At 44.1% G+C, this 144,179-nt stretch overlaps 1 protein-coding gene across 3 annotated transcripts; it reads right to left on the reverse strand.

Annotated features, from left to right (window-relative positions):
- Window positions 1-2,637: 2,637 nt before the first annotated feature.
- Window positions 2,638-116,715, reverse strand: LYN (LYN proto-oncogene, Src family tyrosine kinase). 3 transcript variants are annotated; one of them, XM_045560815.1, is made up of 13 exons: window positions 116,455-116,715; window positions 62,058-62,194; window positions 58,248-58,293; window positions 57,313-57,418; window positions 54,690-54,788; window positions 54,462-54,565; window positions 53,770-53,919; window positions 52,546-52,698; window positions 39,670-39,852; window positions 37,725-37,801; window positions 13,736-13,889; window positions 10,861-10,992; window positions 2,638-4,114 (listed from the first exon to the last, which is right to left on the reverse strand). In XM_045560815.1, the coding sequence occupies exons 2-13, from the start codon at window positions 62,187-62,189 to the stop codon at window positions 3,912-3,914; spliced, it is 1,539 nt and encodes a 512-aa protein (XP_045416771.1). In that variant the 5' UTR covers window positions 62,190-62,194; window positions 116,455-116,715; the 3' UTR covers window positions 2,638-3,911. The 3 variants fall into 3 exon arrangements, with proteins under 3 accessions (XP_045416771.1, XP_045416772.1, XP_045416770.1); XM_045560816.1 differs by lacking the exon at window positions 116,455-116,715 and adding an exon at window positions 70,525-70,539 and having other exon boundaries at window positions 62,121-62,194; XM_045560814.1 differs by lacking the exon at window positions 116,455-116,715 and adding an exon at window positions 70,525-70,539.
- Window positions 116,716-144,179: the final 27,464 nt, after the last annotated feature.

A 144,179-nucleotide genomic window follows, 5' to 3' on the forward strand; every position in this document is an offset into this window, starting at 1 on the left:
TATCACAGTTCTGAAATTCAAAAGACCCTGGAAGCCAAATGATTTTTTTAAGAACTCATTTGATGCCAAAACCTGACCTGAAGCTATTTATGGGCCATATTCGTCCCACTTGCTGTGAATATGTAGGCATTTTTCTGCAAAAATGTTTACTTGATTAAAGATTTCCTCCTCAGTATTCACTGAGGTTTTACCACCAAATATTCAGTATACTCAGTGTATTAATCTTTGAAAAAAACCCTGAAATCAAAAACACATCTGACCCTAAGGGTTACAGATAAGGAATGAAGGACCTATTGTGCAAGCCCAGTGTAAGGCTAATAATAAAAAAAAATTACAGATAATTTTCTTGCTTCATGACGTGGTATCTACTTTGTGGTATCTACTTGGGTGCTGTCGATGAGGCCACTTTTGATTCTAGAAGTTCAGTGTTAACATTGCACATTGGCTGATCTAGATTATTTCTAAAGTCTTTCCAAAGACCTAGAGATAGAGGCCACCAAGATTGTCCCTGTCATTTTCCCATTTAAGGGAAATACTAAAGGTCACACTGTGACCATCTTGGGAACTCTGTGACGTTTCCTTGGCACTCCTACCTGAAGTATTTAATATGTTCATCAGAACACAGGAAATTAAGTCAGAAGGTGTTCCTCTTACACATGTATCAGGTTAGAACTTTATGGGATAAAACTATCAGTTTTAACATACATTCATGTTATGAAATGAAACATGTTATCAAAACATTCCATTCAAAAGTGTAGTCTCTACAAAGTGCAAGTGGCGAGTTGAATTCTCCCATTACTTTTCCTCCACAACTAAGATTACTCACAGGACATTTCCCCTCCCTTCTGTGTGGGCTCCAGTGGAGCACTTTGTAAGTCATATCCCCGCCCACTCAGAACACCCAAGTGAGTCAGGGAGACTCTGCTACAAAGGTATTTCATTAGCTTTATTTCACAAGGAAACAATGTGAAGTGAAGCCAATTTATTCTTCCTGAGGCTTTGAATGCACCTGACCTCTCAGTTGTGAAATAGCGATAGCACTGTCCACATCTTCCAGGGTTGTGTGAGTTAGCGATAACTGTTTTTTATTTTTATTTTTTTGCCAGGAATACTGTGTTGAGAATAGCAATAATTGTTATAAAATGCCAAAGCACAAGAGAGCCCTGAGTAAATGATGGGTGTGTGGGTATCTTGGTGTGTTTATAATCACCGTTTCTATCAGGAAGAATAGCAAGGCTCATCTTCACTCATCTAAAAACTTCGCGGAGCCAAAATGTAGGAGACACCCGGCAGAAGCAGGAAACAGAGGGAGATGCTGAGGGGAAAGGCGGAGTGAGACGCTCTTGGCTGAGAATGCGGGAAACGGCCACCAGCTGGCTCGGCCTGGCAGTTGTAACCAGAAGAGCTGGGCAGCAACCGCAGCACCAGCGTTTCCCTGCATTCGGCTGAACACCCAGAGGCTGGGTTTTCAGTGTGGAGAGCCTTCTGGCAGCTCCCGTCCCGGAGGCAGTTTGTGAGAGCGAGGGAAGAACAGAGAAGCAGGCCCCACAGGCGGGCTGGGAAACGAGTTTATAATTATGACTGTTTCAGTGCCCTTGGTCTGTCCACTGTGTAGGCAGAGAGCCAAAGTCTCTCCTTTTATTAACTCTTTGTGCACTCTTGGCACAGGGCTGCTGGCTTCTGTGGCAGGGTATTGTCCCCAGAAGGGGCCTTGGGCAGCCTGCTTTTCCGGTGGCTCATTAGAAGGACTCTGCAATGGGATTCCACAGAACCCAGGAACGCGAGCGTGGAGGGGTGACAGAAGCCCCAGACAGAAGCCCCTTCTACTCAGATGATACAAACGCTGCTCGGCCCCTTGTTATGCCTGTCAGTCACGGGGAGCTGGGATCCCAGGGCCAAGGACAGAGCCTGTGCTCACAGGCCGTGGAGTGAACATGTGGCTTCAGCACGTGCTGACGAAGGAGCCCCATGCAGGGGAGGAGCACCTGCTCCTCCGAGCGGGGATGTCAAATGCAGAACAGCAAAAGGAAGCAGAAGGGGAAGAAGCAAGACAAGGTGAAGATACTTTTAGTACTTTTCTAGACACTTCCTTTTGCCTTAGGGATTCTTCACACGTCCACCCCAGGTGACATGTTGGGTAATATGCGTGGTTCTGAAATAAAACGTGAACATGGGGACGTGTGTAGAAAACTTACCATTGTGAATCAAGGGACCAGCTGTGCAGACATTATATTCCATCTTTGTGATTATGGCATTTGTGAATCAAGAATTTTGGAATATTTTAGAGAGAACATTTGAAAACATCACCTAGGAAAAGTAGTAAAAATACAGAGAAAATTGGAATATTTTATCTCTTCCTCTAATCACCTGAAGCCTAAACAAAACATACCAAATGAAATTTTCATAGTGCTGCTAAACCTTCTGGAAAACAAATCCTGCTTGGCCCCCACAAAGGGACATTCAGGAGTCCAGGCCATCAACGCCTCAGTTCTCCAATCTGAAATGCTCAAAGCATGGAGGCAGCACTTGCACAAGTTTAAACCCTGTAGCTCTGTGGAACCACCTCTCATTCCCCCCAGCAGTTGGTACTCATTTCTACATTGGAAACAGTTAAGAATATAAACACAGCTAAAAAGGTTGAGATGTTATTGGACCAGGTGTATTAAAATAAAATCAAAAAATAGAAATATTAGGTATATACACGACAGCATAAGTGAAACATGATGTGATATAGCAGTTTCCATTCAAAGCTTACAGTAGAAAAATTTAGTAAACAAAACCTCTTGAATTTCCTGCCATTGTGGCTCATTAGAGCCTCTGTAGTCATTTATTTTCCTCCATATCCTTGAGTATAAATAGTCTCACACACCTTACACAATTTAGAAAAGATTGCTGAATCACAAAAATAGCCCCAAATATGGCATTTTATCTTTCTAGAGTACAACTAAAATTAATATTTGATCCTGAAAATAATGTTCAAATCTTTTGAAGCAACAAAGGAAATCCTTATGTTTTAAAAGGCTCTATAAGGTTCTGCAGAGATTAGAATCTTACTGTTCTTCCAAACTACATTGTCAAAAAAGTCTGTCTATAGGAAATCGTGGAAATGAAACAGCTGGACTGTTAAAAATATTACTTCTTAAGGTAGCGCAGTTTCTGAGGCTCCCCTCCCGGGAGCTCTGGGCGAGCCCACGCAGTGAGCGGTCCACGTTGCACACAACGGCAGCTGGGCGTGCTCACGGCGACCGGCTGGAGAAGAGAGATGCAAGTGCGCTGCTGCACGTCGAGTGGATCTGAGCGGTGTTCGTGGAAGGAAAATGTTTAACAGTCTCAGATTTTGGTGGGGAGGGGTTGGGGTGGGGGAAAAAATAAACCACTGAACTCTGGGAAATACATTTTTAAGCTGCTGACTTCACCTGCAAAATCTGATAGGTTGGATTAGTAATTTTTTTTTAACGAGTAAGCCAAAGCATAGAGAAAATATAAAGAGATGTCATGCTATGGTTATTTTAGTTTTATAAATGGGTTTAGTTCTGCTTCTATTGGGGATTCATTGCAACGGTCTCTTAATCTTTGAGTCACACGTGCAGTTGTAAATGTAGGGCCAGTTGGGTGCATTTTTGGAGAGGATAGGTGTTTTCTTCTCAGGAGGCTGTATGCAGATGCTGGTCAAGCAAAGCGAGATTACAGCTGAGGACCAGTCCAAGCTGCAACTCGCCGGGGCATCAGTCTAAGAGAACAGAAGTCTTTCCCATTTACAGGTGTTCTTCCTGAGTAATTCAGCCTCTACTTTCAGGACAGGCACGGCAGATGATCCCTGCACAGGAGATAATCAGTGCAACCAGTGATCGTTACTTTTCCTCGCTGAGTGAGGCAGCCACCCGGGCCTAGGGCACAGGTCTCCCTGTGCTCTAAGGTTGCTGCTGGTACTGTCCTTCCGTGGCAGTGTAGAAGTCATCCAGGACGCTCTGTAAGTAATCAAATGTAGGCCTCTCTTCCGCCTTTTCTTTCCAGCACATTTTCATAATGTCATAGAGCTCATCTGGGCAGTTCTCCACACGGGGCATCCTGTAGCCCTGGGACAGGGCGGTCATCACGTCGGCATTAGTTCTCCCTGGGGCAAAACACAAAACAAACCCAAGCCATTTAGAGACCGGATAGAGGATAGAAAGCTCAGTGGTCTTTTTGCTACTCAGACCCTGCAACCATGATTGAAGCAGCTTTACTGTGGCTGTCATGAGCTGAACTGTGTCCTCCCAACATGCACAGGTTGAAGTCCTAACCCTCATCATCTCAGAAAGTGACTGTAATGCAAGATAAGGCCTTTAAAAGATAATTACATTCAAACAAGGTCATTAGGGTGGGCCCTACTCCACTATGACTCATGTCCTTATAAGAAAAGAAGATGAGGACACAGACAAGCACAGAGGGAAGAACACGTGAAGACACAGTGAGAAGGCACTATCTGCAAGCCATGGTAAAGGCCTTGGAAGAAACCAAACCTGCTGGCACCTTGACCTTGGACTTCCATCCTCCAGAGCAATGAGAAAATAAATTTCTGACGTTTAAACCACCCAGTCTGGGGTATTTGTTATGGCAGCCCCAGCAAACTAATACAGAGGCTAAGGAAATTTCTGTAAGCAACTCAATAAATAAGTTTTAGTATGGAGGAGATCAAGACAGCATTCAGTCTGCCAGAGCAAAAGCAGGCAAATGTGGTTAAGTAGAAGCCAAAGCAAGTTCTCTTTAATCACAAAAGGACATTGGACTGAGCTGACCTTTTAAATTAACCACTCAAATCCAATTCTAACACTCAATCTCAATGAATTTCGTAGGATAGAATTTTTACATCTTCTACTTGTAGTATATTTATTAAAAAATCATTTTCACACACGTTATCTCATACTGATACATTTTTTCAAATTGGCTTTTCATTGTATTAACATAATTACTTAAAGTCAGCATCCTTGAATCAGCCAGACCAATTGATTATATGCTTGCCAAATAGTTAAAAGCTCAGGGATTAATTTGGAAAATAATGATGGTTTAGCTAATCTGAAGGACCCCTGTCTGTGGTTTGTATCTTGTCAGAGTCTGTGTCTTCTAAGAGCAAGATGTTAATTCACAGGAAGTGGAGCTAGTTCACATATTCGTTAAATCAGTGGCTGGCCAGAGTCCAAGCTCACAGTGACTCTGGGATTTGCATATTCTCAACCTCCAGTGAGGGCACTAAGTGCTTTTTATTCCTATTGTATCTGCAAGAGGACTGGGACTAGAGAATGGCTTTGATGTGGTCAGATGTCTCAGGGTAGTTCAGAAGATGAACTGTCATTCTTTGATCCTGAAAATGGCTTTAAGGGGAAAAGATCATTTTAGTAATAACTTTTCCTCCGATATTAAAATGGGATAGAGAAATGTGCTCATGTCGCAGCACCTATCCACCACATCCATGTGTTTTGCATGTTTTGTGGATACCCTATCCTGTCGGAATGTGAGCTTCTCTAGAGAAGACTATTCTGTGCAGAGTATTTTCATACAGTCTCTGGCAAATGAGAGGCACTCCACTCATCACAACCAACCTCCTTTCCATAGTTATTTCCTGTCCCCAGCTATAGCCTTTACTATCAGCAGTCACTGGGAAGATTCTAATTGATAGGTAGTAGCTTTAGGGGAAATGGTTTCCACTAGATTTGAAACAGAATCTTCTTTTGTATGTTTTCTCTAATCTGTGTTTTTCAAATTTTGGGTCACCACTCACTTGGGATCAACAAATTTATTTTTTTAGGACACTATCAGTATTTTTAAAAATTAATTATATCAGAATAAAATAGAAAAGATAAAAAACATTGCACATAGTAAAGGTCAGTGTGGTTTTGTGAAACTTTTGTTTCATGTATGGAGTGGGTTCCTGTGTGCTTCTCACAAGGGCTTATGATCAGAGAACTTTGGGACCCTCTGCCTTTAACTAACCTTTCTTGTCTAAGGACACAGTGAGCCTTCCTGAATTTAAACCCCTGCAAGAAGGCATGATCATTTCTGTCTTGGAAGAGCCCTTGTTTTTGAAATAGATCCAAGCAAACTTCTTAATCTTTCAGATCTCTTGAGAGTTGTTTACATGGTGAATTAATTCTTCTCAAGTCTACTTCTGAAACACCATCTTCAAGTATTTATGTAATTGGAATTTTCTAACTGGGAGACTTCACTTGATTGTCATCGCTCAAAGCCAAAGGCAGATTTGTATTCTCTTCTTTATTTGGGGTTTTAGTCTCCATAAAATTATGTGGCTTCAGCATTGCTCTGGCTCTTGTAAATAGCCAAGCTCACTTGGATAAATTTCAGAAGAAATATCTGTGTTTACTTCTGCGTGGGCGTTGGGCAAAGTTCTGGGTTCTGGTAGGAGGACTAACATCCAGGATGATATAAATAGCAACTGGACCTGCAAACTTTGTTAGGAATATCTGTTTCACTTCCTCCTGGAGAACCCTCAGTTGCATAAAAAGTCAGAATGTGTCCACAGAAGATAAACCTTTCTAAGGTCACCCAAGCTCCACTGCAGCTTTTTTCTTCCTTGTTCTTGTATGTTCTCCGAACACTGAAGAACTCTCTCAACAATGCTGATAAAGACCAGGCATGCTCCATCCTGCCTGGGGAATTTGGCTTGCTGAGAGGAGGTGGAAGAAGGGAAGCTAAAGTCTATCTTTTTATGTACAAGTAAACCAACAAGCAAAATGAGCTAAATGACAAGTTTTATGGAAGAAAGAAAGAGAGGGCAGAGAGGCCTTGACCAGACCTTAAGATTACACTTGATAGTTGGTGGCTGGCTTGTTGCTAGGTTGAAGAAAGCAAACAGCCATTGGCTGGTGATCTCCTTATTAGGCAAGCGATTTCATATTCCATCCTGCCTCCTTGTAGCAAGCCCTTGAGTGCTCAGTACGAGTCGTGAACTAGCACTAAGCTCTGAGAGATGCAGTGATTAAGACAGAGCATTGTCCTCAAGGGGCACACAGCTCAGTGGGGACGACGTACTCACAGAGGGAGCGGGAGGGGGCAGGAAGTGGCATCTGGAGTGGGCAGGAATCAGCAAAGACTAAAAGTTGGTCAAGGAACACAGGAAGGAGAAAAACGTGGGAGAACAGAGATGAGGAACGGAACAGGGGTTTGGGGCAGGGAGGGGAGCGTAGCTGTTCCACAAGCCATGAGTGTGTCCAGTGACACAGGGGTGCTCTGTGTTGTGTGTGTGTGGGAGGGAGGAGGAACCAGCTACTCTGGGACCACCGCCTCCCGCCCAATCGTACTCCTTCCAAAAGGGCAGATTATTTTTATTGTTGGAGCATTGCTTGTGACCAAAATGAGCATTTGCAGTAGCACAGATGTCTTGATTCTGATTCACACCTGGCATAAAGATGCCAGATATATCTGGTAAGGAACAGCCAGAAAAGACATGATGCTTCAGAAAATTTTGTCATTTTTAAACCTCCTTTCTCTTTATAGGAGCAAAGCAAAACAAAACTCCCTTTTTTCCTTTAAAAAATTCACAGAGAAATATAATCACAGGTTTGGTTTTAAGATAATGAAGTAAAGATCTTTTACCTCCACTCCTTTTTAATTTTTGCTTTAACAAAAAAGAGAACAAGAAATAGAAACTTAAATCCCATCTCTGACGAAACTAAGAGACCCCTGGCAGCCAGAGGCAGAAGTGGTCTGAACCACTTCCGAGACAGAAGTGTAACCACGGTGCCTGCAGAGGGATGGCAGGCGGGGTGGCTCTCGGGGGGCCAGTGGCCCCAGACAGGGTGGCACCCAGGGCCTGCCCGGCAGTGCCAAGGCTAATGCTGGAGAAACTGAACCGGAGACGCTCCGTGCTCGGGGACACCAGGCCCAGCGGAGAAGGGGCACGTGTGGGATGGAAGACCAGGAGTGAGGAGAAAGACCAAAGACAAGGAAGTGAGACGCTGCTGATACAGGCCACACACACCACGGGCGGCCTTGGGGACGTTACGCTGAGTGAAATAAGCCAGACACAAAAGGACAAAACTAGAAACTGATCACAGTGGTCGCTGTGGGGCAGGAATTGTACGGCCAAGGACAGAGAGGGCCACCTTTCACCTTACACCTCTTTATATTGCTTAAATTTAAAACCATGTGACCATATTCTTACTTAAGAATAAGTAAAATGGAAAAAAAACTTTATTCAAGAGATAAAAGTATAATATTGAGAACTATGAGCAGCAAATACTAAAACAAATAACCAAAATTCCTGCAAGGAGATTTCTTTGAGGAGCCTCAGTGGGTGTGGGACCCAGGTGGCAATTCTTCATTAGAAGCTTTTTAGTACTACATGACTTTCTAATGTGCACATGTTACTTGGATAAGAATAAAATATTTAATAAAAATGTCATTGTAAAAAATTACAAACTCCAGAAATATATCAAGAATAAAATTAATATAACCTATTATAGAACCTAAAATTAATATAACCTATCATCTCTTTACTCAAGGATAATAACATTTGCATATTATACCTCTTAGCAGGTTTTCCCTCTAAAAATATGTTTTCACTTTATATAGAGCTTTCTTATTTCTTTTGGATTTTCCCTCCTTTATTTTATTTTCGTTTTATTTTGCAGAGGTAGGCATATGGCTTCTACAGTACTTTAAAAAAATAGGAAAACCTATGCAGCATTTTACTGGGTAAAGTATTCTCAGATAATTCAGTTATCGACGGCATCTCTTCCATGAGCAGGTGCATAATGTGGTGGAAAATGGCATCCCTTGGCAACATTCACCATTTCTACGCTCTCTGTGAATCAAGTCCTCTGATGTTCAGGTAAACAGGATTGCTTGATTCTGTTCATAATCCCTAATGCTAGAGGCTCTCGTAACATACAGCTCTTCTAACTAGAAAATCCATCAATCCAGAATGCCCAGAGGTCAATTCTAACAAGGGACAAGCCAATTGGGGGACAGACCAGTCAATGGTTTCTGGTTGATTCTACTATATATACACATACATGTGTGTATGTGTGTGTGTGTATACACACACACGTATGTGTATGTGTGAGTCTCGCCATTCTTCTACTGGTTCATTTATATATTTTTTTATGATTTTTCACCCCAAATACCAAGTATTTCCGAATTGTGGGTGCTGAGCACAGTGGGTGAGGGTGAGCTCCTGGGTGGCACATGGATCTGGGGCTCAGAGCGGCTTTGCCACCAGTGAGGGGCCCAGTCACCTTCTCTGAGCCTCAGGGGTGGCGGCTGCACATCACAAGGAGCATGCCACAGTATGACGCGCTCTTTATGAGGTTATAAGTTTATTTTATCAGGTGTCAGATTACATATATAATCTGAATATATCAGCTTTCTCTCTGACAGATCATAGAAACAGATGTAGGCACATACACAGAGATATAGACGTATAACGTGAGACGTCTGGGCTGATCGGAAATATCTTTCCTATTTTGCAGCAGTGTTAATTCAGTAACTTCGGCATCTAGAGCTGGGGTCAGCTGGAATATGAAACACGAGCACGAGAGGGATTTCCTGGGACAGCTCCACCATGCAGGCCCCCCGGGGAAGGTTGTCAGCTCCCCGCTGGTCCCTGCCCCGGCTTCTCAGCACCTCATCCCCGCACAGGAGGGGGAGTGACCAGAGCCTTCCCGGGATTCCATCCCAGCAGAGTAGGACAGATGCTCTCACATGGCCACCCAGGCTCTCCCCGAGCCGCTCTGCCCCAACTCGATGGCCTCCTGCTTTCCGGTCCATAGCGGGGCAACTACTAGAGATTAAACGGCTTAGGGGAGTCATTCATTCATTCATTCATTCCTCAAATTCTCATAGAGGCACAAACCATGCTGGCCTCCTGCTCCCGTTAGCCAGGCCCATGCACTGGCTGCTCCCCTGTAGGGACAGTTGTCCCCCAGGGGACCCCGAGGCTCCCTCCCTCCCATCTGAGTCCCTGCTGTTGCTGGGAACACTGGATAAAACCCGCAGTTCCCCCACCCTTCTGTGAGCACGCGCCAATCCCTAAACCACGCACGTGGGCCGGACGCCCATTGATAACCATCGGCCTCTCCCTGCTAGAATGCTCGCTCTGGAGGGCAGGACGGAGACCGCCGCATCCGTAGTGCCCCCACAGTGCCTGGCACACTCGGATATTTTTCTGAATAAAGGAATGATTTAAACATTAAAAATTTAATTTTAAATTTACTTTATCCATAAATTTTGTTAAAAGTCAAACGTTAACGAGAATGTGAAGAAGGCTTTGGAGGAAATCCCTCGTCTTAACCACGCCCGCACAGACCCTAGCAAAAGGGAGGGATGGGCAGAATCTGGCTTCTTGGGCTTCTGGTGTCAGCAATCTGGAAACACCGAACCACACCCTCACTGACACCAGCATGTTAGAGAGTGGAAGGAACTGTCGCTGGTCAATACAGGTGATCATTACCCGAAGAGGTAGAGACTCCAGAGCACTTTTTACAAAAGCTGTTTCAGAACTAAAAAGTATTGGAATCCTCGTCTCTGTGTCTGTTTCCTGCCCCTGAGGTGCACTGCCGTGGAGGAGCACCAGGGTCGGCTCCATCCCAGCCCAGCGCCCACGGTGCCAGGCACCTTCTAGGCAGTAAGTGAGTGGTGAAATTAACTAGTGGAGAAAAAGAATATGCACTCAGTAAAATAAGAGGGCAGGGAAGTGCCTAAGCATATTTTAGAACAATTTCCACTAAATACAGTGAGAATAAAATTCTGGCACAAAATGCTTATTCTTTGCTTCTGGTTAGAGGGTTTTTGGTAATGCCTTTGTCCAATTTGACGTTTTTCTCATATATCCCACTTGAACGTAAACAGGTAAGTAAACGATACCTGGGTAGGGAATTTTCCCATAGGTGACGATTTCATACAGGAGAATTCCAAAGGACCACACATCAGACTTGATAGTGAAACATCCAAAGTTGATGGCTTCTGGAGCTGTCCACTTAATAGGGAACTTAGCACCTACGGAAGAAGACACGGGTTCTCACTTGGGAATCTAAGCTTACACATAAAGTCAGGGACGCATGACCCTCGCCTTCCTCTTCTGATTTTTGGTTGAAAATATTTACTTTGAGTAGGTAACATATATACATAGTACAAAATGGACATGGTGCAAAATACCTTACTATAAATTTTACTTCTCTCCTGTTTCCCTTTTGCATATTCCTCTCTAGAAGGAAGTTTCTTGTGCACACTCCTGGGTATATTATAACTAGACAACTTTAACGTAAAAAAATGACACAGACTATAAAGGAATTTATTCTTAGTATGTGCATTTGTCCCTCAACACCAGCCTCTAAAGCATGTCTAAAATGTTCAAATTTTCTCTAATGAACCCATACTATGTTTATAGGAAATGTAAACATTTTTTAATCAGTATACTTTTGTGGATAAGTATCTTTAAGCCTGTCCCATTCTTTCATCTGATAGGACAAAACATATCCCACTTTCAGGATGAGGTGGAATGACACTTTGCCCAGAATGAGCTAGTGATGAACCTGCATTTCTCCTGAAGAGCTAGTGAGACCAAGTGCCCGGGAACATGCAGGGGCCCCTTGAGGAAAGCAGAGACTCAGGCCCCCAGGAAAGGCTAGAGGCTTCCACCAATCACATTTTTACACACATATTTGCCTTTATTGTGTCTTTGCTTGAGAATTTTTTGTGGTGCCCAACCAAGATTGCAAATGCAGATGAGAACAGTGAGGACTGTAGACAGCCTCTTGCGGTGGCCATTGTGTGCCTGGCAATGTGACCACACGTTCCTGTATCAACCCCCCACCCACCCGGAGCAGTGCACAGGGCAGTCAGGCAGCCGTGGTCGGGAGCCTGGCCACGCTGGCACCACACACCGGGTTTGAATCCTGGCTCTGCCGCTTCCTGCTTGGGGTGATCCTGGCACGTCTCTCACTGTCTTTGTGCTGTTTTGGTGCTTCCATGTGTAAAACGGGGAAACAATCGAACCTCCCCAGCTTGCTGTGAGGATTAAGCGGGTTGATCCGTGAGCTTGGCACAGTGTAAATACCAATGAAGCCTGGCAGTGAAGGTCCCAATGAATGGCACTTACTGATGAAGGTAAGTGTCATTACTGTCGTCCTGAGACAAGCCAGGACGTGGTGTGCTGTCTGAATTAAGCCATGCTCTCTGCATGCATTATTTTTGTGAGACTCCAGGCTGGTCAAATTTAACAAAACCAGGGGGATCAATTCTAACTCATGTACTTTGAGGCTAGATCTCCTGAGTTTGAATCTCAGCTCTACTGCTTATTGCAGGACAAAAAGCTACAGAACCTCTCAGTTTTTTTCATCTGTAAGGTGGGAATAATAATGATAACATTGATGCCTATCATGTAGGGTTATTATAAAGATAAATGAGATACTGTATGCAAACCCCATTTATATACACTGTAAATGCTCAATACATTTCAACTAAATTTTTTTTAGCTTCTTTTCCTCAAACTATTCTCCTTTGCCTGCCTTTTTGCTGAGGATAATTGTCAAAGTCAAGGATGAGGGAACACGGGCTTGAGGCAGGAGGAGAACCATCCTAGACATGACAGAAGCCAGAGACGCTCAGATCAAAACGACGCTTGCAATCTGCCTACCACCTCTGTACATCTTCCTGAAATAACAAACATATTGCTAAAAGAAAAATAATCCTTGTTAAACCATGCTTAGGAATGTCAAGAGAGTGCTTGGTTCTTTTGGAGGAGAGCGAGCATTGCAAAAATATTTGCTCAACTCTCATCGGAATCCTCAGGTCGTCAGCACCGCGGTGATCCTACCGCAGGAAAGGCCACCAGAGCCTTGACTGTGCTTGGCCTCCAGACAGTGTGCCGCGGACTCGGGGACCTATGCCTCTCTGTGCATTTTTGGTTCACATAAATAATATGGAATGTGGGAAAATAAAGGAGTGTATTTTTGTTATACTTAGTTCTGTATGTGTGATAATGCCCATTTTTTTTTTTGCTTTTTTTTTTTTTTTTTTTTTGAGACAGAGTCTTGCTCTGTTGCCCAGGCTAGAGTGAGTGCCGTGGCGTCAGCCTAGCTCACAGCAACCTCAAACTCCTGGGCTCAAGTGATCCTTCTGACTCAGCCTCCCGAGTAGCTGGGACTACAGGCATGTGCCACCATGCATAGCTAATTTTTTTTTCTATATATATTTTTAGCCGTCCAGATCATTTCTTTCTATTTTTAGTAGAGACCGGGTCTCGCTCTTGCTCAAGCTGGTCTCAAACTCTTGACCTGGAGTGATCCTTCCGCCTCGGCCTCCCAGAGTGCTAGGACTGCAGGCGTGAGCCACCACGCCCGGCCATGCCCATGTTTTAATTTGTAATTAAAAGGCCAGAATAAAGACCACAGAATTAATGTTACAAATATTTTCTGTGTAGTTAAGGGAAGTGTACTTTGCTCTCTGAGTGAAAACTTTAACAATATAAACAAAGAATCTTGATCTTGCAAAATCTATTTTTGTTTTGCTTTGCTTAATTGAAATACGAATGATAGCATTTGTAAACCTCATAGAAGTATCCTGTGGAGTTAATCAAGAGAGTACATTTTAGAAACAATTATGGGACATCTTGAATATTGTACCAAATAAGTTTTTTTAAAAAATGATGACTACTGTAATTGTTTTGTTAAAAACAGACAAAAAAACAAAATAAAATGAAACAATAAGAAGATACCTAACGACTGTTATTAGAACATACCTTCCCTTGCTGTGTACTCGTTATCTTCAATCACTCTGGCAAGGCCAAAGTCTGCAATTTTGCACATGAGTGACTCAGAGACCAGGACGTTAGCTGCTCGCAGGTCCCTGTGGATGTAGTTCTTCCGCTCAATGTATGCCATTCCCTCTGCAATCTGAAACAGAAACAGGCTCTCCATTCATATTTGGGGTACAGGATCGTACAGGGCTACCAAGGAAAACCAAAACACTTACGAGTCCCTGAGATCTTTTCATGTATGTTATTCTGATCATTCAGGTTTTAAAGACAGTGGGTAATAACAATCACCATTTGAGCCCTTTCTGAAATAACTAACCCCCAAATCTCCAATAGTCGTAATCCTTTTTTTTTAAAAAAAAATAGCAACATGTCTCAATATTTTCTAATGTGTGAAGAATCTATTTTAAGACCCCACTATATTCTCACATGTAGATAGACAGATGTCATTATTCCAGTTTTTCGAAAAAGAAAGCCGTGGACTGAGTGTCTGTGTCTTCCCAAAATTCAGATGTTGAGATCCCAGCCCCCAGGGTGATGTATTAGCAGGTGGGGTCTTTGGGGGGGTGTTACACCCCCAGGGTGCAGCCCTCATGAACGTGCCCCGTGCCCTTATAAAAGAGACCCCAGAGAGCTGCCTTCCACCACGTGAGGATGCAGTGGATGACAGTGGGCTAGGAACAAGGAAACAGGCCCTCACAAGACCCCAAATTTGCTGTCGCCTTGATCTTGGACTTCCTAGCCCCCAGAACCGTGAGAAATAAACGTCTGTTGTTTAAGCCGCTCAGTCTAGGGCATTTTGTTACAGGAGCCCAAACCAACTAAGACAACAGAGCTGCAGAAAGTGACATGCTACTACAAATAAATTATCGGGGTGTCAAGAACAGGTTGTGTCCATCCTCTGTGTCAGGTTAATCAACAGCCCACGGAACCGGTTCTCCAAGTTCTCTCACACAGTCCCTTCAGGATGATCTGAAAGACTCACTCTGACAACAAAGCATGACAGCAGGAAAGAATCAAAGATTTAAACAAAACAGTAACATAGGAGAGGTAAAACTACCATTCATTGCTTAATAGAAAATGTGGCATCAGTCCAAAATTAGGTTTGTCTTTGTTTTGTTTTTGTTTTTTTTTTTAAGAGACAGGGTCTTGCTCTGTCACCTAGGCTGGAATGCAGTAGTCCAAACACAACTCACCACAGCCTCCAACTCTTGGGCTCAGGCGATCCTCCCGCCTCAGTCTCTCAACTAGCTGGGTCTACAGGCAAGCGCTACCACGCCTGGCTAATTTTTTCTATTTTTAGTAGAGATGGGATCTGGGGGATCTTGTTCTTGCTCAGGCTGGTCTTGGACTCCTGACCTCAAGTAATCCTCCCACCTTGGCCTCCCTAGTAGCTGGGACTATAGGTGTGAGCCAGCATGCCTGGCTAATTTTTAAATTTTTTTGTAAAGACAGGGTCTTGCTATGTTGACCAGGCTGGAAAAATCAGGTTTTTAAGGAAGACATTACCAAATTATGAAGTTAAAGGGAAGAAAGGAAGAAAGGGAGGAAAGAAAAAGAAAGAGAGAGAGAGAAAGAAAAGAAAGAGAGAAAGACAGATGGAAGGAAGAAAGGAAATTTAAAAAAGGAAAGAACAAAGAAGGAAAGAGAAGGAAGGAAGGGAGGGACAGAGGGAAAAAAGGGGAGAGGGAAGAGAGGGATGGGGAGAGAAGGCAGGAAGAAAACAAGAAGGAGGGAAAGAAGGAAAGAAGGAAAATAAGAAAACCAAGTAGCTGTATCTGGTAAACAGAGAGAAAACTCTTACTAGGACTCTTTCACCCAGGAATAAATGTATTCTGCCAGCTTCCACCTTGGATTCCAGGTGGCTCAGCTTGGAGGAACTGACTTCCCCGGGCATCACAGCAGCATCCGCGATCACCACACAGCTGGACACGGTTCCCGTGGTAGCAAAGGCCTGGCTCCTCGGTGCTGGCCCTTCCGTCCCTCCCCTCTGCAGTCCCTAGCTCACCTTCCGCCCAGCCAGCCCTCCCTGAACACTGCTACTTCCGCAGTGGTTGGTCGCTTTTTACAAAATCCATTTGCAGCTGCTGATCACAGTTTTGTTCTTATTTTTATGCTGTTTAATGTACTCAGTGTTATCACGCCAACAAGAGAATAAACACCTTCAGGGCCGAAGCCACACCTCATACCTTTTCTAATCTCTCTTGTATCTGTTGGAACCTTGTCACCAAACCTCTTCTCAGAACCAAAGCAAGTTCTCTGGAAATCGTGCTGGGGTTTTAATATGATCGGAATATCATTAATATGTTGTTAGCACAGCAAATGAGATTTTAGTGGTTACAAAAATCTTGTGCAAAATAATCATCGTGTCCTACGTCCATCTCCAAGTCTAGTCAGCCCAGTTTTTGACTTCGGAGGGGAAACAAGGGACGCTGCCCTCGCCCCTCAATGCACTGTGGCCACAACCCCCTCTTCCCAACTCCTGGCTTCCAGCCTCCCGCCTCCGCTTGGGAGCCTCCCTGCCCCTTCCCCCACCTACTCAGCCTGCAGGTCTTAGTGAGATGCCTCTTCTCTGAGGAGCCATGCCTGGTGCCCCTCTCCTGCCCGAGTGCGTCCCAGGGCTCCCTGCTCCTCACCCAGTACCTGCCCATGATCACCGGCGAATGTGGACCCGAGGGCAGGTGCAGCAACGCACATTCCTGTGTCCCAGCACTGAGCATGGGGCAAACCAGACTGTGACAGAAGGAAAAGGTCAGGGCAGGACTGGACAGCAGTGACGCTGTGTCCCATGCCTTTCCCCGACTCCCACAAGCCCTCGGCACTCAGGAGATGCACAAACCTGACTTGCCTCTGGGAAATACTCGAAACAGCCCCTGTAGGAAGTCAACACAGGTGGGCAGTGGGCAGAACCCCAGGTGTGACTTTGCCTAGGAAGACTGCAGCCCCGAAACAGATACCTCATTCTAGAATGGGCACTACGGAAACGGATGACGATGCAGTGTGGCTGTTGGGGCGGAGGCTGGGCGCTGGGAGCCATGCTTCTGTTTCCCTTGGTCTGCTGGTAATTCAAGTGCCACAAAACTTACCAGAAAGAGCCAGTAAAACCGGGGAAAGCGGAGAATGAAGATCAGGCTGAGCATGTGTCAGTCCAATCGTAATAAAGTGGAGCTGACGGCTGGGCTTTCAGAGAGAGAGCAACAATGCCTGGTTGAAATGGACCAGAGTTGGTTGCAGGAGCCCAGATGAGACAGAAACAACTGAGCAGTCGCTTCTGACACTGTCCCTGCCCCCTCACCACACTTGACAGTAGAGTTCAGCCTTTTAAAATTCTTAGTTCTTGGATACTCAGCTAACATTCCAATAATCATATACAAACTGGGCCAGGAACCTGGAAAAGCAGAAGTTGGCTGCAAGCCCAACTTACGCCTGAAACTGCAGTTGACAGTAGCAACCAGCAACCTGTGCTAGATTCTCTGCCAAGGCTGCCGACCGGCCGCACAGATGGGTGCCGGACTGGGCCCCACATAGCAGCAAGGACACATTGGCTCTCATTCTTGGTAGTGGATTTTGATGACTGGCTCATTACGAAAGGCATCCTGGGAACTTGTTAGCAAGGCTTTTATCACACTTACCTAAGTTCTGCATGTACACAAATCTGAATGCATTTTTAAAAATGATTCTCTGAAATAATAACAGCCTTGCGACAAGCCTCACTTATTTTGGCTTTCTTTTCCATGCCAGAATGCTTTAAGGAACTCAGATTCCAAATAATAATAATTAGTATTTGCCAAGACAAGATGTGGAACAATAGCATTAGCCATGTTGAATAAATAATGGATATGGGAGGAAAATAAAAGCTCTCAGACGTGACTTGCTTTTGAGGTCATAAATATCACAATTCTCTTCTTATGAAATTAGTTCATTTTCTAGTCTTTCCCTGGTCTATATGACTGTTCTTTTTTTTTGAACTTTAATTTTTTTGGGGGGAGGGGTGCTATATTTACTTTGGCTAAAGCCAATCTGGCTTTATTTTGCAACAGCAGGGAGAAATCAGAGACTACTTTGGCCACTTGAATCCAGGGTCAGCTTTTCCTTCATGGAATACCTTCTTCCTCCCCCAGGGCACCCTGGCCTTCAGCACTGCAGACAGAGCTGTCACATAAACACATCAAACCCAGGCTCAGCTGTCCCTGGGGACTCTCACTTCCTATTGCTCCAGCAGCTTGGAAAGGCTGACTTCTGTGAGAGCTGTCAATACATAAAATTGTCAAGTCCGGTAAGAAAAGAATCTGATTCAGAAGATTCTTTTGTTGTTTTGAGCCCTCAGTTATTTTACTAAGATGATGATGAGAGGTAGGTGGGTAGGTAGAAGGTAGATATTAAGCACCACCATTTCCCCCACCACGCATTGAACACTAACTATAACGCCAGACACTGTTTTATATCCCTTATGCTCAATTCATGTTTCACCCTAACAGCAAATCTAACAGGTAGGTTTCACTTCCATGGTACAGATGCAAATGAAGCTTAGAAAACTAAAGAACCTGCTGAAAGGCACAGAGTGAGGAGAGTGCCTGGATTTCTACCAGGTACGTCTGACCTCAAAGCCCAGGTTCCCAACTCCATGATCCTAATGTCACATCTGCAAGAGAGCTCAGTGTGGAGAGATGATTAGTTGGATAACTAGATGCTTTTGGAATGCAAAATTTTCACCAAGAGAATACTTCTTTACTGAGAAGAGAGAAAAATAATCCTGAGGTTTCCTCCCAGAATTAATTGTTGTTAGGCCAAAATTACTCCTCACAAAGGGAATCGCAGACTCTCCCCGGGCCAAGTTCAGGACAGCCCCCTCAGGAAGTACACGCAAAGCTTTGTTTGGGTAGTCTCTATCCAGAACAGTGTTCCTCAACCTTTTTTAAAAGAATTATCACGGCCATTGTGTGGTGGCTCATGCCTGTAATCCTAGCACTCTGGGAGGCCAAAGCAACAGGATCATTTGAGGTCAGGAGTTCAAGACCAGCCTGAGCAAGAGCGAGATCCTGTCTCTACTAACAATAGAAAAAATTAGCAGGGCATGGTGGTGCGTGCCTGTAGTCCCAGCTACTCGGGAAGCTGAGGCAGGAGGATCGCTTAAGCCCAGGAGTTTGAGGTTGCAGTGAGCTAGGCTGATGCCATAGCACTCTAGCCGGGTGAGAGCGAGACTCTGTCTTAAAAAAAAAAAAAAATTTACTCCCCTAAGCAGACTAATTGAATTACATTTAAAATTTAAATTAAAGTTAATGTATCCTTAACCTCTGAAATTAAATATAAAGAAAAGAAGATTTGTTAGGTAGGTATGAACTTTTGATGGCCACAAACTATTGTAATAATATCTAAGATTTCCTCACCCCTCAAGGATCAATTTTCACTCCCTTGAGACAATCTTGCCCCCACTGGGAATGCAGAGTGCTCTGGTCTGAATGTGTCCCCTCAAATTCGTGTGGAAACTTACTCTCCAGTGCAAGTGTGTAGAGAGGTGGCGCCTTTTGGAGGTGAGGAGGCATTGAGGACTCCTCCCTCATGGATGGGATTAAGGCCCTTATAAAGAGGTTTCAGACAGTGTTCAGCCCTTTTTTTTTTGCCCTTTCACCTTCTTCCATGTGAGGACAAAGCAAGAAGGACCTCACCAGACCCTGAATCTACTGGTGCCTTGATCTTGACTTCCTAGACTCCAGAACTGTGAGAAATAAATTTCTTTTCTTTATAAATTACCCAGTCTGTTGTATTTTGTTATAGAAGCACAAAACAAACTAAGACACATGGTCTAGAAGGTGCTAAATGGAACAAAGATGGTTTAGAACCAACTTTGCCCTATGACTCAAAAGAGGGAAATAAGATGGATGTTGACATCGTCTTGGCCGGGATGTGGTTAACACTGATCAGAAGGAAAACAACCTGGCTAAAATTAAGCAGGGAAATATGCTTTCATCCAAATAGCCACATGTGTTGTTAAAAAGCAATAGCTTTCGTTCCCTTTGGAACTTTTCTGGGGCCAAAAGGAAATTACTTTCCCAGGATCATGCCACAGGTGAGTGCATTGGTTTGGAAGTGAATTTAACTTTCCTTCTGTGCATTTTGCAGTTAAATTTTAACCCTTAAGCCAATACTTCTTTTTTTTTCTTTCTTTTTTTTTTTTTTTGGAGACAGGGTCTTGCTATGTTGCCTGGACTAGAGTGCAATGTTGTCATCATGGCTCACTGCAGCCTTGAACTTCCTGGCTCATGCGATCCTCCCAACTTGGCCTTAAAAAGTGCTGGGATTCCACACATAGCCGCCTTGTGCCTGGCCTTAAGCCAGTGTTTCTTTACTCTGGCTGTGTGTTAAAATCACAGGGGGAACTTGTAAACAATATCACTATCTAGCCTACTCCCCCACCCACACCAATTAAAATTGACCCTGTAGGAGTGGGAACCCCCCCCCCCCCCGCCGTGATCCTGAGGTATAGCCCAGGCTGATACCACTCCAGCCCTTGGGACATTAAGTGTGGCCCTCAACCAGCACATTCAAGTTTGAGAAGCATGGCACTAGATCATACACTTGTAAACACGCTATTTTAGGATTTAAAGTTTTAGATAGATTGGAACAAAATCTTGGTCTGAACACATTGCCTATGAACAACCTCACACACGGACTGTTGTCTTCACAGTGCTTGGGGAGGAAGCCCCGAGGCAGCTGAGCTTAAGACAGCAGCAGTGAGAGATGCAGGCCTAGGAGGTGGAGCAGGCTTCACATGGAGCCCGGGACAGGGAAGGGGGCAGGTGATGAAGGTGCTTCAAACACCTTGGCAGAATCCCTAGTCCATCAACAACTCAGAACACATGCTTTGAGTTTCTGTTTTTCCTGCAACTGGCAGAACGGGACACTGTGGGTGGTGCGGCTCAGAGGCAAGGGACACACAGGGTCAGGACACCAGTGCCTCTCCCTCTGTATCATGGCTCTGCGGCTGGGCAATGACTTAGAGGGTTTGGGAAACCGACTCAGTCTTTTGGTTCTAAATCAAATGAGGAGATTCCCTTCATCTTGGGCCATGCCAGCATCACAACACTAGGTCCAGTGGTGTACCAATGTGAGAAAACCCCAGCTTTCTAAACCACCTGCCGACACTGCTAAAAACGTCCCTTTTCCTCCTGTGCTAATGTCTAACTCTGTCTTAGAGAGTCCGTGTGTGAAGCCACTGGAAATTTGAAATAAAAAACATCCTCATTACCTAAAATGAGAATAACCACATAAGGAGATAATGTTAGTGCACTTTTCATACTCCCGTTTTAAAGCCAACTGATTTAGGCTGAGATGGGTTTGCATTTCTTCTGCTCTTCAGCTCAAACAGCACGGTGGACGTGCATTTTGTAGTTCCTCTTTTTGTACCTTCACTGAAAATATATGATGATGAAATTTTCTTCTTTTGCTGTTTCTGTGTTTTACTTTTATTTTTAAAAGTGGTTTATTGAGTAAGGTGATGAGGGAGCCCACAGCACACTATGACTGAAGCTCCAAGTGTGGAGCAAGGTGACTACCTCTTGAGAATGCCTGTGGCTGGAGCCAGTGACAGAACGTGCCTGTGCTGAGTGCGTTGCTGCCCTGGGAGGAGGAACAGAACTACGGGGTTGGATCACTTGGGCCAGGAGTTCGAGGCTGCAGTGAGCTATGATGATGCCACTGCACTCCAGCCTGGCCAACAAACCGAAAAAACCAAAAAAAAAAAAAAAAAAAAAAAAAAAAACCCAAACAAAACAAACATGACCCTAGTAGGTCAAAGAGTGAACCCTAGGACCCAGTAACCCAGGCAGGTCCTGGTGAAACTTCAGGCATCTAGTACCCAGTGAATAGTCTAAGCACATAGAAGATACTAATACTGATTCTTCCTGAGTTTAAGGGTGGGTTTGCCTCGTTTGGTGCTACATAAATAGTCCTCCAGAGCTGCCTTTCTAAGGTATGGTGAGAAGAAAAGGAGTTAGTCACCAGGTGTCCCCCCATCAGCTGACGGGTTCCCCACCCCCACGTCAGGCGCCGAGGCAGCGAGAGGCACGGTGGGGCCGGAGAGGAGAGAACTGAGGTCACACCCAGCGCCCTGGGCACCAGCGCGCAGGGCCGCGCGGCCTCTCCCAGCGCCGGTGTCAAACAGAAGTGTTAGCCCCGCTGAGGTGCCCTGGCGGCCACAGCAGGAGAGAAAAAGGCCCCGGTTCCTCCAGGTGGAGGCGACCCAGCTGTTGTGGCAGGCGGCGAGCGGGATCAGGGACGGAGGTCACACTGCAGCAGCGCCTGGGAGGCCACCGTGGACAGCCGCTGCATCACCGTGGCCGTGCTGGCCGTGCGTTTCTGGTTTTTGGTACATTCTTACCTCTAGAAATGATTTCACACACCCCCCCTTACACATGCACGTGCTTATGGTGGGCAGGCTGGTAAGGAAACGCAAGATCCAAAGTCCTATGTACTTTGCAAGTAACTGTTTTCCCCAGGGCGCGAGGTCAAAAATATTAAATCAGACCAAAGTTTTAAGAAGCATTTGAGTTGAGCGCACTTATTTAAATTTCCTCTCCACTAACAAAATCTAAGGAGAAGGTCTGCGTTCCCATTGGCCGCGCGAGGAGCGCACGCGTGGGCACCGCAGCGCCGTCCACGCAGCCCGGCCTGGGCCGCCCTGAGGACGGCGCGCGGGTCCCTCTCTCCCGGGGAACTCTGCTCTGCAGCGTCCACGGGCTGCCTGTCACCACACTGCGGGCGGGAAATAGCTAACAGCCAAGGCCCTTGGGAATGTGGAAGATGGACTTCTTCTATGGGGAGTCTGGAGAGAAATCCCAATTATGCTTTACAAACTCAAGCGGAGCTCAGATAATGCCCCTGGCAAGTGGCCTGACTTATTAGTGACGGCCACCCAGGTCCTCCCCCGCTTTTCTCAAAGGCCCAAGGAGAAGTCTGTCAATCCCAGCACCCTCCACCATGCGACAGGCTTCCAGTAAGTTCCCCGCCACCAGACCCCTGGGCTCTGAGCCGTCATCACTAGCCTCGCCGGGCACGTGTTCTGCGGACCCTTAGCTCAGCATACGTCCCGGCTGCCATCACCAGAGAACTCGAGCCACGCTTTGCACAAATAATGAAGTGTTGTGTGGACGACCTCGCTCTGCAAGTCTGGCTTTAGTGCTCTTGTGTTCATTCCAATTACTATCGCTTTCTGAGAAATTGGCAAATGACAGGCTATCTGGCTTGGTGAGTTTTGTTTTGTTTTGTTTTGTTTTGTTTTTTCCCACTTTAATGAGAAGAACTCACATTTGAGTCAGATGACAGAGGGAAAAAAGGGATCAAAGGAACCTCACCAAGGGGCTGAATGTGATCTCTCAAGCAAAGCTAAAATCTACCCCAGGAAATTCCAGTCTAAATGAGAAACTGGAACTGAGAACGCAACCTGTCTTAGAATCTGCTGGTTGGAAACCATTTGTCATGTAGACAAGCGGTGAGAAAAATTAAACAAGAAACCTGCCAAAAAGCAGGAAAGAATGAAACCTGATTTTCATAGTGCTTTACCTGTTCTAGTAGGCATCACTTGCCTCACTCTCTAGAGATGTGTCTGCTCCCTACACATGAGAAAAAGAGGAATTCACATGATTATGTTCAAAAGCCCTAGGAAGCCTAGGAAATAATAAATGATAATATTCATAAGTTGGAACTGAAACATGAGTAGCAATTAGTAAAACGTACAGTTTTCCTAAAGGATTCTTTATAAAAGGGAGCCCCTGGAGTGAATCCCACACTGACCTAAAAAGACCATTTAATGACAACAACAGAAAAACAGAATGTGAAGAAAACAGAGTTTAAAAAAGGAAAGTTTAAGAACACATCTCCTCTGTACTTCAAATATGACAGCATTTGTTTTATAGCACTCAACATTTGTTACAGAAACAGTTTTTCATCTGCCAATATTCACTTATTCCCCTACACTGGAGCCCCGTACTCTTGAATCCATAATTTGGATGAAGGAAGGGATGGAACAGGGTGCTCATTCATTGCTGTGTTTGCACTCTACCTTTTTGGGGTCAAAATTTCTTGGAAATTTTATTTTAGCTTTATTTGGTTATTATAATATTCTTTTCCAAGCAAAACTGCTAAGAAACAGTGAAATCTAAACTTTGACAATGACCATGACAGTTACCGTGTATTAATTAGCTCCAGCTCACCCAGGCAGTGTGCTAGGCATTTATAATTACTAAAATAAGCACACGAAAGAGGCAATATTCATAGTAAAGATGAGGAAGCTGAGTCTTGGAAAGGTTGAGATTTTCCTAGGAAGGCCAGGATTTGAACCCAAGTCTGGCTGGTCCCCCACCTATGTTCTTAACCACTCATCCACACTGGCCCCTTCCTTTAAAAATAGAATGCGCATGAGGTTGGCAGCAGGATAAAAGGATGGATAATGAAATTTAGAAAAACCCCAATGTATATTTAAATCAGTAAGTTTACATGAAAGAGAATCACCTTCCTCAGCAAAAAAGAAAGAGGAATTTGTCGACTAATACCCATTTACTATCTCTTGCAAAAATTCACTGGACTACTTCACACCCAGTAGGAATGGTTTTTATCAAAAAACAGAAAATGCTTGAGCTCAGGATTTAAGACCGGCCTAAGCAAGAGTGAGACCCCCATCTCTACTAAAAATAGAAAACTTAGCAAGGCGTGGTGGTGGTGCACACCTGCGGTCCCAGCTACCTGGGAGGCTGAGGCAGGAGGATCGCTTGAGCCCAGGAGTTTCAGGTTGCAGTGAGCCCACTGCACTCTACCTGGGGCAACAGAGTGAAACTGTCTCAAACAAACAAACAAAAAACAAACCCAGAAAATAACTAAATAACTAGTGTTAGTGAGGATGTGGAGAAATTGGAAATCTTGTACACTCCTGGTGGGAATGTACAACAGTGTAGCCGCTACTTGTAGCTTTACTGGAATGCTTGCCCCAAGTACACCCTTCGTATATTAAAGCACTACAGGTCAAGGTACTTCTAAGGCAGAGTCTTCCATTGCTTACGAGGACTGACATCCATCCATCCATTTACACACAGCCCTGCCTGATGCCTCCACTAGCCCTCCAACCCCCATTCTAGGTGCGGAGTGGACTATATACAGTCCTTGCCTGGGGCATTTACTTTCTAATGGGGGAAGACAGAAAACAATAAATCAGCAAATAAATATACACCATGTCAGATAGCTAAGAAGTGAAGAAAATACCTAACAAGCACCCATGTTATATTTCAACTAAAAGATACTATAAGAACCTGAATTTGGTATTCTGAAGAGAATTCCTGTGCAAAGCCAGCACCCCGAGCTCTGAAAACAATCCCCGACTTATTTGTCCTGCGATAAACTTAAAGGAAGCCTGTAACAAGATCTAATAAATTCCAAATCTGCCTGAAACAGGTTTGCTATAATCTTTATGTTTGAAGTGAGTTTTCAAAATAACACATGCTCACACACGGCGCCTGTGCAGCTCTGCCCTCCGTGGGGCTCGTGTGCTTTCCTTTTCCTAAGGATGTGGCAGCAGGAGGGGTGGGTCTGAGGAAGACAAATTGTACTCGCCAGGTCACTTGGTCCATGCCTGGTGGTTTGGGCAAACAATTACTGGGCTTCGCTAACGTACAGCAGTTTGGAAGTACAGCTCCTCCTTAGCGGCTGCGGCTTTACCACGGGAGAAGAAGCATTCCTTTGAAGACAATGACCTCAGTTCAGCAAAGTCTCCATGGCAGCGTGCCCCAGACCCATCCGAGCCCGCGAAACATGTGTGGCTGTCCTGGGCCCTACTCCTCAATTACTGCTAACCAGGAGAGGGACCGAGAAATCTGTAGATCATAAATGACAGTGCAAGGTGAGTGGTATGATAAGGCAAGTATATCATAGGTTTCCAGACACATAAGAGAACAAAATATGTGTTAAAAGAGCTACCTTCTCTACATCATGGCTAACGCTGCAGGCGAGCAGGTGTTGTGAGGGCTCCCCGTGTTCTGAGTGAGGCCGGGAAGGACTGCGGGGGCGAGAGCGAGGCGCTGGCCTGGCGTGTGCCTCAGCACAGTGCTCTGGCCTCCGCAGTGTCACCAGCGGGTTCCGCAGGCAGCCGTTACTGGCTGGGCTGCCTGGCAGGTAACTCACGGAGAGAGTGTTCAACTTGCATCAGAATGACAGAACGAGGAGTTAGAAATGTGAGTCTGCTTTGACGGGAGAACCAACTGGACCTGCTGAAGAGCTGAATGTGCAACGTAAGAGACAGAGTCAGAATGACTTTGAGCTTCGCGGCCTGACAACTGCACAGATGGAGCGGCCATCAGCAGAAGGGGGGAGACTGTAGGTGCAGCAGGTTTTAAAGGGGAGGCACAGGTGCTCGGGTGGGGGGGGTTGCTGAGTAAGCAGGAGCTCAAGGGAGCAGTTCAAGCTGGAGGAACAAACTTCAGAATGGTCAGGGGACAGATAGTTGTACTGGATCAAATATTGTTCCCTCAAAATTTACCATCACCCAGAACCTCAAAATGTGACCTTATTTGCAAACAGAGTCTTTGCAGATATAATTAATTAGGGATCTCACAGTGAAATCGCATCCTGGATTTAGCCCCAAATCCAATGACTGGTGTCTTTACAAGAGAATGGCAGAGGGAGGTCTGACACAGAGATGCAGGGGAGAAGGCCGTGTGACAATGGAGGCAGGGTCGGGAGTGACGCTGCCACCAGCCAGGGAATGCCCAGAGCTGCCGGGAGCTGGGAGAGGCAAGGAAGGATTCTTCCTTAGGGCCTCTGGAGGGAGCACAGCCCTCCTGATACCTTAACTTCAGACTTCTGGCCTCCTGGACTGTGAGAGAATCAATTTCTGTTCTTTTAAGCCCCGTGGCAGCCCCAGGAAAATAACACAGCGCTTTCAATAAGTGTGAGTGATACAGCGGGGTCATGCCATGGATTGGCTGAGGGAAAGGAGAGTCCTGGAGGGGAGGAAGCCAGGAAACAGAGGGGGCTGCCTTTGACATGGATCACTAGAAGTATGACAGGGGTGTGTGGGGGAGGTCAGGCGAGCTAGAGTGGAGCATGGCAGGGAGAGTAAGTACCTGGATCCTAGGACACTGCAGCAAGGCGGGACAGACTGGCAACAGCCTGGTGGCAGGGACTTCAAAGCTGGGGCACCTGCGGGGAGGAGGTGCAGGGTCTGGACACAACAAAGAGGATCAAGTTCCTTGTAATGAGTCAAAGAGATCTTAGTGGAAACACACCATCAGTCCTAGTTCGCGATACTGCATGTTGAGCACACTAATCCGAAAATCCACAGTCTGAAATGCTCCAAAATTCACAACTTTTTGAGTGCCAACATGACACTCAAAGGAAATGCTCATTGGAACATCATGGGTTTCAGATTTTCAGATTAGGGATGCTTAATTGGTAAGTATAATGCAAATATTCTAAAATCCAAAAAAAGAATCAGAAATTGCAAACACTTCTGGTTCCAAACATTTCAAATAAGGGATACTGCAATATAAATATGATCCTAATCAATAAACCTGCAAGAGGTTGGTTCTATAATATACAGCACTGCCCAGATAACTATGTCACAGACACTGGAGGAGGTGGGTGGGGAATTAACAAGAGCTGGAAATTCTGACTTTGCAGAGAATCCACTAGCCCATCGCCATGGGAATCCAGCGTCTGCCTTTGGCAGCAGGCGCAGAAGGGGCTCTGCTCAGCGCCCAGGGAGAGGCACGAGAGGTGCTGGGTGACACTGGGGGAGGACAACCTGCTCCGTTGTGGGTATTTTCCCTCCAGATTAGACTCACTGCATCTGCCACTGGCTTCAGTGTCAATTACTTCATTTCTAATTCCTCATTCCTTCTGGTGTGCTGTATGCCTCAAGGAATGAAAACAAAGCAGCACTTTGTCTTCTCTAACAGCCTAAATATGTACATTCTACTTCCTTCTTTTTTTCTCACTTTTTTTTTTTAACCAGTAAGGTCAGTTTTGTGCAGTAAAGTAAACCCACCGTTAGAGGAAGGGGAAGAAGAAAATACTTTACGGTTAAATACACCTGAATAGTGACTCAGAAAACCTTTAAAAAAAAACATATGTTCTTGTAGTTACTCATTCAGGGCTGTACAAAACAGAGAATAAAGAACTTACTGTTTTAAACTATAGGCAGCCCCCACTTTAAGTGGTCAATGTAGTCATTCAGTAAATATTTATGGAGCACCTACTATATACAAGACACTATGCTGATGCTGGGAATACAAAAGTAAACAAGAACTTATAAAAATTTGAATTTTTTGAAAAAATTCAAATTGCAGTACATGCCATAAAAGAAACAGGGGCTCAAGACAGATGAGAATGGAGGGGGCAGGGGTTTGAGATGGAACTGCTTTGGGTGGAAGGTCAGGGAAGGCGTCCTTGGGCAGGAACAAAGGCTGGGAGTTTCCAGAAAGTGGCTCAGGAGAGGACGAGACAGGAAAGCGCTTGGTGGGCAGGCACTGGGGAGTCTGTCACACGCAGGGGCCCTGGGGCTTTTTGCAGGTGTGAGGCCCTGGGGCTTTTCTGCAGGGGCATCGAAGGGGAGGAGCAGAGACGCAAAATCACCCACCTGGTGAGGAACCTGGAGTGGTCAGATTCACGAGACAGAGAAGAGAAGGGTGGTGGCCAGAGGCTGGGGGAGGACAATGGGAGCTGGTGTTTAAATGGGTGAGTGCTGCAGGCTGGGGAGAGGGAAGAGTTCTGGAGACAGACGGTAGTGATGGTTTCACAACATGAATGTGCTTAATGCCACTAAGTGTATATTTAAACATGGTTAAATTGGTATATTTTATGTTATGCATATTTTACCACAATAAAAATATCTAAAAAAAACCCCATCCCATTGTCTCTGCTACTCGGTGGAGCTTGGAAAGAGGGTGGCCAAAGGGACAAGAGGGAGACCCATCAGAAGTAGGGCCGCCAGGGAAGACGCACAGGCATACTTCTACTAAAGAGTTATTTGTTATTTATCCGAAATTCAAATTTAACTGGGCACCTCGAATTTTTACGCTAAATTGGGCAACACTAGTGAAGAAGCAACTGCAAAAGTCCAGATGAGAACGATGGTGGCCTGGGAGGGAGACATATTTTGGAAGAAGAACTGAGAGGGTTTGTTTGCTTGTGAGCTGCCAGGGCACGGGGTGAACACAAGAGGGGTTCAGAACGACCCCCTGGGGAGCCCCTGGAGTGGGGGGCCGTGGCTGAGGACACTGCGGGCCCACCTCCAAGGCAGTGTGGGCTGCCCGGGCAGAAAGCCACCTGCACATGTGGGTTGTGACGGCAGTGGCCCCTGGGGCAGTGGCTCTGGAGGGGTCTTGGTGTGGGGAGGGCCGAGGCCAGGACGTGGCACCTAGGGCAGGAGTCTGCTGGGGTCTTCCTCACCAGGGTGAGCCACCCCCTGGCAGCCCTGTGGTCGCTGGGTCCCTGGGGGCCGTGGGCAGGGACTTAGGCTGCTGCTGAGATAGAGAGGAAGGTCCCAGGAATTCTCCGGGGAGCCCAGAAGCACCAACTCCTGTGGGCGACGCGGAATCAGGGCGAAGGCCCACAGAGCTGTGCTGGGTAGAGGTGAGAACCTGGCCTCAGGGAAAGCTGGGTGCACTCCAGGCGCAAGCTGACCTCAGAATAAACATTTCAGCCAAACCGGTCTGATACTCGGGGTGGGTGGGGAGGGCTGCTTTTGGTGACTCAATTTTAAAACAATTATCATATTGTGTTTTACAAACCGCATGAGCCACATATTAATAGCTACGTACACCTCTCACAGCACGTGTTTCGAGGGTGGGGGACGCAAACTGTTTTCTGCAGTGCAGGAGTCTGTAAAGTCATATTTTCTAAAAGACTTTAAAAGTCACTGTCTCAGTCGTTTTATTTAATTTTTTTCCTTCATATTAGAAAACCAATATGAACCTACTTTTAAAAATAAGGATAAGGAGTATACAGTTCCATTCAAGCATGACTAGAAGTCAAGGTCTATTCTAGAGTGTGGTGGGAAGGCTGGGGAGGGCCGGAGAGGGAAGCGAGGCAGAGGAGGAAGAAAGAGAGGAAGGTGAAGAAGAGTCAACCAGGGTCACGGGGAAGCTGTGGAGACAGAGCAGGAGCGAGGACTCAGCAGGAGCGGGAGACAGCAGGGACAGGAAAGGGGACAGGCCGAGTGCGCGGCGTCCACCCAAACCACTGCACTGAAAAGGGCCCAACCAAGTTCCCCAAAGACTTCCTCGTTCCGAAGTCCAGCGGAAGTTTCCTTGTTCTCCAAACGCTACCTGAACGTGCCCACCTTCTCCTTACAGGACACCCGCTTCAGGTGTCCCAGACCTGTCCTCTGACTTGTCCCACTCAGCCCTTTCTCCAGGGTCTGCCCAGGGCTGTCCTCTGCCCCTCCCCACATTCTCTCTGGGACCTCGTCGAACCCCCATTTAAGGACTGTCTGCAGCGCCAGCCTCCCGACCTCTCCTGCCCCAGACACCTACACTAAGACATCTGTCCACCGAGCACCCCTCTATCTGACGTCCCATGGCACCTCAAACCCCGCACAGCCAGCTGCTTCCATCAGCCACCCCCACCCAGCGCTCACACTGGCCGTCACTCAGCCGCTCCCGCCAGACACCTTCTCTACCCCTCTATTCCTCCTGCCATGTGGAGGCCCATCCCCGTCCCTTGTCACTGGACTCTGGCTTTCCTCTCTTCTAATCACGTTGTACACGGTGGCCGGGGCAGTCTTGGCAGCACAGGTCTCGTCCTACCAGGTCCTGCGGAAATGCTCAGTCCCCCGACAAATAGCAAACTCCCGCCCATCAACCTGCTGCGGTCTCACAGCTGGCTCGGGCCTCACAGCTGCTGCGGGGGACACCAGGGAGCCACTGGGTTGAGAGTTTTCGTTATCCCCAAACTTGGGGCGATCTCCTTCAGGTGATTCTTGGCTTGAGCGGGGCCAGGGAGAGGGCCTGAGAATCCAGCTCTGAGTTGAAAAAGTTCAGAATGTGTCGTGTCCATTTCAGGGTGTGCCCTGTAGGGGCCAGCTCTGGCCTGGAACTCTCCGCCCCTTTTCCATCCCACCCTTCCTGGTCTCAGGTTTAATAAACAAAACAAGAACAACAACAAAAACAGCAATAAAACAAAAATCTTAAGAGCATGAGAAACAGAGAGCCCTGTGGTTCCTCAATAGTCAAATCAGCCAATTTCCATAAAGAACATCTTGGTGTGTGGGGGGTGGGGTGAGGCATAAATACATATTACAGCAAATACAAACAACAGCTACTAATTACTAAAACCTGTGAGTCCCATTTAAACTCTTTGCTGAGTATAATCATTTTTATTTTTACATATACATTCTGTAAACCAGAGTTCTCTACAAAACAGTTGACTGCTCCTCCTCCATGACCCAGAGTGGACACAGCTCCAGTTTCCTTAATGTCCACGTTTCTCTCAGTGCTGCACCCCCGGCCGTTATCTCTACACGCCCCCACCCGCACCCCCTTTTCTGTGCCCTTAGTCACCAAGTTCCAGCAACTGAGGACCCCTTCCTGCATCTACACCCCTTCCTAAGCCAGCAGGGCTAACCCTGGCTCTCAGGGTCACCTCCTCCAGGAAGCCCACCCTCCCACCTGCCACCACCTGCTGGGCCCTGTCCTCCTGCACAGACTCTGACAGCAGCCTGCAGTGCCCGCCCTACAGCCCTCAGCAAACGCCTAGTGCTGTACCCTGTCCTCGCCTGGTACTCACCTGCCTCCCGCACGGAGCCACCTGCTCCTGGAGGCAAGGACGTGTCTTGCTCACCACACCCTGGCACAGGGCCTGGTGTGCTCAGTACAGGTTTGTGGGTGAAAGGGGGGGCAGCCGGGAGCTGAGGACAAAGGTCAGCTGGGAGTCACACTCCAGCTCCTTTCAGAGTGCTTTCAACAACACTTTCAAATTGTGAGCAGCTGGGAATAAACTCTGCCCACTCGTAAGCTAATACTTCAATTTAATTCTAGCCTTGCAGGCTTCTGTGACGAGTACCCAAGAGGAAATTATTTTGGAACTCGTGGCAGCACTGACCAGAAATTGCCACCCCTGGACAAAATGACACCAGATCTCGCACGCAGGCTGCAAGCACCACCACCTGCCCCTCGCCTTAACACAAAGCTGCTTTTTGGTGTTAGGAAGCTTTCCCATCAAAATCAAAACAAGAATGAATTTTTCTGTCCTATCTGCTATCTTAAACAGCCAGTCATGGTTCCTCTGCTTACATATGCAAAACACCCCACTCCTACCTACCAAAAAAAAAAAAAGTTCCTGTTTTATACTATTTTTAAATGTTTCCTATTCCTTCAACTTTTTCAGAAGGAAACTGTATATGATCCAGTTTTGCAATTCTGACACTAACTCTAGTTTCATTTGCCCATTTTGTAAGTTTTCATGGTCAAAGTTTAATTTGAAAACATAAAACTCATTATTTAAAAAAGATAAATACAGTGTTTATGTCCCCAACGTCTGGGTCCCACATTAATGGGACACATTTGTGTTCTTTTATTTGGAGCAATGTCATCTGAATACGCTCAGTCATTCAGTACGACTTCGGGGCGGTGACTCACAGCCTCAGCAGAAGACGGGAAGCCTGACCGGCCTGTCATCCTGCAGAGGGGGCGCTGCGGCTGCTACCCTGGGACAGGGGTCCCCACCCCCGCAGAGGCGCAGGAGCAGGTTTCCCGGCTCTGGGCTCTATGTTTTCTCCACCACTAACGTCATCTCTAGCTCCGTTTACAAGATAACGGCAAGACATCCCCAGTTCTGTGGGAAGAGCTAACCCGCAGCTGTGCTAAGCTGTCCTGGGACGCGATGGCTCCAGCCAGGCACACTGAGCGACCCGCCGTCCCGATCACCGTGCGCCCCTTTTACGGCATTAATTCCCTGTTCAGTCCTGGCCTTTTGCCTTCTGAGGAGGTGCTCGAGCTCGAAAGAGAATTGGGAGTGCGAGGCCTCAGTGTAGAATCAGGCATGAGAACCGCCATGTGGGGGCGACATTAAATACGGAGTGGGGGCGGGGCCTGGCCTCCTGTTAAAGCACAAACCACGCCAGTCTCCTGGGGGTCCCATTCACCACCAAGTCCCATTTGACACCTCAGTGCAACTCTGCCTCCAGCTTAAGTAGATTTAACTTAATGACACTTATGACACTATCATTCAAGGGCTAATATTAATAAAGATTTTGAAAATAAAGTAGTTGCTTCCTTAAGATAACAGCCCTGAGTTGGAAAATGAGAACTTAACGTATCTCTCAGGTTCCTGACAGAGAGAAGGAATGAGGAGATGGATGGTATTGTCAAATATCCTGGACACCTCCCAAGAATCCCCTCCAGACACTTCAGGCTTGGTGTGACAGCAGATCTGTGGGTCCCAGCCAGAGCTGCTGCAGGGCACCCCCGTGTACACATACTTTCTCACTCCGTAGATGCAGCAGCCAGGGAGCACTCAGAAAGCTCTGATGTTAAAAGGCCTCCCTACTCAAAAAGGTCAAGAATTGTATAGACTGAAGTTTTCTACCTTCCTTATTTTTATCAATCTCTAACTTAAAATGTGGTTTGAAATTTAACACTGGGGGAAAAATATATCCTGAGCATAATTACCATGTGATGGAAAGAGCTATGTTCTGGAAATAAAGATTTTTGGGGGAGGAAAAAAGATTGAGAAAAATCAATAATTCTGGTAGGCAAAATCCATAAAGGAGGAAAAATGCGAATCATGGTATCGTTGGGTACAAAATGCCCACAGGAGCAGCTCTGATGATGGGACGACAGCCAGGTGCCGAGGAAAGATCAGTTATGCGGAGTCAGAAGACGGTGCGTCAAGTCCGAGCAATTCAACCTATCAGCTCAGTGACCCCGGACAAGTCCAAGTTTACCTCCTCGTCTGTAAGAGGCATTAAACAGCACTATAAACGCTTTCAAGGCTGTTGGGCTCAAATTAGATAATGGAGGCAGAAGTACTTTATCAACTAGAAGGAAGTAAAATAAATGTTATTTGTTGCCATGATTATAACAACAACTTTGATTTTGCAGCTTATACTGACGTTTTACTCACAAATATTTTCCTTTCTGGTAGTTTTGACACTTCAGGGATGTTGCCACTGAAGAGTAATAAATGATTTGATTCACTTGGTCTAAATGACAAGATGATTTATTTTACCTCCACAGTGCAACTGTGAATTTTCCACTTCTTTTTCCTCTCAGTGTTACAAGTTTATAACTCCATCTCCGCTTCTGCGGAAGGAAATTCCCACTGATTTCAACCCCTTCTCCTTCCAAGTTCATTTTTCTTCTCTTACGTGGGGTAAAGTCTGGAAGGGAACAACGCAAAGTCTCTCTGCGCTGAAAGTATCAAACTTCCTTTGCAAAGAGGTATTTTCCTATTTCAGCATAAAAAGCACAAACATGCTTCACTTAATACAAGGAGAAAAACAACGGGTAGAGCTGCTCTGGTTGGGATTTCCTCATCTGCATGGGACGGAGAGGAAGGCAGGTGGGCTTCAGGAAGGCATAGGGTGCAGGTTACACTTGGGCTCGGACAAGCCTTTCAGAACCCATCCAGAGACAGGAAGTGACGAAATCAGCTCTCATATGAACTGTCATGTGCACCCAGCCGCTTCCTGTCTTGGTGAGGAGAGCAGGGCATGGGGAAGTGGGTCGCGGGGAGAGGGAAGAAGAGGCCTGAGACAGACAGTGGGAAAAGTCCCAACTCTGCCCCTTACGGGTTCCCTTATTCTTCTGAGACTGGGATTAAGTAAACTGGTTTATTTCCACTCCCAATGACCCCTGTCTTATTGTGAAAATCTGCTGAATTTAACTATACCCCCTTGTGAACACTGATGCTATTGACAATGCTTTGGGAAGAAAGCAAGTGTCAACATATCGCAGAGCCTATTAACTGCTTAGTTAGAGCTCAGATGCCAAATGGACTTATATAATTCTTCTTCTGCTCTATCCCTAAATGGTAAAGTTGGGAGAAGGGAGAGGAAAGGTTTGATGACCTAAGTATCTGGGCACCAGATATCCTCTGTCACCTTGGGCCGGCCTTATTAATATTTACCACTTTTGTGTTATTCACGATGGAAAGTGGTAAAGTTAATGAATGAGTGACACACGTTAGAGAGGAAATGGTGAAAACTATGGAGATGGCATTCTTGGCACAGGAGCACAGGAGATCACTTAGGAAAGGTGCCTGGAGAAGGAGGAGGAGCTCTGAGTCGTGCCGGTCAAGGGAACTGAGGGTATTCCCGTGGGACGGGGGCTCAGGCACAGTGAGGAGAAAGCAGACGTGTAGGGTGTGTGATTTCGGACTGAGGCTTCAGCATCCAGGCCCCACTCCTTGTTGCCCAGGGTAAGGCCCCTTCCTCACATTTTTGGTATTATAATAAGAAAAGCCACAAGCAAATGAAGCAAATAATAATTAATGGCGGGGCAACAGGTGGTCTCACCAGTGCCACCTTGAGGGAAGGACTGGGAAGGAGTCTGGGTGAGATTTGCACCTTGAACACAGGAGCTCAAAAGCAGCTAGTGCTTGGCTGTAAAGAAAATGAACTTTGTGCTGAACCCGCCTGCTTGGGGTCTTGTTGGCTGCTGCCGACCTGTGACTCTCCCACTGGCACTGAACAGTCCGAGCACTTGAACTAGAGTAGTTCAAGTACAGTCCCAGCTCTACCAGGGGCTGCTGCTAGGAAACAGACCCTGGGACAGGTAAACAGGAGGTCGTCCAGCAGGGGCTGGGTTTGGTAAACTGGCCTGGATGGAGACCAGCGGTGGTGGCTTTCACTGTCCCCAGCCCCTCCTGTCACCGAGGGGGCTCCACCCCGTCACAGTTGAGAGAGGAGTCAGTGAAGCCACCTGGGATCCACAGTTTGACAGTCACAGCCAGCGCCAGGCTCTGTAATAATCTTCTATGCGAGCTACGAAGGTTTAGAAGGCAACGTTTTCTCCCTACTCATTTTTAAATTAGAAAAAGTTACTCTCTGTTATAAGAGTAGTAATTTACAAAGTTAAATTAAAGAATAGACATAGAAGCCTTGACTTGGACCTTAAAAACTTTGACTATGTTAAGATAATGTTTTATGAGATAAGCTAGGCAAAATCAAACACAAAATACATGCATTCTCCAGGCAGAGCACACACCCCAATGTGTGTAATTTCTACCCTATTGAACTGTGGGCACGGATCGGACCCTCAGGCAGCTGGAATGGCTGTGGCCACTCAGGCCTCTGGGCCTCCAGCCCCACTCTCCCATCTCCCTGTCCAGGTGTGACAAATCTTTACTGCACTCAAGGCTTTCACCCAAAAGGGGACACCCAAATCACTACTCAAGTGAGGGCCTCACTTATCAGTGTCAAGTGTGACTTCTGCTTTCTTCATTTCCTAACCCACTAGCTACACAAGATCCAGAGCACCAACCACGTCACTGTTCCTCTTACTGCAGAGCACTGGTTTTCAAACTGTAGTCCTGGACCCCTCGGAGTCCCCTGGAGCCTCCCAGAGCCTGAGGACAGGGTTAAAAAGGCAGGGCTGTGGGTGCTTTCCCTGCCCCTCTGTCCCACCGCAGCAATTTTGCTTCTGTCCATACTAGATATCGGCATTCCAGGTCACATCTGAATTTCCTACTCAGATGAGGAACCTATTCAGCTCGCTGAGTTCCAGCAGATAAAATGAGAGCGTCACACACCTTTACCAGAATGATGAGGATCACCCTCCCTCGGGTCCCCCCAGCGACCACCGACGGGCTGTGAAGTGCTTGTGTCTGTGGCAGCTCATTTGACCCTCAACAACATCTCCTTAAAGTAGGAATTACCATTCTTGGTTGACAGGCAAATAAACTAAGCCAAAGAAGCAAATGTTTCCTGAAAGCAGTGTGGCTCCTGAGTGGCAGAGCCAGGACACAAACCCTAGTCCCTCAGATGCTGAGCTCCAGCTCTGCCCACAACACTCCATTGCAGAGTGTGTGCTCCAATCCTATCTCACTTGAAGTCCTTTACCTGCATACTCATCCATTCATTTGATCTCATCTTCCCAAGAGGGCGTTATTAATTTCCCAACTAAAACTGGGTCTGAGGGAAGAAAGGGGAGTGAAAAAGAAAGATCATGAAGACCAGACTTCCCCAGAATTTCTATAAATCTCCTGTGGGCTTCATGGTAAGTGGCCTTCCCAACATGAACCACCCATGGCCAATACTGAGAAACAAACAACCGAATCACTCAACACCACTAATGAACACAACGAAACTACTAAAGGTCAGTAGCTGGCATCATTCAAATGCGCAATTCCTTGATGTATCAGGCACATTGCTGGGTTTCTTGGTAATTTGCCTCAGCTCTTAAATACACTTAAATCAGGAAACATGTGATTCCAAAGTAAATGAATGTTCAACTCTTAGGCTAGTACTAGAAATATTACAAGTGACTATTTCATAGAATCCTAACGATTCATCCAACAGGAAGGAGTGAAAAGGGGAAGAACATAAAAGGAATATAGTTCCTCCATTTTCAAGAACACTGAGGACTTAGAAGCATCAGTATGTTATATTCATAACTTCACTACAACACATGCATCATTTAAAAGCTGCTCTGCTTACACAGTGTGGAACTGTCTCTCCGAAATGCCGAACAAAATGACTGATTCACCTGCTTTGTTTCTATGACTTGCGGGGAAATGAATACAAGCACAAAATGTTGACTTGTCTTATAAAAGGTGACATCCAAGTCAAAGCTAGACACCTGCAGACAATCCCTGGGAATCTCCCACTGTTCTCTCCAAAACAGCGTACTTTGGAAGGTCTTTTTCTCTTAAAAGCTAGTGGGAAACATTCCATGGAAATTCCTTCCCCCAGAACAATAACTTCTTCATGAATTTGAAGCAGGGAGGCCTTTGCAAATTTACATCCACGCTGGGCTTTTTAATACATTACCTGAGCAGAAAAGTCAATGAGCTTTGGCAGCAGCACTTTGCCACCTTCCTCACTCTTCAGAAAATCCAGCAAACTGCCTATTTATAAAGAAAGAACGAATTAGTACAGTTTAAACACACAAGAAAAAAATCCAAACAAAATTCAAATGTTCATTACTTTTGGGGGGAACCCCTCGCAAAATGAATAGCTTTGCAGTTCCTTACGGCTCTAAGCCCTTTTCCTGAGGTTGGTCAAACCCAGGCCCCTTTGACCTGATGTGAAGCATAGCACGTGCTTCAGGTGAGAAAGGATGAGGGTGGATGCTGCTTTTCTCTTGACAGGTTTCTGAGAGCAATGCGTTTCAGAGCACCTGCCACCATGATTCGCTGACTGCAGCCACCTCATCTTCAGCGAGCTCCTCTGGAACAGAGGTCCAGCAAGTCTTCGCAGAGGGCCTGCCCCTCAGCAGTCAGCCAGCGAGGTTCACTCCTACCCGTCTCTCGCAAGCAGCACAGAACTCAGCACGTGCCACAGGTGCCCAACAGGTATTTGATGAGTGATCTGTGCTTTGGGAAAATGTGAGGCCTACCTAAAAACGAATGTGCCGACAGATAAACTCTCCGGCTCCCTGTGGCTTCGTCTTTAAACCAAGACCTGCTTTTCCCCTAGAATTTTAAGTACCAACCTCACGGGCAGCCTTGGTCAAGTTATTTACCTCCTCTAAATCTGTAGGGTGAGCATGTACTCGTAGCTATATTAGAGCCTTCATGAGAACATAGTCATAGGAGGGGCTCAAAGCACACGGCATGGTGCCTGGCGGGTGATAAGTGCTCGATAAACTTCACGCTGCCTCCTCCACACAGAACAGCAGCACTTGGGAAGAGGAAGTGAGTGAGATTTCCCACCAAGAGCATCAAGAGGAGTCTGGTATATAGTAAGTGCTCAATAACTGTTAGGTATTGTTATGTGGAAAACTCACATTCACACTTATGATTAAAAATCCCATTAGTTAATTAATATTTTCTGAACTCCTACAAAGTGTCTGGCCCTGAGTCTGGTTTCTGGGGCTATAACAACTCAAGCCTTAGAGGCTAGCTTTTGTCTCCTTTTGTTTTTTTAAATAATGTCCTTTTTTGGAAGGACTCTGAGTGATTGATATTTTGAAATATCAACAGATATTACATAAGCAAATGTAATATTCATCTTTTGAACCTATTCAGCTATGACACTACACTATAATCTCCATTAAGCAGATGATTGTTAATTCTAGATTATTGCTTATGTTTCTTTCCTTCCTTCATTCACGACTTCTCAAGACTTAAAAAAATCATTTGGCAGTTTATTAGTCTCTTTCCCAAACTTGCGGTGGACAAAGGAAGCAGCCTGATGATTCAAAGCCCTGTGTGCAAAGGTAGTAAGAGTAGAATAAAAAATGATTGAAACCTCTTCTTCAGCAGTTCTACGATGACACAAGAATTTAACCTCCACAAGTTTTAAAAATATTAGCATTTTAAAGTGGCACCCTGAACACTGAGATAATGCTAAAGAGGAAAACGAAAGAGGAAAATGAAAATTAGATGATGCTAAAGAATGAAAAGAAAGAGGAATTAAGTTTAAACAATCTGTGCTAAAGCTGTAGTTTCAGAATTCTGAGAACTCACATTTTAAGTACATAACAAAAATAATCTTCTTTGAAATACACATGGTATGGGCCACTATTCTTGGGGCTAATAGGTATATGTAGGCAGACACAGAGAAAACAGGAGGATCGTCATCAGTTTTATAACATGGATTACTTCTGATGAGTAGGCTTACAGAAATGCTTTGTTTTCCTATATTTTCTGATTTTTCAGAAGCGAGCGTGCAGCTTTACAATGAAAACTCTTTGAGTGTTCTCTAACATTTACACGTTTTACTTTCTGAGTTGGAAGCCTTTGAAAGGCTCCGGGCACGGGGAGGCACTCACCCTTGGCCATGTACTCCGTGATGATGTAAATAGGCTCCTCCTTGGTGACCACGGCATAGAGTCTCACGAGCTTGTCATGCTGAAGGGTCTTCATGAGGTTGGCTTCTTCGAGGAAGGCTTGCACGGACATGGTGCCTGGTTTCAGGGTTTTTACAGCCACTTTGGTACTATTGTTATAGTAACCTGGGGAGAAAAAAGAAGTCAGGGCATAATTTACCAAACAGAAAATCTGAAACTTCACTTTGTAGATAGTGTTAGAAGAAAATTTAGTTATAGATAGAAAAAGCCTGAGATAAAACACTACATAGTATTAAAAGTAGGGGAGACTGGGTGAAGGGTATCTGGGAATTCTCTGTACTTTCTTTATCAAAACAATTTTTTTAATTATTTCAAAATCAAAAGGTTTTTTTATAAAAGGATAGCTTAAAAAAATTTTATTTGCACTCCACCACAAGCGCTAATACTTTCCTCTAGTTAATAAAATGTTCTTTATCCAAGACCAAAAAAAAACAAAGCTCCATATACTCTATAATCCCTTGCACACACACACACATGCACATGTGCACACACATTATAATCCCCATTTAAAAAATATAAGCATATTTTATAGATACACAGACACAAATACATATAAACAATGGTCTGGAAGGAAATACACCAACAATACACCAAATACTGCCTATCTCCAATGGTGCAGTTATGAACAGTTTTCACTTTGGTCACCATACCATTAACTATTTACCAAATTTTCTAAAATGAATATGTATTACATTTTTATAACCAGAAAAATAAAGTGTAGTACTTTATAAAAATTACATATACATACTAACTTTAAAGTAGAATATGCTAGAATCAAACGAGTATTTCCCAAAGTTTTCAGAGAACTGGACTTGGGTGACTCTGCATGCCAAAGGGCCCTAAGCGGAAATGACAGGGATCCCCTCTGGGGACCCCTCCCCGCCCAGGAGATGCAGCAGGTGCCTTTGGAGCCTTCAGGAAAGAAACCCAAATTTGTTCACCTCTGCATTTCCCACACTTTCCTGAGCTCAGGGCATTTGTCAAGTACCTTTTCACACCTCATGGAACACACCCTGGGAAATACTGACTCCTCAATATAGTTCCCTCAAGGCACCACTTTTCTGGGACTTGCCTTAGTGAAGTACTTAACTTTAATCCTGATTTTCTCCTGGGAAAGCCTTTTCTCAATGCTTTGCTAAAGCAGAAATACTAATAAGGTATGCCACAGCTTTATAGGATCTGCCCCAAGAAAAGGTGATACAAGGCCAGGTGCAGTGGCTCACGCCTATACTGTCAACACTTTGGGAGGCCAAGGTGGGAGGATCCCTTGGGGCCAGGAGTTTGAGATCAGCCTGGGCAACATAGCGAGACTCTGTTTCTTTAAAAAGTTAATAAATTAACTGGCTGTGGCAGTGTGCACCTGTAGTCCCACCTACTCAAAAGGCTGAGGCAGGAGTATTGCTTGAGCCAGAGAGTTGAAGACTGCAGTGAGCTATGATCTCACCACTGCACTCCAGCCTGAGCAACAGAGCAAGACCCTCTCTCAAACAAAACAAAACAAAAAAATGGAAAGAAAAGGAAAAAAGAAAAGGCAATGTGGAGTCCCCCTTTTGATGGCACATTATCTGCATGTGCATAGCACAGAAAGATGACTGAAAGCATGCTCAGTAAGACATCAACAATGATTATCTCTGGGAGGTAGAATTTGGGGCGACTTCTACTTTCTCTTGTTCTTTTCTATCTTGATTAAATTTGTCAATGAATATGTACCTTTTTTTTTTAACAAAAGGAATTATTTTTAAAAGAAAAGAAATTATGTTCCTATGTCCAAACCTTCAAATGGGCAAGCAAAAGTATTAGCTTACAGATGTGAGAACAACCCTAGCTAATGATTTTTCTTTGGGTCATTAAGACTGATTTCTGTATTAAAACATTTCCATTTATATTCCACTTTGGTTTATACTCAGTAGGAGCTTGCTGTGCCCTACAGGAAAATGAAGAATGCAGCATAAAATACGTGTTAGAACGTACGGAGAAGACAGCAATAGAAAGCTGACAAAGAACCATCCTAGGTCCTTTTAAGAAGCTACAACCTACCCAAAATAACCGAATCATGAATATGTTCAATTGATCTGGCATTTAAATGTATAATTTCAAGCAATAGGGCCTTTTCTATAGAACTTAAGTGTCATTTTAAAGTAAATTCCACCAACAAGAGTCCTTTAATATTACATTTAAATCAAGAAAATTCCATTATAAATAGGTCCCTCAGTTACATGAGTATGTCCATGGTAAAGCACAAGAAGAAAATATACTCTCTGGAACTAGCATTCAGAATATGTGAATAATTCCCACAAATCAATAAGAAAAATTGAAACAATAGGCAAAGGCTTGCATGGGCATTTCAAAAAAAAGAAATCCAAATGACTAATATACATGTGTACCCAATCATTTTAGTAATCAGGGAAATGCAAATAAAGCCATGATGAGAAAGCACCGCTGAGCTTGACAACAATTTTAAAAGTCCGACAATCTCAGGTGCCGGTGAGCACCTGCCCCTTGAGAGGGACACCAGGGCAACCCCCCTTTTCTGAGCATCACTGAAATTCAGCTGCAAAGCTTCCGTAACAACACTCCAAGGGGCCCATGAAGGGGGATGAGAAAGCATCTCCTTCCAAGCGACCACACACTGCCCATGCCGCCCTGGGGCCCAAACCCCTCTAGCTACACCCCTGTTGGTCAGGAAAGGGGGCATGGGAACTCTCGTCCATTGCTGGTGGGAATATGAACAGGGACCAGCACTTTGGAAAATAAGTTGGCAGTAAAGTTGAAGATTCATATACCTCACCATCCAAAATCCACTCCCATCCTGTTCACACTAGAGAAGCTCATGCACCCTTGCATCTGCACAAACATGGTCAGAGGACACTGTTTATGGGAGTCAAATCCTGGGAACACTCCAATTTCACCAGTAAATAGTAAAATGAACAGGTAAACTGTTGTACACCTTGAATACACAAACAACACAATGCTATACGGAATGAAGACGAAAAAACTGTAGCTACTACACCCAAATACACAGATGAATCTCACAAACACATTGAACAAAAGAGGCAAGACGTAAAAGAACGCATTTGGTGGTACTTATTTATATAAAGTTTAAAAATAGGCAAAACTGAACTATTTTGGGCGGATGCACACATCCCCATATATGAAGGTTGTACAACTATGAAGAAAAGTCAGGACAGGCCGGGCGCGGTGGCTCACGCCTGTAATCCTAGCTCTGGGAGGCCGAGGCGGGTGGATCGCCCGAGGTCAGGAGTTCGAGACCAGCCTGAGCAAGAGTGAGACCCCGTCTCTACCAAAAAATAGAAAGAAATTATCTGGCCAACTAAAAATATATATACAAAAAAAATTAGCCGGGCATGGTGGCTCATGCCTATAGTCCCAGTTACTCGGGAGGCTGAGGCAGTAGGATCGCTTAAGCCCAGGAGTCTGAGGTTGCTGTGAGCTAGGCTGATGCCACGGCACTCACTCTAGCCTGGGCAACAAAGTGAGACTCTGTCTCAAAAAAAAAAAGAAAAGTCAGGACATTATCACAAGGGTCAGAACAGCAGCGGTTTCTGGGGAACAGGTGGGGCTTAGGGTGCCAGGGGACCCGGAGAGGGCTGGGGCGCTTCTGGGTGCAGGCAGGTTTCCCCTGTGTGATCTCGGTGGTCAGTACACAGGTTTTCACTTGGTAATTACTCGTGAGACTGGATATTTGTGTTGTATGTATTTTTCTGTCTTGCTTGTTATATTACATAGCGATAAAAGTTAAAGAAACAAAACTGTTCCTTCCCTTCTGCTGTCAAAAAAAAAAAAAACTGTTCTCCTTTTGTCATGATGACAATGGAGCTCATCGAAACTCTTATGTAATAGAAAAGTATGGGTAAAGGTTAAAGAAAAAAACGCTTTCCAAGGGTAGGGGAAAAAGTTACCAGGAAATACTGCAGCTGCAGATATTCGAATGCTGATAAGGAGTTTGAGAGGAACACTGAATAAAACAGCCGTGTCAAACAGCACAGGAATGATGGCAGCTCTGCTAAGTGATCTCATTTTGTGGATCTGTTGACATTTGAACAGGGTGGTTTTGTTCCTTACACTAAATTGTACTTTGCCAAGATATTCCCCAGGAGTTTGAAGATTCAAATTAACCTAGTCACAGAGATTTGGGTTGTTAGTACAGATGTAAAACAATTTTTAAAAAATATTTTCAAGGTAGTAAAGAACTTCTTGTGGAGTGCCACTTTCCCATAGTTAAAGAAAGCTGATGTGACAACTTGAGAAAGCTCCAATTCCAGCTGTGACTGGCTTTGTAAAAAGTGCCCAAGTACCTCACAAAATGGAGGTGTTTTTTTTAAAAAAAAAACATGCAGTTGGTTTTGGAAGTTGGCTAGTGATTAATTTTAATTCAGTTGGCTCAAACGAGAATTTATCAAGTAAAAGTCAATTGAAAATGTTTCCTTTCTCTGTAAAGCCTCTTCATAGACTACGCGGTAAGAGGAAACATCGTCCTTACCCTCCCGTTCAGCCAGTTCCCTGGGAGTAGAACAATTCACAGAGGAAACATGTCACCCATGTCAGATGTCACGAGGATCACACAAACAAGAGGAAACAGCTTGAGGCAGAGACACCTCTCTCTTTCATCCCCACCCACCCCCTTGCCCCAAAGAACAGGTCACTTCCTAGTATTTGTTTGCTGTATTTCAGACCAAAAATACTCAGACCATAAAACAGACTGGTGAACAATTCCTTATGTTTAACAAAAAAATTAACTTACTTGGTTAACAGTAATATAATTTTATTGGTTGCATTTTTTCTATCAATGAGAAAAGCTAGTCTGCTTATCCTTCGAGAATTAAGAACTAAACTCTGGCAGCTCTAAACTGCACAGACCTAGTTATTACACCAGTCCTTGGACGATCAGAATGAGACGCACAAACACACAGTGGAGAGGGGGCATTCTTTGACCTCTGATTCATAACACAGCATCGCTAATCACCACTCTTGGTTTTATTTCCAGTATTCCTCTGCTAAACGTATTCAACATGCTGACATTATTTCAATAGCTAAGAAGGAGCTCCATGGCGGACAGCCAGACTCACAGATGCTATCAGCAAAAGATCCAAGGTCAAAATTTTCTATTTTTTTCTTCTTTTCTCTTCTCTCCTACTCTCTCTCCCTCCCTTCAGTACAAGACTAGAAGCAGAAAAGCACAGTTTAAAAACAAACAATTATCAATGCAAATATCCTGGTAGCGATACTGTACTTCAGTTTTGTGAGATGTTACCATTGGGGGAAACTGGGTAAATGGCACATGGGATTTCTCTGTATTATTTCTATTTTTTTTATATATATATATATATATATGTACACACACACACACATATATGCCAGCCTTAATAAAACACAGTTCAAATACCATGCCATATTCATTTTAAGTATATAGTTCACCAGTTTTTTGTATATTCAGAATTGTGTGACTATCACCACAGTCAACTTTAGAATACTGTCATCACCCCAGAAAGAAACCCTGTACTCACGATCAGTTACTCCCACTATCCTCCCAGCCCCCGGCCCCAGGCACCCAGCCATCTACTTTCTACCTCTATAGATTTGCCTGTTCTGGACATGTCATAGAAATGAAATTTTATAATATGTGTTTCTTTGTGGCCGACTTCTTTCACTTAGCATAGTGTTTTCAAGAGTTGTCCGTGTTGTAGCAGCTGTCAGTTCTTCATTCCTTTTATTGCTGAATATTCCATTGTATGGATAGGCCACATTTTATTTATCCACTCACCATCTGATGGACATTTTTGGCTATTGTGAATAATGCTGCTATGAACATTCATGTACAGGTTTTTGTGTGGACATACGTTTTCATTTGTGTATTATTTCTTACAACTACATGTGAATCCACAATTATATCAAAATAAAAAAAATTAATTAAAAAACTAAAGAAACAATTTTTGTTTATTGGGAAAAGCCTGGGTAAATTCTTTCCTCTCTTTATAGCCTTTGCACTAATGACACCATATTTTCTTTATAATAATATTAAGTATTTAATAATAACAGTGCTTTGAATGCTGTCAATTGGACTAAGTGCTTACCTGTATCGTTTCATTCAATCTTTACACCATCTCCCCACGTTAGGCTCTATTATAACCCCCATTTCAGATAAGGCTCTACTGCCTCTCTCTTTAAAACAGTATTAATAAATCAAATTGAAAAAACATGATTTAAAAAATGTGAAAAAGGCTTGAACATACATTTTTCCAAAGAAGATATAAAATGATCACTAAGCAAAAGATGCTCAACATCCCTAATCTTTAGGGAATTGCAAATCAAAACCACATTGAGATATCACCTTATGTCCATTAACATGGCTACTATTAAAAATACCAACCAGGCTGTGCATGGTGGCTCACGCCTGTTAGCACTTTGGGAGACCAAGGCAGGAGGATGGCTTGAGGCCAGGAGTTTGAGACCAGCCTGAGCAGGAGCGAGACCCTGTCTCTACAAAATGAAAAAAATGAGCTAGGTGTGGTGGTACATGCCTACACTTGCAGCTAGCTGGAAGGCTGAGATGAGAGGATCACTTGAGCCGAGGAGTTTGAGGTTGCAGTGAGCTGTTTTGATGCCACTGCACTCTACCTGGGGCAACAGAACAAGACTCTGTCTCAAAAAACCAAAAAATAATCAACCAACCAATGAACCAACCCCCCAAAACAGAAAATAACAAGTGAACAAGTATTGGTAAGGATATGGAGAAATTTGAAACCTTGTACACTGTCAGTGGGAATGTAAAGTGGTGCAGCTGCTATGGAAAACAGCATGGCAGTTCCTCAAAAAATTAAGAATAGAAGTATCACAGGATCCAGCAATGTCACTGAGTATATACCCAAAACAACCGAAAGCAGGGTCTCTAAGAGATAGCTGTACACCCCTGTGCACAGCAGCGCTATTCGAAACCGCCAAAAGGTAGAAGCAACCCAAGGGTCCATCATCGGCAGATGAACAGATAAGCAAAATGGGATATATGCATACAGGGGAACATTATTCAGGCTTGAAAAGGAAGGACATTCTGACACATGCTACAACATGGATGAACCTTGGAGAAATTATGCTCAGTGAAATAGGCCAGTCACAAAAAGACAAATACTATATGATTCCAATTATTTGAGGTGCCTAAAGTAGTCAGATTCATAAAGTAGAAAGGTTGTTGCCAGACTCTGGTGGGGAGTTGAGCATCTCAGTTCTATAAAATGGAAAGAGATTCTGGAGATCGGTTGCACAACAATGTGAATGTACTTAACACTACTGACCTGCTCACTCAAAGATGGTTAAGATGTAAGTTTTAGGTTATATGAATTTTACCACAATTTAAAAAAAAAAATTAGTTTGGTGCAAAAGTAGTTGCGGTTTTAGCATTTTTGAAATTTGTTTGATATTGGAATACATTCTTAAATAAATGTGGTTATGTTAAAAATCATTTTAATATGCATTGCTTGCCTTATGTTTTTTGCTAAGGACTTATTACTTGCTATTTATATTTATTTTAGACTATGGAAATGATGTTAGACAAAAAGCAAATTTGAGTGATTTTCTTTCTTTATTTTTTTTTTTTTTACGTCCCTGAGGATGATTTTCTTATTCGAGTTCCAAATGGGTCATAAAGCAGTGGAGCAAATGAACATATGTGCAGTGATGGTTCAGGAAGCTTTGCAAAGGAGACAAGAGCCTTGAAGATGAGGAGGCAGTGGCCAGCCGTAGGAAGTTGACAACGACCAATTGGGAGCAACCATCGAAGCTGATCCTCTTACAACTACACGAGAAGTTGCCAAAAAACTCAACATCGACCATTCTACCTTCGGCATTTGAAGCAAATTGGGAAGGTGAAAAAGCTCGATAAGTGAGTGCCTCGTGAGCTGACCAAAAATCAAAAAAATTGTTGAAGTGTCGTCTTCTCTTCTTGCACACAACAACGACAAACCATTTCTTAATTGGATTGTGACATGTAACTAAAAGTGGATTTTATACAACTGGTGACGACCAACTAGTGGTTGGACTGAGAAGAAGCTCCAAAGCACTTCCCAAAGCCAAGCTTGCAGCAAAAAAAGGTCATGGTCACTGTTCGGTGGTCTGCTGCCAGTCTGATCCCCTACAGCTTTCTGAATCCCAGCGAAACCATTACATCTGAGAAGTGTGCCCAGCAAATCGATGAGATGCACTGAAAACTGCAACGCCTGCAGCCTGCATCAGTCAACAGAAAGGCCCCAAGTCTTCTCCAAGACAATGCCCAACGGCATGTCGCACAACCAACATTTCATAAATTGAATGAATTGGGCTACGAAGTTCTGCCTCATCTGCCACATTCACCTGACCTCTCACCAGCCGACTACCACTTCTTCAAGCATCTCAACAACTTTTTGCAGGGAAAATGCTTCCATAACCAGCAGGATGCAGAAAATGCTTTCCAAGAATGCGTCAAATTCCAAAGCATGTATTTTTATGCTACAGGAATAAACAAACTTATTTCTTGTTAGCAAAAATGTGTTGATTGTAATGGTTCCTATTTTGATTAATAGAGATGTGTTTGAGCCTAGTTATAATGATTTAAAATTCACAGTCCAAAACTGCAATTACTTTTGCACCAATCTGACAGCACATCTATCCAAGTGATATATTTTCACAAGGTTTTCATTCTCTTTCAAACAATTTAAATAAAAAGTAACCCTCTGGATAGAAGAAGTACATATTTCCCAAGGTCCCATTCTCCTCTCTTCTAAACCTCAGCTTCTCCCAGGAGCCACCTGGGTACACATCAAATAAAACTTCCTTAAAATCAAAGTCTGAACATTTAGCGTATGGCCTAGAGGAAGCCCATGAGCAGGGAAGTGTGAGACTGGGCAGGGGGATTTAGTGTATCTGGATTGTAGCCAAAGAGGTTTCTCAATCTCAGAAAGGACCAATGTGCTCGAGTTCCAGGTACACAATTTCAGCCCAGGTTCGTGTCTTGGGACAGACCAGGGGCTGTAGGCAGGTCCACTCAGGTTTGTGTCCCACTGCTGCCTTGCTCCTCACTTCCTGCCCCCACCCTCACCAGCCACTCCCAGGAAGGTGCACTGAAAACACAGCTGGCAGCAGCATTGCTGATGCCATGCACCCAGCCTGGTAGCAACTGCGTTTTTAAAACAGCATTACTAAGATATGATTCACATGTGCACAATTCACCCAAGCAGTGGGATTTGAATGCACTTGGTTCACTGTTACTCATCTCTCAGGTATAAACAGCATGCAGTTCTACATCTTTATCCTGGCTTCTCAGCTGAATGCAGGGAGGGTAAAACCAAATTCCAAACTATCACTTTATACGCAGCACTACTGTTTTAGGGTGAACAACTACACCCCCGTTAAACCCTCTCTACTTCCTCTTCATGACAGATATGCAATTCCTCCACCAGCAAATATCCACAGGAAGGATTATTTACAGCTTTGATTCATGATTAAAATTGGAAAAAATTCATCAAAATATAGCTTTCAGTGACTAGAGTCAAATGCAGAAAAGTGGAAATAATAATAAAAAATAGAGCACATGGAGCCAGACTGTGTGGGAAACACTTCAGGTGCATGATCTCATTCTTCCTTTCAACAACTAATGAGGTAGCTTTTTGCCCATTTCACTGATGTGGAAACTGAGGCAAGGGAAGTCAAATTAACTTGTAAGTAGCTTAGCAAGCAATAGCATCCAGGGCTCTTAGACGCCAGGGCAACCTGGCTCTCTCACTGCCTTGAACAACGTTGGGCGAGTTGCTTATCTGATTCTCAGTGTCATCATTTATCAAATGAAGACAATGATGCCTACCTTACAGTGCTCCTGCAATGAGTACGTGAGAATATCCCTGAAAGTGCACCTAGAGCAGAGCCTGTGGATCGTACAGCCTGCACACTCTTTTCTCTCCTCTTCCGGTCATCTTCCTCCTCCCTTCTCCCCACTTCAAGTCACAGTAAGAGGAAAGAGTGCACAGATGGACTAAGGGCACAACTGCATGTGACAGTGGTAACGTTTTTCCTGCCAATACTCTCAGTGAAGAGAGAAGCCTTGAAAGGGAAGCCAGGGAGAGAAGGCAGAAGTCCCTGTCCCTGGCGTGAGGCGGGGGGTCAGAGCTATCCGGGGAGTGTGGGAGGAGCACAGGGAGGACTGCAGCTTCAGGAGGAAGAGAATGCGAAATGAGCAGATGATGATGAAACCATCTGGGGAAAGTTCTTTTTACACAGTCTCAAAGATCTTCCCACAGACGATTTATTCACAACAAAAGGGAATAAAAAGTCATCATGGAGAAAAAACAAAATAAAACAGAACATCAAAGAATGGGACCAATTCCTATGACGGCTCCTGACGGATGTCCTGAAAGCACAGCATCGCCCAGGTAGTTAGATGCAGTTCATAGGCCACAGCCTGAGCCGAATCCTGACAAACATCAGAAAAACCCAGATTGTGGCACATTCTACAAAACAACTGACCTGTGTTCTACAAAATGTCAGTGTCATGAAAGATGAAGATACGCCAAAGGACTGCTCCAGATTAAAGGAGACTAAAGACATGTCAACTAAGGGCAAATTTGTGATGCCAGGTTGGGGAAAAATAGCCATGAGGACATTATTGCAACAACTGGGGAAATTCAGATATGGACTGTATTAGATAACAGTATGTATCAATGTTAAATTTCCTGCATGTGACCATGGTACTGAGTAAGGTAATGGCTCTGCTCTGAGGAGACACACGCTTGAATATTTAGGGGTGAACAGTCATCACATCTGTAACGTACTCTCAAATGGTTTAACAACAACATGTATGTGTGTGTATATATGCAAAGCAAAATATTAATAACTGCTGCATCTCAGTGAAGGGTATACAATGTTCATTATACCATTCCTGCCCCTATTCTGTGGATTTGAAAAAAAAATTAAGAAATAAATGTGACTGTCTTGAGAGGAAAAAAAGAAGGCAAGTCATTTTTTAAAAATGAGCACGTAACAGCTTTGCAGTTCCTCAAAAAACTTCAACATGGACTTACTATATGACCCAGCAATTGCACTCCTAGGTATATACCCAAGAGAAAATATGTGTCCACACGATAATTTGTACATAAATACTCATAGCAGCATTATTCATAACAGCCAAAAGGTAGAAACAACCAAAACATCCATCAATAAATTAGGAGATAAACAAACTGTGTTATATTCATACAATGGAATATTACGCAGCCATTAAAAAGAATGAAATTCTGATATATTCTACAACATGAATGAAGCTTGGAAACATTATGCTAAGTGAAATAAGCCAGATACAAAAGGACAAATATTGTATGATTGCACTTACATGAGGTACCTAGATTAGTCAAATTCATAGAGGTTGCCAGGGGCTAAAGGGTGGGGCATGGGGAGTTATTGTTTAGTGGGTACATTGTTTCCTTTTGGGGTGATGAAAACATTTTGGAAGTAGACAGAGACGGTGGTTGCACAACATTGTGAATGTATTAAATACTACTGAATTTTTCACCTTAAAATGATTAATTTTCTGTCGTGTGAATTTCATATTAATTTAAAAAAAGAGCAGAGAGAGAAATGAGGAGGAGGATGTTGTGACTTAGTCAACAGAGTGTACAGGAAGAGACAGCATCCAAAGTGAGCACTCACAGCCCTGAGTCTGCTGGTCGGGATACAAACAGAGTGCCTGATGTGCGCTGCCAGCTGGTCCCCAAATGTGCCAGCCGGAATGGAGAATGTGAGGTTGTGTAATCACAGTTTACCTGAATTCTGTAACTATGCTCACAAAGACTCCCAGTGCAGTAAGAATTAATTACAGGTTAGGTCAGTACGAGCTATATTTAAAAGTCACTAAAGAGGTGCCAACAGGACAGAGTGGGCAAGGCTGCCACCCCAGGAGCCAAGGTTTGGGAAGGGAAACCTCTCCTGCACAGCTCCCTGGACGTGGAGGTGACGGGCTGCACGCGGCAGCGAGGTGTTCACCTTCTGCCCGGCTGGGGCTGGGCGCCTGTGAAAGCCATCTGGTCCTCTATTTAGAAATCACACTCACGCTCACTCAATGGAGCTGGCACGGAGAAAGTGACCCAGTTAGATACGAATGACCTGGCTAGTTACACTTTGCAGAAGCAACTGCATTTTCAATGAGAACCTAAAAGAGAATGTTACGCTTTTTAAAAAAAATTGTTTTTTGTTTTTAATTCTTACCACAAAAGAAATTCACATTTACTATAAAAACTTTTTAAAAGACAGATAGACAGAAAGGATGCCCTGAGGAAGGCACTGCCATCATTCGGGCGTGCCTCTTGCCAGCCTGAGTCACTGATGACGGGACTTTGAGCATCTTTAGAAACTTTCCTGGTGACCCTCAAATTGTAATAAATGTGATGCTTTCTGTGACACCAGTGGGTCCTATCCCCACGAGTTCCTCTCCTGAGATGGAAGCATATTTCCCGCACTTAACATGTGCATCCGGAGAATTGACGACAAGAGACGTGACGGAGTAGACAGAAGGATCGAGGGAAGTCCCCATTGCTCCCTTCCTTACGAACATTTAGAGAATTACTAAGTCACAAGGAAGAGCAAGAGCCGAAGCAAATGGATCTGGCAGGCCACTTCCCAGCCCAGGTGGATGGGGGAAGGCAACAGAAATGATGCTTCTGACGCAATTTAGCATCCGGCTCAGAAGCTGATAGAAACGGGCTTGAGCCCTCACTTCTCCAGGTGTCGTCTCCGGAGAGGACACTGGCCCCGGGGCCACACACTTACCCATCCAGACTTCCCCAAACTGTCCAGCGCCAAGTCTTTTCACCAGCTTGATGGACTCCCGGGGGATCTCCCAGGCGTCTTTATCCCACGGCTTCTGTGGCTTGGGACTAATACATGCCTTCTCCAGTCTTCTGCACAAGCCATCTGACTGCTCTAATTTGGGAGGGAAAACAAAGGTTAGGGAATTCAACACTTTATATTTTACCAGTATCTATGAAGAAAAGTTTGGTCTGTTAGTCTTATAATATCCAAACTGCCACAGTCTATAAATCTAAAATGTTTGTGGGGAGCATTCTTCATATTAACTGTGGCTTTTGAAATTCTTGTAAGAAAAGACAATTTGAAACATACTTGATTTTTCTCCTTAGCATTGCTGACATATAAAAGCAAAACAAACAAAGGCACCAAACAACAGATACCTAAAGGCTAACAGGTTGTGCACTTAATGAAACATGATCTCAAATTACTGAGCCCACATAAGCTCCATAGGGCACCACAGTAGGGACTTGGTCATGTTACCATTGAACTCCCAGCCCCAGAACAGGGCCGGAGCTCAGCCAGCCCTCAACACACGTGCCAGATGCACAAATGAATGGGGAGGGCAGAGAGAGGGTGGAGGCCACAATATCGGAGATGCCGTGCTCTCTCCATACTTTGGGACCTAAGCAAACCCATAATGGGCATTCCCTTCCAGCAGGTCCTGGAAAACAGCAGGAGCAACAACCACCGCACCTGACTTCAGTCACACAGGACAGGAATCCAAAGATTCCAGGCTCCACAGGGCTTGAACGTGGCACCAGAGATGGCAGGATTTTGACTTGCCACTTTAAAATATTTTGGTGGTCATGGGGGTGTTATTTCTATTTTCTTTCACCAAGAGTACATATTACTTTTACACATAGACTCACGAAGACACAGATCTGTGAATCTGCATTCCTATTCCAGATATTTGGATGCCTTGTAAAAGTAGGCATATACAAAAATAGTATTTATTTTTCTCTTGGTAATTTTGGAACACTGAATGTCAAACAGCATGGAGCAGCTAAGAAGGACTGGGATAATTATTCACAAAGATCAAATCTTCTTTTGCATGTTTAATCACAGATTAATTTAGAACCAGTTATAGAATGTGACTGGCCAACTTTATCCAAAAGAAATATGACGCACCTTATATGTATAATAATAAACGTATTCTGTCTAGTCTGACCTCTGGTTTTTACTTACTTTGGTAATGCTTAATCATGTCACTGATACAGGGAAAAGTGATTCGCGGAGAGATGTAATAACCCCCATTGTCCAGACTTCTAATTTTGTAGTGCTTAATAACATCACCATGCACCGGGTCATAATCTCTGACAGACAGAGAGAAGCTTCCTGTTGGGGGAAAAGCGTAAGTAAGGCATATGTTTATATTGACAAATAAGATCTGTATTAGACAATGATGCAGTACACATTTTACCATAAAAATATGCAAAATATAAATTATGCATATAATGCATAATTTTTACAGTCCTATAAAAATCCTACTTGACAAATGAAACTAGCATTTTGTTTGCTGTGTAGCTTACCAACATGCCATTTTCTTTCTTCATGATAGTTTTTAAAATTATTATTTTACTGAATGAAAAAGTTACCTTAATTTTCTTTGTCTTTAAATTTCAGGATTTACTCTAAATAATAACACAAGAGGCTTGGCAAACATAAAGAGTGGTAAGAACTGGCCATACTTACGTCTACTTTGTATGTTACTTTTAGAAGCAAAACTTATCATTTGAGTTTATTTGCTATCAAACTATAAAACTTTTACTACCAAAGTATACTATAGCCTTCTCTTTTTTGTTTGAGTAATTCTATAATAGTTTCTAAAAACGATTTCCTAAACGGTGTTTTATAAGAAGGCTTAAACCAATTCCCACCTTTCAATGTTTCACTTTCTCTGATAAGAAAAGCTCCAGCGCTGTTCCCTGGTGCCAGAAGCTGCCGTTCTGCATCCTTCCTGGTTATATCCTTGAAAAACCACCTGTGAAGATGTTTTAACATTTCATGACTGTCATGTTCCAGAGCAAGAGCAAGATGAAGAATGTCAACAAGAAATCCAACGAAGTAAACAAAACCATGGAAGATGACAACACATAAGGACTCACTCTTCTGTTTCTAAGGTGTTGACTTTGGCCACGTAGTTGCTGGGGATGAAGCCTTCTCTCTTTGTTGAAAGGGACTTAGCTTTCCACCATTCTCCATGCCTGGAATAGAAACGCACAGCAAAAAGAAGCTCAAGGAATTAGCATGGTGGTGCCCACCTGCTGTCCAAGCTACTGGGGAGGCTGAGGCGGGAGGATCTCTTGAGCCCAGGCATTGGAGGCTGCAGTGCGCTATGACTGTGCCACTGCACTCCAGCATTGGTGACAGAGCGACACCTTACCTCTAAAAATAAAAAAGAAGCTAAAATATCACATGTGCCCCATAAATATGTACAAATATTATATATCAACAAAAAATTAAAAGTAAATTTAAAATAACATAGTTAGCAATTCCACCTCTAGACATATGCCCAAGAGAAATGAAAAGATATGTCCACACAAAAACTTATACATGAATGTTCAAAGCAGCATTATCCATAAAAGCCAAAAAGTAGAAACAACCCAAATGTCTACCAACTAATGAATGAATAAGTCAAATCTGGCATATCTATTCAATGGAGCATCATTCAGCAGGAATGAAGTGTTGATACACTACAACAGGGATGACCTTAAAACACTATGCTCAGTGAAAGAAGCCAGTCACAAAGGACCACTGCTTGATTCCATTTAGATGACGTGTCCAGAATAGGCCAATTTTAAGAGATAAAGAGTGGTTTCCTAGGGTTAGAGAGAATGGTGGGGGTAGGGGTAATGGCTAAGGACTGTCGGGTTTCTTTTTGGGGTGTTAACAATGTTTTAAAATGGTCGTGGTGAAGTTGCACAATTCTGAAAATATACTAAAACTGAATTGCATGCTTTAATTGGTGAATTGTATGTATGGTACTGTGAATTCTCAATAAAGCTATTAATATTAAAAAGAGAGAAAGAGAAAAGGCTATTAAGAGAGCATTTTGAATGTTCGCAACACAAAGAAATGATAAATGTCCAAGGTGATGAACATGTTCATTACTATGATTTGATCATCATTACACATTGTATGAATGTATCAAAATATCACTGTGTCCCATAAATATATACAATTATTATGTGTCAACTAAAAATAAAAGAGGAAAAAAAGTGTTTATATCCAAGACTCAAGAGCTACAATAGCAATTCTTTTAAGGTTATTTGTTTGGGAGGAGGGTGAGGTAAGGTGGGGAACATCCCTAGAACCCCAGAATCCAGTGGGAAAATTCACCCCTTTCAATGGAATAAAAATATGTTTACAGACTGAAGCGAAGGATAAGAGCCTTACAGCTAAATTGGGGGTCACTGTGCTCAGTGCTGCCAAGCACGAGTTGGTAACAATGGCTCCCATTTTGCAGAAGCAAAATGTCTGTATCTTCCCCCAGGATAGCTAAGAAATGCTTTAGGATTCTTAGAGAAATGGGGGTCAAGGGAATAACAGGTTGTTGTGCATGTGTTATCAACTCCTTGGTTCAAACGCCTAGTTACCATAGAGATGGAAGCCATGAAACAAAGAGAAAGAAAACCATAAAAGAATTTCCAGCAGGTAAGTTATCACCAAGCTCATGCTCTCGGCCAGGAGGCAGCCATGGAGCCGGGACAGGGGACTGGTAAAGGGGGAAAAAATGGGTCCCTCAACCCTGTGAGCCTTAAATTGTGTTCCTCCTCGAATTCCACACGCAGATGGGATCCCTGTCTGCAAGACATGAAGGACGACTACAGCTAACACAAAGCGATGCCTGCTCTATGCCCATGCTATACTTACACACACACACACACACACACACACACACACACACACACACACAAATGTGCCATGCTCACATCAACCCCACAGTACAGGCACTGTCGTTCAGTTTATAAGTGAAGAAACCAAGGTATAGCGTTTAAGTGACTTGTTGAGGTCACACAACTATCAAGTGGCAGGGCCACACTCAACCTATAAGCAACACTGTGGTCTCTCAACCCCAGAACGCCTTACCCTTAATTAGGGGGGTCTCCCTACTCTAACCCTCCTTAGCAGATCATGATGACCCTTCCTGCAAGATTAGTAGGAAAAGCAAGCTAGAATTAAAATGTTTGGAGTCCCTTATTCTCAGCACTGTTCTTACTGTCCCGCAGACTCACACCGTCTGTGAGTTGGCATGGAGGGGGTCAAGGAAATGACAACACCCACTCGTCCACAGAAGCACGCAGCTGCTGAGTAGAGGTGTTTCCCACAGGGCTGCTCTAGGACAGTATCCACAGAAATCAAACTGGGCCATAAACCCAGTATAAATCTAAGTAATATAATAAAATAAAAATGGCATTGTAAATAACATGTAGATGCCACACAGACTCAAGCTTCTTAATGTGGCACAGCTGGAGAAAGAAAGAAACCAGGGTCTGTCTTCAAAGGGACCCCCCCTGAAGAATGCTCACAGGTGGCCTTAAAAGGAAACTTCCTTTGGCCGTACTCCTGCCCTGCCCAAGCCTAGTACAGCAAGCAGGCTAGGAGGCCTCCCGCCCACCACAAGCAGGGGGTCTGGCCGTGGTACCAGAAGCAAAACAAGGGGACAGCTGGTAGGACCCAGCGCCCAAGGAAAGGAGCGGCGGCCGCAGTGTGCTCGGGAGCACTTACTCCTCCAGGACTTTCATCTTCTCTCCCTTCCTGAAAGACAGGTCGTCCGGGTGGATGCCATCGTAGGGGTACAGGGCCACCACAATGTCTCCTTGCTCCTCTGGATCTAAACAGGAAGAACACAAGTGGTCTCCTGTGAGAACCCACCAGCAGAAATGTTTCAGCAAACGGGGCACAAAGGATGGGGCGGGACAAAGCGCTGAAGAGAGGGCAGCTGGGGTAAGGGACAGGGGCTTCCTCCCTGCGCGTTCAGGTCTACGGGGGCTACGGAAAGTAACCTGCCGTCTGCACCGTGTGCAGTGTTTATTATGGGAAATCATTTAAAACTACAACTGTAAGTTTAACTCTGCGTTTAACAAACCCACGTTCATAGCAGCATTACTCACAATAGCCAAAATGTGGAAATAATCCAAACGTCCATCAGTGGATGAACAGATAAACAAAATGTGGTATATACTTAAAGTGGAAATATTATTCAGCCTTAAAAAGGAACATGGTTCCGACACATGCTACAACATGGAGGAACCTTACAGAAATTATGTTAAGTAAAATAAGCCAGACGCAAATGGACAAATACTGAATGATTCTACTCATATCAGGTACCTAGAGTAGGCAAATTCACAGAGACAAAAAGAACAGTGGTGGCTGCCAGGGGCTCTGGGCAGAAGTAAAGGAGGAATTATTTCTTAATAGGTGCAGAGTTTCAGTTTGGGAAGATCAAAGGTTCTGGAGGTGGATGGTGTTGACGGTTGCACAGCAATGTGAATGTATTTAATGCCACTGAACTGTACACTAAAATATGGTCAAGATGGTAAATTTTACGTTATACATATTTTCCCACAATAAAAAAATAAATAAAAATGTCTAGGACAACTATTTTATAGACGCTCTAACAGTAAAGAAAAAAATTTAACTATGTTGCTACTAAAACATACCTTTAGTTTGAAACCTCTGTCCTGGTAAAAGCTGAGATTCTGGAACCTACAAGAGAATATTTGTTAGAAAGAAAAATTTCATGTTTAGTTTTTCTTATACTCATGTTGTATATCATTTTTCTAACCGTAGCAAATGACGTTTGGATTTGCTAACTTACTGAGCTGGAGAGAACGGGAGAGCAGACAGAAAAGTCTGTAGAGCTATGCCCCCACCTACGGGGCTGGTGGCACGCTCTTTTGTCATTTGCCTGTAGTGGCAGGAAGTGAGCAAGTCTCACCCCGTCTTAACTCCCCCTTATTTGGTAACAGAACCCTAATATTACGTGGGGTGGCAATTTGCCCAGCTCAGTGACTATGCTTCCAAACTTTCGAGCCCCCGAGGCAGATGGGGGAGGGGGCCTTTCTACCAGCAAAATGGTCCTGTGGGGCTTTGCCAAAGGCTGTCCTTGTCCCTCATCTCCTTTCTGCCTAGAAACAAGTGAAGGCTGGAGTCCCAGCAGTCATGGGAACCACTAAGGGCAGCAAGGCGACACAAGGAAGTGGCTGGGCCCTGGTGACTTGGCAGAATTGCCACCCAGCCCAGGACTGCCCAACTCCAGGTTTCCAAGGCTTGTTTAAAAACCTGTAGTCGGGGCTCTGTTACTGGCAGCAGAGCGCAAGTCCTAACCGACCCATGACTCTGTCACGGGGACAGATGGCATCCCCTGTCATTTTAGTTGGGAGGTAAATTATTGGGAAGGGTCTAGTGGCACAAAAGCCTGCCTCAGTTACCTTTTAAATCAAATTCCTTTTTCTCACAGTGCCACATGAGGCTGCCGGAGGCCTCCGGGCCTCTCGCAAGGCAGGTGCTGTCAGAGGCCTGTACCGCAATCCATGTGGCTTTTCTCTTTCTCTTTGATTAAAGTGATTTCATGGAATGGGACCAAAATGGTTTGTACTGAAATTTAAATTTCTGATGAAAGTCGGCCCATAAATTCTCTAATTCAGTGATGGGGTAGAGGAAAATGACTGTATTGTGGTATCAGAAAACCTACGGTGCATGCTGTCCTTCAATACTCATTTCAAGAAGTTTTATACTGATTTTTCAGTCATTCAGACTTGCATAATTAGGAGGTATGATCTATTTTATATGATTTGGAGGACATAATTAGAAGATGAGAAACTAATTAAATCATTCTGAAAGGAGCAAGCTGATTTTTCAAATATCAAAGAGCTCTTAGTTTACAACATTTTAATACACTTTTTAAAACACATATATGGGACTAATATTCTGTTGCTCTAGCTTGTTCCTTAAAATGGCTTTTTCTAGAGTGTTGTTGAATTTGTGTCGACCCCCGTTGTCATCGACCCATGGAATGCATTCGGCACCTCTGGCCGGGGCTGAGGGTGGTATTTATAGCCACGAATAAGCCCAAACTGACTGGCTCGTGGAGCAAGGGTTTCTGTGACCACAGGAGGCCCAAACTAAAGTGTTATTATTTATGGTTTCCATGAGGGAATTGAAAGATTTCAAACCTGTTTACTACTTCTGCTTTCTAACTTGATTTTTAATCTTCTTTACTCTGAACAAGAGGAAAAAATGGTGTGTAAGTTTGTACTGTTCTCTTTTGCTTTTCTGAATAAAGGACATCTTCATTCATCATTTAGAAACAGAAAGCAGGCCGGGTGCAGTGACTCATGCCTGTAATCCTAACATTCTGGGAGGCGAGACAGGAGGATCACTTGAGCTCAGGAGTTCCAGACCAGCCTGAACAAGAGTGAGACCCCGTCTCTACTAAAAATAGAAACAATTAGCTGGGCATAGTGGCACCAGCCTGTAGTCCCAGCTACCTGGGAGGCTGAGGCAGGAGGATCACTTGAGCCCAGGAGTTTGAGGTTGCTGTGAGCTAGGGTGACGCCACGGCACTCTAGCCTGGGCAACAGAGCGAGACTCTGTCTCAAACAAATAATAATAATAAAGAAAGAAAGAAACAGAAAACAAAACAAAAATAACGTGGGTTTTAAAGCATATAAAATCTATAGCACATGGTACGAAAAGAAAACAGATCCTTTTTATGAGAACTTTGAAGTTTATAAGAAAACTGTGATTCCAATTCCTCTTATATTACTTTGTATTTATTACATTTATGTAATATCTAGTTCTATATCTGTATATACTTATATAATAGGTTTTTAAATTTTATATTTATATGTATTTATTATCACCAAATTATTAAAGCTCTTAATAATCTTACACATTTTAAGTATATATTTTCTCTACATAAAATTACGGTGTTAATTTACCCAGAAACATCATGTACGATAACTTAAAAGCATAATTTATTCACTCTTCATCTCCACTTCTTAAGAAGAGCAACTCTGACTTATCGGTCTCAACGATGGCGTGTGACATTGGCATGTGGAGGATGTGTCCCACCTGCAGGACAATGGGATGGGCTGGGGGAAGGGCAGGCAGAAGGGCTTGGTATCGAAAACATCTTTTTAAAATGCCAAGGCACTTAAAAGTATGTCGGACTAGGGAAACCATGAAAGTTCTTAATAAAGGCATTTGGGATAACCTGGAATAAGCTGTTTCCAGCTTAAACGCTGAGGAATTTTATAAAAATCAGGTTATCTAAGGATATGCATATCTTAAAAAATCATGAGAAAATATATGTAAAGAATATAAGATCTGAAATAAAGTGGATTTAAGGTTATAATTGGCCAAAGCTTCCTTCTTTCCATGAAGTATACTATTAGTTCTTTGTCAAGCATTTCCCAAATGTATCAAATAGCATAACACTCCTATAAAATTTCTAGCACAGATATTTGCCTAAGGTTAGGGAGCAGAATTAGATGTGTTTTTCCTTAATCTTTTAATTCACTAAAATAAATCATGACAACTTGAGGAGCTGTACTATTTTGAATTAACTGAAGAAATGAGTTTGGGCGTGGTAGGTCGCACCTGTAACCCCAGTGCTTTGGGAGATAGGGACAGAAGGATAGGATTTCAAGACCAGCCTGAGCAAAAGCAAGACCCCATCTCTACAAAAAAGAAAAATTAGCTGGGCATGGTGGTGCCCGCCTGTAGTCCCAGCTACTCAGGAGGCTGAGGCAGGAGAATCACTGGAGTCCAGGCTACAGTGAGGCTACACTGAGCTGCGGCTACAGTGAGCTGTGATTGGGCCATTGCACTCTAGTCTAGACAACAGAGTGAGAAAGAAAAGAGAAAGAAGAAAGAGAGAAGGAAGGAAGGAAGGAAAGGAAGGAAGAAAAGGAAAGGAAAGGAAAGGAAAGGAAAGGAAAGGAAGGAAGGAAGGAAGGAAGGAAGGAAGGAAGGAAGGAAGGAAGGAAGGAAGGAAATCAAATGAACGAATAAGAAGGGATAAAGCACAATGTGTGATTTACGAAACACCAAAAGACATTAGCACTTATTTTAGCTGTTTGCTTTCAGACCACTGTGCTAATCTCACTACCTGTCTTAAGTCATACAAATCTATTTCTCTCTCACTCTCTCTCTCTCTCTATATATATATATTTATATATTTTTAAGTGGGGTCTTTGTACCAGGAATATGTAAGATGATTCTCTCCACATATACGAATGTGACCAAAGGCCCTTTTATTGCATAATAAGTGGGCTGGTGATCCCTAAAATGTTTACATGTTCTTTAAAGGATTAAGTTATTAATACAAAGCATATCAAAAATTATTTGAGGCCCAAATAATCAATGTGATTCTTTTGCATGCATATATTACAAATTGGTTTTTAAATTATGCAGCCATGCTTTGATCCTGCTGTGGGAATTCTCCCCTGAGACTATCTACTTACTGGCCTTTGCTGTTTATTGGACGTTGGATCTCTCACATAAATAGTTCGGTCAGTATTACGTACTGGTTGAGTCTTCAAATCTATTCCATCGTCATTCAGATTGTCTTTCCTTTTTGATTTTATACATCCCATATTTCCTGTTGGGATACAAAAGCAATGACATTGTTTTACCATTCCAGAACTTGCTTCAAGCCACCAAAATCTATCAAAGAAGAGTAAAAAGGATATACTTCTATTCTGTATCACTCATAGATTAATTAAGTCAAATGTAAATATTGTTCACAAATGGTCTTGCTTGTTCATTCATACATTCAAGAAATATTTATTTAGCAACAATTTTACAACAGCCAAACATAATTCCTGCTATAAATATGCTCATATTCTTGTGGTGAAGATGTGTGAAGTGAAATTAGGGTACAATGGGGTGAGTCAATAATAGAGGATGCACAGGACCTAGGAAAGGACATCTAACCCAGGTAAGAGGAAAAGGAGGTGGTCAGGGAAAGCTTCCTGGAGGAAATGCTCTATGAGTGGAAATAACAGAGTGTCAGCCAGGTTGCACAGTCAGTAAAGGAATTCCAGGAAAAAGGAACTTCACATGCAACAACAGCTAATATGCTAATCTGGCCCCTTCACAGGACCAGCTCTACAACACTAAAGACTGTAGCCAAGGAACAGGTAGGCAACACCAAACCTCAGGGCCAGAGAGGGAGGCACACACTGGATGCAATGCCAGGGAGTTAGTTTCTTCCCCCTGAAGACAAGTGACACACCCAACCTGCAGTGTGCAAGGTGAAGTGAGGGAGCTGAGGCTTCAAGGGCAGGTGTGACTCACAGCTAGGAAGTATAGAACCTGGTTCCAACCGGCTTGGGGCCTAGGAAGATGGTGGTGGCCTTCACCAAGACTGGAAATAACAGCAGACACAGGTATGGTGGAAATGATGCTTATGGGAACATTGAGGTTATCTAATCCAGTAGGCTTCCCAGTGAGATATCTGAGTCTGGAAGCAAGGAGAGGGGTGGCAAAATCATGGCCACCACAAGGCAGGATAGGCCTGTGGAGCAAGAGCTATCATGGCAAGAAGAGGACTTGTGCCTGAGCAGCACAGTGACACTCTGTGCATCAGTTCACACCGGAATGGGCACAGCACTACACACAGCACTCTGGGGACTCAGGTGATTTTGCACATTTGAATCAGGTGTGCCTTTGGCTTTACAGTGTAGCTAGCCTCAGTGCCAAATCTATACATTAAAAACAAAACAAAATCTGTTATGAGCTCTATGAGAAGGATAGATCCATGAGAAGAATAGATTCTATGGACACAGTCCAGAAAATTCTTTTGGGGTCCAGGGGGGCATGGTGCTCCAATGTGATCTGTGTCAATTCTCAAGCACTGCCAAATTTGGGGACCACTATTTAGTTAACTTTAGAGAAGGAGAGATGATTTCAAGTTTGGGGAAGGGGAGTTGGTGCAAACGAGGCAATGGGGTGAGGGAGGAATTGTTCTAAGAAGCTTCTGTAGCTCTTCCACGCAGCCATCCCTGCGCCTTGTCCCGCAGGCTTCCAGCTGCTCCGGGAACTCCAATTTGTTTATCATTTCATTAGTTGAGGTATGACGCCTCTAAAGGACAACCACACCTCTTTCTGAAACTAGCTGTAGTTCCCCAAATAAAGGGGAAGCAAGTACTTCTTTGATTCAAAACAGCACATCCTCCGCCCCGCTAGAGTTTCTGAGATGGAGATGGGTTTTAGAGTTGATCTGTAAAGAAGCATGATTTCTTTCTTCAGCCAGTCCTACTCCCTCCTCATTCCCCCCAAAAGCTGTGTTTAATCAGTCCTAAAAAACGGTGCTTTACAAATGAGCAAATATGGTAATAGGAAAGCCCTGGCAGACCGACCCCTGAGCACGCAGCAAGCTCCAGGGGGAGGGGCCCGGGGTGGCTCCGCCCAACCCGACGGGCGCCCTGGCCCTTCCGCGGGCTCCCACCTGGCCAGCCTCGGTGACGCGGACAGAGAGCCAACCAGTGCCGCCCCAGCACGCAGGAGACCCCAGCACGCCTGCACCCTGGCCGGCTCCCCGGCCCTCCCTGCCGGTCCCCGCGCCCCCCGGCTGCGGCGCGCGCTCGCTCCCCGTCTCCGAGTCTCCTCCAGATCCTACACAGGCGTTTCCCACCAGGCAGGGCAGCACCGAGCGCCCTAGAGACGAGAGCACCCCCTGCTCCCCCATCACGATTTACACGCCTTGGTACCCCCTCCGTCCCATCACAAACCGGTTTATTTACGGTCGGCTACCCCAGTGGAGTCTAAGCTGCTAGGGGCGGCCTCCCCGGCTCCGCGCACGCGGTGGGTGCTCCCGGCACCCAAAACAGCTCCGGGCGCACAGAGCAGTTACTTAGGGGACAGGCCGCCGGCTGGGGACTCTCACGCCAGCCGGAACTACAGGGGGGGCGAGGGGAGAGAAAGCGACAGAGACAGAAACCTCCAGAACCAATCCAGTTTATGGGAAACACAGGGGAGAAAGGCACAGGTGATCAGACAAGCCCATACTGTGCCACTTTCTAAAGACGACTAGCCCGGCTACTCAGCCAGAGGGGAGGGGGCTGAACTGTCCCGCACCAGAAGTGACTAAAGAGTGAACTTTGGCAGAGGCAGGGAGTAGAGGGGAACAGCTGGGATAACTGGGGACACTGGAATTGCTTCGAGCATGACATTAGAGACCTGTGTCAGGTTTTGCAAGTGTGATAACGGTGCTGTATGTCCCATCTTAGGAGCCCAAGAGGTGCGTAGCGAGGAGGGTCACGGTATCTGCAGCTTTGAACACTTCCGCCACAATGAGAAGAGGGGAGGGAAGGAAGGGACGAGGTGTCAAAATGTTTTACAAATTAAAGAATCTAGGGAGAGAACGTATTCTTTCATTATTTTCTGTAGATTTGGAAATTTTTAAATATTTAATGAAAAGTTGGAGGGTAGAAAATTATAAAGGTTATAACGGATATTATAAACTTTATGCAAAAGACATTTTTCAAAAGGCATGCCAAGTAGTGCGGGCTTTACTTCCCCGGAGCTGCGGGCGTTTCTAACCGGGAAGTGACACGCGGAGACCTGTTCCTCAGAGGGAACTCGTAGGAAGTCTGGAAGGGAAAGCGAGCTGCCGTGGGGGAGTGTGTCGCTCAGCCTCTGAACGGGTCCAGAGGAGAGGATGATGGCGACTGGCCGAGAACAGTATTGGGAAGGAGGAAGGATGAAAACAAAATGCAGGAGGAGACGGGCGCGGTGGCTCACACCTGTAATCCCAGCACTTTGGGAGGCCGAGGAGGGAGGATAGCTTTAGGCCAGGAGTTGGAGACCAGCCTCAGCAAGATAGCAAGATTCTGTCTCTACAAAAAATTAAAAAATAGCTAGGCCTGGTGGCACGCATCTGTAGTCCCAGCTACTTGGGAGGCTCTCTCAGGAAGATCGTTTTTTGCCTAGGAGTTCAAGGCTGCAGTGAGCTTTGACTGCACGGCTGCACTCCAGCCTGGGCAACAAAGCAAGACCCCGTCTCAAAATAAACAAACCACCCACCAACAACAAAAATGCAAATGGATGTGTGTGGGGTGGTATCATCCAAGAGCAGACGACTTATAGATTGCCATTTATTCATCCTTACTTTATGTTTTCCCTTCAGCCATCACCAGAGATAATTCAACATCAAATGTATGTATTGTAGATGAAAAAATATCTAAACACCACTCCACGCCGTGAGTTAGCATGGCCTCTGCTCACTGCCCACTTAGCACAGTGTGTTTGGGGGCCCCAGTTCAGACACACACCTGCAAGAAACCTCCTCTTGGTGACATGGGGATGAACAACCCACACTCAGATCGGTCTTGCAATTCCTTATGCTGTATGAAGGTACCAGAAAAGTAGAAAATACAACCTACTCCCAACAAAAACTGAGAAACTGGTTACATGTTTCCAAGTGATATAAGCTACACTTTACAATGATTTATACCTTAGTATTTTTTTATCACATTTTGTAATGTACTGAGCATCTCATTTAATCTTCAAAGAAATGCTATAACCAAATTATCATCCCCACTTTACAGAGGAGCAAACTGAGGCTCAGAGAGGTTACGTGGCTGGCCCACAGCCAGAGCAAGGGAATGTGGGGCTGGGACTCACTCTCACGCTACTCTAGTATGAAGTCTAAGTCCAGAGCTAGGTCTGCAGCCTGGGCTCTTAGCACTTTGCCAAACAATGGTGATTTTGAAACTCATATTTTACCTATTTATTAATAATGCCAAACAAAGAGATTATTTTTATAGCCCACCTCTTTTCTCAAAAGGATTTGAAATGCTTTACCACAAAACAGTCAATAATGAGGTTAATAAAATAAAAATGGAAAACCAGAGTCAAAAAAAAAAAAACAGAGGAGAATGCAAATGTGGTAACGCCATGGTAACACACCTGCTATAACAGACCTACACATGTGCCCTGGGTTTGCTGGCAGGAAGGGCCAGGGTACTGCGTGAGTCACAGTGGGAGAGAGGACAGTGTGTCCCCAACAGGAATTCCAAGTTTCCTTATGGACTTCACATAAAGTGCTGTAGATGATGTACTTGGCAATGCTTTCAATACTATTTTTTGAACAGTAAATGAAGGCACATTTTATAAGCAGAAAGTTTTGGTTAGAAAAGATAACAACTGAGGCTTTGACTTGCAAATACAACCCTGGGATGTTCTTTGCAAAAGTTCAACTACATGGTCTGAAGAGACACAAACAGCCAGGTAACCCTTGGATCACAAAGGAACATCCACCAACACGTCCAGAAAATGAGAGAGTGATGACTTTTCTTTCTAAAAAGTCTTTCATTGGAACAAATATTCATTCAAGGTGGCTCATGCTCATTTAATGGCCTTAGAATATTAAAAGAGTGATTTAAAAAAAACCAAAAAGTTATCCCAGACTCTGGGACAATAGACTCTAACTCTAGTTTATCCACCTACTGTCTCTGGTAGGTTCTAGCAGTGCTTTACTGTTCTGCATGTGCTCGACAAAGAAGCAACTGTGTACCTGGAATCCCGCTTCTGGGGACCTGTTCCTTAGATACATTGCACAAGGGCACAAGGATGGTCCCACTAGCATTACTTCTATAATTAACAGAGACAATCTAGATGTCTATCAATAAGGGAGAGTTGATTAAAAAGGATGCATTATGAGTGAGTTAAAAAGACAGATTTGCATATTTGGACATTCTTTTTTTTAATTTCAAAATATTAAGGGGGTACAAATGTTTTAGGCTACACAGATCACTTTTGTAATGCTTTAGTCCCTGCTAAAGGTATGCCCGACACCCAAATAGTGTTCCTAGTACCTGTGAGGTAGGTTTTTGTCCCCTTCCCCTCTCCCTCTTCCTGGTTGATTTCCACTGAGTTTTACTTCCTTCTGTGCACATGTGTGCTATTGGTTAGTTCCAGTTTAATAGTGAGTACATGCAGTGTTTGTTTTTCCATTTGTGAGACACTTCACTTAGGATAACGGTCTCCAGTTCCATCCAGATTATTGCAAAAGGTATTAATTCATCTTTCTTATGGCTGAGTAGTAATACATGGTATACATATACCACATATTATTAATACACTCATGAACTGATGGGCACTTTAGATTCCTGACTGAACAATCTAGAATTGCTGAATTTAGCTGTGTGCAGTGGCTCAAGCCTGTAATCCCAGCTATTTGGTTGGCTGAGGTGGGAGGATCACTTGAGCCCAGGAGTTCCAGCCTGGGCAAAAGAGCGAGACCCTGTCTCTACAAAAAAAAAAGGTGCTGATTGAAAAAATTATATACACATACTTAGAGGGAGATATATATATATATATACACACACACATATACATATATATAAATATTTAATGTACGCAGAAAACAGTCTGAGAGGATACCCACAACCTTGTTGGTTAAGTTCTAAAGTCCATTTGTAAGGTATAAGATCCAATATAGAAATTTTCTATTGAAAATTCCTAAGGAAGAAACTACAATGTGTCTTCCTGTATACAATGTTTAATCAAATCAGGGTAATTAGCATATCCTTCACCTTAAACAATTATCATTTCTTTGTGTTAGGAACATTCAACATTCACTGTTTCAGCTATTTGAAAATATATAATACATTGTCGTTAATCATAGGCACCCACAGTGTTGGAGAACACTGGACTTCTTCCTACCTAAAAGCTGCACTTCTTTACCCACCCAAAGGCCTTGCTGCCTCTCCGTGGAGGGAGCTCCATCTCCAAGAGTTTTCTGAATTAGAGAGCTTAGAATGACAAGAAAAAGAGAAAGGAAGCCCTGAGGAAATAGGAATGAGTGGTATACTGATCCCAAACAAAAGTGATCTTGAGCTTCAAATTAGGTTCAAGTTTGGTTCAATCAACACTTATAGGAGTTCATCCCTAAAATAATGTTCTCCAGCTCCCATGCTCGCATTGCAGGATCAGTTCTATAACTCGAGAGATTTATTTTGCCTGCCAATACAAGACACTTTTAGACATCCTTCAGTGGTTTTCCTTCTTACTTTACTTTCAGAAATGAGACTCAGATTAAAGAAACAAAGTGTTCACAAGAGTTGTAATGCTTTCTCCAAATCATCTATCAAAGTGACAGGGTGAGAAGAGCCTGGTCAGCAGCCTCAGGACAGCGGCAGAGGACAGAGAACCAGGACTGGGTTCCGCAACCAACTCCATTAATTCCTAACTTAAATAGTTCCTTCTTTCATCAATTTTCCTAACTCCCTTTTAAAAGAGATAGAACTGAAAAGGATGTAGCCAGACTCTTTACTTTTCTCTATTTGGCAAGCCTGCAACGGAAGGCCCTCCCCAGGGCTTAAATGCCACATGCAACAGGAACAGTGTTTGGGGGCAGTCAAGACAATGTTGTGTTGGTATCTGGTGGTCCCTCAGATCATAGAGCTGCCTCTATTGTATGAGCATCACCTCCAGTCTGTGACTAAGGTCAAGCCACCCGATGATTTAGAAGAATTACTTCTTTGTTTACGAGAAGTGAGAAGGAGGAGGCTGAAGGAGTATTAGAAAGAGTAAAGACTGGGATGGAACCTGCATCCTAGGTGCCTGCCAGCCCCCAACCATTTTGACTTATTAACGGTCAATTGGGAAAGAGAGGTGGGGTGGGAAGTGGCTTTAGGAGTATCTGGCTAGAAACAGGGTCTACATCCCTCGTCATAGGAGGGATTTCTCTGGGTCTGCAGGAGGCGCCCACTTCTCTCTTCCTTCCATGCCTCACTCGGGATGAAGCAGCGAGGAAAGCAGATGTCAGACCAAAGAGCTGGAGGCTGTCTCAGGGCTCCCCTCATTCAGCCAACCAAGGTTTTCAGGGGATCCAGAAGTTTTCTGTGTCCTTACACCATTGCAGTGTGTCCATATGACATTCCCCAAATCAGCAGTGCCCAGTCCAGTCTCAGCGTGCCAATGGCCCAGCAGGAACATGGGGAGAACCTCTGGCTTCTCCCCTCAAATAACACAACAGCACCTGGAACCCCCCCAGCACCACCCTGGAAAGGATCAGGGGGAGGAAGAGGAAATGTGAAGGACTAAGCTTTCATCTTGAAGAAACAGAGTCACGATGGAGGACAGACTAAACCCCGGCGCAAACTGAGGCTGTTTTCCCACCCGCTCTATTCACGGGGGCTGAGGAAAGAGTAGTCACAAAATCTGAAGGTTTTTGGTTTTTGGACAGCTGTATTGCAGTGTATATATTAATATTTGGCAAGACTGCTACACATAAAATGCAGTGGCTTCTGGAATTAGGGGTGATGGCACACAATGTTGAGAAAATACTAAAAACTCACCAAGTCGGATACTTTAAAAGGGTCAGTTTTATGGTCTATGAATTTTACCAATAAAAAATTAATCTTAGGCCGGGCGCGGTGGCTCACGCCTGTAATCCTAGCACTCTGGGAGGCCGAGGCGGGAGGATCGTCTGAGCTCAGGAGTTCGAGACCAGCCTGAGCAAGAGTGAGACCCCGTCTCTACTAAAAATAGAAAGAAATTATCTGGACAACTAAAAATTATAGAAAAAATTAGCCGGGCATGGTGGCGCATGCCTGTAGTCCCAGCTACTCAGGAGGCTGAGGCAGAAGGATTGCTTGAGCCCAGGAGTTTGAGGTTGCTGTGAGCTAGGCTGACGCCACGGCACTCACGTTAGCCCTGGCAACAGAGTGAGACTCTGTCTCAAAAAAAAAAAAAGAAAAAAAAAATTAATCTTAAAAATGTCCCCCCCCCCCTGCAAAAAATGAGATATATTGTAGTATGGCTAGTTTCCTCTTTATTTTTATTCATTTTTTAAATTTTAAAATATTTAACTGACAAAGATTGTACATATTCAGTGGTTTCCTGTTTATTAATTTCCTTTATGCCTTTGTGATCCAAATTTGACACATTTTAATTTACCTTGTTTGTGGATGTCTTTACCTGGTTTGAAGCCACTGCAACACATAAGCACAGCCACAGGAAGGCCCAGGAGTCACGTAGAATGTATGGCGGGGAACATAAAAAGCTCACCTGATAGTGAGATATTCTGAAATTATGACACATAAAAACAGCCCATTAACTGTGTTTACCAGAACCTTAATACAGCACTGGTTACAGTGTTAATCACCATATTAACTAGAGTGGGTCCAGAAAAGAATTGCAAGACAGTTAAAGAGGTATGTGAGAGTCAAAGACCTGGACGTTTGGCATCTAGAGCGGAGAGGCTGGAAGAGACATGTGGCTCTGCCCGGAAGGGAGCGCATGGAAGGTGACAAGACAGGTGCTGAAGTGGGACTCGGGCAGTCTGGCTGCAGAGCCATATAATTATATTTGATAAAAATTGGGCAGTCCTATCATTATAGGCAAAACCACTCTCTTCTCCACACTCTAATTTTCTCACCATAAAATGAAATAGTTGGGCTTGGCACGAGAGGGTAAGTGATACAATCTTTAACTTGACAATATATATGGAAGTCCTTTAGAATGCATGTTTTTTTTTTTTTTTTTGAGACAGAGTCTCACTCTGTTGCCCGGGCTAGAGTGAGTGCCGTGGCGTCAGCCTAGCTCACAGCAACCTCAAACTCCTGGGCTTAAGTAATCCTACTGCCTCAGCCTCCCAAGTAGCTGGGACTACAGGCATGCGCCACCATGCCTGGCTAATTTTTTCCATATATATTTTAGTTGGTCAGATAATTTCTTTCTATTTTTAGTAGAGACGGGGGTCTCGCTCTTGCTCAGGCTGGTCTCGAACTCCTGACCTAGAGCGATCCACCTGCCTCGGCCTCCCAGAGTGCTAGGATTACAGGCGTGAGCCACTGCACCCGGCCCAGAACGCATGTATTTCTTAACCCAACACCACCACTTCTAGGAATAAATTATTTCTAAGAAAATAACTGGGCATTATAAGAAGCTCTGTATAAAAGGACACATCATGGGACTGTTTGAAATACCACACAGAAATATGCTTGTTTGCCAAATAATAGGTCACTGGTTAAATAAATGAAGGTTAGCTCTCAAAATCCATCTCACCAAAGGCCAGTTCTGTGAGAGTTTTCAAGGTAGAAGATGACAAATTCACCAAAATTTGTATCTGTTAACTATTTGTGAAGTTCATGTAATTTCATATTACATGGGATAGTTTTAACAGTTTAAGTTTATAACAGTTTGTACTAGTTAGAATCATTTTATAGCTTAAGAGTATAATAATTCTTTTCAAATAAAATTGTTTTAAAAGATTTCCTTTTAAGGAATGTTCTGTTCTTAAAAGCTAAGGATTGTTGAGTCTTCTTAGGACTATATTAACCTTAGTTCATAGTAATTAGCAGCTTTAAGTGTTGTATGAGATACGGTTGTTTTTCTAGGTTCCTAATTCATTTCTTACTTTACCCATCCTTACATTTTTAGGATTTTCAACTAATGAATGTAATTTCATGTTTTTATTACATTTGAAGTTCAAGTCTTCTGCTTCTTTCTGGTATCCCTCTCTCTGTACATCCTCTCTTCCCTCCCACATCTCAGGATAGTTCTATCCTTTTGTGTGAAACAGTTTTGCAAACAGCTGCCAAATTAATACATCCTAATTTTTCCTTCTTAGAAATTAAACTTTAAGCATGTCATATGTGTTGGGAATGTTTCGGTCACTTCCAACTTCTTTCTGATGCTTCTACATTTATATTTAAACTTAAATTAAAATTTTACTTTTTAAATTGCATAAACACTAATATTGACATGCTATTTGAAGAACTGGCAGAAGAACATTAAAATATATACAGTTTTTTTAAAAGATAGAAATAATATCTAAGTAGTTGAAAGAAACAAGTCTTCTGGTAAATTGAAGGATTTGATAAATCACCAATTGGCCCATGGGTAACTGGCTTTTGGAAAATTGATTAGAATATGATACCTCAATGTAAAAGAATACTATGTAGCCATTAAAATATTGTGCATATTTATTTATTAATGTAAAATGATATCCACAATATATTTAAGTGAAAGGGTGAAAACATTGCATATAGCATGACACAATTTTTTGTAAGGGAAAAAGGTATAAATGAAAAGAAAAAAATCTAGGAAGAAATATGCTAAAATATCACAGTGTTCATCTATAGGTAATAGGATTACAGGTATTTTTGGTTTTGCTTTTCCAAATTTTTAAATTTTCATATATATACATAGGGGTGTGTGTGTGTGTGTGTGTGTGTGTGTGTGTGTATATGTATATATATATATATATATATATATATACACACATACCTATCTATCTATCTATCTATCTATATATATATATATAAATCAGCTTTTGAAGGCCCTTGGGTCTCATACTCAGTTCCCTTTATTCTACAATTTCAAAAAATTGTTGTCCATTTTGTATATTATATATATACAAGTATACAATGTATTCTTATTATACATATATAATATATATATAAGTTATATGACTGTATATGTAGTACAATACATACAATGGATATGTATAGCATATATAATATATAGAAATTATATATTATAATATATAACTATATACAAGTTATATATAATATATATACAAGTATACAATGTTTTTATTATATATAACATGTAATTCACACAAGTGTTATATATACCTATATAACATACAAAAATTAAAAGCATTTTTTAAAATAAAAGAATCTGAACCCATGGCCTAAGATCCTTCAAACTCTGATCATTTGTAGGAATAAAGAACTTGGAAAGGATCCAACTGAAGCCGTACTTTTTGCTAAGAATTTAAAGGAAAATGAAATGTCAATCATGAAGATTTTCAGTTAGACTTAAGAAAACTTCTTGACATCTAGGAGATGAACCCAAATGTGCTCTGTGGAGGTGGTGAGGGCTCACGTGGGGTCTCAGAAGGTGACCAGGGAGTGTGAGGAAGAAGAACCAGGCCATACTCAGGTCACAGGATCAGGATGAGCTGAAGGGCGGAGAAGGAGCTGTTGGGGCTGGAGCAAAGCCGGCAGGGGACAGAGGAAGACAGCAGGCCAGGGCCTGAGCTCACAGGGCAGGGCGCAGCTCCTACAAACATGTTGCAGCTCTGGGCCGTGGTGCTCTGGACCAACGTATACCAAGAAGCCTCCACCATGTGGCTCATCCTCATTTGCATAGCTCTTAGTTGAGCAATTTCACGCAGAGGAAGACAGCAGTGGACTGCTGAAACAAGTGGGTTTTTTGGTTTTGGTTCTCTTAATAATAAAAGGGAACACTATGAAAACAAGATGAGCTCATGGAAACTTATGTATGGTAGGGAAATAGGCCCTTTAAAGGACCAGAACAGGAAATTAAAAGCAGACTCTGCATTATGCACGTACAACCAACACAGAAGCGTCTTTCTTTCTTCTCTTTTCTTTTCTTTTTCTTTCTTCCATTCTTTCTTCTCTCTTTCTTTCTCTTTCTTTCTTTTACTTCTTTCCTTCCTTCTTTCTTCCTTCTTTCCTTTCCTTTCTTTTCCCCTTCCTTCCTTCCTTCCATTTTTTCTTTTTTTTTGAGACAGAGTCTCACTCTCTTGCCTGGGCTAGAGTGCCAAGGCGTCAGCCTAGCTCACAGCAACCTCAGACTCCTGGGCTCAAGAGATCCTCTTGACTCAGCCTCCAGGGTAGCTGGGACTACAGGCACACGCCACCATGCCTGGCTAATTTTTTCTATTTTTAGTTGTTTGGCTAATTTCTTTCTATTTTTAGTAGAGACGGGGTCTCACTCTTGCTCAGGCTGGTCTTGAACTCCTGAGCTCAAGCAGTACTCCTACCTCAGCCTCCCAGAGTGCTAGGATTACAGGCGTGAGCCACTGTGCTCTGCCCCTTCCATTTTTTTTTTTTTTGACAGAGTGTCACTCTGTCATCACCCTGGGGAGAGTGCAATGGTATCATTGTAGCTCACTGCAACTTCAAACTTCTGGGCTCAAGCCATCCTCCTGCCTCAGACTCCCAAGTAGCTGAGACTACATGTGTGAGCCACGACACCCAGCTAATTTTTCTATTTTTAGTAGAGACAGGGTCTCACTCTTGCTCAGGCTGGTCTTGAACTCCTGACCTCAAGCAATTCTCCCATCTAGGGCCTCCCAGAGTGCAAGGATTACAGGCGTGAGCCACCACGCCCGGCCCAGAAGCGTTATTAAACATCAACTTTGTTTCCAGACTCATTTTCATGATTTACAATCCAGCCACCTGTATTCAGAAATTTATATAATTCTGTATTTATGTCCCACTTTAAGAACTAAGTCAGCTTACATAAATGCCTGTAACATAATAGAAACTATTTTGAAATCAGGAAAAAGTGAAACTAAGTTCAAGACACCTAAAAGAAGCTGAATGTTATACCACACCATAAGTTTCTGCACAATTGTTAGATGTAGATGGCAAATCTACAAAAGTTGAGGTTATCTAGAGGCCAAACCAAAGAGGAAAACATGTACATGGATATAAATATATCTGCTTCTCTGCGACAGGGTTTCTCAATCTCAGCACAACTGACATCTCAAGCCAGGAAATTTTTTGCTGTAGGAGGCTGTCTGTACCTTGTAGGATATTTAGCAGCATCCTTGGCCTCTACCCACTAGATGCCAGTAACACCCCTCCACCCTTCCCTGCTACTAGTTGTGACAAACAAAATTGTCTCAAGATATTGCCAAATGTTCCCTGATGAAAGTTGCATGACAGGAAATCTGATGTTTTAATTGCTGGTAATAAATCAAGTATTGACATTTTCTGTTACAGATTGGGGCAGAACAATATGCTTTCTTAGTTATTAGTAAAAGGTAGATTTAACATCCCATTATAAAATTTAAGAGGCATAGCCAGAAACCTTGTCTAAACAGATGTCTCCACTCTGCCTGTACACACACAGACAGACACAAAGACCCATCCACAGTCCTGGTGTCTGTGGGAACATACCCAGAAACCTTCTCAGGGCGAGAAAAGCATCACCCTGACTGTAGACTTAAATATAAACTAGTCTCACGAGATAAAGATAGAAGAAACAGTAAGAATGATCTATTCTACCTACCCATCCCTCTCATGAGGAAAGTAAGGGCCGAGGAAAGGAAACCAAGATTAGTTACTAATAGATTTTATCTTCACTGAAAGTAAAAAAAAGACTCAACATATGTTAACAGAATAGAGAACCCAGAAATAGAACCACACAAATAGAGTCAACTGATCTTTGATAAAAGAGCAAAGGTAACTCGATGTACAAAGGATAGTCTTTTCAATAAATGATGCTGGAACAACTGAACATGCAAAAAATAAATAATAAGTCTAGACCCAGATCTTATGCCTTTTATAAAAATTAACTCAAAATGGATCACAGACCTAAATGTAATACACAAAACTATAAAACTCCTAGAAGACAACATAGGGAAAAAGTCAGATGACCTTGGGCTTGGTGATAACTTTTTAGATACAACACCAAAAGCATGATCCACAAGGAAAAAAAAAAAAACTTTCTCTTCATTAAAATTAAAAATTTCTGCTCTGTAAGACACTTAAGAAAGTAAAAAGACAAAGCGACAAGTGGGAAGAAAATCTTTACAAAATATATATCTAATAAAGGACTGGTGTCCAAAATACATAAAGAACACTAAAAAATCAATAGTAAGAGGCCAGGCACGGTGGCTCACGCCTGTAATCCTAGCCCTCTGGGAGGCCAAGGCCAGAGGATCACTTGAGGTTAGGAGTTTGAGACCAGCCTGAACAAGAGTGAGACCCCCATCTCTACTAAAAATAGAAAAAATTACCTGGGCATGATGGTGTGTGCTTGTAGTCCCAGCTACTCAGGAGGCTGAGGCAGGAGGATCGCTTCAGCCCAGGAGTTTGAGGTAGCTGTGAGCTAGGCTGACGCCACAGCACACTAGCCCCAGCAACAGAGTGAGACTCTGTCTCAAGAAAACAAAACAAAAAATCAATAGTAAGAAAATAACCCAATTTTTAAAATAGGCACAAGATCTGAACAGACACTTCACCAACGAAGGTACACAGATGGCAAATAAGCACATGAAAAGATGCTCCATAACATATGTCATCAGGGAATTGAAAATTAAAACAATAATGAGATATAACACTGCACACCTATTAGAATGGCAAAAATCCAAAGCACTCAAAACACCAAATGCTGGCAAGGATGTGGAGCAACAGGAATTCTAATTCATTGCTGAGGAAATGTAAAATTGTCTAGCAGCTTTGAAAGACAGTCCTGCAGTTTCTCATAAAACTAAACAATACTCTTACCATATGATCCAACAACAATGCTCCTTGGTTTTTACCACACGTCCACACAAACACCTGTACACACATGTTTATAGGCGCTTTATTCCTTATTGCCAAAACTTAGAAGCTACCCAAGATGTCTTTCAGTAGGTGAAGGGATAAATAAAATATGGTACATACAAAAATAGAGTATTATTCAGTGCTGAAAAGAAATGAGCAATCAAGCCATGAAAGGACATGGAGGAAATTTAAATGCCTATTACTACTAAGTGAAAGAAGCCAATCTGAAAAGGCTGCATACTCTTTGACTCCAACTATATGACATTCTGGAAAAGGCAAAACTATGGAGACAGTAAACAGATCAGTGGTTGCTGGGAGTTTAGGGGAGGGAGGATGAACAGGAGGAGCACAGGGGACTTGGGGGGCAGGGAAAGTCTTCTGTACAATACTGCAACGGTGGATACATATCATTATACATTTGTCAAAATCCATGAAATTACAACACAAAGAGTGAACTCTAATGAAAACTGTTGGTTTTAATTAATAACAATGTATCAACATTGGCTCATCGATTATAACAGTACCACACTAACACAGGATGTTAATAGTTGGAGAAACTGGTTGGTGGGAGGGTGGAAGGTCAGTGAGGGCTATATGAGAACTATCTGTTCAATTTATCTGTAAATCTTAGCTGCTCTAAAAAATAAAGTCTATTTTTATAGTCTATTATGACAGCATAGGCACCTGCCCATTGAATCAGTATTTCAGAAAATTGATCCTCAATTTTAAAAAGACTATTGCTTGAAAATATTTCTGCTGAGAAAATCTGCACATATTCACATAATGCACTGTTTCTTAACACCCAGTAGTCTTTACGGACATCAAGAGCAGACTGTTACCTCCTCTGCCTTAATAATTATGTTGTAAAATATAATAGAATTTCATTAAATCTTCTTGGCTTAATTCTCAAACTTCTACAACCTTAGCTTGGGAAAATAACTGGGAATAGCTGGGAGATCTATTAATGTTTAATAAGAAAGTCATTATGCTTAACAGTATGCCCATAGCTATTTATGACAAATGAAATGTACAATTGAATTAGGCTTATAAAAATAGCAAGGCAAAGTACATCTGATAAGGTAGCCCTGAGCTTACCCATAGGTATGTGCATAGGGAACAGGACTTTATCAGTAATTAGTAATCCTAGAGAACCACCACTTTCAATCAATAGTTCCATACCAGAAAATCGGGAGGAGCAGAAGGTACATAAACTTTATGGTACCAGCAAAGGCACTATTGTAGAGCCATTAGAATCGAGGGTAAGAAAGTGATTAGATCTGGTGAGTAAATGGTGGGGGCTTCAGAAAAGTGGGGCAGGAGTCTACTCTTTTATGTTAAAGCTTTTTAGTTGTTTTCATTTTTAAATTATGTACAAGTATCATCTTGAAAGTGACAAGAATTAATTTTTTGAATATAGATAAAAGAACTATGTAACTAAAGAAAAAATGTTTATAATGTAATTTTTATTAAAAAAGCAAGAATAAATGTTTTATATATATTACAATTACATAATTTTAAAGTTTGGAAAGAATATTAATATTAAATTAAATTAGAATTAATAGTTTTAACACTTAAGTTTCTACAGTGGGTCAGTTTTTATTTTTTTTTCTTCATTGCCAAAGTGTCCACAATGAGCTACAATAGTTTACTTTTATAAAAATATAGTTGTAGGCTGGGCATGGTGGCTCACACCTACAATCCCCACACTTTAGGAGGCCAAGATGGAAGGATCACTTGAGGCCAGGAGTTCAAGACCAGCCTGGGCAACATAGGCAGACGTTGTCTCTACAAAAAATAAGAAAAACTAGCTGGGTGTGGTGGTGCAGGCCTGTAGTCCAGCTACTTGGGAGGCTGAGGCAGGAGGATCGCTTGAGCCCAGGAGTTCAAGGTTGCAATGAGCTATGATTGCACCACTGTACTCTAGCCTGGGTGACAGAGTGAGACCCTTTCTCTAAAAAAAATTAAAAAATAGAAATATAGTTGTGAAAAGTAAAAATCAAACACAATGAACCACGTATTTATACCAGTCACCCATGCCCAGGGTAGCCTCTTGGACTTTCTCCCCTAACTGGGAGAGAAACAACAGCTAAATGTGGTGTTTCTGTTCCTTTCAATGCTTTGGCACTACCGCCAGCCTGTTTCCTCATGTAATCGGGTCAGTAATGGCGCTCATTCCCATGGGGTTGTGGCCGGGTTGAAAGGTATTCAAGGAAGCCAGGCAAGACCATGTGCACCTGTAGTCCTACCTACTCAAGAGGCCAAGGCTGGAGGATCACTTGAGCCTAGGAGTTTGAGTCCAGCCTAGGCAACATAGCGAGACTCCATCTCAAAAAACCCGAAAAAGATGATAAAGGCATAGAAAGCCCTTGTCCCTCAAGGCCTGGCACATCCATGAGCTTATAGTAAAGTATGATGGTTAAAAGCCAGGCAATGATTAGAACCTGGGCCAAGATTTTAAACACAAAAGAAATAAGGTGGAATGAGGACTGGAAACCATTCTTTGCACTAAACTTGAAGCCAAAGCAGACTTATCAAGTGACACAACTGTGCAGTGGTAGGACACTAGAAGTGGACTAGGAGGTCCCTTTAAACTCGCTCTAGGAATTTAAAAATGAAAAAGAAAAACCCAGAGGTCATGGCTGAATCCAAAGTTATTTTCTTAAAAATGAGGATGGCTAAGAAGCGCTGTAAGATTGAGAAGAAAAAGAGATGGTATCGAAAGACCTTACCATGGCTCTTAAACTGTGTGCCAAGGCACTCCAGGGGCCCACAGTGAAGTCCAGGGGTGCCCCAGGATCTTTCACATCTTCAAGGGAAACGTAATGACATCTGTCAAACACCATGAAAGCTACCAGCTCAAGGTGTTTGGTTTCAACATTAGATCACGCTGTATTCCTTTCAACAACACCATACCTTTGTGAAACCCAGTTTTCTGTTGGTCGCTATGATAAAAATAAGCAAGTATCTCCTGAAAATCAGCATGGAACAGAAAGTGAGGATGGTGCTGTCCAACGCAATTCCAAGGTCTGGGAAGTTGTGTGGCAAGGTGTATACATCCCGTTAGTGAGCAACTGTGGTCATTTAAGAATTCGCTAAAATATTATTTTTGCTTTCAGTGTACGTGCATTATTTTTTCAGGGGTACTAAGTCGTTATAACAAACACTTATTAAGTTGTTTGACCTCACCACTCACTCAGTGGAGCTCTTCTGTATTTTTTCTGCTCTTGGGTTGCCTTGACGAGTCAGAGACAGCCTGAGTGCTGTGAACCAAGAAGGTTCGGGAACCTGCGTGTGACTGGCTTTTTTAAAAGCGGGAGGCCGCAGGCAGCAGGCGGGGACAGAGCAGGTGGGCACTGCAGCTTGACCGCGCAGGTGCCAGGGAAGGAGAGGCACCTCATCTCCGGCACCCGGACCTCCGCCCTACCCGTCATGACACCCACGGTGTAAGGGGAGACCGCTGATCCTCGGGCAGGACTAATGTCTTAGAGGCCACTCGTCATTCATTTCAGAAATTTTTAAATTACTTAAACAGCATGACAATTTTGTTGAATTTCCATCTTTCTCATTGAAAATTTCTCATTTTTCTCACCATCTTAGTCACCCAAGGCTCAAAACCTCAGTCATCGCTGTCACTTCTGTATCATGTTATTAATTAGAATCAGCCCTCTCTCGAGTCTTGTCAGCTCTGCAATATAATCGTGTTTCTAGGCTTAGGAAAAGGCATGAACCAGGTAGACACACGGTGAATTTTATTTTTCCCCTACATTGGTCTTCTTTCTTTGCTCAACCCTACAAGATATCAATTGCTCAAAGATCCCTCTTGGGTATAACCGTTCCGGGTTGCCACGGTTGCCTCCTAGCTGATCCCTACAGCGTCAGTGTTTCCCCTATTCATCTTTATGAATTATATTTTCATCATGTTACTTCATATTCAAAATTCTTCAGGGATTGCCTTCTACCTATTACTTACCTGATTAGAGGGGTGGACACGCTGACGCACACAGAGCCAGGCTTTAGAATCGTGACGTCACTTACCCGGCACTCCCCACCTCCTCCTCTCTTACGTGTCTCTGTAGCATCGTAGACGAATTTACCTATTTTATCATCTGTCCATGTCTCCTAAGCTCCCTGAGAGCAGGGATTTCTGCCAGTTTTATACACTGTTGTATTGCCAGTTCGAGGAACAGTACTCAGCACGCGTAAATGGTCTATAAGTATTTGTTGAACAAAAGTACCCAGCAGAATAAATGCTCAATAAATGTTAGACATTATTGTTACTATAAGACCATCATCTCTAATACTGCTGCCAACACCACGACCGTTGCCAAGAGACTGAAATCAACCAGCCCCTCACAGCGTGGCCTCTACCTCCTTCATCAACCATGTTACTCAAATGTAAGACTGCCAGCGACAGACACTTCTGTAATTCATATGGTGATATCCTCTGCCTTCACCTTGTGGCTCATGTGTGTTCTCACCCATTTATGCAAATCCCACCTGAGCTCGAACCTAACTCAAAACCCATCTTGCCTGGTCTCCGGCAGCCCGCATCATTCTCTCTTCCGATTTCCTCCCTGTACAGTCCATGTGGGACTTAGCCACAAGCCCCAGGACACCTCTTACAGGACAATCTTTACGTCTGTTATGTAACGATTGAGCTATCCATCACCTGTTAATGTGTAAGAGACTGAACTCTTTGAGGGCAGATACTGTCTATCACACCTCTTTGTAGACCACCCACCTCCACCACCAACACAGCTACCCAGCTACCAACTCAGCAACAGAACACCATTTTTTGACTTAAAGTGAACTTAGAAATCCATGGACTATATTTTATGGTCAGTAGCAATTCTGTAAGTAGAATCTATTTTTTCTTAGCCACAATTTATTTGGTTTACAATAGGTGATTAATAAATGTTAGTTCCCAAAATTGGTTTCGTTTCAGACATATCTAGACCATGAAGACAAGCAAAATGCCCTGTATTAACTGAGAATCTATGACCAATCAAAGAATTTGAGCTGAAAATCACTTACAGTAAAACTTAATTTTCCTGGAATAAAGTAGTAAAGGGGAAATTGGGTCCAACCTGTTTCTCCCACTTATTAACAGCCATATAAAGATCAGCAAGTTACTTAATCGAACTTCATTTTCCTTATCTGTAAAATGTAGACAATACTCCTCCTTCACGGGTTACTGTGAGGATTAAATGAAAAAGCATATGTTAAATGCATCTCCCAAAGCAAGTAAACAATGTGCTACTTCCCATTTTCCTTCCCTGTCCTTCAAAACAAGGAAAGCTAGATGATAGTGACATTATCATACTTTAGTGAAGAAAGGGTCCTGTGACCTTCTGCATCAACAAAATTCTTAAACAAAAATTGCTAAGGAGGCTTTATGAGCGTGGACTTTGCTAACAACTAAGGCACTACGGTTTTCACAGCGCCCAGCTCATTTCTAACGCGCCCCCAGCTCCGCCTCAGTCCTCGCCCTTTGTTCACTTTACTGAAATTTAAGTGATCCAGATTTCACACCTTTCTCCAACTCACTGGCCTCCCCTCAATTAATCTGCTAGATTGTTTTACTGTATTGACAGCCCACGCTCACATACTTGGCAGGAAAATGAGTTCTGTACTTACGGATATTAATATTTCTCTTTCAATTGGCAGTGACTTTTTTTCTCTGATTTTTGTCACCAACTGAGTAGAAAATGAAGACTTTATTTTTCAGCCTCAAGGCATGTTAAGTTGAAGAAGAGACAGAGAGGCAGAGTGGGACACAGGGCAAAGCCACTCAGGCCTTTCACTGTCCCAGGTGGACGCAGAAACATAAAGCTGCCTCTGAGCAGCCCCTCTGCCTGAAGAGCCAGCCCCCAGGCCCGCTGCCCCTTGCATGCCTCCCGGGCCAGCCTCCCGCTGAGGAGGAAAGGGACTTGGCCTCTAGGGAGGATTAGGTTTTCAAGCAGCCCCAGGAGGAGGAAGTTACTTGTTCCCACGGGCTTGGGTTTTTCTTTTTGTGGGTGTGTTTTCTCTTTCTGAAACCAGGAAGCTAAATTTGCCTAATGGTTAAGCCCAAAAGGATTACAGATTCTTTCTTCAAGAACCCACAGGGGCCTGGAGTCTATCCCACCCTCCAAGTTAAAAATCAGTCCATTGCCAAATCACCCTGACACAAGGGAGGGGTTCCTGATGCCTCGGTGAAGCCCATCGTATTCCATTATTTTTATGAAAAGGACTACATTAACAGAGCATTCATGTTTATGTTCCTCATCATTCTCACCCAAACTCCAAAAGTGCAAATGCCAAATTATATACATCTCAGTTTCCTAAAGGGACAAAATCAAAATTTCATGTTCCCCCCTCCTCTTTCTTTTACCTCTTTTAAAGAAACTACTATTAGTTTCAGATTCTCACACACTTAACATTCTTCATATTTCCCTGAATTGGCCCTGAAGACACAGCAAGTTTTGCTTTTCTTGCAGTAACTGAGATCCTCTTTCTCTCCTATCATTTCTGCTAAGAATGCGTTCTCCCTTGGTAACACACCCCAACACTGAATGGTACTTCCTGTCGGGAATTTTTGACTGATGACATTTTTGCTGTTGAAGTCCACCTTCCCGGGTGTGACCTCCATACGGGTGGAGAAGCCTCACCTCAGCCCCACCTTCGTGGGCACCCATCGGAGGGGTCAGTTAGGATCCTGCAATTGTCTGGCACAATTGGCAATTGGCTTGCTCTGTCACCCGGTGGTTGTGTTTGCCAGAGCACTGTGGGCACAGGCTAAGCCTGAACCCCAAGCTACTGGTCGACCTTGGCAAGTTACTCAAGCCCTCAGCCTCACTTGACTCATTTGGAAAATGAGGATATTGCCACCTACCCCACAAGGCCATAGTTAGGGTCCACTGAGATAACACACCCAGAGCACCTAGCAGCCCCTCGGTCTGGGAGGGCTCAGGTCAATATCATGTACGTGTGGTGACCTACAAATGCCTTCTTACTCCTCAGCAGTCCTTTCTAGAGCTGTCATTCTTAATTCACTTAAACATACCTTTAGCTGCACCAGTTAGAGCAGCATATTCTGCATCTGTCCTGTCAATGCAGAAGGCAATGATTCAGTGATTCCTTTTTTTTTTCTTTTTTGAGACGGGGCCTTGCTCTGTCACCCAGGCTGGAGTATAGTCGTCCTATCATAACCCACTGCAGCTTCGAACTCCTGGACTCGAGGCAATGATTCTTAACCCCAGCTGCACATTAACGCAACAGGGGAGATTTCAAGAAAAATACACATGTCCCGCTCCACCCCGACCAGTTAAATCAGAATCTCTGGGGGATATGCCTGGGCGTTGGTATTTTTAAATCTCCGTAGGGAACAAGTACTTATAGACTTTTCCATGATCATAAGTACAATGAAGAAAATAAAAGCAGAGTAACAGGAGACGGAGGGGATGGCTGATCCAGGAGGCCTGTGTGAGCTTCCACTGAAGTCTCCATGGAAGGAAACCACCATGCAGAGTGTCACACTGGAACCAGAGAGGCAGAGAGCGGAGAGCAGTCTGAGTTGAGACAGCATCAATGGCGATCCATGCGCTGCCACCAGCCCAGACCACCCTGGTTCCTTCTCATCGCAGTCTTGCTTGGTCAGCTCTTCCTTCAATTTTGTGCAATACCTCAGCTTCCTTCAAATAAATTCCCCACTTTTGCTTAAGCCACTAAGAGGAGGTTTCCATAGAAACCCAAAGAACTTCCACGAATACAACATGTCATGAAGTTTAAATTGGTCTTATTTACGTAGTCATGTTTGCCAAACACGGAATTCAAATCAGGAGATTTGGAGGGAATCTATTACAGCCTCTGCCACGGAGTATCCCAAACATATTCCTTAACTTTTGCTGGGTCAAACAAAATATCCACCTCATCCAGCTCTAATTCTGTGAACTTTTGAATCTGGGATCATTTTCACTTCTTGAGCATAAGCTGGACTCCGGAGGAGTAAATGCACTGAGCGAGCTACGACCCAGGCTAAGGGAGGACAGCCAGCGGGGCTGTACTTAGCGAACTCTTCCTTTCCCTGGGGGCTCTCTCGGGCCAGCCTTCATTAGCACTGTCGTCCCCTCCCCCTGCACGCCACAAGTTGGACAAAATGTTATTAGTGTGTCCAGGATATAAAAACTTTCAAAGAACAGTTTCAAAATAAAAACTCTCCCTGACCTCAATCATCACCCAAACTGACAGAAAATCTGACGTTTGATTTTTCTGTCTGACAGGACACACACACACACCCCCAGCCCCCAGTGGCATTTACTTATTCTGCGTGGAGTAAGGAGCAACGTTACCATTCCTACTCACTGCTCTGGGACACAGATAGAGGTCAGCCGGGGCTCTATTCCCGGGGGAGCAGGGAGAGGCATTGTGGAGTTCAGTACATGATGAGAGATTTATATCTTCCTTCACATCTGGCACAGGAATCATCGTCAAAGACAGGACACCCATTTAGAACAATTGTCCCAGAGTAATGGCTACGTCACTGTCCACAGATGTAAGTACATGTCTTCCTTGCATCTGCCATCTACCTTGGCCAGAGCAGTGTCACGTTTGGAAATCAGGAATAATCTTTTGAAATCACCCACAGTAACCTGACAAAGTCCAGGAGAAGCAGGTTAGCCTTAGAAGCACTACTTTCGAGTCGGAAAGCAAGGCTACTTAACAGTATACAATGGGAAACAGTCTCATCAGTTCCAGTTTACAAACATTAAAAGCACATTAACACTGAACACATTTAATATTTCTCTTCAATATTCTCCCTTTCTCCCTTCAAAACACAAATAAGTATCTCTTTAAAATAAATAAAACACTACTTTTTTAGCCAATGATCAACTGAATAAAGTTTTTTTTCTGAGACTTAGTTAACAAATGGAACTATCAAGAGATAATTTACCATAAAGTAGAATTACCAAATTGACTTACTCAAAGTGCTATATTTACTGAACCTAAGATACCTCTAATCTTTATAACATTATATGCTATTTTTTTAAAAAGAAAAAGAACAGCTATTCTTTTAAAGATGCCATTAACTGTGAATTCAAAAATATAAAAATACTCATATTTTACAGTAAGTATATGCTTATTGATATTCATTCCTTTTTTTTTTTTTGAAGATCCTACTCTGTTCTGTTTTATCCTTAAATGCCTTTTTTTTCTTGCAGTGCTGCTTCATAGAAAGTAGGCAGAATTTACTTATTATTAAAGTAGTTGTAATGGACTTTAGTAAAAAGTTGGTCTTTTCCCCATTTAATATTGAAAGTAAATAATATTTGAAAAACCTAGCACATGATTTATTATTAACTAAATATATTATCATCATTTCTAATCCATGCTGAACCTGTTTTCCAATTCAAACATTGCCCTGACAGAAGTTGATAAAAGCTAACATTTATTTAACACTTACTATGTGCCTGGTAATTCACATGGATTATTTCATTCAATCCTAACAACAACCCGTCAGATACTATTATCCCCATTTAACAGATGAGAAAATTGAGGTTTAGAGAGGCAAAGCAAAATTTTGGAATTGGCCAAGACTTAAAAGGTCATCTAGACCAGCAACATCACCATCTCTTGGGAACATGTTAGAAATACAAATTCTCAGGCCCCACCCTAGACCTACAGAATCAGACTCTGGGGAAGTGGGGGTGGGGGTGGGGGTGGGAAAATCTGTGTTTGAGCAAACTCTCCTGGGGATTCTGATGTCTCCTAAGTTTGAGAATCACTGATGATCTAACCAGCCTCCTTATTTTACAGACAAGACAGTGATGTCCAAGGTCCAGCAACATGGACATGATGAAGTGAAAAAAACAGAATTCACAGCCTTCAAGATCTTAAAACTTAAAGATCTAGAACCCCAAATATTAATACTTCTATATTGTTTGGTTCTAATTTCATAGAAGTATCTATTTTCAAAAAACTCAAATTTAATAAATATATTTAAACAAACTATAGTTAATATAATTAAACCTGGATAGTGAGGCTTAATGACATCTGGAGCTGCAGTGTGCACGTTCACAAAACAGCAGGCAAATGACCCTAAGAGGTGCAAGGCGGAAGGCAGGCAGCCTCTAGTTCTAGAATGCCACAGGGATTGGACAGCTGCAACACAGCATGACGGAAACTGAAGTAAGAAGATAGATTTTCAAAAGGAAGAACAGATAATAGATAAGGCTTTGACACAGAGTGCAGCCACAGTCAAGCCATGGTTAATATGATAAGTATTATAAAATGGAACCTTTTCATCTAATTAACAAAACCATTTATACTCTCCTAGTCCAACTGGACACTATTAAATTATCCTAATTCAAAGCAGGTGAAGCCCCAGGCAGGCAAGCAGACGGCTCAGAGCCAATTTCCAGCTGAATCGACCCTGAATCCCATGTGAAATAGATCCACCAGCGTTGTTCACCTTTCTACATCTGTCTGAAACTTGGCTCCAGGGTTACAAACAAAATGAAGGGGGCTGGGTGTGAAGAGAAAAGCAACTTTCTAAGCCTTTTTATTTTACCTATTAAGTAATCTACTGGATATTGTTTGGAAATAGTGTTTTCAGAGAGAGAGAAAGAGAGAGAGACGCTGGTGGAAAACGGGTACAAGGAACATAACCACCATGGTGATTCTGTTACCTGGATTCCACCAAAATTGCTGGCAATGGGGGCTCAGAGGAAGGTCCCAGAGCTCGAGCTGGTCACCGACTGCCCACAGGCCACGTCACGGCCGCCTCCGTCACCGCCCAGTCCCTCTCTGAGCTTGGAAGGAACCGAACACTGCTCACATTAGCCAATAAGAACATTCTCTTCTTCTTCTTCCACTTTCACTTCAGGGGAGCATTGGCACCCTAAAGTGTGGGGGTCATCTCAGCACATTTCATGTCAAGTACATAAAATGCTTATGGGGGGCAGCAGGGCTGGCCTCTGCCGGACACGATCAGTCCCCCATTCCCCGAGAACTAGTGCCAGAGCCCCGATCCTCTCCTCCACCCCGCTGACCCACCTCCCGCACTGGCCCTCACAGCTGTCCTACAGCTCTCGGACCTGGCCTTCCTTTTCTCACTTTCTTTTCCCGTTACCATTCATAGTTTCTCTCTCTCTCACGCACATACCTGCCACCGCCACCAAACCCCACCCACCCCCGCTCTCCATACTGCATGCTGCCATTCAGCTATCTTTCCAAAAACAACTACAATTTTATCTCTCCCCGTTTCCTCAACGCAAGTCACTCCTCCACAACAGCCTATCTCCCTGGTTTTCTACGCTGCTCCTCTCATTGCAACCGCTCCTCTGTACCAGCCCCATGGAAAACCAACGCCCCAGGGCCTTACATGCCTCTTGCTGCCCTGGCACCTGCTTGCTTCCCTAGAACACCCCACCCCATGGGCAGTCACCTTCTTGTTTCAAGGTAGGAGGACTGCTTGAGCCCAGGAGTTCAAGTCCAGCCCGGGCAACATAGCAAGACCCCATCTCTAAAAGTAAAATAAAGGATAAATAAAAGAATATTTTTATTTGGAAAGAAAAAAAAAGAAATAAAAGAATTTATTTGCAATTATTTCTCCACCAGTCCCTCAAAAGTCTCCTCTACTTAAACCTTTAATATGGTTGAAATTCAACCATTATAACTTTAATTCTTTTGGTCAAGATTTGCTCAGCGTTTTCCAGATTTGCCAGCTCACAAGACTAGGGTGTTTGTTAAAAATAGAGAGTCCTGGGCCCTGCTCTAGACAGACCTCCAAATTAGCCCCATATGGGGGTTGTGAGCATTTGCATTTACAGTAAACAAGGCAGGTAATTCTTATACTAACTTGACTTAGGCGATACTTGTGTGCCCACTAAAATGTGAATAACTTTGAGAATAAAGCAACATAGCAAACTTTATTAACTATTTATACTTTAATGTGAATTATCTGGTAAAATCCTTTGCTAAAAGATTTTAATGGGATGCATTAAAAATCACAGCATCACAGAGAAGAAAACTAGAGTATAATGATGCTGCTTCCTATTAAAAAAATATTTTAATGGAGGATGTGGGGAAAAAGAAAACATCATGAAATGTGTCCAGTTTTGATTTTTACAAAATGTATCTTGGATATGAATCCATTTTACATCTAACCCCTTTGTAATCAAAATACTTACCTAATAAAGTAGCTTCCACAGACAGATCTCCCACTAACTTCATTATATAACTTGTAATTTTTGATAAGGAGCATAATCAATTTTTCTAGTGGTTAAATGCCAATAATACCAACTATTGATCTAATTATGGAATTTCATTACTATATAAAAAATAGAGTCAAGGTGAATAAACCCATTACACAAGGGCCATTGTAAAAGAAATCATAATTTTTATAGTCCATTTTTTAAAAAAGATATGTCTTTTAAATCAGGAAATGCAATATCACAACTGTGTTAAGGTACCCTTGTTTCTCAGAATATAAGAATTTCTTATTTGGGTTAAAATTTTAAAATATACTTAAGTGTAGGCATGGTATGGTCAATCTGTAGTGTCAGATTTTATAAAGGTTGTGACTAAGACACTTTGGAGCCTGATTTATTTTTTTTCCTTGACTGCCCACATAACCACTTCCTTGCAAAAGCTGTTTTGTTTCATTATGCCTGGCCATGCCTCCCTAAAGACACCTTGCAAAAGAGGCACAGGCACGCTGAAATCGTCTTCAGTCCAATTCCTTTGAAGTACGTGTAGTAATACTTGGACCACCTTTTCTCAGCAGCAGCCTGGCTGGGGGCTACGTGTTTATTTAGGTGGTAGCTTGCCCCAGACGCAATGCTCTCAGTTGCTTTTCTCTCCTTCCACTGGAACAGGGAAACACTCAGTGGAGGGAGAAAGGGGAGAGGGCTAGACAGATGTGGTGGCCGATGGAACAGAACACAATGATTTCGAGCTCACTCAGAATCAAACTTCCGCATCTCCACCTGGACGTCCACCCCACCCCACCTCACCAGTGAGACCTGTGTCCATCCCAGGGCACTCACAGCCCACTTCCCTCCCATCTTCTCCACCTCAGTCAGGGCACCACCAGCTGCGGAGGTTTAAAACTGAGAAGTCATCCTTGATTCCTGCTTTTCTCACTCTCCAAATACAGTTCCTCAGCAAGGTCTTTCAATGGCTGTACAAAGCCAATCTCCTCGGCTCCCCTGCCACAGCTGCCGGGGCCTGGGCAGGTGCCGGGCAGCTCACGGGGCTCTGCCCCTAGGGTTGCCAGATGAAATGCAGGATGCATTTCACATAAACAGCAAGTCATATAAATATGTTCCAAATATTGCATAAGACATACTTACGCTAAAAGGTATTCATGGCCTACCTGAAATTTAAGTTCAGCCTGGCATCAAGTATTTTTATTTGAAAGTCTGGCAAGCCTATCCACTCCCACACTCCCCACACAGGCAAATCTTTACTGATTAAAACCTCCCACAGCTTTCTTAAGAATGCAGCATAAGATTCAAGTTCTTTACCTAGGCCTCTAGGGCCTTTGCTTGGAGAAGTTGCCCTGCTGTCCTCTCCAACTCCTCTCACACTCTGACTTCAGCCACAGAAGCCTTCCTGCAGACACCCAAGCTCATCCCTACCTCAGGACCTTTGCCCTTGCTGTTCCCTCTGCCTGGATCCCTTTTTCATCCTTGTCTTCCAGATCACAGCTGAAGGAGACCCCATACCCACCTACCTAAAGCAGCATCCACCAACACCCACACGTCCCCTATCCCAGCACCTGTTTGATTTTCCTCACAGCTCTTAATCCAACCTGAAAGTATTTATTAATGTATTGTCTTTGCATCCCACTGATGATGCAAGTACCATTAGAGCAGAGCTGTGTCTCTTTTATTTCGTTTTGTCTTTCACTGCCTACAGAGCACATGAAACCTAACCTGGCACTTAATGGGCCCTCAATATTTATTACATTTAATACAAATGAATGAATGAGTCTCCCATCTGTAAAATGAGAGCTCTTTAAACTCTAGGCAATCTTTCCTTTTGTATCTTCAACTTTTTTTTCCAACTGGTTGACATCCCTAAACTTTTCCGACACCAGATTCAGATTTCTTTCCACCAAGTAGCGAATGCACTTTGCCACCTGCTGCCTGGTGCTGCTGGGCCCACGAGTTCAGGGTCGTCAAGATCATCTTCTCAGCCTATACACAAGTGACAGCTGATACACTTACTAGAGCATTTCATTGTATTTTAACCTAGTAGTTTCTAAAAGTTAGTAAAAAGCCAAAACCCAAGGCGTTGATATGAAGGCTATGAAAAGCAGAGGTTCCATAAACCTAATTCAACTGCAACAAGGTGAAAACCACAGGCAGTCTGAACGCAAGGACTCCCTAACTTTAAGCAAAACACTCTTTTTGAATTACACTAATAGCCTTAGTGCTGAGGTTTAAAACCTCAGCGCTTGTGAAGAAAATACATACAATTAAAGACCAAAGATGAAACACTGTACATCCATTGAAAATTATGTTTAAATGGGAATGTGTAACTATACATGGTATAAACTGCTTAGCTGTCTGGGAATTGATGCTCTTATTACATACAACTCTGGCCTTCCGGCTTAGGAGGGGGGAACAGGCTGCCTGTGGACCATTCATAGCACGGCTAAAAAGCAGTGTGACCAGGTCCCCGGGCAGCATATGATAATCCCTCCCATGATTTTATAATCCTCCTTATTCCTGTCAACAGTTAGGTTTCTGAAGAAGTGAAAATTGAAGTTTTAGTTTCAACTCTTCTTTGTTTTTGAGATAGAGTCTTGCTCTGTCATCTGGGCTAGAGTGCCATGGCATCAGCCTAGCTCACAGCAACCTCAAACTCCTGGGCTCAAGCGATTCTCCTGCCTCAGCCTCCCCCGTAGCCGGGACTACAGGCAAGAGCCACCACCACGCCTGGCTAATTTTTCTATTTTTAGTAGAGATGGGGTTTCACTCTTGCTCAGGCCAGTCTCAAACTCCCGATCTCAAGCAATTCTCCTGCCTCGGCCTCCCAGAGTGCTAGGATTACAGGTGTGAGCCACCTCAGCCGGCCTTAGTTTCAACTCTTATGAGCTGCTGGACAATAAAATGTTTGCAGTTGTCCAGCCCTTTCTGTTTAGATAGACAATTTTAAGACAGGGACAGAAGCCACAGGGCACAAGGGGAAGGGAAGTGCCTAAGTCCTAGTGACGGGTGTTGTAGTCCATAAATGAATTCCAGCAAGAAAGGAAAAAAATGACAAAACAAATATGTTAAACAGAAGCAAATTATTCCAGGAATGCCATATTATTAATAAATGCTCCCAATTTCAGAATTCTAAATGCTCACAGTTTCTTTAACCATTTCACAGATATAGTTGTGCAAAATACAGGCACATATTTTCTTTAAGAAGACCTTGAAAATACAGCAAGCCAAGTTCTGCCAGTGGGCTCATTTGGCATTCAGCATGTTTCCATGGACAACTTCCTAACACCAAGCGATGAGAATGAGCAAGACAGTCTCAGTTATAGGTTAACTGGACCCCCTTATCTGACATTGTTTTTAGTTTGCATTTTTAATTGAGGTTGAATTTATATACCCTGTCTGGAGATAGATGGTAGTGATACAGCAAAAAATGTGACTGTACTTAATGCCACAGAAATGTACACTTAAAAATGGTTAAAGTTGTATATTGTTATGTATATTTTTCTACAAAGTTTAAGAAAAATAAATTTTGATTTTCCATTAAAAAATGTACATACAGACCGGGTGCGGTGGCTCACGCCTGTAATCCTAGCACTCTGGGAGGCCGAGGGGGGTGGATTGCTCGAGGTCAGGAGTTCGAGACCAGCCTGAGCAAGAGCAAGACCCTCTCTCTACTAAAAATAGAAAGAAATTAGCTGGCCAACTAAAATATATATATAAAAAAAAAAATTAGCCGGGCATGGTGGCGCATGCCTGTAGTCCCAGCTACTCGGGAGGTTGAGGCAGTAGGATCGCTTAAGCCCAGGAGTTTGAGGTTGCTGTGAGCTAGGCTGATGCCACGGCACTCACTCTAGCCCAGGCAACAGAGTGAGACTCTGTCTCAAAAAAAAAAAAAAAAAAATGTACATACAATGAAAGGAATAGATGTTGACTACTCCATGAGGTCAGTTTTAATGCATGTATTAAATATACACCCATGTGACCATCTCCCATCACAAGACACAGGGCTTGCCTGTCACCTCTCAGTCCCCTGTGCCCCTTTCTTTCTAAGTCAGTCACCCTGTCCCATGACCACTGCTCTTGAACTTCACACAAATGAAGTACATATTCTTTTTTGTTTGACTTATTTCACTGAAAATAATGTTCTGAGATTCAAGCAGTGCTGATTGTACCAGTATCTTTTTGTTGGCTAAGTACCCCATATTATGAATATATCAATAGGTATGGAACCACTCTTTTGATAATGGACATTTGAGATGCTTCCAGGGTTTTTTTTTGTTTTTTGTTTTTTTGTTTGTTTTGTTTTTTTGAGACAGAGTCTTGCTTTGTTTCCCAGGCTACAGTGAGTGCCGTGGCATCAGCCTAGCTCACAGCAACCTCAAACTCTTTGGCTTAAGCAATCCTCCTGCCTCAGCCTCCCGAGTAGCTGGGATTACAGGCATGCGCCACCATGCCTGGCTAATTTTTTTTCTATATATATTTTTAGTTGGCCATATAATTTCTTTCTATTTTTAGTAGAGATGGGGTCTCGCTCTTGCTCAGGTTGGTCTCCAACTCCTGGCCTAAAGCGATCCACCGGCCTCGGCCTCCCGGAGTGCTAGGATTACAAGCGTGAGCCACCGCGCCCAGCCTCAGGGATTTTTAATATTACGAATAGAGCTACCGTGTTCAGTATGGGACATGTCTTTCTCTGGACATGTTTTCCTCTCCCTTACATAAAATACTTAGGAGTGGAATTCCATGGATGTGCAGCAGACATATGTAGAATTTTCTAAGAAACTGCCAGAGGGTTTCCTGCAAGTGGCCGTACCTATTTATACTCCAGTCTCCCAGCCCTCACCAGCATTTGGTGCGGTCAGTGTGTTTTGTGAGGGATGGCGATGGCTCGCCAGGCAAGCATTCATGGTACCGAAAGAGGAGAATCATCCTCGACAGGACAGGGTTATGGGCTTCCTGCAGGGCTGCTCCTATTTGCTGAGGCAGAAGGACTACACTCTGCTCAGCTGGAGTTTAAATGGGGTGCATTTCATTTCTTTTCTAACAAAGCACTTTCACATACTCTTTCACAACCAATCCTGATTAAATCTTTTTTTTTTTTTGTAAGGGACAGAGTCTCGCTCTGTCACCCAGGCTGAAGTACAATGGTGCGATTATAGCTCACTATAACTTCGAACTCCTGGCCTCAAGTGATCCTCCTGTCTCGGTCTCCCAAAGTGCTAGGATTACAGGCGTGAGCCACCATGCCCGGCCCTAATTAAATCTTGATAAGAAATTCCAACAGATGGCAAAGTAGCAGCTCAGAGATGGAGTAATTTGCCCAGAGTTCACAGGGCAACCTCACCACCCAGCCTCTCACTGAACAAACAGATGCCCATTTCTGCACATATCAAATAACCTGTTATATGTAAAAAGGAGGGGGAAAAAACCCAAACTACCGAATGATGTGAGTTATGAAGGAACTATGTTACACTCGTGGTTCCCTACTACATACCCCTTTCTCACTGATAGGCTGCTTTGCAGAAGTCGAGATGAATGGGCAACCCCTGGGACTGCTGGAGGTGTGTCCCAGGGGCAGGGGAGAGACTCCGGGCCTGCATGGGAAGTCCCCACAGCGCGAGGTCTGCGTGCTCCCACACTGCGTACGGCGCGGCCAAGGCAAGGCTGTTTTGGTGAGGGAAGCTCTCCCAGCAGGCAGTGTCCCTGCCCATCCCAGATGCTTCCTGTTCGGGGTGACTGGAAGAGTAAGGACCCCAACCCCAGGACACTGCCCACCCTCCTGACTGGGCCTTCTGTGGTCCTCTTTTCTCAAGGTGACTTTCAGGTGGCTTTTCTAGCTAGGCAGCTATTCTGGACACATCTCATCACCCCAGGACGTCTGACTTTCTGGTGGGAACTGACCAGATATTAACAAGGCCACCTTAATCCACTGATGGCACATTTTCCAACAGTAGCCCAAAGGTTCCTGTGGTGGCTGAATCTAGTGAAATGGTCTCAGCCTTGGGACACAGCAGGATCACAAGGGGAGCACTGAAGAGCACCAATGCCTGGGTCCTCCACCGTTCCCACATCATCGGTTGGGGTGCAGCTGGGGTGCAGGAGGTTTAAATGCTTCCTGTTAATAGCAATGAGCAGCCAGGGTTGAGAACCACTAGAAAAACCCTAGACTACAGCCTTACCTGCCTTTGGAAAAGAATAAAATGCATAGTTCAATAATGTAGGGAACCTTACCAAATTGTGACCTTCACCTTAGAATCTAAATGGTAGCAATAGAATCATGGATGGCTTCACTTTGGCTGCCTGCAGGGTAACTGCTGCAGAAATGATCCTCTACGGCATTACATCCACGCCCCATTCAAGATCCGGGATTGGAATTCATTCACTGCCAACCTAACCCCATACCTGAACTCAAAAAGCAAAAAAATGCTCAAGGGGAATAAAAATAGGGTTGATAAATAGAGCCCAGTATTGCAAGAGCATTTGCTGGTGTTCAGCAAAGTTGAATTTCATATCATATTTCATATCCTAAAAACTTTATTTTTGTTCTATAAATCTGACAGCCAAGAAAAAAAGAAAAAGGAATTTGGTGACACTATAGCCATAAAAAAAACGGTAATATTTACATTCACAAAGTATTAGCTTCCATTTTATAAAAACCATAGCTCACTATACTTACTTCAGATTTAACTGGTATGAAGGTTGTGCTACCTACTTTTCTTTATTTCAGGAGTCATGCTACCACATTGTTTATCATCAACTTTCAGAGAATAAATATTTCTACGATTGATAAAACAATTCTACTTTATGTTGAAAATCTCAAGATCTACATAATGGATAAAACACTTTAAATTCTACATAGACAAACAACAATCAGGTTAATCATAAATAGATGACAAATTACTTTCAAAGACAGGGTTCTCAATAAACTTCAATAATTGTTCCTTTCTGACTGCTTTAGAAGTTAAAAAACAAACAAAAAAAACCCCACTTCCATTATTCAGATTAGACGAGCAACACAGAAATAGAGGCTTCAGTGAGAATAGCTTCTCAGGAAATAATTTATCCCCCAGTGTTGAAGGGAAAACTCAGAACAGCAACAAACTTCCAACCTGTTTATTTCAGGGAAGATTGGGAATCAAACACGTTCAAAGTGACTTAGTTCATTAGTCTGCTGCTGTCAAAACTGATTTCATCTTTGTGTGCTTTCCCTCACGGGGCTTAAGGCAGAAGCCTTAACAATTTCCATTGTACCCCAAGAGATCTTTCTGTTCCTCAAAGAAGAGCTCAACTCTTTAGTTTGCTCACTGTGAAGACAATTTCCCATTCGTGTAAGCACAATGATACATTTTTTTTATTTTTCTTTACTTCTTTTCTCTTTATCTTCCACAACAGTTATCTTTTAAAAAGACTTTTTTTTTTTTTTTTTTTGAGATGGGGTCTCTCTATGTTGCCCAGGCTGGTCTTGAACTCCTGGACTCAAGCGATCCTCCTGCCTCAGTCCCGGGGAGTAGGTGGGACTACAGGCACGTGCCACCTTGCCTGGCAGCGTTACATATTTTAGATGATGATACACCAACACTGACCTCATTTGGCTTCTCTAACCCCAGATTCTTTCCTGTGTCTGTCCAGTCACGAATCCACTGCCACCCTGGGGTAGTACATTAACCCAAATCACAGTCCAAATGTCATTTTTGGCTTAAATTCTTCTCATTTGTTTATCTTTGCTTGAGCCAGGAAATGCAACTAGATATGACTCAGCAAAGCTATTCCTCTGGGAGCCCTCTCCTTGCTGCTTCCAACTCGGAAGTGGAATCCGAAGTGGTCCGTCTGGGACGGGGCAGTAGTTCTAGGTCCACCAGTGGTGTTTATTTAAGTGTATGCCCCATGTTTGTTCTGCATTGGCACTGAAAACACTGATACAAGATCCAGCTCATCCCCGACCCCAAGGACAGCAAGAGCCACACAGCACCTCTGCCTGACACCAAGGCTTAAGCTACCATGTTTGGGGACTGTTAAGTCCAGGGAGATCACCAGAAGTGGTTCCAGTTAGGCCACAGGTATACAAAAAAGGATCTTGTAACATGAGCCCAAGAACGAGTCCCAGGCCTGGCACTGAGATTAAACAGTTCTATGTAAAAGTCAATGTCAAAACTCTTCTGCTTATATCAATTTCATTAAGACAAGAAAACGTTGGGGTTTTACTTAAAGAATCATCTGACACCCTCAGTAATAAAATGAAATGGAGGAAGCCTAAGCAATTTTCCTTTTGTAAAGAAAAATTGAAGTCCTATCCATTTTTTAATTGCTGTTCTATTCAGAGAACTATCATTCAGAAATGGAAATATCCATTTATAAAGTACCGTGAACACCATACGGGAGACATCCGGCCATGGAGGGCTCACGTGCTGAGCGGAAGCACTGGCCGTGGAGTTTCTATCACTTCCCAGGGAATAAACTGGTTTTGCTCAAGCATCACAGATGCACTGCCACAAATGCCACCAGCAAACTCGAAGGGGAGAGTGATGAGATTCACTCAATCCACATTTTCTTTGTCTATTATCCTTCCTTTTCCTGTTAGTAATCTCTTAACTAAAACTTTACCAACTTTTCAGGATCTAAGGTTTTGTTTTGTAGCAGCATTTTTAGGTAAAGAGTTATGAGAATATAAGATTTCAAAGAGCTACTGTTTAACGGAATGAAAAATGCAAGCTAGATAAGTATTTAGCAAAAGAAAAATGTGAGAAAAGCACTGAAGAAAAGGCTTAATCCCATCATAATTAAGTCTCTCTCTCTCTTTTTTTTTTTTTTGATATGGAGTCTTGCTCTGTCACCTGGGCTAGAGTGCTGTGGCATCAGCCTAGCTCACAGCAACCTTAAACTCCTGGGCTCAAGCAATTCTCCTGCTTCAGCCTCCTGAGTAGCTGGGACTACAGGTCCACATGACCATGCCCGGCTAATTTTTCTATTTTTAGTAGAGATGGGGTCTCGCTCTTGCTCAGGCTGATCTCAAACTCCCGGCCTCAAGCGATCCTCCCTCCTCGGCCTCCCAGAGTGCTAGGATTACAGGCATGAGCCACCGCGCCTGGCCATTTAATTAAGTCTTAGCTGTAAAAGAAATTATTTGCTTTGCTTTGCCAGAAAAGGAAAACCATTTTTTCCCAAAAAAATTTTGACAAATATTAACATAATAGATAATATAAGCTGCATTGTCAGCAGAAGTTAACACAGATAAGCTCAACTGGCTTAACACTGACCATGCTTTAAACACTTGATTTAATGTTTAAATTTTCAGTACAATTTCAATGAAATTTTTCTTCTTCATCTTTCCAAGCTATTGTCATAGTAAAAACTGCACCAAATTGGCATAACTGGGGGCTCTCTTGCTTTGACTGTACTGGCTGGTTTTTAGTGGGTGGGATTTGGGGTTCACATAGCAGAGGAGCTACACTCAACAGCCAGACTTCCTGGGTTCAAGCTACGGCTCCACCTCATACAGCAACATGACACACGCAAGTTAATTAACCTTTAATTATCTGCAATATAAAGGATAATAACTGTACTTCTTTCATAAGGTCATTATGAAGATTAAGTGAATAAAAACTTGGCAAGTGTTTAGAGTAATAAATGGCATGTACTGTGTGCTCAACAAATGTTTGCTGCATCCTATTTGTAATCAGTCCTCAGAAGCAATTGTACTCTTGTTTACATTTAAGTTAATGTACAAAGTCAACTTGATAAAATCAATGAAGTTACCTTCCACTTAGTATAATCGCAATTTTTTTTTTAAAAAAAAACATTTCAAAGTCAAATAAAACACATCAGTTTGGGAGTCGGGCTGACTCGGGTTCCATTTACTTAATGCCTAAATGAGCAAATTATTGTCTCTGAGCCTCAGTTTCCTTATCAATAACAATCACATACCTTCTAAGGAATTGATCACCTAACAGAGGACACACATTTAATAAATGATTGCTGTTTCTACTATATTTTCTGTGAAAGGTAATTATTGCCTCGTACAAAAGTAAAACAAGTAATAACTCTTCCAACTAAGAAAACAACTTGCTTTCCCTTCTGTACCAAAACAAACCATTTCCCAGCTCCTTTTTCTCCTTGGTCCTCATATATCAGTCTTTCATCTAAAGAAAACCACCTCAGATTGGATCGTCTAGCTCACCATCAACTGGGATTCGGTAAGGAAGTAGGTGCAGCACAGGCACGGAGCAGCCTCAGACAGGTTCAGGTTCAGTCCTAGGAAGAGACTGGCTGGATTCGGGGGCCTAAGCGCCAGAAAGTTTTTAGCTTCCTACAGAAACTAAACAACGCATGGAAAACTTAAGTCATCCTGATGTGGTTTTCTCCTTTGTCCATCTTGGTGCATCCAAACATTCTTTTCCTTTTAGCAACACACTTTGCGTCTATGCTGTAGCAAACATTTCAAAATGTAGTGCTGGCACGAGTCCAACCACACGTCTAGGTTCAGATGACCACAGCCTTTGCAAAACACTTTATTTTGCAAATACTTCCTAGTAGCTTCCATATAGTTGCACAGAAAAAGCTCCCTAAAGATCCTATGGCCTAAAAATTATTACTTTAACAAAAAGGAAAGCAAATATTAAATATTTATTAAGGCTCTGTTATGTTTAGAGTACATCCACTTAAATAATCACAGCAAAACTTCAAAACGACCTTCTGTTATTAATCGCTGAGTAACAGATGGCCACAGAGAGACAACGAGAAGTTAAGTGACTTGCCCGAGATTACATGCCACCAGCAGAGAGAATTTGTGCCTCCAAATGCTGAGCCAGGTCACATGATTGGGTCCTGTGCCTGGTGCCTACATGACGTTGCCTCTCACCAAGAAGGGAAAGGCTAAGAAGCATGCCTCAAACAGTCGCCGCTGGGCTTGATCCTTGTGAGAGCCCATGAGGAGGTATAATCATGTCTGTTCTCTAGGTGGGGGGCTGGGGCCCACAGAGACCGCTCCCCAGTGACCGGGGAGTCACAGTACTGCCACCACCTGCAGGCAGCCAGGTGGGAGGACAGCAGAACACAGCAGGACAAAAAGCACACAAAATTTAAACCTCAGAATGCAAAACCCAGCTTTCCAGGACAACCTCCCAAATAACATTCACTCCAGGGTAACACCACCACCCTTCACTATCCTGGAGCATTCCAATGGAGAGGGCCTTGATTTTTTTAGGTGGAAGATGGAAAAACTGCTCTACCTGAGTATTCTTCCTGATAAAAGACACAACAAGGTTTTTTCTTCCAACAATATTAGGCATTACAGAAATTGTGTTATAAATTACACCTCAAAATTCTGAAAAGTTAAATTAATAAAATTGGAAACAGTTCAGTCTGGGAAACTTCAAAAGCCATGTACAAAACATCATTAAAAATCATTGCCTGGAATTTATTATAGAGACAGAAAGTAGATTAGCGGCAAGGGGAAGTGGGGCAGGGGAAAGGGGGGTAGTGACGCTAATGGGCACAGGACTTCTTTTTGGCATGATGAAAACGTGGTAATGGTTGCACAACTAAAATTGATGGTCGTACTGGTTGCACAACTCCGTGAACATACTTAAAACCACTGAATTGTATACTTTAGATGGATGAATTATAGGATATGTGAATTATTTCTCAATAAAACCATTACCGAGAAAAAGGTCACATACAGTATGATTCTATTTGTATATTGTGGAAAAGGCAAAACTATAGCAACAGGAACAGATCAGCAGTTGCCAGGGCTTGGAGTGGGGCAACACAAAGGAGTTTTGGGGGCCGGGGACTGAGAAACTGTTCGGTACCCTTAATCATGGTGGTTAAATGAATCTGTACATGCACTAAAATTCATAGAATTGAAGAGCAAAATTTTAAAAGTTGATTACAAAACAAAAACAGGAAAAAATAGTTGTTTCTTAAAATCAAGTCTACTTTCATTTGAATTTTTGTTACTGTTTTCAAAAGAAAAAATTGTTTACTACCCTTTAAAAGTTATTCTGATGGCTTAGAGTGCTATATCCCTTTACTAAAGATTCTGAAATATTTTGGAAACATGCAAAGAAGTAGCCCTTCCATTAAAATTGGGGGAAAACAGAGGTACAAAAGGCAAATTTGAAGAGTGAAGCAGAACTGTTGCTAGACTTTGGGGGTCTGGTGCCCTTCGGGAACCACCTCCACCTGCGAAGCTGGAGCTCTGCTCAGTACTGGAATGCAGCTCCTGATCTCAAGTCTTAAAACTTCAAGAAGCATGTAATTTATTATTGGGGGCGGAGGTGGGGGAGTACTTAAGGTACAATAGAGAAAACTTTACTGTCCTTAATCTACAATCTGAATTTTCATTTGTATGGCATGACAGGAGTGTCACATGGATCAAAGTTCAAATGCACTGATGTTTTCATCTCCTTATCAGGAGAAATTAGGCCAAGATTGGTACACGATCAATCAGAAGATAGATGTGGACCTTTAACCTGCATAAAGCCTGTTCTCTGGTCAGTAGCAGCGTGGCTCTCCATCCAGCTAATTCAAATGCGGCTATTCCCTTGCCCTCTAAATGAAGGTGACGAGCTTGGAGGGTGCAATTCTACCAAATTAAGCGAAGTTTTTATTCCTTGTTTCTTTTCTTTTTTTTTTTTTTTCCTCTGAGATACAGTCTCTCACTGTCTCCCTGGCTAGAGTGTAGTGGAATCATCATAGCTCACTGCAACCTCAAACTGCTGGGCTCAAGCCATCCTCCTGCCTCAGCCTCCCAAGTAGCTGGGACTACAGGTGCGAGCCACCATACTAGCTAAGTTTTCTGTTTTTAGTACAGGTGGGATCTCATTCTTGCTCAGGCTGGTCTCGAACTCCTGAGCTCAAGCAATCCTCCCGGTTCCGCCTCCCAGAGTGCTAGGATTATAGGCATGAGCCATCACACCTGGCCTATTCCCTGTTTCTTTATCTATAAAATTGGCTTAAAAAAAAAACCAAAAACTGCTTTACCCTTCACAGGATGCTTAAAGATGACCTAATAATGAAATACACTGTTTTCCCTTTGCCTTTTGCCATAGCATTTTAAGAAGAATGAATTTGCAGCTGCTGTGTACACCCTACCTCAATTTCACCGCAGGACTGGTGATGGCGTGTAAGTGAATCAACCAACACAGGCCAGGGGGGCCATGCACGGGGCGAGGGCAGCGGTTCTCCAAAATCAAGGAGAGTTTAATCCAAAACAATAGGCAAAGTGTGGAATGAGCTAGAGCCCTCGAAGAACTCTCAGGTACACTACCTCATTTAATCCTCGCCCATCTGGATGAGATAGCAGATAAGCATCTGCCATTACTGTTTTATGAATTAGGAGAAGAGGCCCAGACAAGCACTCCACAGAGCGTGGACTAGAGCCCCATTCCCGACTCTGAGTTTGTAATGGTGATGGGCACCCTGTTCCTCAGACAGCCAGCAGGTCACAGCCTAGAGCAGTTCTCATGAGCTAGGGTGTCGTCACTCCTCCAAACCCTGCATTCTTCACCAAGATAAGTATGGAATCCAGCCAAGTTATCTCCCCATCTCTTCTTTTCTTTCCACTGCAGAACTCGCTTCTTTGCTTGAAAACTATGCTGCTCTGGTTAGTCTCCTTGGTTCAACATTCCCTCCCCACCCCCGATTCCCAGGACTCACTTTCTGTTCAAATCCTCTGTGGCGTCCAGCGACTGCCAACAGAGCCAAGCAGTTACAACACAGAGGTGCCGAGGGGAGAAGGAAATGGCTGAGGGCTGAGGTCTTAGGACCATGGACAGTCCAGCCACAGGCTCAGCGTCAGCTTCTGGGGTGTGGTTATCCCTGTGTGACCCAGACCACAATTGTGACTTTTGCACAGAAAGATGGGTCCCTCAGTACTCTGCTGCCTGTGCATGTCCTTCATATTTTATGTGACGGAGAAATTTAAACTCACAGCTGCAGTCCCAGCTACTCGGGAGGCTGACAGGGGAGGATTGCCTGAGTCCAGGAGTTCCAGGCTGTGGTGTGCAAATATCGCTCCTAAGAATAGCTGCACACTCCAGCCTGGGCAACAGAGCAAGTCCCCAACTCTTAAAAAAGAAAAACATGGAAAATTTTTTAAAAAATTTATACTCCTTACTCTACTTTTAAAAGTGTATTAACTTTCTGAGTATGAATGGAATAATTCTGCTGTTGAGAACTCATGGATAAGACTGCAGTCCTATACATGCATATTCATGAATAATAAGTATCCAAGAAATGTTACCTGAATGATGAATAAAGGAAGCATTATTTCATGGATTCACAAATGCCACAGGTCAAAGTATGCCTCTCTTTCTCACCCCCCCAAAAATAAATATCAAAACTCCATGAAGCAGAAGCTAAAAAAACAGTCGGTAAAAAAGGTGCTGTGTTCCTTAACATCAGAGAAATGAGTCCTATTTTACTGAAGAACAGCATCAAGGAATCCACAGAACTAGGCAGTGCTTTCAAATGCCTATGCACACACTGGCACCGTGTCACGTAACAGGATGTCTGATTACATCCTGGTCAGTGGACACCACCATTATCACACCCACACATTTGCATTTACAAATTTACTTAGCTGTGCAGAAAAACAGCCATATATAGATAGTGCCAACTGATTTTACTAATTAATGGATGAGTAAAAAGATACTTAAATAAGGCACAGATCAAACTCAGGTGTGAGAATTTAGCAACCCAATAGCAAGGGTATATAGCGAGAATAGGGCTTGTTCTCCAAGTGGACGGCAGTAAATTCCACAGAGGGAGATGCCAGTAGCAGCCAAACACACAGCTTGAAAATCTGTTTATTTGCCAAACCAAATGGCTTTGTACTGCTTTTCAATTCCTTACACTTTACTGTTATTATAAAAAGCCGACATCGGAAACTACACGAAAACTAGAAGCAGGACGGGAGATGCCTTTGAGGAGAGGGAGTACTTTTGTGAGGGGGACAACGTCAATCTGCTCTTTCGTCTGGGCGTGGTTACAGGAGGATTTGCATTGAGCCAGACTTTTCTGTAATTTTCTATGCATGTTTTATACTTAAATTAAGAAAAAAAAACCAACACTCCCACATTGGGAAAACTTAAAAAAAATTCCCCTCAAAGCCTGTTAGGAAGAACTCCATCAGAAATATTCTTTCTTATTAAGTAATTTGTAATCAATGATTACATGCCTAGAAATAATGGTATTATCAAATTAGAAAGCACCTTTTAGAGCCATCTAATCCAACCCTTTCTAAAAGGTCCCTTAAGAGAACCGTGTGGTCTGTACTGACAGACGTCCAGTGGTGGAGGACAGTCCCCGCACCCTCCCCTGCAGGCAGCTGTGGTTGCTAGAATGTTTCTCCTCACTCTCGAACCCACGATCTCTGCCTCTGTACATTTCTCCATCATTATCGTACTCCCTCTCTCACATCACAGCCATTTCAATATTTTGTCATCCAGCAATCCACATGGCCTTATATTAAATGATATAAAGACCCTGTCCCCTCCCTGCTAAAAAAGTGAACCCCAGTCTGCTTGGTACACAAATCCCCAGCCAGAAGAAGGGCAACTTAGCAAACTTAATGAAATATTCTCAAAACCATCTCTGCCTATTTGTACACATTTCTGCTCATCAAGTAACTTTTGTAAATCATTTTTTAAAACTGTAGTAAAATATATAGAACATAAAATTTACATTTTAACCCTTTTTAAGTGTATAATTTGGTGGCATTAAATACATTCATATTCTTATAACCATCACCACTATCCGTGTCCAGAACTCTTTTCATCTTGCAAAACTGAAACTGTGTACCCATTAAACAATAACTCCCATTCACCTCTCCTGCAGTCCCTGGAAGCCACCGTTCTACTTTCTGTCTCTGAATTTGACTATTCTAGTATCTCATATAAGTGGAATCATACAGTATTTGTCCTTTTGTGACTGCCTTATTTCATTCAGCCTAATGTCCTCAAGATCCATCCAGGTTGTAGCATGTGTCAGCATTTCCTTCCTTCCTAAGGCTGAGTAACATTCCACTGTATGTGTATACCACATTTTGTTTTATCCACTGATGGATATGAGTTCTTCCAGGTCTTGGCTATTGTGAATAATGCTGCTATGAGCATGGTGTACAAATATGTCTTGGGGAACCTGCAGCAATCCCAGTAGTGGAACTGCTGCATCATATGGCAATTCTACGTTTAAATTTTTGAGGAACCATCATAGTGTTTTCCATAGTAGCTGCACCACTTTACACTCCCACCAACAATGCACAGAGTACCACTTATTATTCTGATTGTTTTCTGTTTTGGTTTGTTTCTTTTTTAACTCGGCATGATTTGATTTTTTTATAGTAGCTATCCTAAGAATCTTTCTTTTTTTTTTTTTTTATTTTTTTGAGACAGAGTCTTACTCTTGCCAGGGCTAGAGTGCCCTGGCGTCAGCCTAGCTCACAGCAACCTCAAACTCCTGGGCTCAAGAGATCCTCCTGCCTCAGCCTCCCGAGTAGCTAGGGTAACAGGTGCACACGACCATGCTTATTTTTCTATTTTTAGTAAAGATGGAGTCTCACTCTTGCTCAGGCTGGTCTTGAACTCCCTGATCCTCCCGCTTTGAACTCCCAGAGTGCTAAATTACAGGTGTGAGCCACCACACCCAGGCCCTAAGCAACTTTCTTTTGATAACAATGACTACCCTTAGCTAGGTGCTGGAACCCTCAAAACCAACCTCTGAGGTTTAAACATGAGGACCCTGAGGCTAGCAAGGCCAACACCCCACCAGTAGCCCACAGCTGGAAGGGAGCAGACCTGAGAATTGAGCCCAAATGTGAATCACTCCACATCCTGTGCTCTAACCACCTCACTGCCCTGCCTCCCTTCCCACCATGGATTTCTGGGCACTGACCTGGGTGCCCAGGGATCTCCTGAGCAAGATGGTAACTGTCCCACCCACAGCCACAGCAAATTTATTTGTCAGCATTTTGGTTGGTGAACAACGCAGAGAGAATAGAGCACAATAAACTCCTCTAGGGCAGGAACCTCACATTTATTCATGTTTATGTTTTCCCCAAAGCACCCACTGTAATGCCTGACATACGATGCTCAATAAATACACATTTTAAATATAAATTGTGGTTACAGAAGCCAAGTTATTAGCATTAATCCCACACAAGCCTGTGTGACTAGAGCAAACACAGTGGACAGTCACTGTGTACATTACAAATTAGTGATCAAAATAAATTGCAGTATTTTCCTTCCAATTTCTTGCCTCTTGCATTTGCTTTTCTGTTTCCTTGTCCTTCATCTACTCTCACTTTCATTCTCTCCCCCCTCTCCCGCTCCTTTTCTTCTTATATCTTCGGACCATCTATGCAACATGACTTTATGTCACTAATTACTGTCAAATCCAAAGTACATCCATTCATGACGCAATCACCAGCAAGAACAGGCGCTTCTGAGCAGTCAGGGCTGCGCTACGGAGGGGGACGTAGAAACACCTGCTAAAACAGGACTGATCGTGACCAAATCTGAGTTCTGGTGGGAAGAGAGGAGGAGCCACCTCGATGGGTGGCCACGCAGTCAGTAATAACCCTACACATCCTGTACCTACAACCAGAGCGAACGGTTAGTCAGCCAGTCTAAGTGTGTGGCTTTAAATGTGTAGAACTGTGCCAGAGGGCAGAACTAGAACCAAGAGGCCAAAATTATGGGAATAAAAGATTGTGGCTTGAGAGAAAAAGCTTTCTTGCCTACACCTTCAGCTGTGCAAAAATGAAATGGGCCATGTTGGGCAACCCTGGTAATATCCCTATCACAGTGTTCTCACAATGTCACTCCCACCAAGGTGACCTGGTGCAGACAATGACATTTGAGACCCAGTGTCCAAGGGAAAAGTGGCTCCCTATTAAGGATTGTGTGTGCGACACACCACCAAAATCTCTTCCCTCTGTAAGATTCTATGACTCTAATGTTGGATCCCAACGAAGATAGGTGATGCCAAGAGCCCAGCGGTTGATAACCTGACACCAGAAGGGGACCAGTCACAGCACTTGTTAAGACTCGTGATAACCATAGCAACAATGTAACAATGTTTGAGAATCATTTGCCAAAGCATTTGGACATTTTTTTTCTACTAGGCTCCTGAAACAATATCCACTTGTAATGAAATTTAAATAAAATCTCAATTAAACCTTCATTTGTTGGTTATTTTGATTTACTTAAAACTTCAAAAATAACTGAAACCATAAAGTAAAAGACACGTACGCAGGCAGTTATAAAATTTACCTTGTTAAAATTTCTTTTTTATATACATTAGGCATCTACCAAATTTGAAACAATTTGAAAAGTCAATATGGTCCAGAAAGACAAAAATCAACCACTTTTGATTCTATTAATGACCATAAACTCCATATCAAAAATTCGCTTGAAGCCAGGGATTGTGTTCATTCCCATATCTGCCACTCTCCGGGTCACAAAGTCCCTCATTATGTAAAGATGCCACCCAGCGGGGCATGGTGGCTCACACCCATAATCCCAGCTACTGGAGAGGCTGAGGCAGGAGGATGGCCCAAGCCCAGGAGCTGGAGGCTGCAGTGAGCTATGATGGCGCCACTGTACTCCAACCTGGCAAACAGAGGCCAGGGGACTCGTCACCTTTTTTGGGCTATCCAGGCCCTTTTACACCTTTGCATTTCCCCTTAAGGCCTTCAACTGAAAAATTCCTTCTCTCTCAAAACCCGGCTGGAACATTTATGTTCTCACTCTCATTAAGAGCTCTTCCTGTTTGCAGGGTGCTTTGCACACACATCTAGGACAGCACTGGTCACACTTTTATGTCCTCATGCCCTCACTACTTAAGGTGTCTTTGCAGAGACCACATGGCTGGCCCCTGTGATCTCTGGGCTCACCGCAGTTCCCGGTACCTCACAGGCTGATGAGAAGTTCAAGTCACCAAACACCTGCACCTCCAGCACATGGCAGAGCCTGTGCTAGGCAGGATGGTTTGAGACTGACTCTCTCAGGAGACTCTGAACCTTCCTGGGGCTGAGACAGTACATAAGCTTCTGACTCAATATATGTTTGTTAATGAAAGGAAGGAACAGGGTTCCTTCCCTCTAAGAGAGAAGTGCACACTATAGTAGTAAAAACAGCTCCCTTTTATTATGCACCTACTGTGTACAATAAATAATGTTAGGAGATTACATATTAGCTATGTTCATCATCACCACCAACCTGAGGTGAGTATTATCATTTCATAAATGAAGAAATGACGAGAACAACTTGCCCAAAGTTGCAAATGGTAAAGCCTAGATAGGACTCAGACCTCTCTAACTTATAAGTCCGTTTTCATTCTATACCATATCATCTCCCCTCACATTTAAAATGAGTAGTCCCTCATAGACATTGAACACAGGAGATATTCAATACACTATATCTGATTATGCAGGTAGTTGCTTGGTTTTGACCAAATGTTGCCATTCCTAGTTATGGTGCTGCTTTCAATAAACTAATTTAAGTTTATTGTAAGAACAATGCCAAAACCAAGCTGCTGCTTAACATATTCACCTTTTAAACCAAATGGAAAAGATTGGGAAAACCCCACAGAAACTGAGACCTCAACTCCAAATTGCTTATTTCTTCAATCGTGGTGCCACTGCCAAGAAGCTTTAGATAAATGTTTAAGCAAGATTGACATCGTTTAGTGCAGGTATCAAGTCCCTACTTGCAGATGATGATTACAAGGTTAAGCCTTCACTGTTATAAAAAACAGCAATAAATGTCACTTTCAAGCTCCACATTAATCCCTGGGAAAGGGCCTTTGTGTCCCTCGGTTAATCGTCCACTTGTTCCAAGCAGTAAATGAGTACTCGATGTCTCCTCATTCTTTTGCTACATCATGCATGCTTTATTATGAAATTGTCTAGGCAGGAAGTTGCCTCTGATGGGAAAAAAATCAGCTTCTCACTAAAAGGCTCCAATAATTTCCCTTCATTGATGCCATAAAATCCAAGGACCAAGTATTTGGTATCAGGGCCAAAGACCCCTGAAGCCTGCCGGTCAAGCCTTACCACTGCCTTTCTAGAAAAAGTTCTGCTGAGGCAGGATGATCCCTGCAAGACCCAGTCCTGTCCTTCCTCAGTGGTGCCCCTTCTTGCAATGTGTGTGGTCCTTTCTCTTCAGGATTTCACCACCATAAGCAGATTTGTACCCCAACTCCTAACACTGTGCCTGACTCCCAGTAGGCACTAGCGAAGGGTTTGCTAAACTGAATACTAAATGTAACAGTGGCAGCTTCTTTAAGAAAATGTTCTCCCTATTTACAACATTCACAGTGCGTCAGCTCTCCTGGGGCAGGTCTGCTTACACTATGTCCATACACGCATCCTGCTGGCCACTCTGGCTCCAGCGTTCCCTGACTGCTCCCACCTGCCCTCAGAGGCCATGCTGGCTTCATCCCATTGTTCCTTATACAGCCTCTTTAAAATCATGTAAGTGATGCTTGTTCTTTTAAAAATAAAGATGTACAAAAGAAAAAAATCAGCATTCACCTATCACCCAGAAATAATCACTACTAAGATCTCAGTATAAAAATTTTTTATATGCAGGGCTTACAGATGATGTGTCCTACATATGAATATTTTATTTGAGAATAAAATATCAATTTGGGTTCAGCTTTTTTTTAATTATTTAATTTTTTTTTTTAGAGATAGGGTCTCACTATGTTGCCCAGGCTGGACTGGAACTCCTGGGCTCAAGGGATCCTCCTGCCTCAGCCTCCCAAGTAGCTGAGACTACAGGCATGCCACCACACCTGGCTCAATTTTTTAACACATTTTTTCATATTAGTAACTAACTGAATGCTATCTTTTAGGATATCTAACAGGTATTCCATTATATGGATGTATCTTAATTTGTATTTGTTTCATAAACCTCCTGTGAGACTGGAGTTTGTTGGATTGCTGGGCCCACCTGTGTGGATTTTAAACCCTGCTCAAGCTGGCCAAGCCAGCCTCCAGGGCTCCAGGCCTCACCCCCCAACAAGCTGCGGGGAGGGGCTCTGCTACCAGATCTCGTTTCTGTTTTTTGTTTGCTTTTGTTTCACATACAGATAGATGTGTATTTGGGCATAAGGTAACATATGTTTCTTGATATAAGTTGTGATCAAAGAAGTTTGACAGTCACTGTTCTACCCCAAGAATTTAACAAGAGGTTGTAGCTTAAGTAGCTTTAAAAATAGCCCTGAACTATTGTAGTTAGGATTAAGAAGTTATTATATTGCCAGAACATTAAAAGATTTCAAAATAGCTACTTAAAATTTCGTAACAGTTTCCATGATGGGGAATTTCAAAATGTACATCTTTCCTCTGCTGAAAAATCAAACATGGCGGTGGCGGACAGACAGCAGCAGAGAAGGCGGTGACTGTGGGCTCATCCTCTCGCCCTCTCCCTCCTTCGGGGGCAGCCGGCACAAGGACAGAGCAGAAGGTGGTAGAAAGAACCCTGAAGAAAAGGCAGTGCTGGGTGGGAAGGAGGGCGGGGCTGCAGGCAAAGACCTGGGCCAGGCCTCACCCCGGCAGGGGGAAGTATCACTTCCTCGCCGGCCTCCTCTAGGGCCTTCTCCCCGCGGCCTCCACTGCAGTTCTGCTCTCCGTGACACAGCTTCCCCGTGGAAAGCAGAAGTGATCCTCCCTCTCCAGAGGGCCCCTGTGAGACCAGCTTCTCCATTCCCCTCAACCCCATGGGGGTTAACGTTTCCAGGAAGAGCGGCGGCACCGCTAGGCCCAAACACTGAGATGATGACATAGCCTCGGTTGGAGGCAGAATGACGACAGCCCCCATCTCTCCTGTCTCGTTGCTCGCTCCGACCAGCACCTCACGGTGGCCCAGCGGAGTGGCCAGAGCTCCCCACCCACCAGATGCCATACCCTTACAGGGAGCGGGGAGAACACCAGACAGGAGTGTCGGGAGGGAGCTTCCAATCAGTATGGTTTGGTGTCACCAACGAGGAGTGAGAGAGATTTATGTGCTCACAGAAAGGTGGGAGTGCGGGCAGGCAGGCAACATTTGACTTTGTCGGAAGCATGAACTGTAGAAAGGAAATGAGACAGACTAAAAAACCCTCTGAGCTATGCCAGTAAAGACTTCTGCCCTATGTTCTACAACTCGACAAAAGCAGAGCCGTAACCCTTGAGAAACAGCCACTCAAATGGATCCTGTAAATTTATCCCCACATGTAATTTTACAGGACATCATTTAGGCATCTTAGCACTACAGGAACAATGAGCACAGTTACAGTAATGAGACTAACTGATCATCTCTTCCCATAAATGATCAGCTCATCTCATGTCAGTTCCTGGTTTGAAGAAGGTTCTGTAAGATGTTAGAGGAAGAACTGACAAGGGGAGAGGGAGAAGTGGTGTTGGACGTTTTTTGAGGATTAATAAAGCACCGTGAAACAAACAACACTTTAGTCCCAGTGCGGTGGCTCATACCTGTAATCCTAGCACTCTGGGAGGCCGAGGTGGAAGGATCGTTTGAGGCCAGGAGTTCAAGACCAGCCTCAGCAAGAGCGAGACCCTGTCTCTACTGAAAACAGAAAAAATTAGCCAGGCGTGGTGGTACATGCCTGTAGTCCCAGCTACTCTGGAGACTGAGGCAGGAGCATCGCTTGAGCCCAGGAGTTTGAGAGTTTGAGGCTTCAGTGAGCTATGATGACTGCACTGCACTCTAGCCTGGGCGACAGAGCGAGACCTTGTCTCTAAAAATGAAACAAAACAAACAAACAAAAAGACGCTTTGGAAGAGTTCTATAACAATGAAAACTATATCCTGATTGTAAATACAGCTTTCAAGAAATAGCTTTGTGGCAAATGAGGGTAGCCGACACCTTACTCAGTCATGAGGGAAAATGAAGTAGAGAACAGAATGAAGAAAAAGCCCAAGAATAAACAAAAAAAAAGGCTATTCCTGGCCCCTGCACTTGTCAGCATGGGGGAGCCTTTTTAATACATCATCCCAAGTGATTATTTAAACTTGCTATTCTAAATTACAAGAGCCCTTCCAGCTAACTTAAGCCAAAGATATTGGACTGCTACAAAATTTCTAATTCCTCAATTGGCAGATTTCCATACCATTTTCTATACTTGGGTGTCTTCCCCAAATGGGAACTTACTCAAAATAAATTTTAGAAATGATGATAGAGTGAACTCAAAATTTCACAATTTAAGTATCAGGAAACTAGGCAGCTGTAAGAAATCTTTCAGTATTCTGACTGAAAAAAGTAGAAAACCAAACCAACTTCCTCTTTCATGTTCTCTTCATTATCAGCCTTAAAAGATGGGAGGCAGTGTGTATCTATTATAGAAATAGCGGCTCAGAATGGCCCCTGGCACACTGCAAATGCTCAGAAAATGGGATATGTATTTTAACAGGCATTCTATCAGCCCTGTCTCCATACTTCATATTTTCACCTTGACTGATGCTCTCACTCTTACAGCAACCACACAAGGAGGCAGTACCTCTAGTGGAGGCTGGGGGAGTGCTTTTGAAAAGTATTATTAGGGCACTTCCATATTAACCAACAAACACTGGATAGCCCCCAAGGCAGTCACGAGAGCTGCTTGGACGGCAGCCAGTATAGATGTCATCTTAGCAGTTATCGGAGACCCTCCACTTCCACCCCCAAGCAGGAAGCAGTGCTGACAGGCACAGAAATTCATTTCCAGAAGACAAGTTAAATGTCCAGCTTGATGGTGCATCTGCTCCTGTATCCCAAGCAGTTAGCCACTTAGTTCAGACAATTACCGAGTGATTAAAAAAAATTACCAGGAGACTGGGCGCAGTGGCTCACACCTGTAATCCTAGCACTCTGGGAAGCTGAGGTGAGACCAGCCTGAGCAAGAGCAAGACCCCCATATCTACCAAAAATAGAAAAATTAGCCGGGTGCGGTATTACACGCCTGTAGTCCCAGTTACTCCAAGGCTGAGGCAGGAGGATGGCTTGAGCCCAGGAGTGTGAGGTTGCAGTGAGCTGTGATGACGCCACTGCACTCTAGCCGAGGCGACAGAGCAAGACTCTGTCTCAAAAATAAATAAAAAAAAAGAAAAAAATTACCTCCTGGTCCTGTTTTTACAATGTTTATTAAATGATAAATTAGTTTCTTTACTTTTAAGTGCAAATGGCCCCCAACTTACAATGGTTTGACTTAGGATTTTTCAATTGCAAAAGCAATTACAAAATTGCAAAAGCAAAATACATTTAGTAGAGAACATACTTCAAGTACCCATATAACCATTCTGTTTTTCCCTTTTAGTAAAATATTTAATAAATTACATAAAATATTCAATACTTCATTATAAAATACACCTTGTGTTAGATGATTTTGCCCAACTGTAGGCTAACGTAAGTGTTCTGAGCACATTTAAGTTAGGTTAGGCTAAGTTATAATGTCTTATAGGTTAAGCGTATTAAATCTATTTTCAACTTATGATAGCTTCAACTTATGATTTGGTTTATTGGGACACGATCACATTGTAAGTAAAGCAGCATCTGTAATAGAGCACCTGCTACAGGTCCAAAGGTGGACAAGTGGGAAAAGCCAGGAAACATACCTACTACTCCCAATGGTGCGACTTAACCAGGCCCGTGACCTTGGACAAGTCCCCGAACCTCTTTTTCTGTATCTGTCCTTGCCTATCCTTTAGAGGCCACAAGAGGTTCAAATCAAATCAGAGTTCATGAAAGCTTCAGAGTCCTGAACCAATGAAAGGTGTTAGCATCACCATTGCTAGGAAGAGCCCGGGAAAGGTCTACAGCTGTCTCGACTATCAGTGTGGCATTGATCAATGTTCTAATGATTGTGGTGACCCTTCAGTGTTAACACTAATCCATGTATCACAGAGATCATCAGTATGAGTGAGATATAACAAAGTTCTAGGCTGGGCACATGTACACATTGTATTCTTATTTAGAAAATTAGCATAGGCTCGTATATGGATAATATGGTTTCATTTTGTTAATTAATATGGTTAATAATATGGTTAATTTTGTAACTCCATATATTCATGCAAACCAACCAGAATCTCGGATGCTTTGGTGATTTATTTCTGAATACAAATACTACAGACGGAACTAAAAGGCTTTGAAAGTCATTGATTCAAAAAACTGTGCTGGACCACTTTTCTGCTAAAAGGAAGCCATTGGAGGCGGGTGGTATTGCCAAGTTTCCACTCACCTTTGCAACATCAGTGACTCTAGGATGACGAGGGTCTTCTGGAAGGGGCCAACTACCTTTGCAGGAAACATCTTACCACTAACACATCAGGACCTCTCTTCCGGTGAGACAGTGCGGAGTGGGAATTCCCATTTAGAACACTAGTGCTGGGTAGCTGCACAGTCAACAAAGCCCCTCAAATCTCCCTTTTGGAAACCAGGACAGAAAGGGCCAGTAGGTTCCACATGGCTTAGAGACCATCCTGTCTCTTCATCTCGGTTACGTCCTCAGCTTTGCACAGGGCCAGGTCAGAGCAGGCCTTCCTTCTCCTTCCAGGTAGTCTCGACTGAGCACCTACTCTGTGGTAGATGCACAGATAGCACAGGGGCTATTGTTTTGGACAGACCTATGAAGCTGTTCTCATGGAGCTTCTACTCTAGTGGTGAATACAGACTATAAACATGCAGACAGATTCTGATGCAACTCTGGTTGCTGCTGAAGGAAATGTGGGCTGCATAAATGGCCCAGGTGGCTTATTCCAAATCACAGCTCTGGTAAATGGTAGAAGAGGCCAAACCTCAAATTTCCTATCTCCTATTTTCTCTCCTCTTACATCCACTGCCCTCTACCCTTCACTTGGGAAGAGAGTCACTCCCTTGACATCCAGAGAGACCCAGTCACCAAAGGCTCCTGTGATCTAATTAAATTTCTTCAAGCCTCAAAACATTCCTGCCTTACCTCCAAATGAGAATGGAGGGGATAGCTGGACCCGCTCTCTGCAGGAAAGCTCACTCCTCCCTAGGAAGGGCTCAGTAAGTGCCTGCACACTTTCAGTGCTCGCTCCCCAGGGCACCGCTGGAGGTGTTGGCTGTCCAGAAAAAACATCCCTACAGCGGGTGGGGGCCGACAACAAACCAGAAGTCAAATATCTTTACTGGCTACTTCTTCAGCAGTCAGACTGCCTGGCCTTGCTTTGGCACAGCAAATCCCTCATGTATTTATTAAACGGATTCACTAGTAAAGCCAGATGGCTAAATCAGATACGGTAGTCTCAGGTTCGAAATCACCAAGCTGCAAAGAACCAAGGAGCCTCGTTTATACAGATAGAATTAGTTGCAATAAATAACAATAACCACACCGTTTATGAAATGCCTGCCTAGTATGTACCAGGGGCTTTATGTGTAATAACCAGCGCATGAGAGATACGCTCTCTCCAAGATGAAGGAACCCAAAGGGAGAATTTCAGTAATGAGCCCCCTTCATGCACAGCTAGAAAATTGCAAGGCCTGGATTCTGAGATGGCAAAGTTGAGTGGATTTGTGATAATTAACACACACACACACACACACACACACACACACACACACACGGATTACAGAGAAATGAAGGCAGAACTACAGGTCCACACGACAGGCGGGCTATTAGTGGGAACATTACAAATGCACAGCATGGAGAAGATGCCACAGCCGGCCAAGATAACGTAGAAAGTGGGAACTGACGCCTACGCCCTTCCCCCAAGGCGAAGGAAAGGCAACCCCTGAATTCTTAAAATAACTCCGGCTTCCTCTGGGCGGCCAAAGCACCGGACTGCTGCTCTGCAGGCCTGGGGGCGCCGGGCTCGGAAGGAGGGTGAGCGCCAGCCTCCGCTGCGGCCCCTGGACGTCACGCTCCTGCCCGGGGCCGCCGAGCAGGGCGCTGTCCTCGGGTCGAACCCCGCCGCCCACCTCTGGGGATTCAGGGCCCACTGGGGAGATCAGATCGTGCAACCCGAGGAGTCCTCTCCAGGGTCCCCGCCGTGCGCCCGCCCCGCGTACGCAGGGGCTTCCCCGCTGTGCGCCGGGAGTGGCCGGAGCAGGGACAGCTGCTGGCGCTCGGGCGGGAGCCGGGAAGCACCGCCGTGCGCCCGTCCCCGCGCTCGCACCTCCCACCACTCCCCTGCGCGGCTCGGCGGCGGACACCTGCGGAGCCGCCCGCCCCCGCGCCCTCGCACGCCCAGGCCGGGTCACCCGCCGGCTGAAGGCGTCTGGGGCGCCCTGGCCGCCGGGGCTGGGCGCTGCTGCGACCCCTGCCGCGCCATGCCCCGCCCCCCCGTTCCCTAGCCCAGCCTGCGCCCGGGACTCCAGCTGGTGGCACGGCCGCAGACCCCGCACCGTCCGCCCCGGCGCCCGCGCCCACCCCCCGGGCTCGCGCCGGGGACTCACCCGCTCACAGTGAAAGTTTCGGGGCCGCGGCGGCGGAGCTCCACGGTGACCTGAGTTCAGAGGAGGGGCGCGACGGGGCAGCCCGGGGGACCCGCGTGGGGAGGGGCTGCGGGCTCGGGGCCCGGGGAGCGCGGCCGCCCCGCCTGCCGCGGGCTGGAGGCTGCAGCGCGTCGGGCCCGGCGGCACCACGGCCCGGGAGCGAGCGGCGGCGCGGCCCGGCGCGGCGGGAGAGGAACTGGCTGTCTCTGGGCTCGGCCGAGAGGTCCCAGCTACTTCCTGGTGCTCGGATTTGCATACTGCACCCGGAGGGCGGGGAAGTGACCGTTTGGTCCCTGCCCAAGGTTTGGGTGTTTGGTAGGGCCGTCCCGCAGGGCTTTGAAGGCAGAGAAACCTGGTGACTCAGAGCGCAGCTTGGAAGAGTGGGTCAGCCTCGGGCCCAGCATTATCCTGTAGGGATGGACGGAAGGGTCTCCAGACGAGCCTCTTCCTCGTAGGCACATCGACCCTCGACGACACCTCTCGCGTCTCCTTTGCTTTCCTTCCGACCTACTCCAAGGTGTTAGGGAGTGAGGTGCCCCTGGGAGCAGAAAGGGTGCGCTCTGATCCCTTCCAACTCTTGGAGCTCTCCAGGAAGAGGGTGAGATGTGCTGAGTTGATGCTCAGGGTCTCGCTGAGAGTAGGTTCCGTAAGGGTGTACAAGGGACTGTTCGGGGCATTGGTGCGAAAGGCGGAAGGTGTGGCTGTGGCGGTCAATGGCCTGGCAAGTGCTCAGTTTCTCAAAGCCTCAATTTCCTCCCAGGAAATTGGAGATAAGGATGCCTACCTCGCCTAATGCCTTTCTGTAGAGGGCTCACACTGCCTAGCATGCAGGAATGGCGACTGTTACTACTTCATTCCTACTACAGCTGCGTCCCTGCCTGTAGCCCGGTGCTTGGCCCATAGCAGGTGCCTAACCAGTGTTTGCTGAAAGAATGACTGACTGCATGTTCAAGCTCATGTTCCAACCCAATAAATCACACTTACAAATCCAAGATGTGAGGTTAGTCACAGTCACCCTGGATGCCCACTTGTTCTAAACCAGATTATGTTCCCTGGGATTCCCAGCATTGCACTGCCTTGTAGAATTTACAAAGAAACAAATGGGGCACTGTAGGAGACTTGGCAAACATTTACATAGGCCTGAGGGGCACCAGGCACTGCCCTAAGCACTTGCTTTCTTTCATTTCTGAAGAGTCTGGCCCCAGCTACAGTGCAACAGGTCAAAGCTGCCACCTTGTAACGCAATCTGATACAACCGTCATTTGTTACCAGTAAAGGAGTTCTAAAGTTTACGAACTAATTCCTTAAAAGAAAACAAGTAGGGTGGTTTATACCTGTGACATTCACTGGTATGCAATTTGCTGCTGAAGAGGAGGGGGTGGGTTAGCCTTGGAAAGCTGTCTGTGATTGAAATCTACTAAGAATCCTATGGAGTAATTCACTACCTGAGGGCCCATTTCCAGGACTCTTCTTCAGAATGACCTCTTGAATATATTGCCCTAAATTATCTACTATTACCAAGGAGTCCTTGATTAAGATCCTGGCTAAAGGCATGTGGCAAATAATAGTATGCAAAATGTTTGGTGGTGGTTAATTCACCTGGAATGTCCCGTCAGTGTTTTTGATAAGATGTTTCTTGGAGTAAGGAACAAAGCATCCTCAGGCCGACCTGAGCTTGCATCCAGCTCCGCCACTTCTGACTCCTCATACACAAGCATCCTGGCTAAGTCCATCTCTTTATTCTTATTTAGAAAAAACAAAAACCAAATAATAATAATAATAATATGCTTATTCCCATTCCTCGGGCTGTATTCATGTATCCTGAATACTTCCTCCACCCGTTCTCCATCTCCTGTCTTCCTTAAAGTCCTGTGAAATTTCTATTATATTTCTCGGGAAAGTTTCATTCAAAGCCCCCATGGGTAGCCTCTTCTGGAAATCTACAACACTTAAAGTGTGCTACAATCATTTAAACTAGACCTAGGTACTGTTTGGCAGAATTTGCCTTTGTTTCACATGTTAGATTTCTCTTCTCAATTACTGGTGAATAGTAAACTCCTTTTTGGAAGGCATTGCTTTTTATATTTATTTATTTCTCACTATACCCTCCAAAAGTTCTGTTAGGTGCTTTAAAATACTTCATTAGTATTGGTTGATTAGGTAATTGATTGATTGGCTGATTTATCTCAAACAGGGTTCTGCAAAGTGAGCACAGAATACTGTGTTCAGAGGCAGGTTGCAAATCAACAAAGCCTCCCTTGATAGGGTAGGCAGACCTTTGAAGAAAAAAAGGAATGTGACCAGCAGGACAGAAGAAGGAAGTAGTGGAAATTCATTAACTATGTACAATGTATCTTCAGTCTCACAGATACTATATTTGTGAATTCACCTACTTGCTAAAATTTATTTGTGACCTCAAGATCAATTCTCGAGGTGCTTTCCCAGTCTTTTGCAGGCACATGCATCACAGAGCAGTGAAAATTTTGCACCACCCAAAGCACTTCTTCCCGGCTGAGGTGGAACAAGCTCTAGACAGGCAACTGTCTTCTTGCTTCAGCTCTCACTTATACTGTAAAGGAGAGTCCTTTTTGCAGTCTGTTTGTATTTCTGCATTTTTGTGCTTTTTCTTGGTGATTTCACTGTTTATAATGGCCCCCAAGCATAGTGCCAACGTGCTGTCTGGTGCTCCTAAGCACAGGAGATTGTGATGTGCCTTATGGAGAAAATATGTGTGTTAGATAAGCTTCTTTCAGGCATGACTTACAGTGCTGTTGGCTGTGAGCTCAGTGTTAAGGAATCAGCAGTATATTAAATAAGTTGCTGTTAAACAGAAACATACATAAAACAAGGTTATGTATAAATCAGTTGATGAAAATGTTGTAGCCAGAGAGACTCACAGGAACCTAACCCTGTATTTTCCCCTAAGAGCAATGGTTCAGTATTAGCTACTTTGGTATTCACAGTAACTTTGTAGAACATAACTACCTCGAATAATGAGAATTGACCATAATTAAGAACATCCCATTGTCCACTGGTAGGAAAATGAAATGTCTGACCTCAAGGAAATTCTCCTTTAACACAGATCATCATCATCGCCGGCTGGGACTGGTCATTCTCGGCTCAGCCTTCCATGTCAGTCCACCAAATCCTCTGGTCTGCAGCCTATCCCACTGCCACTGTGTGGACTGTCCCTGGTGCCCTTTCTGCTTTTCTAGAAGCCAACCTCCCGGGGTTCAGACCCTTTAGCCCAACTCAGGGACTCTTACAGGTTGTTTGCACAAGCCCCCTGGTGGGCGTTCCCAGGAGAAGCTGAGTAGCCACTAAGATTCTCCGTCTGACTCTTACAAATGTGGCCACAGATGTAAGGCCCAGGTGGCAAATAACACAGAGCAGAGATGCTCAACCCGACTGGCACATCAGATTCACCTGAGCTGCTAAACTAGCCCTATGCCCAGGCCCTACCTAGACCAGTTCAAGTCTCTAGGGGGCAGGGAACCCAATCATCAGAGACGTTAGAACTTGCCAGGTGTTTCCAATGAGCTGCCTAGATTGGGAACCACTGGTAGAGAGCCTCAACCAAACATCCTGGGAGAATGTGGGGCATATTTACCAAACAAATGGGTTTCGCCACTGTTCCTAATAAAGTAGAATACAATAGAAGCCCTCTCATGTAAAGTACCTGGAATTGATTGATGAATCAAAACAGTTGTCGGAAGTGGGGAAATCCTAAAAATGATATAAATGTGCCTTAAACATTTTACTTGACCTTTAACATCAGGTGCTTTCATTTGGTGCCTATCGCTCATGTAAAGCCAAGGCATTCCCTCTGGGCATAGATCTGCTTAGCATTCTGTTGTCATTTTTCTCTGCTAAGCTACACCCAGGAGACCTCATCTCCGATTTCCGTTACAGCTTTGCTGAAGCAGAGGAAGGGCCTGCAAAGCCATTTTCCTGTGTAATCTTATCTTTTACTGCTGCTTCGTCCACACCTAATTCAGTAGAATTATTTGCTTTTACCATTTTACTTGTGACTCTTTCCAAATATTCAACTTAGTTTTACATAGGAACAACTTCCTCACTCATAGTCTTTAAGTTTGTATTTCATTAAATTCCCTATTTGCAATCCAGGCACAATTGACATAAAAACAACTAGCTTTTGGAAAACTATGTAAGTGTTCCAGAGAGTGGAGGAGCCACCTTGCTGGAGGGAAGAAACAGCAGTTTACAAAGGGAAACAAATAGGATGTTGCCTCAGCCAGGGAAGAAGTTGGAATTTCTGAGGCTCTTCTCACAACCACCTCCAGCCAGCAACTGGGCAGCTGGTTTTATGTTAAATTCTCCTCATCAGTCCTCACAAGCATTTTATTTCTTACACTTTATAGATAAGAAAACAGCCTCGAAGCGGGGAAATGACTTGCCAAGCCCACCTCACTGAAGTGGACGTGCTGGATTTTTACTTCCTATCTGACTGACATCAAAGCTTGTGCCCTTGGATTACAAAGCCTTCCACACGGCTTGGCTTTCTTGGTCTGAAATCCCACAGAAACACCACAGTGTTCCCAAGTGAACAGGTCTGAATCCTAGTGGCCGAGTCCTCAATTCTTCTACGTTATAAAGAAAGGAACAAGCTGCCTGAACAATAAGTTATTAACACGGAGTCACATGGTAATAGTAATAACACCAATAACATAACCAGAGCTTGAATCTTATAAAACTTACAACAAAGTTAATCTATCATTCAACATACACAGAATGGTGCTACATGATAATTAGACCAAAATAGTAAACTAGGCATTCACGATCGCCCGGTACAGTCAGATTAGGGGTTTCCAGGCTCTATCCAGGAATGTCCAGAGGTAAGAAGGAGAAGCACTGTGACTTCATCTCTGCCTCTGAGGGGGGCCCCCAGTGTCACCTCTCCCTCCTTCCCTGCCTTGTGCCTTCAGCCGGGATGCCCAGCCCTCTAATCAAGCTGGCCTCAAGACCCTAGTATCTGCCCGGTCCCCAGTTTTAATTCTGGAAGTGCCAAACCTGTTTTCGAGATGCCCTTATGGTATCTAGGAACTCATCTTTTTAGTTTTTCATGTTGACATAATTTTACACTGACAGGAAAGTTCCAAAAATAGCACAAAGAATCACCATACATCCTTCAGCCAGATTCCACGCCTGTTAACACTGAACCACATTTGTGCTCACAAGTGCTCACTCTCTCTCCCCAGTAATCTGTGAATTTTTTACACTGCTGTTTGACAGTCTTACAGACATGATGGTCCTTTACTCTCGATCACCCATACTGCTCAGTATGTATCGCCTAAAATGGAGACACTTTCTTATCAGGAAACTAATACTGATACAACCCTATTAATGAATCTATAGAGCATATTCAAGTACTGGCAATTGTCCTAATATTATAAATAATAATATACTTTACAGAAAAAAAAAAGCCAGATCATGCTTTGCATGTAATTTTGTTTCTTCAGTCCTCCTTTAACTTAGAACAGTTCTGCAGTATTTGTGTTTCATGATATTGATTTTTTTTTAAAGAATACAGGTCAGTTATTTTATAGAATTCTTTCAGTTTGGTCTTAGGTGGTATTTCCTTATAATGAGATTCAGATTTTGACGTTTTGGCAGGAGTGCTGCTGACATGAAGTGCTGTTGTGTTCTCAGTGCAGCATATCCGGGGGTCCATTTCCCCCCTTACTAGTGAGGTTAATTTTCATCACTTGGTTAAGGGGGTTTCTGCCTGGTTTCTCCACCCTAAAGGCATTATTTTTCCTCTTATAAATAATCAATATCTTGTAGGGAGGTATTTTGATACTGTAAGTTTCCTGTTTTTCATCAGACTTTTAACCACCAGTATTAGCATCCCTTGATGATTTTTTTTTTCTGGGAATTTCCTGAGATGAGTGATGATTCTTCCCTGAATCAATATTACTATGATGGTTGTTGCCACGTGGTACATCCTATGACTCTCAAATAAAAAGAACTTTCAGGAATTGGATTGTGTCAGTCAAGAGAGGTAGAAGGAATTTGGAAAAATAGGTGGCAAGAATCAAGGAGAAAAGCATAAAAACCACTTAGTTTGTAGAGCAGTATCATGACATAGTTTAACCAGAACTTTGTTAAGGTCTGTTAGCATTGGGAGAACAGCAGTTTGGATGAAGGCAGGGGCTGAGGAGTCGTGGCACCCAGGACACCATGAAGGAAGGTGGATGTTGAGGGAAGTAAATCGGTGTATTCCAGAGGCAGGGGCTGGAGACACAGGGAGCACTGGGTAGGAAAGGGCTGCAGAAAGAGACCTCCCCCAGGGACAAACTCCACAGTGCATCATGTAGACATCGATCTCGAAAGCTGGCTGTATAACTTAATTCCCTCTGTGAGATACCGCCCTGCTAATCACTTAGAATGTTCACGGCAACAAACAAGTCTGTTAACAAGGGGAAAGGGATGCAGCAGGCCAGTCTCCACGGGAACACACAGGCCATCGACGCCACCCTAAAACTAGGCAAGGCACCTGCCAAGCGGGCGGGGTGTGGACGCCCACGGGGTGTGAACCAGCAGGTGCTCAGCTGCAGTGCTTCCAGGCCCTTCCATTACATTTTCTATTCCCTCTTCTCTTAAGCTCTCCTCCTCACCATCCAGAAAGCAAAGGCCACCTGAGTTGGTTATGTATCTCGGTGACATGAGTGTGAGTGTCTGGGCTCACCCAGCGGGTTAGATTCTGCTCCTCCAGCTGTTGGGAGAAGCCTCAGGACCGGGCTCGCAGGCTTCTTCCAGCTCAGGGCCTGCCTGACCTCAGCAGAGGCCTCCCAGCTGCTGGTCCCTCTCTCCTATCCATTCTCCCTCAGTCTCTTCTCTACTGCACATGGCAGAGGTTCACTTCTACTCTCCGAGATTGCTCTACCATGCCCCCAGCCTGGAGACAGCCTGTCTGAATGATGTCCACTTCCTCCCCACCCTGCCCCACCCGCCCAGGACCTCTGTCTCTAAGAGAGTAGCATATATTAATATCTGTGCTTATGTGCAAGTAGAGTGGTAAGGATTGAGAAAATTAAACTTGTGTTACCAGGGAAAACAGGTGACTTGAGCACAAATAATTATAGATACCAAGGAATCAATAAAGAGAAGAGGAAAATCTTCTTTTGGAATTCTTTTAGGCTTCAGAAAAATCTTTATTACTTTCACAACATATGATTTATGTGTAAGTTGTCACAAGGCAGAGTTTCTTAAAATCCAATATTAATAGGTATTACATGGAAAAATATTTATGGTCAAATATATTTGGCAACTTTTTGAGTTGAACCCAGTCTCACAAGGCTCCAAATAGCACAGTGATGTCTCTGTGGGTCTCCGTGAAGGGGCTAAGTGTGTGTTTGTCCTAACTCATGTACCCAAGTGATGGGGACACTGACAGATACATCTGAGGCAGCTGTCAAACAGAAAACCCAGCCATTCATGTTAATAGAGACCTCTAAGAGCCACTGAGCAGACGTTGTTTCATCATCACCCTAAACTGAATTCAGAAATGCCTGGTGTTCATAAATTATCTTGTAGCTGCATCATCCCAGTGGTGGGCAGGAATGTCACACTCCACTGCTGCATGGTGCTAGCAGGGCATCATGTCTGAGGCCCCTGGAACTGTGCTGCTGCCTTGGCCACTGTCATAGACATGACAGCAAAGTAGTTTAAATCATGAGCATGAAAGTAGTGCGCATGGATGTCTGCACCCCTTTCGCAGGCTGAGAACAAACCCAGCCTCTGCCCCTGAGCTTCACATCACTCCATGTGGAAGGGACCTTTCCATAGTAACCTTACATGATGAGCTATCATGGGCCCTTTGGGTCAGCCAAGGCCATCACTTCCCATTTATCCACTGACGCTCCAAGTCAGCCCTTGTTTCCATTCACTCAGCACCTCCCGTGTGCCAGGAGCAAGAGGGGGTGCCACACTCAATCCTACAAAAGCGGTTTGGTAGCAGCTGTTGGGTGAAGATGCAGCCAGATGAGGATGCTCATGTAATGTTGATAATGGATGTTATCTTCTGGTAACATTCTGTGTCTGCCCGGCCACTGTTGTACTGTTTTAGTGTTGGGCGTGTTTGGTTTGGTGACCATCAAAGACGTCCAGTGTCTCAGTCTACATTGCCTTTGAGTGACTGTAGCCTCAAATGCTGTTTCTGTTCGGGGACCTGATAGGCGGCATCAACCAAATCTCCCCCAGTTCTCTGCAGAGCCAGCCTGGTAAGGTGATTTGGTTCTTACCCCGTCTTGTACACGGCCACTGTTGCTGTAAGCTGGGAAGTATTTGGATTCTAATTAGCGTGCAGACGTGTTGCTGTGCTCCAGTGTGACCCTCATCGGCTTGTCTTCCCAGCGTGTGTCAGACCAACAAGCTAGTGACAGCGCGTGCTCAACCCCAGTGCTAGGCAGACCTCTACAGCTTCATCATCCTCACTTTCCATTCCTTCCTTCCACCTCCAGAAAAGCCCAGAAAATGCAGAGCATTCCTCCAGGTCACTCAGTAAAATCTCGACCGCCCTCTAAAAAGAAGAGTTCATCTGAGGGTGGTTTATGGTTTTCTTTGCTTCTGGGTGTGTCTTTTTGTTTATCTAAATAGTTTATTGGTGGCTGTTCCTGGGAAGTCCTGTTTACCTTGATTCATTGTCGTTAAGCTCTGAGAATACCACTCTCCTAAATGCACGACTGTCCTGTGACATAGGGTTTAGCTCTTACTTAGGGATTCTTCAGATCTGATGTAGGCAGGATTCAGAGTTGCAAGCGGAAAAAGTTGAATTCATAAAGTGAGAATTTAAGACTATGTTCATTTTCCTTACCACCCAACAGGAGAGTCTTGACTGAACTATAGGATTTTGAACCCGAGTTGCTCATTTACTTGGCCTGAGGATGACGAAGAGGTGCTTTCCATACCCGTGATTGCTGGATGAGCTATACTGAATTCGACTGTTTGCTCACCTATCCAATGAGTCACATCGGGCTCACACAAGGGCTGTGAAGACAGCCAAGGGACCCAGGGTTCCGGTTCCAGGGATAAGGTGGGGATGGCAGGAGGTGGAGGAGCTGGTGTAGAACGCTGGCCAATACAGTGAGTACACACAGTGTTGAGGGTATTTGGGGTGGCTCAGGCCATGCTGACAGATGCCTTTATGTCTTTTTTTTTTTTTTTTTTTGAGATAGGTCTTGCTCTGTCACTCCAGCTAGAGTGCAGTGGCATCATCCTAGCTCACTACAGCCTCAAACTCCTGGGTTCAAGTGATGCTCCTGCCTCACCCTCCCAAGTAGCTGGGACAACAGGCACCATCATGCCCAGCTAACTTTTCTATTTTTTGTAGAGACAGGTTCTTGCTCTTGCTCAGGGTGGTCTCGAACTCTTAGGTTCAAACTATCCTCCTGCCTTGGCCTCCCAAAGTGCTATGATTACTGGTGTGAGCTGCCACATTCAGCCCTTCATGTCTTCTGTTTTCACTCACATGCCTCCCCTGAACTCTGTCTCCACAGGGCCAAGTCTTCAAGACCAGGCAAATGCCAGCCGTAAAGATGCCTCCTCCAGATACAGCACATCTCTTCCTCCCTTGAAATCCTGTGGAAAGACCCTGAGCTCTCGTTGGCACTTGTCACTTTATACCTTTATTCTAATGTTGCTATTTATCTCTCTGAAGCTCTTATACCGGACAGTGAACTCCTGAAAGAGGATCTAGGCCTGTTTCTTCTGTTGCTTTGTTTTGTTTGTCGTTCTCATCACCCTAGGCGCTAAGTGCGGTGCACATGAGCGAAAGCTCCTCAGAGTGAGTTTGCTACATGAAGAGTGGTGTGGTTTAAAGGCATCCTGCTGCTGTGTCGGCACCTGGACAGGCGACATTTTGCTTTGGTTTGTGGGAGAAAACCTGCTAATGGTGACTGAGTCTCCAATCTGCTTCGGGGGCTGGGCCAGCCACTTCCGTGCGTTATATATATGTGTACACACACACACACACACACACACACACACACACACATTCTTACAGCACTCTTTGAGGCACATGCTGTTAACCCTGTCTGACTGTCCATGAAACCGAGCTGCAGAGGGGTTAAGAAAGTTTTCCAACCCACTCACAGCCGGCGAGTGACTTTAGGTGTAGCTGGGCAAGCCTGTGGCCTTTCCCTGGTGCCGCCACACTGCCTCTCCTCATCTCCTTCCGCTCTGCAGCTGTCATGTCAAGGTTTGGCCATCCTATAACAAGGGGCACTTAGGGCAGTGCTGGCTGCCCTCGAGCGCTCACACATAGGCCCTCTGTGTTTCACAACCCAGGAAACTGGGAAATACTCAGACTTAGCCCTAGTATTCACTGGACCAAATGGAGGTCCAAATACCATGTGTCTAAGTCTATATAAATCAAGTGACAAAACAGTTAAATAAAATATGGTCTCTCCTACTTGACAAATACAACTTTGTCTTGGTAAGGTTTTCCAGAGAAACAGAATGAGTGGGAGCAGCTAGCTAGCCAGCTGAGAAAGGAAGAGACGGGATTTATCTTAAAGACTGGGCTCCTGCCCAGTGAGTGCAGAGACTGCATGGCGGGCCCGCAGACTGGAGACCCGGGGAAGAGTAGGTGCTGCAGCCCAAGTTCAAAGGCAGTGTGCTGACCAAATTCCCTCTTCCCCGTGGAACTGCAGTCCTTTTCTCTTAAAACCTTCACTGATTGGATGAGGCACTGTCGGCTTCCCTGCCACGTGCGAGGACTGAGATTCAGAGATTCGGTTATGAACCTTAGGGACTCAGCTCCTTCAGCACAGGGCAGGCACCACCACTGCCATTTTTACAGGTCGAAAATGGTGAATATTGGCAAATGTACATGGCTCAACATACTACAAAAGTATTGTCCTTAATGCTAACAGTATCTTTATTATAAATATAGGCCAATCTTTCAATATACTCTTTGAAAAATGAAACAAAAACAAAGTCTTTTTTTTTTTTTTTTTTTTTGAGACAGGGTCTCGCTTTGTTGCCCGGGCTAGAGTGAGTGCCGTGGTGTCAGCCTAGCTCACAGCAACCTCAAACTCCTGGGCTTAAGTGATCCTCCTGCCTCAGTCTCCCAAGTAGCTGGGACTACAGGCATGCGCCACCATGCCCGGCTAATTTTTTCTATATATATTTTAGTTGGCCAGATAATTTCTACTTTTTTTTTAATAGAGACGGGATCTCGCTCTTACTCAGGCTCATCTCGAACTCCTGACCTTGAGCGATCCACCTGCCTCGGCCTCCCAGAGAGCTAGGATTACAGGCGTGAGCCACCGCACCTGGCCTAAAAGCAAAGTCTTAACAAAATTAGAATGAAATGGAATTACCATGTAACCTGTCTTGAAGCTTAGTGAATGAAAAAGTAATTTTGGACCAATAGAGATGGAGTCAGAGGTGCAAAAATACAACTTCGGACTTGATCTAAACTCCTGTCTCTCACTTACTCTGGTCTTGGCGAGTTTCTGAGGGTGGTTGGGCCCCACACGGGTGGATTTTGTTTAAGTGGCTGGAATACTTGAGCTGGAAAGAAACAGGGTGTAAGATGGTAGTTGTGATAATATTGGGGTAAAAGAAACAACAATGCTCTATAAATTATTTTAGAATGAGTTATTTCATAACCCTTGACAAGAAATCTATTAATATAAGGTGGAAAGGGCGGCTATGATTTCCACCCCAGTTTTTTAACGAGGAAGAAGGTAACTAACATGTATTGTGTGACAGACATGTTCAAGGGGCTTTACATGTGTGTCGTCCCATCCTCAAAGCCAGCATGCCTACTCTGACCCTCCTCTCACAGATGAAAATAAGAGACTTTGCCAGGGTCACATGGCTATTAAGTGGTCTCCTGAGCCAGAACCAGGTGCTTCCCATGGGCCTGTGTGACGTTATTCAGGATGACTCAACCTCATCTGCTCCTTCTCTGCCTCAGGTGCAGGTGGCACGTGGCCGCATCTCAGGTCAGAGCTTCACAGGCACATGCAGGAGAGGACAGTGCCTTGCCTAGCTTTATATTCCTGTGCCTAGCACAGCACCAGACACATAAAGATGCTCAGTGAATGTCTGTTAGGTGAATGACCTTTTCAATGTATTAAAAATGAATTTTATAAACAAAATAATTTTATGTGTTTATGCATCATTAAAGCCTAAGTACTCTGGGGTGTCAGCTGGCTATGAAAATCAACTTTCTTTGAGTGAAAGAACATTGTATAAGAATTACAAGAACTCAGTGCCCGTCCTAGTGCCACCATTCATTAGCTGTGAAACCTCGGTTTGCTAATTGTTAAATGTAGGGGCTGGTCGGGTTGGCATGTGCAGAAACTTCCAGGTCTCCGACGCTACGCTTCTTGCAGCAAGTCTGAGTACGAGGACTTTCATTGCCAGTTCAGGGCGTTTTACCTAAGAAAATAATTTATTGTGGCCTGCAGCAATGAGATGAGCAGTATTTTTACTTAGGCCAATTTAGAAGCCACTTTTTTTTCAATAAGGAAAGACATTTGAGGGGCATCTGCATGCAAAAGATGCGGTAAGAAGATGACCAGTATTAAGGAGCTTAAACCTGCACTAACCTTTATAAACCAGTCCAACTAGATGTCTCAGCTAAATGAAAGAAAGAAACCCTTACAATGACTAGAAAACCAACACGAAACCTTCTAAAGTTCTTTGAGTAAGAACATTTTGTGATCTGAACCTGGAAGTTTAGAATACCGCTAAAGTATATGGCTGAACGAGGCACATTCCTGATAGAGTTGTAAGAGATCGTTTTTTCAATTTTTACTTATTCTTTTGTAGTACCCAGGTCTCAACCCTATGAGGAAGGTGTTCCAGGGAGATGCACTCAGGAAATGATTGAGAACTAATCAAGTAAGCTGTACTAATCAAATACCTTAGGCTACAGACAAATTGAGGGGAAAAATTCAAATTTTAGGAAAATTTATTAAAAGAAGTTGAAGAGGCCATATGGTCTGTGTATACGCATATATATACACACATATGCATACGTGTGTTATGACATATGTGTGACATGAGTTTGGGAAGAGGAATAAGAAGTGGGAGCCCCTGAAAAGGCTCCACTAGATTCAGGCTGGCTTTGCCAAGCAGCAGCTTTAAGTCCAAGACGGTCATTAGCAAAACTCTTCTGTCAAGAAGTAGAGAAATTTGAAGATGCAACGAGTTTTCTGAAAACCAGATTCTGTTTTCAGCTTTTCCATTAATGTATACATCTGGCAGGCCTGGCACTGCCCCAGTCAACAGACAGTGGCCTGGCTGTCACGAGTGACACCGAATTGGTTGATAAACCAGCTGTAGCATTAGCGTTAGGATGAAAATGAGAGCTGTAACTAGTATTGACCCTTTCCATACATGTGTGGCCTTTGCCACACAAAACCGTCACCATTTTTAATGTAAACTTCATCTGTATAAAACTAGGATCTATGTTGCCATTTCTACAGACTGAAATGATCTACATATGGTAATAACATTACTTTCTTAATGTCACAGCTAAAGAACCAGAGAGCCAGGAAAGAGCAGGAGCAAGTTACTTCTCCCTATGTCCTTATACATATGTGTGTGTCCGTGGCCCAGGAGTGCACTGGCTGCTCCATCTGCTCGTTTTTGTTTCATCTCACTTGTAAGGAAATTGAGGCGCAGAAAAGGGGAAACCTTGTCTGACGTCGTTCAACTAGCAAATGAGTGGGTCCAGGACGGAACACAGGCTTCTTCACTCTGCAGCTCGGAGTCCTTCTCCCACCCGACGTGTGCTTCCTTTCCGTTATGTGCCAAGCAGGCTCCTTGCTCTATATTGTTGCATTTTCTTCTCACAGCAATGATTTGCAGTCAGCATTGTTCATCCCTAGCTTGCAAATGAGGAAGTAAAGCTCAGGGAGAAGTAACTTGCTCAATGTCACGCAGCCAGTAAATGGTAGGGAAAAATATTTCTCAGGGTCATGTATTACCTTTGTATGAACCTACTAAAATCTACAGTGAAATGTTTAATCAAGTTTAACTGATTACGTGTTTATCCTTTGGGTTAGAATGGTGATTATAAGTATCTGGTATGAAATACAATGCTTAAGAAATTTGAGAACATTTGTGAAAACCACATGCAATTTAATTTGCTAGTGTTTATTAACAGTCTCTGTCATTAGTAGCTAAAGAAACCACAAATTTTACTCTTTCAGTAGAACCTAAATAATAACTTAGTAATTTGTTCTTTGTTCATCCGTTCTACGTGTATTAGCTGACTTTTGTCCTATTCTTGCAAATCCTCAACTGTCTTAACTGGTGACTCAGTAAGCTGCTGTCTATTTATCTGATGACTCCCTCACCATTCTACTGGGAAGAAATAGAAAATCATTTTACAGTAGATAAGAGAACTCTGAATAAAATAGCATTTACCAAAACAAAATAGCAATTACCAAAACAAAATTATATAACCTTTAGCCTTCTAGAGAAGTTCCTATTTTCCCATTAAAAGCAAAAAGTAACAGCCACAATCAAACACATGTCAAGAGTGGGAGTGATAGGAGAGTACGAATGAATAAAAATCAATAGAAAGAGGCTTTGTGCTCTAAAACAAAAATTTATTTTGCAGGGATGTTATCAGAAATAGTGGTGATCCAATAGTGTCTTTAAAATTCTTTCTTTTCTTGTAAAATTGCAACTATACTTAGTTTTAGTATTTGCTTAAAATTTGGAAACATTGGAAAAAAAACTGCACAGCAACTACAGGATGTCCTGTTACATTTATCTGGTTAGACAGACCCATGACTCACTATAACACTTGACACATCGGAAATGGCTTTATTGTGCACGGTACGTTTGTCCTCATAAATATTAAACACGTAGATTTGAGGATAACCAGCTATATTTGTCCTAATATAAAGGCATCTGGTGTAATTCCTTTTGAAGTTCAAGAACTGAACTGTAGACATGAAGACACTGACTGATAACCCAGAAAGTCTAAGGAGCATCAGGTGACGCCTTGTACCAGAGCTCTCGAAAGCCCTGGAAGTTCCCCTTTCTCAAGCTGATGATAATAAATGGTGTGAGGAAGATGTCTCTTGGCTGAATCTCTGCGTTTTACCATTGCTCTGCAAAGCTGGGGTAGCACTTGCTTAACGAAAAAGCCTCTTTAGCCCTGGAGCCATACAAAAGTCATGTGGTACAAAAACTCACCAGTGGTCTAATAATAATTATAATATGATAATAAAAAGAGCAGCTTCACAGAAAAAAGTATGGCAACACTTTCTCGTTGTGGTAAAGCAAAACAAATTCCATGCGTCCAATTTCCATCATCCTTTAAAAAACAAAACAAAATGAAGAACACATGGAGGAGTCTTCTTTTTTTCTCTTTTATTTCATTTTTTTTTAGAGATAGGGTCTTGCCATGTTTCCCAGTCTGGTCTTGAACTCCTGGGCTGAAGTGATCCTCCAACCTCAGCCTCAGGAGTAGCATGGACTCCAGGCACACACCCCCGCACCCAGCTTCCTCTGTTTTTAATCCAGTTGTTTACACTGTCTTATTCAGGGAGCCTAAAATGTCTCCAACGCACAAAAACTTCCCGATTACATTACCTCAAATGATCTTTTTCTTGTCAGTTGTACATTTATCGCCAAACCACATTATTTTTTTAAAAAAAGAAACAATTTAATAAAGAAAGAAAATTTTACTTAGTCCTGTCACTGGAGCTGTTAAATGATAAAATCTGGCCCTAGTTTCTTCCACTTTTCATCCTTATGCAAACAGATATTGGCCTATTTGTACATGTGTGCGGGGTGTACGTGGGTGTACAGGAGTGTGTGTATAGAGTAAGTGTGTAGAGGTGTATGAATGGTATTTGTATATGTGTAGGAGTATGGTTTTTCTGTAATATAGGTATGTGTGCAGAGGTGTGTGTACGCAGAGGAGTGTGTGTATAGTGATATATATGCACACGGATATATGTGTGCAGGGTGTGAACGTGGTGTAGGATGTTTGTGTGTGGAAAGTGTGCATGTGTTCAGGGGTGTGTATGTAGGATGTGTATGTAGGAGTATATTTTGTGTAACGGTGTTTGTACATGTTTCTGCATGAATGTTGGTGTGCAGGGATGGGGTACATGCAGCTATTTGCGTGTGTGTGTGTGTGTGTGTGTGTAGGGGACTGTGATGTCTAGAGAAGAAGTTTTGAAAAATGGGTCAGCCATGGGGAGGGGTCAAGGATAACTTAGAAAATAAAGATGAAAGGTGGTTGAGGGTAGATTGTGTCGTCTTCAATACTGTGGCAAGAAGTTGAGACTTCATTTCACGAACAGTGGAGAGTCACTGCCTGTTGCTGGAGGAACCAGGGAGGGGGAATGTGAAGAATTTGCTTTAGGGCATCATTGCAGTTGAAGTGGAGAAAAGAGAAAGAAAAAAAAAAATGAAGGAATTTGCAAGGAATGCTTTGTTTTGATAGAGGAAAAGGAATTACAAATTCTTTTTTTTTTTTTTTTTTTTGAGATAGGGTCTTGCCCAGACTAGAGGGCAGTGGTGTCATCACAGCTCACTGCAACCTCAAGCTCCTGGGCTCAAGCGATCCTCCTGCCTCAGCCTCCCGAGTAGCTGGGACTACAGGCACACGCCACCATGCCTGCCTCAGCCTCCCAAAGTGCCAGGATTACAGGCATAAGCCACCACACCTAGCTGGAACTATGTATTCTGTTTTAAACCTTTCAAACCATTCCTGCTGTGTCTAATCAGACTCAGAGTCTGAATGCCTCCAGGCTACATGGAATAACCTCTCAGCATAGCTCAGATGGGAGGAGCTCGTGAAGGGAAGGAAACCCAGTGCGCTTTTATCCACGTGGGGATGTTGCATGCTGACTATCCCGGGTGGAGTACTGTCCACTCAAACTGCTTTTTGCTGCGATGGTGGGCGAGGGGTGGCTCACTGATCCGGAGAGTGAATTGCAAATAGGTCTCCAGGACGAAGAGCTGGGCTCCACAACTGCATGCCAGTCCAGTGCGCAGAATACAGTAACAGGAAAGCATGGCAGCCAATGTGACCTGTCACATCAGGGCAAGGACAGGGGATGGTTGCCCACAGGAAGTGGGCTGCAGTTCCTCTGATTTTTAACTTATGCTCTTATACCAGTTACTTCATCCTTTAGCCCACATTATGGACTGAATGTTTGCGTTGCCCCAGGGTGATGGAAAACAAAGAATGGAGTGTTAGGTGTGGGTGAATGATTTTGTCACTTTAAATACATTCATGGGAGATAGAACCTTAAGGAGATACTCAGAAGTTAAAGAGTTTAGAGGCGCTGATTACTTGAAGGTGACACCAAAACTAGATTATTCACCAGGCAGCCTACACAGGTGCACGGGGCGCTAGCAAAACAGGGCAGGGTCAGAAATAAAGGGGAAAAGGAAGGGAGGGAACCCATTGCCCCAATCGACAGTCAGAAAAGTCCAGGAGGAAGCCGTTTGGTTCCAGCATACATGTATTTTTGTATTTTATGGCTCACTCGTCCATCCTTTTTGTTTTGCCTCACATACGAAGAGTGCTGAGGAACACGCTGGAGGAGGGGGGTGGGGAGACCTGAGACCAGTGTGATCAGGTTGGGGAGAGAGGCCAGATGTCCCACCGGTCTGACCTAGAGAGGCATGGTTATGTTGACGAAGGTCACTCCTGACTTTTGAGCATTTTAAAATCGAACTTTACACCTGGGTAAAGGTTTGCAAAGATCTGAAAAGCCTCACTGTCTCCCAGCCTTTGGGAAATCAGTCACTTGCTCTATGCTATGATCCTTGTCCAACTTGCCTTGTCTAAACACCTCGGGGCGTGTCTGCTCACTTAACCATGAGTGTCAGAGACTATTCCTTGAAACACTTTTTGGGGAAAAGCTACAGCCTTCTGGTGACTAAAAATAGACAGCAAAGCAATGTGTCCCCAAGACACAAGGGAGAGCCGGGCAGAAGACTTCTCTGATGCTGCAGCCGTCCCTCAGGTTCCTCCCTGGAGGTTTCCACGTCTCCCTGGAGCTCTGAGAAGCCTGGGGGTTGGGCAACCTCTGGTGTGTTCAGTGGCCAAACTGGAACTAGGCCTAATTTGCTGTGCTCTCCATGTACGACCAACTGCAGCCGCTCCCAGAACCTTAGCAGATGGTTTGCTCTGTGCTGCGTTCCGGAAACAACATTTTTGGCACTTGGAGAGGAGACGGTCAATTGTCAGCAGCCACCTGTGCTTGGGTGTTGCAGGCTGCTTCCTCACACCTCTGTGACCAGGAGCTCCCTACACGGGGTGGCACTCCCAGGGGGCCGTATAAATCTAATTTCCTACAGCCTTTACAGATGACTACACCACTTTAATAAATCGACAGCTGTCTTTATACCAGGTCTAAACAGCCTCTTCTTTGTCAAAAGTCAGTTAAAACATTTAATCAGATTTTGGGGGTTGATGATGTCAACCCAAATAAATGACTGAGGCAAACATCTCAATCAATGGAGGTTTATCAAGCCAAGCTTCTGAGGACACTCCTGGGGGAAACACGAACTGCAGACAAGCTGTGGCTGTTTTTCCAAACAGGAGGTTGGAAACTTCAGCATTTTAAAGGTTACAGAGAAAGGGAAAAAAGCCGGGGGTGGCGCTGATGAAACAAAGTGGTTACATTCTTGTGAAGCCCAAGAAATCTACATTTTACATAAAATAAGGGAGTGAAGGATGCACCAATTATGTAGATGTCCCTGGGTAGGTGGAAGAATGTCTAATTATGTCTTATTTGTCTGACAGTTCTGTTATCTATAAGATAAACTTGTAATTCATTATTAGTGTGGAATTGAACAAACTTTCCTTTTAGGTGCTAGACATGCGTGTAATTTGTTTGTCCTTGCTTATGAGAGAGGTTAGCAAGGAATTTCCTTAATGAATGAAGGATGGGGGTGGGGGGCAGCTCTTCACAGGTGCCTGAGGCTTTTACCTTTCCTTTTGCATAAGGAGTTGGGGAGGGGTGGCCCTGAGACTTCTTTGATTTTCTCTTCACAATGAAATGGACCATTTGGTTGTTCGCGGACACCAGCTGTCTAGCACCACGTAGATGCATCCCAAGAGCTTGACATCTCTCTCCCTGTGTCTCGCCACTTACCTGGCCTTCTAACCCCTTAAAAGGCAGGGAAAGTCTTATCCCACGGACAAGTCATGGTAAAAGGACTACACTTCATGGGCAATGGCAGAATGTGAAGTTAATTTTCCTCCTTTATAGGCACCCAAAGAATATTAACTAGATAGAAATCTAGACAAGACCACAGCCAAGATGCCTGATGCCTGAGGTTGGCATTGCTCCTCAGCTCTGGGGTGGGCAGGTCACAGCCTGCGATGTCAGGAGAAGACTGTTCCCCAGCCCTGGGGCTCTTCCATGGAGATGTGAGACGTGCATAGGCTGCGTCAGTAGGATGGGGCCCTTAACTGTTCAACAATAAATACTCATCCTGGATGTTATATTTCCTTCGGAAAAGACCTGAGATGGATGTGGCGTTATGATGGAGGAGGAGACATTATAATCTTCATGGTAGGACCGTGGGGATTAGTGAATGGTGAAGCTGACTGTAGGGTACAAGAAGACCATTCCTGCAGCAGGAAGACAGTGTTGCATCTGAAGGAGCCCAATCCTGCGGTTCACTTGATTGGCTGTAAATGAGGTGACAACCTTGGAATGAAGAGTGGGGTTGAGTGGGGGGGCTTTGGGAGGTGGGGGACCCTGTCAGAGAACTTTTGTCTCTGACAGGTCCAGGCAGTAAGGAAGTCCCTGGAGAAGGCACTTGCTGGGCAGGGGATAAGGCCATTGTTTGAGCAGCAACGTTCAACAGAAATACAATGCCAGCCATACATGTCATTTTTTGTGTTAAAAAGGTGAAAAGAAGCAGGTGAAATTAACTCTACTGTATATTTACCCCCAAACATCCAAAATATTATCATTAAGTGCATAATTAATATAAGAAATTTTTGGTACCACACCTTCAAAATCAGGTGTGTGTTTTCAGCTTAGATGGGCTCCATTTCTAGCATGTGGCTTCGCTGCCCTTCTGGACAGGCAGAACTGTGGACTTCAGGGAGCTGAGGTGGCCACCCTGGAACCCCAGCTCCTCCTCTGGAAGTGAGACTATGTCATTAACACTATCAGAAACCTGGCTTTTTGGACTAAACTTTTTTTTTTTTTTTTTTTTTGAGACATTCTTGATCTGTTGCTGGGGCTACAGTGCAGTGGCATCATCATAGCTCACAGCAACCTCAAACTCCTGGGCTCCAGTGATCCTCTTGCCTCAGCCTCCTGAGTAGTTGGGACAACTACAGGTGTGCCCTACCACACCTGGATAATTTTTCTATATTTTTTGTAGAGATGAAGGTCTCGTTCTTGCTCAGGCTGGTCTTGAACTCCTGACCTCAAGTGATCGATCCTCTTACCTGGGTCTCCCAAAGTGCTGGGATTATAGACATGAGGCACCATGCCCAGCTGGACTGTACTTAATTTTTAAGTTGTTTTGTAACAGAGGGAATGGCCTTAAAAAAGGGTAAAATGTTTTACAAGTTGTCTTTTTAAAACACCCCCCCCCACACTTTTTTTGAGAATTAAACCTGCATCCATGCCCGAGGCCAGTAAGCATAGGGGTAGGGGAGTGTCCTTTGTCTCTGTGTCACAGGAGATGGCTCCACTGAATTGTCTTGGTAAAGCCATGAGATTGTCTTCACCAGAGATGTTGTAGTTAAACAGTAATAGCCCAAAGCTGAAAACTCCCTTTAAAAGCTCTGTATTTCTGCTCATAGAGAGGACAGGGGTATTTTAAGATGAGTCTACCATCACCCTCATTTGCCAGCAAATTAATAAACTTCTCTTTTCTTCTCCTCAAACCACTTGTCCTCCTACTTCTGATGTGGCCTTAGGAGCAAGTGCCAAATTTTGGTAACAGAATTTGGCATCCCTGGGTGGGCCCATTTGTGCTCCAGTGTCACGGCACCCTGAGACTGCTGGAAGAGGTGAGGAGCCGCCCTTCATCAAGCTGTGGGTAGGTGCATCGCCTTTTCAGGTAAGAAAGTAAACGACTACCCCAGCAGCTGCCAGAGCCTGTTTAGCTCTGGTGAACTCCTGTCTCTTTCTCCCCAAATTAGATGCAGCTCCAGCCAACCTGAACTTTTTTTTTTTTTTTGAGGAGTAGAAAATGGATTTGGGAAGTGCCCAGACACGTTGGCCATTTGTTTAAGTTCCCTATCATGCACGCTGGGACCCTTGATTCCACCCATCCAGGAGGTTTTCAGACCTTCCTGCTCTGTGGCAGGGCATTTTGTCTGGATTTGTTTGGAGGCACCATTTGGGGGTGGAAGTCACAGTTGAGTGGAAATAGGGACCCTGGGGGATTAATTTCCCTTTGGATTAGGAGATTTTGGTTCTCATTTGAGAATTTGGTTCTTGTTTGGTTGGTTCCCATTTGTTGGAAGGCCTTGGCATTATCATCTCATTGTCTGTATTTGTTGTTTGTGAGTTTTGTTTCAACATGGGGAAGCTCCATCTGTAAGGTTCTTGGGCAGAATCTTGGCTGAATGACCAACTGTAAGTCCATGTCTAAAAGAGAATGGTGTTATTGTAATCCAGTGTATGTGCTGGAGTGTGAGGAGAAGTGGCTGTTGAATGAAATCTGAAATTATTGTACTATCTTATAACTAGAATTATTTTGTCAAAAGTCAGATAAATGGGACGAGATCCCATATGTACAATCTTCCATGCAATTGCATAATAAAGAGGCTGAAAGCCTGGTTGATAAAATTGGGGAGGAATCAACCAGGTTGGATCACATGAGCTCTTTACCTGCTGCCCCAACCACTGTGGGCCTTCATGATGCTTTGTTTTATTTGGACAGTCGGATTCCCCTGGTCTACGCCAATTCTAAGTAAGCTACTGGGTGCCCGCTGAGGCAAAGTGCCACACAGAACCGTGGCACAGGACTGGAACAAGGAGGGACTGACGTGCATGGCCTGCCACCCAGCAGTGTTCAGTGAAGGGGAAATGGAGGGTGGGAGAGAACACCCACCACCTGACTCCCTCCCCCACCGGCACACCTGTGTGATGCAGTGGGGAGGTGCTGGTGCCCACTGGGCTCCCTGGGGGCAGCCATGACACCCACCACAGCTGGGGCAATCCACAGGAAGGCACCATGGGCGCCGCCATGCTTGAGATCACACTGATGGGGCCCCTGCTCGGCATCATGAGAGGGGCTAGGGAGGGCATGACTGGAACTAATTTTTCAGTCCATGCCCACTAGGTTTATGACTCAGGGCTGGGGATGATCTCTCCTAAGACCTGTCAGGGAACGCAATTTGGCCAGAGGGCACCCCTAGCTGGGGCAGGGCAATTTCCATTGTAGCAATATCAGATAGGGGGCTTGTGTACAAGGCCAGCCAACAGAGTCCTTGGCGACAGTCAAAAGGGAAGGGTGGAAAAACTTGCCCCTGGTTAATGTACAATGAGTGTGCTTTTTGTAAAAAGGAAGGACATTGGAAAGAACATTGCCTAAAATTGCCAAGGGCTCCAGGTAACAAGAAACCCCCAGGAGAGAAAATGGCTTTTCAAGTCCAGGACTAGATGATGAAGGAGGGAACCCGGGGCCCCCTGTCTCATCAATGGCTCCAATCCAAATATTCCCCATAGGACCCCCAGCTGAAATTGACAGTGGGGATTAGATTGGTGGCAAGTGATGTGGACAGAAGTGGTCTGGAACCCCCTGTTTTGGCTATGGCCCTGGCCTCTGGCACTAGCCATGCATGGCTCTTTGCTAGCCAGGCAGGCGGCAGTGGGGAGGGGGGCAGGCAGCGGTGAGGCAGCTGTAGGCAAGCAGTGGCTGAGGAACTCACCTCAGCGGGCTCAGGAGGCAAACCCCGGAGAGCCACAGCCAGAGCTGGAGCCGTTCCCACCACTGCTTCCCCCGACGAATCCAGCAGACCTGGGTGAACACTGGGAGCACTGGAAGCTGTTTCAGAAGTGGCAGAGGCTCACCTCCAGGGATGCCACCAAGATCCTGCTGGGTGAACACCAGGGCCTGGTGAAACATACAAGAGACTGCCATTGTAGAGCAGTTTGGTTTGAAGTTCGGGCCTCAGCAGACCTGCCCATCATTGCAGCATTTGCAAGAAGAAAGCTACCAAAAAGTAAGGCCATATAGGCCAATGGGACCCTGGAACATGCAGAAAGAATTTAAATTCCCCATACTAATGAGTATAGATTCATGCAGGATCTACGTGCCATTAATGATATTGTGCAAATAACTATGAAAGGTACTCAGTCGCATTTGAATGGCAGGCAGTTGGGACTAGGGCAGCCTCATGGCACTGCTGGACTGTGCTGCCTCATGGGTTTCAGAGGGCTCTCCTGCCCTGTTTGATGGGAACTTAGTGGGGGACTTGTGGAACCTGAAATTGGACAGATTTGCGAACAGCAGGTTACTTATCTGGGATTCCAAATCAACAAGGGAACCCGTGGCAACTGCATGGGTTTCTAGAAATGGCAGAGTTCTGTCACATCTGGATCCTAGACTTTGGACTAATAGCAAAGCCCTTGTCCAGGGTCCTTAAAGGGACAGATGTGGAGCCCCTGATCTGGACCACAGACTGTCAAAATGCCTTAAAAAAAAAAAAACCCAAATAAACTAAAGCAGAGCCTCATGATTGCCCCTGCTTTGGGGTTGCCTGACTTGCAGAAAGAATTTAAATTATATGTTCATTAAAAACAAGGCACATGCCTTCGAGTCTTAGCATAGATACTGGGAGACATCCCACAGCCAGTGGCATGCTTGTCAAAGCCACTGGACAATCCTGCTAGAGGGTGGCCTCCTTGCCTCCAGGCAATAGAAGCTACTTGTGAGGGTTTTTTTTTTTTTTTTTTTAGACAGAGTCTCACTCTGTTGCCCTGGCTATAGTGCCGTGGCGTCAGCCTAGATCACAGCAACCTCAAACTCCTGGACTCTAGCGATCCTCCTGCCTCAGCCTCCCGAGTAGCTGGGACTACAGGCATGTGCCACCATGCCCGGCTAATTTTTTCTATATATTTTTAGTTGTTCAGCTAATTTCTTTCTATTTTTTTAGTAGGGACAGGTCTCACTCTTGCTCAGGCTGATCTCAAACCCCTGAGCTCAAGCGATCCTCCCACCTCAGCCTCCCAGAGTGCTAGGATTACAGGCATGAGCCACTGTGCCCGGCCTACTAGTGAGTTGTTATTAAAGACTGGGTCTGTTCTCAGTCCTGCCACCCTGTTACCAGCTGAAGAGAATGAGCCTTCACAGCATGAGTGTTCAGAGGTTCTAGAAGCTGTCTATTCTAGCAGGATGGATCTGTCAGATCAGCTGATGCCAGCGGCAGATTGCGATCTTTTCACCAACAGGAACAGCTTTCTGGACAACGAAGGGCTGGATATGTGGCAGTCATGGAATGCACTGCCACCTGGGACTTCAGTCCAGGAAGCTGAGCTGATTGCTTTAACCAGAGATCTTCAGTTATCCAGAGGAAAAAACAGTAAACATTTACACGGACACCAAATATGCTTTTATGGTTGTGGATGCTCATGGTGCCATTTTGAAGGAAAGGGGATTCCTGATGGTAGGAAATAAGGACATTAAGCATGCCACTGAAATGATGGCCCTGATACAGGCCGTGGCTGAGCACAAGTGGGTGGCCATCATGCACTGTCCTTGTCACAAAAAAAAAAACGGAGACACTTATGTTGCAAAAAGAAATCAGGCCACTGAAGGTGATCTTGTGGCCTTGATACCCTGACTAGATTTATATCCTCTTTAAAACTAAAGACTAGGGCTCTGACATTTTGGATGACACAGCTAAATGGAGACAGAATTCTCATGGATTTGTTCTCTTACCTGAAGCCTTGGTTCAGCCTCTTATGAGGCACCTACATGAATGCACACATTAGAGGTGTGATGCCTTAATAGATTTGGTGGGACCTCATTTAAGAGGATCCTATTTGCAACAAACTATTTATGTGCTAGGAACAATCCACAGACAGAAAAGTGACCTGCTGCACAGGGAACCCAACATGTGGGGATCCACCCTTTAAACTTGTAGTAGTAGATACCTTTTCAAGCTAGGTAGAGGCTTATCCTACCCGAACAGAGGTGAGAGCATCTGAAGTTACCAGAATCCTTCTGAAGGAACTCACTCCAAGATGGGCTCCTACCAGGAGCTGCTGGCCCGTGACAGGGCTTTCACCAGGTTCCTGCATGCACATGCCAGCACGGAGCAGGGACAGGCCTTGGAGGACGACCAGATGATGGGCATCAGCAGTCCAGGGAAAGAAGCCAAGCGGATGGAGGGTGGCATGCTGGCAATGGATGCTGTGGGCAGGCAGCTGCAGACACAGCTCAGCAGTTCCTCTTCCTACAGTGGAGACATCAGCAGGCACCACAACAGCATGGCTGAGCTGCAGAAAGCTGGGGCCAAAAAAGAAGAGACTTGGACATTAATGGAGGCAGACAAGGCTCAGAGAGAGAAGGTCAAGCTGTCCATGTCCTGGAACTTCATGAAGGCCATTGGACTGTTCATCTCCTTCCTGCGTATCTTCCTCTTCTTGTGTGACCACGTTGCTGCCCTGGCTTCTAACTATTGTCTCAGTCTCTGGACTGATAGCTCCATTGTCAACAGGACCCAGGAACACACTAAAGTCCACCTGAGTGTCGGCGAAGCTCTGGGCATTTCGCAAGGTATCACCATGTTTGGCCACTCTATGGTGGTGTCAATCGGGGTGGGGGAAATCTTTGATTCCCACTATCTGCACCTGGATCTGTTGCACAATGTCCTATGGCTGCCCACAGGAGCTTCTTCAAGCAGAGCCCCAGTGGGAGCCTGGTGAACCTTTTCTCCAAGGAGCTAGACATGGTGGACTCAATGATCCTGCAGGTCGTCAAGATGTTCATGGGCTCCTTTTCTCCTTACAGAGTGATAATGGACCCTCCTTTGTATCAGAGGTAACCCAGCAAGCAAGCGAAGCCCTACATCTAGAATGGAAATTGCATGCATCAGGATGCAAGAAACCCATCTAAAGTGGGATAGGGTGTTGCCACTTGCCCTCCTTCAGATAAGGGTAGCCCCTAGAAGTAGGCTTACATTAAGCCCCTAAGAAATAGTTTATGAGAGACCCTTGCTAGCACCCCAAGGTAAGTAGGGTAATATAAGCATGAGTAAAGAAAGCAGAGTAAAGCAATATGTCAAACGAGTGGGTCAGACACTAACCACTATGCATGAGTTTGCCTCTTTCAGGTCCCTGCCCCAGGTGAAAGCAGAGAAGTGGAAGGGACCCTATGACATGCCTGTAACAACTCATGCCTCGTTGAAATTGTCAGGAGTAAAAGCCTTGGGTCCATCAACCAGAATAAAGAGGTGTCCCATGGAAGAAGAGGACCCAAACCCCCAGTGGATGGGCAGCCTTTAGGCTATCTAAAGTATCTGTTTAAGAAGAAGGAAAAATGAAAATGTTGATATTTTTCCTAACCTTTCTTTGGTTATTTGTTCTGTCTGTAGGACAGAGAGACAACTCCTTAGTGAGGATTTCCCCAGGTTATCACCTCTTTTGCTGATCTGTCTCGCTGCTGGGTTTGTCATCCTAAACCTTGTTCAGAGCAAATATTCCTGTATATGATTTCCAAATTTGCAGAAGCTGGTCTCTTGGATCACCTACAGGGTGCAACTAATAGCTCTGCACTCAAAACTCTCATGTTTCTGCCAGGCGCGGTGGCTCATGCCTGTAATCCTAGCACTCTGGGAGGCTGAGGCTGGTGGATCGCTTGAGGTCAGGAGTTTGAGACCAGCCTGAGCAATAGTGAGACCCTGTCTTTACTAAAAAATAGAAATCATCTGGCCAACTAAAAATATATATATATAGAAAAAAATTAGCCGGGCATGGTGGCGCATGCCTGTAGTCCCAGCTACTCAGGAGGCTGAGGCAGTAGGATCGCTTAAGCCCAGGAGTTTGAGGTTGCTGTGAGCTAGGCTGACGCTACTGCACTCACTCTAGCCCGGGCAACATAGCAAGATTCTGTCTAAAAAAAAAAATTCCCATGTTTCTTTCTTACCCAGCCCTGCATCAGACATTGTGTGCAAGGCAACAGTAAGGACCCACACTCTTATTGGTGTCTTGGATACCAAGTGGGGTAAAATCTCTCTTATCAGGTATCCTCCTCTATTTCACCTTGTCAGTCCTCATGGTTGTAGTTGTTGCTTATTCCCTTTTTCACCTGGTAATCTGTTGCATATTTTACTTTTGTAAATAGTTTGCCAAAGCTTTGCAATGGCATAAATAAGCATAAACCTTCCACCTAAAACATTGACCCAATTCAGCAAGACGTAGCTCAATGACTATGTCGCCACTCCTCCCATAGATATGGAAGGATAAAATTGACAATGGGGAATATGTAACAGAGGGAAAGGCCTGAAAAAGGGTAAAATGTTTTACAAGTTATCTCTTTAAAACACACCCCTACTTTTTTGTGAATTAAAATCTGAGTCTCTGCCCTAGGCCAGTAATCAGAGGGGCAGGGGAGTGTCCTTTGTTCTTTGTACCACAAGAGATGGCTCAATAGAGTTGTCTGGGCAGAGGTCACAAGATTGTCTTCACTGGAGATGCTATAGTTAAACAGCAATAGCCTGAACCTGAAAACTTCCT

Source organism: Lemur catta, chromosome 9 (assembly GCF_020740605.2).
Source record: "Lemur catta isolate mLemCat1 chromosome 9, mLemCat1.pri, whole genome shotgun sequence".
In the NCBI taxonomy this organism is placed as follows: Eukaryota; Metazoa; Chordata; class Mammalia; order Primates; family Lemuridae; genus Lemur; species Lemur catta.

Coding starts and splice junctions, on each gene's coding strand:
- LYN (XM_045560815.1), bottom strand. CDS start 62,189: ATGGGATGTATAAAATCAAAAAGGAAAGACAATCTGAATGACGATGGA. Junction 57,419..58,247: donor ACAGAGGTTTCAAACTAAAG/GTATGTTTTAGT, acceptor CTTCCTGTTTAG/ATCCAGAGGAGCAAGGAGAC. Junction 13,890..37,724: donor TCATTGACTTTTCTGCTCAG/GTAATGTATTAA, acceptor TTTCTGTTTCAG/ATTGCAGAGGGAATGGCATA.